The sequence below is a fragment of the Indicator indicator genome, chromosome 23, assembly GCF_027791375.1.
Source record: "Indicator indicator isolate 239-I01 chromosome 23, UM_Iind_1.1, whole genome shotgun sequence".
Taxonomy (NCBI): domain Eukaryota; kingdom Metazoa; phylum Chordata; class Aves; order Piciformes; family Indicatoridae; genus Indicator; species Indicator indicator.
In genome coordinates this window covers 8329921-8450201 of record NC_072032.1, presented here as the reverse complement: position 1 = coordinate 8450201, position 120281 = coordinate 8329921, and the positions used below count along the sequence as shown (strand labels likewise).

The window sequence follows — 120281 nt, the reverse complement described above, 5'->3', positions numbered from 1 at the left end:
TCCCTTTCCTAACCCCCTTACCCCCCTTCACCACCCCGTCGCCCCTCCAACCAACCCAGTAGCAAACAGGAGAGGTCTGGAGCAGCCCCAGGGTACCGTACCCTGCTCTCCACACCCCCGGTACCCCGGGCACATCTCGGATCCAGCCCGGCAGCTCCAGCAGATGCTCCGCAGGTCCCTTCATGAGCACCGAGTCCCTCTGCCAGCTCCGGCAGCGCCACAACTCCACTGCCAACATCTGCGGCACCCATCGCTTTCCCCTCCACATTCTCTCACATTTCCCTGATAACTCCGAAAGGCTCCGCGGTGTTAAAAACCACAGCCCCCCAGCAGTGAAACCGGGAAGATCGGCGGGAAGGAGAGAGAGAGGGATAAACACAAACATGGCGAGTGGCCGGGGGTTGTTCGCTGTCAGAGCGGCTCCCAGCCCAACATCAAGGCTTTTGTTAACGCGCAGCGGTCATTTGCATGGAGAACCAGCAGCCTTCCCCGGCACACACAGCGCAAACCCCGCGCACCGACCCGCCGCCGCGACCCCCACACCCTCGGAGAAGGCTCTGGCACGGAACGGTTCGCGGCGAGCCCCGATTTCGATATAAAAACAACGGACAAACCTCGGGAGCGCTGCCCCACCGGGGCTCCCTGCTCGGCTGGGCTGTGGCTGGCACGGTCAGGCTGAGATGGACAAGTCCGTGCCCCCCCACCCCAACCCCCTCCCGGTACCGCTGTCCGCACCCCTGGGGCACGGCAAACTTTGCAAAGTTACCGGGGAAGCAGTGGAAGGGCTGCCGAGCTCAATGGCAGCGGAGCAAAAAGCCCTGCCCGGGCAGCTCTGGCAGCAGCAGCCGGGCACTGCTTTGGAGTTTGGGCTGTGTCAGCACTTTCCTCCTAAACCCCATCAGTTTTTAGGGGGCTGGCACTCAAAAAACAACAAAATTTAAACGGCTCACGACTAAAATAGATAATAATTAAATTGTTCATAGCTAGAAAAATTGCCCCCCAGGCACATTCTGTACCTGGGGGGCAATTTTTCAGCCATGAGCAATTCGAAAGCATCATCAATTTAAAACAGCAATCTTTCTGGCTGAGGTTGGTCTGGGGGAGCTTCTCTTTGCTTGGTAATTTCCTCTCAGAGAAATAAAAACACCAACATCCCCAGCCTATTTACATCAGCCAGGCACACTAAAGCACTTTTTAGTTGCAAGCTTAAAGTTATAATAAAAAAAAAAAAAAAAAAAAAAAAAAAAAAGAGTTCTACAGTCATATTATGACTTTCTTCTAAAGCAAGTATACATCCTTAAAGTAAAAAATTGTGAAACAGCCTAAACCTGCTGGGAAAGAAAAATCAAAGCCTAAATTTTGCTGATCTAGAACAGACATGACAAGAGGCAGCTCCTCTGATCCTTACAAAACTCAGCATATCAACACTTGCTCATCAGAAGGTGTCTCTCTTGGAAGTTCTGACTTGGCAGCACTGTTGCATAGCTATCAAATAAAACCCAGTAGCACCCATTAAAATGGAACAATCCATTACAAATGTCCAGTTGCTGTGAATAACCCAGTAAAGCAACAAGCTCACCAGCTGGAACTGGTTCATCCTCATTAGCTTCTAGAAGTTACAATGCTCCTCTTTCAAGGTATCTGGTATCAGTACAGGTCATTTGTCTGATTTACAGAGGCAACTGCCCAGAGAAGTTTGAAGAGAAGATGCTTTGATAGCAGCACCTCATTCTGTCAATGCTGTGCACAGTAGTTGCTAACATATACCCAAAGTCTTTCCGTTATTCAGAAGTGAAAAAAAACAACCAAACAATATAAAGGCCTGGATATCTCACAAAGCATGTAACTGACCAGAAGAACATCAGGAAGGCTTCTGCTTCTTCACTCTAAGATGGATGGTGCAGCCGCCACCCATCTGCTCAGGGGAAGAGCTATTTTGGCCAGTGGGGCAAGCCATGCTCCTTCCTGATCCAACACAGGGCTTTGTATCACTTCTTGTGCCAGTCTCACCTGCTAAAATCAGAGCTGATCACGCCACAAGCATTTCTGCCACTCTGGCACTGAGGTTATGATGTTCACAAAGTGGAAAAAGAAATAAGGAGTAACATCTCAGCCCACAGCAGCTTTCTTTGGCCCTCAGGAGCAGAGCACTAAGGTTTTTGCTTTGCCCCACCAAATAACACACAGAGTATGGATGGGTTTGGAAGATTTGAGTGCAGCATTCAATGGCAGACAGATAGTCTTTCCTACTCACCCATCTGCAGCAAAGCACAAAATATTCTAAAATACCATCATATAAGTAAATTTCTCACAAAGGTTTGGAGTATTCTGTATGCACTGCTTGATTTTAACTAATTGCTAATTTGCATTAATAAGTCACTAAATGAGGACAAGCATCAACTGACTTTGGTTCAACTGGGCAACGTCAAGAAATACAAAATAGAAGCCAAGTTTTATTATTCTTTTTACACCACTGGAGGACAAGGTAAAATAAACAAGATACAGTGCACAAACCTTCTCAGTAGATCCAACTCTGTGTTTCTATTATAGAATAAAGCAGTAGGATTTATAAGCTCTGTAAAAGCAAAGTTGTATTGGTAATTAAACTAAATTTAGATCCAGTAGATCCAACTCTGTGTTTCTATTTTAGAATAAAGCAGTAGGATTTATAAGCACTGTAAAAGCAAAGTTGTATTGGTAATTAAACTGAATTTAATTAAATTAAGCCTCGGCTTTATGTCTTTGTATGGTAGGTTAAGCAGGAGACATTTATTAACCTAATATTAAAGAACAAAGTACAGCCTCTGTATATGAATAACCATACACAGGAATAACAATAACCATAAATATTTTGTTAAATTCAGCAGGAAACTACAGATTTTAGCAAGTTCAAAAGATGATTAGTTTCCTCCTTATCACTACATTTATCACACCAACATTTATATTATAAATCAACAGCTGCAACCAGAAATTGCGAACAGGCCAGAAACACACATAGGTTGTATCAATATTTGCACATGGAGCCCAGACATCAATTAGTTGACACTCAACACTCCAAGCTCCCTCTCTGAAGCTGTAATATTTAAAGGTTAAAGATTAGACATGCTCCCTCTTGTGTTAAACTAAGAATACACGGGATACATGCTGTTTTCTCTGACATGATGGTTGCTTGGCCATCTGTTCCATTAAGCAAACCCTTTAACTTTGGCTACTAATGTCTGACAAACCTTCACCAGGAATTCTTCAGTTTAAAGACAGACACACACTGAGCACACAGCCTGCATCCATGGAATGTGCGTGTTACACTGAATCAGCTACTGTGTTACCAGGAAGGACCATTAAAGGATCACATGCAAAAATATCCACTGCAAATAAGTGGTTTGGACAAATATAAGCCTAGATTTCATAAATTCCATGAAAAGTCTCACTCCTTCAGTCCCTACAAACATCACAGGGCTAAAGAGTTAAAGCATGCCAAGTTCAAGCCCTGCAGTAATGTCAATGATACCAAACACTGAGTAGCGAGTTTCCTTCTAAATATTATCTTACAGAATGTATACAACAGACAGGAAGAACAGGAAAAGTTGACAACACCACATGATTATGTTTGTAAATACAGCAACAACAGAGCTAAGTTTCCAGTCTCCCACTTGACAAGCTCAGGTGAAGCCTTCCCTGCACAGAGCCCACATGGAATCAGAAAGCCTCCTCACAAAGCCACTTGCAGAATCCAGCCCAGAGAGCCTGTCTGGACATGAATGTTAATCCCAGGTGTAACTAAAAGATGTTTTTACTAATAAACTTCTTAAACAAAGGCTTTGCACCTGGTGCGGGTTTGGCAAATCACACTCAAGCACACACATTTGCTGATCATGGTCCGTACCAGCATGAGTGCCAGGGCAGCTGAGAAGAAACACAAACAGCCTGCAGTCTGTGAAGGCTGTTTGTGAAGAGAATCCTACACTCAGCTACAGGACTTTGCACGTTCTCTTTAATTACCACCAGCCCTTTGTGGAGCACAGAAGATGCCCCCAGTGCAACAGGGTCGCTACACACTTGGAAATTAATAATGTTACCAAATATTCTAAGAAATGCACTTGTTAAAATATGACTTGCTCTTTCAAGCCATTAAAGTTACATGTGTCTATTCTTCCTGGAAATATTTGTGTCTGGTTTTTTACAGTCTTCTGCAAACCACAAATAGGACAACCACAAAGTTTAGAAAAGACAGCAAAACCCACCACAATTACTATCGGATGCAGGTTTGGGGGCATCTTTAAGGCCTCAGAGCACAGCAGCACACCTCCTGAAACACATCTGCTGACAATGGCAAGCACCTGTATCGAGACAGAACTTTTGCCATTGACTTCAACAGAAGGAAGTTTATGTCGCTACACAGAGCTCTCATCAGCATGTTTCCACTTTCTCTGTGTTGCGCCACAGACTTAACAGCTCCAAGGTGCTTCCACTGCACTCTTGAGGTGCTCAAGTCACAGTGGGAAGCTTCACATAGGGTTCTAGGAGGGCATATGTTATGGTTGGCTCTCAAGACAATGCTCTCTACATATTACAAAGCAGTTGAAAGGTATGGGTTTCATCATCCGGGAATGTTTTTATTCCCTCGGACTCACAGGTAGAGACAGTCTGCAGGATCAATCTCCTTTTCCTTTTTCTATACGCAAACAGTTATGCTCGACAGAGGAATTACTGCTCATTTAAACCACTGCTTTCAACGCAGCTTATGTCTCAGCAGCTCGCGCGGACCGCTCTCAGGGGCTGAGCAGAGGTCACCAAGAAACGCACGCCTGCGAGCGTTGCATTACAGAGACCCACAGCTTCCCGCAGACAGCTGGAGCCCGCAAACTTAACCCCCGAGCAGCGAAACAAGGAAACCCCCGGAGCTGCGGACCACTGCTCTAAGCAGCGCACGCCACTTCACCGGGCAGGGAGACGGAACAGCAACAGAGCCGTGCCCGCCCGGCTGCGGGGGCAGAGGCCGCTGAAGTCCCCCCCCGCCCCGCGCACGCCCAGCCGGGGAAGAAGGACACTGGGCCAGCAGAAACCGCCGGCCGTAGGCAAGCTGATCAAGAACCGAACGGCAGCCAACCCCCCCTCACCACTCCCTTGCCCCGCGGGGAAGGCGAGACCGGCGCGGCTGCTGCGGGAGCTGCTCCCGCCCCACACCACCTCTCACCGGGGAAACTTAGCGCCTGCCCGCCCGGCAGCGGGGCCCTGCCGCGGCCTCCCCTCCGCAGCTCGGGAAGCGGCTTTGGGCCGGATCCCCGTCAGCGGTAAGGGCAGGCAGCTCCGCGCCGGGGAAGGCAAAGCCGCGCCGGGTGCCTCTGCCTGCCCTGGCTACGGGGAACTGGTAGGCAGCGCAGCGCGGCACCGAGAGCCGAGGAGAAGGGGACTCACGCTGTCTCTGCTATTTAAACCTCTTCCCGCCGCCTCCGCCTCACTGGCTCTCCCTCGCTCTCTCCTCCCCGCGGAACTTACAAGGGACGGCCCTCCCCTCCCGGCCGATATACACATAGCCGCACGCCGTGCCGCCGCTGCCCCGCCCGCCCGACCCGAACGCGCCGTCCATTCGCTCAGCTCTCTGCCCATCAGTACGGCGGCGCGATACCGTTCGCTAGAGGCGCTGCCCATCAAAAAGCGCTCCGCACCGCCGGCTGCAGGCTCCGCCCTCCGCCCCGCCCTCCCCTCCCTGGACCCCTCGGGGGTGCTCGAATGGCCGGTTTAAGTCACAGTCGAATTTACTTTTACGTCCCGCCTCCTAAGCCCTAGAAGAGATTCTGGTTGGGTGATAGGAAAGTTGTGTCTATAGTTACTGGATGGGTGGGTGTCCATAACCTATCAAGCCTCGCCTAGCTCGACAGCGTCACTCCATTCAGCTTGCCCGCGCGTCGGGGTGACCCCACCTATTCCCACTCCGCTGCCCAATGAGGCGCGCCTTCTCAAGCTTTGAGGCGGTGCCCGTGGGTATGAAAGGAACGTGCGAAAGGACGCCCCCCGTTGGCCGCTGTTTCTCGCCCCCTGTCTCTCTTAGGCCGTACCACTGCGCCCGGCGCAGGGGTGCAGGGCTGGGCCTAGTGCCGGTGGTTCCGCCCGTTTCCATCAGCCATGGGGCGGAGCAGGGCAGCCGTTACCCGCCATGCCGCGCGCGCTGTAGGTAGCTGCCTCCGGCCGGGCTGGGCGAGGGCGGGGGAGGGAGGAGGTGGGAGCCTAGTCCAAGATGGCGGTGCAGGAATCAGCTGCTCAGCTCTCAATGACTTTGAAGGTGCAGGAGTATCCCACTCTCAAGGTGGGTGCTGAGCCTTCTTCCCTTTTCACCGGCACGAAGGAGAGGGCTGAAGCCACTCGCGTCCCACCGGAGCAGCGCTGATGGGGGAGATGAGGGCTTGGCGAACTGGGTGCCCCGGCCCCCTTCCTTCTAGCCCTCCTCCTCAGAAGTCCCTGGGGCCCTCGGGGCTGTGGGGCGGCGGTAGGGAGGGATTCCCGCTGTGCCGCTCCCTGCCTGTCTCCGTTTTCCTCCGCTTGACGTCCGGGCTTCTGCCGCCGCGGCTTCTCTTCCCCTCCCCCTCCGCGGAGGGCGAGGGACGTGCCTGGAATATGTTGCTGGCCCCGGGTGTCTGCCCGGAGGTGAAGGGGGAGGCCCCCGACGTGACGGGGGATACGGCAAGGGTAGTGGAGAGTTGGAGAAGCTGGACGAGAAGGGGAAGGGGGCGTCAGGTCCTTGTGGCAAGGCGAAGCTGTGCTGTAGGGGGATGTGAGGGGCAGAGGGCTCGGCCGGGGTCAGGCTGGGGAGCAGGGTTTAGGGGCGTGGGAGGGATGGCTCAGGCCGGCCGGGGGCTGCTTTCAGCGCTCATCCCAGATGGTCAGCTGAACCGACGTGGCGTTGTTAAGAGACCTGCTAAAGGGGAGGGAGTGGAGGTGGTAGCAGAATATGGTTCCGTAGCTGCTTAGTCCCCAGAAGATGGAGATGAGCTTAAAACATAAAGAGACCAACTTACTAGAAGGGTCTGGAGGCTTGGAGAGACGAGTAAGCGAAATAGTTAGGGGTTGGTACCAGCACAACGTTGGTTAAAGCGCTGGGGCTGTCTGTAGGCTGGTAGCTTCTCAAGGCTGCGTGGCTGGTCTTTGGCTTTAACTAGGTATTGTCAAGCAAATGAAGGACTCGGCACTGAGCGGTAAGGTCATCGCCTCTAAGAACAGTTGAACTGGAAGGATGATGCTCACAGCAATCAATGGAAACCTTTGTTTGAAGTCTTGTATATACAGTAGGTCTACCACATTAATAGGCATAGCTGTGAAAGGGAGATGGGAGAAGGTTCTTTATTGCAGAATGCTTATATTCTCATGCCAGTATGTCAATGTTTTTTCATTTATAGAAGATGTTTATATAAAGTAAACTTTGTTGTGTTGAGCTCATGCTGCACTTCCACACACTGAGAGCTGTGTGCTCTTTGCAGCGTTTGTTTTGCAGGTTCTTCTTGTGCATGTCCTCCTCAGCTCTCCTAGCTTCATTCTACTTTGGTCCAAGAAGCACAAGGACAAAATGTTGATTCCCATTGTACATGTAAAGGTCATTATGAAGTAATCTAAAGCTGACAGCACCAGGCTTAGATTTTTAAATAGCTGTAAAGAGTGCTCTAGCACTTTCCATAGCCAGGACAACGTGAAGGCATTTAAAGTTAAGAATATAATTTTTGAAGCCTGCGTTTTAGATGTATTCCAGTTGTTATCACAGCTTTGCTTGTTACATTCCTGAAAAATTACTGGCAGTGAGGATCAGGGAGTTTTTGTTTTGTTGTTTATGGCTTAAGATGAATTGTCATTGTGCCAGTCATTTAAAAGGTAGAAAATATTTTGAACTAATTCTTTTATTTCCACAAGCATTCTTTTTCCCTGAAAAATCTTAACAAAAATACACATAAGAGAATGGAATGTTGTTTATAAAATTAGGAAGCTAAATAGTAAAAGGGTGAGACACCCTTGCACTGAAACTCTTAATTTCCTAGCAAAGGTGATGTTTATTGTTTTTTCCTAACACCCCTTCAACTTCTGGATTGTTCCTGTTGTCTGTTGTTGGCATTTTTCATGTTTAAAAAACATGCCAGAACAGTGTCTGCTCAAATCCCTTGGATATATCCACTTAAATGTCTTTAACTGTGAGTCATATATCAAAACATTCTAGTGCTGGAGGTGAAAAAGCAGCAGGGAGAAAGGAATACTAAGGCGAAAGTCCACTACTTTAGTTGATATGAAATCCCATTTTGTTCTTTAGGAGGCAGATGCATGCAAGTTTCTGTGGGACCAAGCCTGTGAATTTTTATTCAAGCCCTATGAAAATAATGCTTATATCTTTCTTTAATATTGTCCACCAGCACAGAGGTCAGACATTTCTTTTGGAGCTCTGGATGCTGGTGATTTTCCCTGATACAAGTAAAATATAAAAGACTGTAGACTTGAGTTTATATCCTTCCTGTTTCCTCCCTCTAGCTTCCTCATGCCAACATCACTAGATAATAGTTGTGTAATAGCTCCACATTGACAGTGTGTTCCACAGAGTGCCTTTCATGTGCAGGAGTGCTCAGAACTGCAGAGGGAAATCCCTTTTCCAGAGCTAAATTATGGTTGCTGCAGGAGTGAAAATGCTTCAGCCCTTCTTCAACAGCTCAGGGGAAGTAAATAGAATTCTTCAGCTCAGCCTAGGAAAGCTATTGGAGTGGACAAAATAATACTTGAATATTCTCCCCCACTCCAATCCCTTTTCAAGGACAAGGAGGCTGCCAGCTATTCTTTCTTCAAAATGCTGTGGAACCCTTTTTTTATCCACTGATAGAGAATTGTGCATCTGAGAGCATGAAGCAGGAAAGCTGGCAGTTTAAAAATGAATGAATGCGAACATTGTTATCACAGTTCTCTGCTGAAACGCTAATAAACAAGTGATGACAGGAAGCCAGATAATTCATCCATATCTTTGGAAGTGTGAATAATCATTGAACTAAACTAGCAAACTATATGAAGCAAGACCCTAGAACTGGAAGATGGAAGACCTGAAAGCAGGGAAGATCACTTGTAAAAATATTCTTATCTGAGCTGTTTGCTGGCAACAGTTTAGGTTGAGCTGGGCTGCAACTGCTTTAAAAACCAGCTGATGGAGAGGAGAGCTGAAGCACAGAATAGTTGAGCACCTTCTCAGAGCTGCTGTTTGCTTTCTGTTGTTGGCAGCTGTGGCAGGGGAAATACTGACAGCAGATGTAATAAGGTATTAATTTCTCATGGAAATACGATGTTTACCTGATTGCTAAACAGGGCAACTGGTAGGAGAACAGGATTATAGGAACTATTGTTTCTGTCCCAATTGCATGGAAGTGCAGAATAGCTGAGGTTAGGAAGGACCTCTGGAGACAGACTAATCCAATAGCTTCTCCTCAGACCATGGGCAGCTAGAGCGGGTTGCTCAGGACCATGTTCAGGCTGTTCTTGACTATCTCCAGGATGGGACTCCAGGCTCTCCAGGCAAAGCTTTGACTGCTGTTACAGTATAAAAACTGTCTTTTGTTTCCATGTTTTTTTCTGTATTTCAGTTGCCCATTGCCTTTTCACTGGGCACTGCTGTGAGCAGTCTCTTTATTCCCCCCAACAAGCGTGTGTACACATGGATAAGACTTCCCTCCAGCCTTTTCTTCTTGAGGTTAAACAATCCCAGCCCTCTCTTTGTTATGTCAGATCCTCCAATTTGATGGTGATCTGTAGCCTCCTGTTTTACTCACTTCAGTGTGTGTGTGCCTCTTGTACTGGAGGCCCAGAACGAGAGGCAGCACTTCAGATGGGTCAGACTGGGGCAGAGTAGAGGGGTAGCATCGCCTTCCTTCATCTACTGGCAATGGTTTCCAGCCCAGAGTTCTGTTGGCCTTCTTTGCTGCAGGGACACCTTGTATTCTCTTGTCCACCAGCACTCCCAGCTTTCTAAGATGTTCTCATGATGCATGTGGTTGTTCCTTCCCAAGAGTCAGGATTGGCATTTGCCTTTGAGTTTCTTGAGCTGCTCGTTTGTCAATTTCTCCAGCCTGTTGAGGTCCCTGTGAAGGGCCCCCGCAAACATCTGGCATGTTAACAAGTCCTCCCAGTTTTGTATCCTCTTCAACCTTTGGAGGTGCACTTTGACCCATCATCTGGGTCACTAGTGAAGATACCAAACAGTTCAGGTCAGCTGCTTTTCCCACTGAAGTGGAAAAGGTGCAGGATGAATTTTTTGCAGAATTGGTTGCACTGCTTTATTTTGTCTCAGTGTTTGTAAGCTTCACTGTATGTTGGCTTTGAACATAGCTTTGTAGTTTTTTTTTTTTTAATGTGCCACAGAGTACTTCTGAGAGAACTTTGAAAAGACAGCATCAGAAGTTGCTCAGTGCAAGTGAGTGGTTCAGGCAGAAGTTGAGAAGGGTAGAAATGATGGAACTTCACAGTACCACAGAATTGGAGGGGTTGGAAGAGACCTCTGGAGATGGAATCCAACCTTCTTGCCAAGGCAGGTTTACCTAGAGAAGATGACTCAGGAACACACAGGAACACATCCAGGAGGATTCTGAATGTCTCCAGAGACAGAGACTCCACTTCTCTAGGCAGCCTGTTCTGGTGTTCATCACCCTTAAATTAAAGAAGGTACTCCTCATGTTTAGGTGGAACTTCTTATGTTCCAGTTTGTGCCCATCACCCTTTGTGCTGTCACTGTGCACCACTGAAAAAAGCCCAAACTTGTGCCATTGCTGCACTGTCAGTACATCAGTACCCAAACCCAATACTTGTGGGGAGTCATTTTTGAAGTGCTTTTGAGGTAGCAGCCTGCCAGGATAAGCTGATGTGGATGTTGCTAACAGCCAGCTCAGAGCTAACTCTGTGTCTCAGGCTAAATCTGGCATCAGGCCGGGTGCTGTGACTCACAGTGCACACTGTCCCTCCACGCTGCTGACTAACAAGCTTCCTGTCCCCACACATCATGTGTGAATCTGGGCAAACTGGCCTGGCACCTTCTGCATGGGCTGGCTCTGCTGCTGGCTGCTAAACACCCCTGGTACCATGGGGGCTGCAGGAGGAGTTGGCTTTTGGAAAGCAGCTGCAGTAGGAGTTGGCTCCAGTGGGAATTGTTCTCCTTCCACCCCTGCCCACTCCCTGTAAAACACATTTTGAAGTGATTAATTAAGGAAGAAAACACAGTAAAAGGCAATAAGGCAGTGTGGCCAGGAGCTAGAGATGTTACTTGATTAGCCTCCTCTGTGCCTGTGGGGAAGTATCTCTGGAAAAACACTCAAACATTCTATGGAGGATGTCTTATTAATGTCTTCAAAGGGAGCTCTTACCTGCTGTTGCAATTCACAGTTGCAGTGTCCTTCATTTGTGGTGCTTTCAGATGATGAGTTTGGCTTGTGTGTGCTTGCAGGTATAGAAATGATGTGTTTGTATGGCAGCTGATGTGTTGGGGTCTTTAAAGGTAGACAAAAAGCAAGAACATCTGTGAGATCTTGGTTCTTTGCATGACAACTGTCGGTTAGGAGCTGGGAAATGAGTGAAGATGAGCTTCAAACATTTGCTAGTTACCATAACAGGAGGAAAACACAACATAATGTGAGGGGCCTGGAGCTCTTACTGGATGTTGTGAACTGTGCAGTGTCAGATTGTCTTCCTGTGGTGTTTCAGTTCAATAGTTTCTCCATTAATCAGCATACAAGTGCCCTTTTTGGGCCCACAGCTTTGGGAAGGTGCTCTTTTGGTGGATGAGTGTTTGCTCTAAGGCCATGTTGGTAAAATCTATCAATCCTTTTGAGCTTCAACTGCCTGCATGGTACACCTGGCCTCCTCTAGCTTACAGCCTGAAGACACACCATCTAGGAAGTGTTGGCTAACCAGCATGTGAAATACACCAGGTTATTTCATTACTTACAATACATTATTGCTTATTTAAATAAAGCAGGTTTTTGCTAAGCTATTTTTATTTGATGGCTGGTAACTCAACTGCTTCACAACTTCCAATTGATTGTTCTCAGCTCTTTGAGGGCTTTGTGAATTGCCTGGAGTTGTAAACTAGTGAGAGCTGAAGTAAATCAGATAATATATTAGGTATGACTTTGGTCATTTATTCTGATACAGGTCTGCTGAATCAATCCTTAATTATTTGTTTCAGGAGCAATGCTGCAGCTTCAGCTGGAATGGGTTATTTTGGGAGCAGTCTGTCTGGAAATGGGATCTCTCACTTAAAGGCTCAACCTAGGATCCTGGTGCCTAGACTGTGCAAGCACAGGAGGACAACAACCTCTTTCATTTAAAGAGGAGATCCATTAAAATGGACAAATATTTGGAGAAGAAGGGAAAATCTAAACAAAGGGACACAAACCCACTGTGTGACCTTAGCTTAGCAACTTGATTGTTTCTTTGGGCAGGGAAGGATGCTTAGGGTTTTATTAGTGCTTGGATTTTTCTACTGATAGGAAAAAGGGAAAAAATGTCTTCTGAGGCACAAGTCCAAGACAGCAGCTGTAAACAAGTGTATTGGGAAGGACTGGTCCTTGATGTCCTCAGTGTGGCTCTAGACAGGGCTCTAAAATGGCTGTCAATTTGCTCACTTAAGGATGTGGGACCATTTTATAGAACGAAAGTGGCTTTGTGAAGCACTTAGTTTTGTTGTTGGAAGCCTTGTTCATAATGTATTCAGTAATAAATCACTAGCAGTTTGTGTAAAAGGATAATATTTTGAAGGATTATAATTGCTTCTGTTGAGTAAGTATGTGTGGAGCAGATGGGTAGTCAAGAATTCTCACTGCTAATTCTCTCCTGTATTGAAGTAGCAGTTTTGAATGTTATAATGGTCTTTTCTTTCTAGACACAGCTGCTCTAGAAAATGCAGTTCTGTCTTCCTGAGTTGTCAAACTGACATGTTTTTAACTACGGGGAGCTACTTGGCTCTAAACTTCCAAAAGATTGAAACTTTCCTTCAAGAGCCATTGTTTGAAATCCAAATGATCTGCAACTGCAGCTCGGCTTATGGTGTTCTTTTGTCTGGTTTGATCTGTATCTCTGCAACAGTTTTATTATGCTTAATTTAAACCTAAATCTAGCCATTAGTTAAACTTCTCATTCCTGAAATATGATACTATTTGCTTTTAAGTTTTTTTTTCCTTTTTCTGATTTTTGCCTCGAACAAGGAAAAAAATGTTAGTGATTCAAGGCCTTGCTAAGAGCTACATGTCAGAAGGCTTCATTCTGTGAATAAGGGGTAGTGTAATTCACATTTTGGATGAGCTCAGTGACAAATAATGATGTTGACTCAGTTCTGAAATAATCCAGGAAGAAAAGTACATAAAATACAGGAGTTCAGTCATTTTGGATGGAAATGTTCACTTTTCATTGGTTTGAGGGAAAGCTTGCAGTAGTTTATTGTACCCTGCCTCATTTTCCAAATGGCATCACATCTATTATATGTCCCCTACTTCTCTGTTCTATTGAAGGTAAGCTTGGTGAGCTAATTTCATCTCAAGGAAACAGCTTAATGCCCAAAGGTGTTTCTTGCTAGGTTTACCTTTTCTCTTGGTACTGTTTATTAACACTGTTTAGGAGATTCTTCATTTTTCTTCTGCTTGCTTTCCTCTTGCAGTATCACTGAGTTGTCTTTGCTTCTGTCTTTTTTGAAAGGCAGCTTTTCTCACTGCACTTTTCTATTTCTTTTCTTTGCATCTCTATGGCTGGCTTAATTTCATCTAGGGGCACAATATATGACATTTGAAAAAGCTTATTTATAGGTCAGAACATTTTCAGCTGGATTGTCTTGGACACCTGTAGATTCATACAAATCTCTGGTGCTTTTCAGGTGTTATAAGCTAACACAAGTGAGGAGAGGAAGCCCATTGAAAGGAGAGCATAGTTCTGTAATGGTTCCCCTCATCTAATCTGGTAGGACTCTTTATTTTATTTTTTCTTGAAACTTTTTGTTCTTCCCACTAATTATCTGACTTCATGTACCTGTAAAGATTTTTTTCTTTTCTCTTTTTTTTTTTTTAATCCATGTCAAATTCCCTCCTGACCATAATTGAATTTATTTGCTAAGATACACAATGTAGGTGTTTGTGTTCAAAAAACACTCCCCATTTGTTGTGGCAAGGAGATTGAAGCTTTGAAGAAGGATGGTTCCCACAGACATCAGTGAAGTCAGGATCTGTAGTTAAAACTGCCCAGCTTATGAGTTGCTCCTGTTTTCAAGTGAGACCTGATGAACTTTTCTCCCAAATACAGGAGGAAATTGAATGTTTTCGTACAGAATTGCAAGCCTCTGCAGGATGCTTGTTCCTGTTGTCTGTACTGTATGCTGTGAAAATCTTTTTTTAGAAATAAACTTTTGAAAATTCCGGTGACCAGGAGGCTGGGGAATGATTAATGGTCTTATTTGCCCCACCAAATGATTCTTCCTTCAGTTTGACTCTTTTGATGTATCAATCTTGTTCTGTAATTCCCAACAACCAAATGACTGCTTTTACTTTCTGTTTCTACTAAATCTGAGTAGTTTCCTGTAGCGGTAGAAACTTTGATTAATGTTATGGTGTGAAAAAGATTGTTCAGGGTTTAGTTTCCATTTGTACTTGGAATTCTTTAGGTTTGTACCTGCATAAGTGAAGAAGGAATCAAGCCTGTGTTGAATGTGACCAGATGTGACCAGAAGAGCTTGAGGCCTGGTGTGCAGAAGATCTAGCATAAAGCTAAAGACCAATGGGAGGGTGGAGGCATGCATCTATGATTTGTCACAGAACTTCAATTATGAAAGAAACACCTGCAGTTCAGGCTTTCAGCATTGTGTGCTGGTGAGGAAAACTCCAGGGGCAGCAGCAGGCTGGTAGCTGAGGTTTCATGCAGTAACCATTACAGTTTGGCCAAACTTCTTCCACCTGTAAAGCAGAAGAAATGCTGGATGTAAAACTGTTCTTAAATAAGCTTGTGTAGCTTGGGGAAAACCCCTTTCTGCTGTGGCAGTGCTCTGATAAGTACTGAAGTGCTTTATTTGGATAGCTGTGCAAGAAAGACAAAGTAGAAGGCTTTGCTTCGGTGCTTCTACTTCCTTAAGTAAAATTTTAGTGACATTCTTAACACAAGTAATTTTTCTCTTCCAACCAATGGCTTATTGATGCAGAAATACCATCCTGCCTGGTCAAAAATGGGCTCAGCAAGCTGTGGGACTTAGTGGGAAGTCATGCTATGCAAAGGTATTGGATTGGTATGTTAAAAATAAGTAGTGGTGGATTTGAATGGTGGTTTATTTGTATCACTGAAAGTGTTTTGGAGATATCACCTCCAAGGAACTCTTGAAAGAAGACAGAAGTCCTTATGTGGGTGGGTAACAGGGTGAGATAAGGATCAAATCAAGATGTTGCCAATCTCTAATGTGGGAAGCTGGTGCTGGGGTTCTGCTGGCACCTCTGGCAGTACTGCTGATGTTCAGCTCTTTGAACAGCCTGGAAGACAGTGGAGTTGAGATGATCCAGTTCCCTTGATGAAGCAAAGATAACAGATGCAGACGCAACCCAAGTGTGGAACATTAGAGAAGACTGAGACTGAAGGAGTACTGAAATAGATTCAATATAGCAAGTGTGGTACAGTTTTTAAGTAGAGTGGAAAGAAAACTAATTCTAGTCTGAATTGGAAATGATCCCACGTTGTTTTGTGGGATCTTGGGGTTATAGTGAAAGCTTTCTAGGAAGGGCCAGGTTAATATTGGCAAACCTAGGACAAAAATGTTGGTAAGGGGAAGAATGGAGAGAGCTCACGTAGCAACAAAAATCTGTTTCTTCTTCTTTTATGTAATGAGTTACTCTTCTCCTTTCTCTCTTTGGAGAAGAATGTAGTAGAACTGGAAAATGTCTCCAGAAGGGCAATAATGTTTAGAGATACGGAAAGGCTGTCTTCAAAGAGTGGTTTAGAAAGAGCCTCTTCCATCTCAAGAGACATGAATGGTATAGGAGAGAGTGAATGGTTGTGTGGTTGTTTTTTTTTTTTTCTTCCAGAAAAAGAACAAAAGGTTTTCAAATTAGGCTAGCAAGAAATATTTCTTCACAACATGTGTTAAGTTGTGAAATGTCTCACAACAGGATGTTGCAGTGCTAAAATTCTACAGGTCAACAGAAACCAGTAGAGGTCATGGATGAGTGTTTCCATACTAGAGAACTTCCACTCTGGTTCAAGACACCCAAAGAGATTACTTGGGATTAGTAACTTTGTTCTTTTTTTCAAGTGCCATCCCCTTTCTGTATGTTGTCAGGGAAAGGATAGTGACAGAGGAGGGGCTTTAGGTGTTGCCTGATCTTGCTATTGGTATCCTCATATGAAGATGAATTTGGTGTCTGAATTAGCAGTGGGAATGCATAACCCAGCCATTAAAGTAGAAAGTAGACTTCTTCAGACAGTGTAGCTCAGGCTTCTGCTCCTATCCAGGCTAACCTCAAAGCTAATTTGAGTTGCTTAGGTTCCTGCCCAATTCTGAAAGCTTCCAGGTGTGGAGATTCCACCACCTTTCTGGGCTGTTGTTTTAGTGCTTGCCAACTGTCCTTGTTCAAATATCTTTTGCCTTGCGTCCAGCTGGAATTTTCTTTGCCAGTTGTCATCTCTGCCTCTTTCCCTTTTCCTTTAACTGAGAGAGAAGTCTGGCTAGCTCTTATCTGTGACCCTCACCTTTAGGTAGTAGAAGGCTTCTATCAGATTGTGCTGCTCCCAACTCCCCACAGCCTCCTCTTCTGCAAGTGAAACAAATCTGTCCTTCTCAGCTTCTACTTGGGTTTGTATCTTCTATCAGCTAAGCATTGTGGTGACAGCCTTCTGGACTCTTTCCCGTTTGTCAACATCTCCTTTGGCAGAGGGGAAGTGACCTGAAAACGAGACTCAGAATTCCAGATGAGTCTGCATGAGTGCTGAGCGTGAAGAACAATCACTCCTCTTGCCCCACTGACTTTAGTATGGTAACTCCTAGATTAGGTTATTCGGTTTCTGCCTCTCGGGCAGCTCATGGCATGGCTGTTTGCAGGTGTGGCAATTGGAGAAGCCTCCAGCCAAACAGACTTCCCTTCATATCACAGTAGCAAAATTTTAATCTTGGACAAATTGGTGTTACAGTAATGTCACCCCTTGTGTAGGCTGTTCTCACTTCAGTCAAATTGCTTTTCATTAGGTGTAAGCTGGTTTAGTACATGCTGAAGTTGAGTGGTGTGTCTGCAGCTGTGGTGAGCAAAAGCAGCAGAATCTATGTAGAGCTCTGAGATGCCAAGAAAACCCTATTAAATCATTTCATTCTTTCTGAGAGGAAGAGGATCCTTTTAATGTCTTATCTGGAGCATCCTTGTGTTGTATGCCTACTGCAGGTCAGAACAAGCTGGTGCAGGTCCTATGAAGTCTTAAACAGCAATTGCTTGGGCTCTTTTTCCTTGCTCTGAACCTGGACCATTTCTTAGTGCATCTGAATATGTAATAACTTCTCTACCAAGGCCCAAGAGGAGAGTGGACCTTGGGGGTACTTTCTTGCATGCAGATGAACAGAAAGAAGGAAAGGGATACAATCCTGACATAATTACTTAGAAGTGATATACCTGGATGATTTGTAATCAAACAGATCCATGATACGTACCAAACAGAACTCAGATTTGCATTTCCTGTTGTACCTTGAACGTGTGTAATGGGATTGCTAGCTAAATTAGGCCTTTGATTAATGGCAAAGCAATCAAGATTAGCATAACTACCTGGAAGAGCTCATGTATTTGTTTGAGATAAAAGATAGGGATGAGTTAAGTGCATAACACTGCAGTGTTTGTAGTTCTAAACTTCTGGCTCCTGTGCGGTGATGGAACTCCCTGTCTGAATTGCTCATGATGTCACTGCAGTGGGAACTCGATGGGAGCAGCTTAACCTTTACTGTGAGCTTTCCCCAAGTCATCACTTCCCTAATATTTGACCAGGCTGTGGACCATTCCCTTATGTGCATCCTTGTGGCCATCAGTTCTGATGTGGCTGTCCCATAAGGGCACTGGACAGGTAGGACAGGAGACCTCCAAGACTGGTTAGTCTCTGAGTCAAGGAATGGAACCTTAGAGGTGTTTAACAAACTTAGTCCCACAGTGTAGTCTATAGGTGAGGGTTCTCCTAGCATTTCTTAGTCCTGTTAGAGTTAATATTAAGTAGTTGTCCCTCATGGGCAGAAGTAGGTGGGAAAGCTGCTGGATTTCCTGAATAAGCAGTGGTGTAGTCTGTAGAACATCTTCAGTAGCTGATATGTAGAACACTGCTTTCTCACATGTAACTCCTGTCTCACAAACTCCTGGAGAAATGCAGACTTAAGAAGCCATTTTATGAAGTGTGATCTCAGTTGCAGTTCACTTGTAGCTTGCCTTTTTTAGAGACATGTCTTTGCTTCCAGTTCTCCCTGAACTGTTTCCCTCAGTCAAAGCAAGATAGGTGAAGTTGGTACGAGAAAGGAATCTCCCAGCTCTTTTCATCAGTGCTTTTTCATCTTCTCTGAAGTTAGCTCCTCGCTGAGAGGGCTTAAATAAGACCTTTGATATGAGAACTCAAGTTCATTCCATGACTTAGTGTCCTGGAACCTGGATATTCTTCTGACTGCAGCAGATCAAATCATCAGTGTCTTTAAACTCTAGAAGACCTGATGTCTTTTAGCAGAGAAATTCTAATGGTTTGCCATTTCCCACACAGGTGCCATATGAAACTCTGAACAAACGGTTTCGAGCTGCACAGAAAAATATTGACCGAGAAACCAGCCACGTCACCATGGTGGTGGCAGAGCTGGAGAAGACACTGAGCAGCTGTCCTGCTGTGGATTCAGTTGTTAGTCTCCTGGATGGAGTAGTTGAAAAGCTCAGCGTTCTGAAACGAAAGGTAAGTGGTGCTCTACCTTGTGGTTTCTCTATCCTAGCAAAGGTAGCAGTAGTTTTCCACAGTGCTGATGCTTAGAAGTTTTGATTGAAGATACAGGTAGCCTTGGCCTGGTAATGCCCAGCAAACCATCAGAGCTTGCTGGGTCTTGCTTCACTGTGCTTATGAAATGTGACTTGGTGTTCCATGACTGAGTATACCAAACCTCAGACAGGTCATGTTAATATGTATTTACAGTCCTGAAAAGGAGCTTCTCTACCCACAGGAGGAAAAAAGAGTAGCCAAATGAATTGATTTGTATCAATTCTTGCTTGTCTAATGGGAAGGCTTGTGTGGTTTCATTAACTGAGCACTGAGAAGCAAACACACATAGAAATGAGGCTGAAAAATGTTTAAACCTCAGGGGAAGCTGTATGCATTGATGAGGCTTCTTTGCAGAGGAAAGTGAGAGTTGTCCTGCATGGTTACTTAAACGTTTTATAAACAGTCAGCCTGCAGGTTGAAAGGTTCCCAGGGAACATTACTAAGAGCATTTTAAACAAAGTTTAGCCAGATAACCTGCTTGTTCAGCCTGAATGCTCGTGTGAAATGCACCTGAGCTTCTATTCCTTCACCACATCTTTCTAAGAATGAGTTTAAAATATACTCTGTAGTACAAACCTTCCTTATTTTGGATGGGAATATTACTCATCCTGAGACTCATCAGAGCACTTGCAGAAATATCAAACCAGCTCTGTCGCCTGGCTCTAGAGCTCTGCCTCTCCAAAAATAAACATGGTAGCAGACTCATTTCATTAAAACTTAAATGAAATAACCAGCAGATAGAAATCTTGATGCTTCACTTCATAGAGTCTCAAAATACCTTGGAGGTTTTGGTACCATGACAAGAACACTGTCAGGGATGGTGAGTTGGGGTTTTCTGCTTGAACAGGTTAGCTGGGTGTTGAAAAGCTGTTCTGCAAAAGACTTCATAAATCTTAATTGCTGGTCTCACCTTAGGTTTGTGAGACTTGGAGGTCTTGAGAGATATGTTTTCTTCACTTCTGTGTTACTTACAGAAAGAAATCACTGCTGTTTCTGCAGGAGGTGTTAGCTTTTTGCCTGTAGGTGTCTGGTAATGATGTGGAGGAGTTATTTACTTGTTAAATCTTTGCTGGCTGTGGAGGTGTCTGAAGGCACTGCTGAATGTTTTGGGTGCAAGGCTCCATTTTAGTGTAATTGCTCATTTGTTTTTGACTGCCTAAAAGACTGTGGGGAATCTTCTAGCTGCTCAGAACAAAAGGCAAAAAAAATTCTGTTCAACAGTAGAAGTCTTCTGAAATACAAAGGTGTTATTTCTGCTCCAAACCCTCAGCTCTAACCATCTTCTCTGTAATCTCTGCCCCAAGCAAAATGATTTGTTTTCTTTACTACCTTTGGACCCATGTGGGATCTCTGTTTCCTCCCGTGTTTAGACAAGGATCTGATGATCTGCTGAGATGGCCCTAATAGAATTAGATGGTTCCTTTATTTAACACCTTACTCACTCTTAAAAAAAGAGCTTTTCAACCCAGCAGGTTTCTCAGGTTCTGAAAATGATCTTGGTGAAACTCAGCCTGTTGTGTTTTCCCTCTTGTGTTCTGTTTAATATGCTTGTTCCTTCAAGTTCTATTAATGTCCAGCAGGGCAAGTCCAGATAGGCTTGCTTCAGAGGATTTTGAAAGGATCTCTAGCCTTTCTGAGTGCACTAAAAGGATCAAAAAAGCCTGCAAGAGCTGTGCAAGTCCAGATACAAAAACATGGGATGAGAAGGGGCTCAACCTTTGTGCCTGGCTGCCTTGAAATCTCCTAGCTGTATTCAGGGTAATTCTGGAGGTTGCCTTCACATCTGATAACATTGCAGACATCTAATAAGTGAAAGTGAGTTATGGCTTCAGTTAGTGTTTGCTTTCTGAATGCAGAAAGACTCAGCTTCTAACTTAAAATACTGATCTCCAAACCATATGGTACAAGATAAAGCTCAGTACAGCAATAGAAGGAACTCAGCATGCAGTAATAAAAATAACTCAGGCTGTAGACGTTGACATGGATTTTAGTCAAAGACTATCTTGTGTAGTGACTGGGCTTTTAGCTACTGGAGTTTGGTATCCAGGGCCAGAGCAGTCAGGCTGAATTGGGGCATGCTTGGTAGGCTTTTCCTGCACAAGCTTTCCTTTATTTCACCTTGCTCTGCAAATACTGATGCTGGCAGAAGAAGCCTGTAGCTGAGCATGCGTGGGAAAAGCAATTGGAACCAACTTGTGCTTCCAGAGCTGGATGCTGCTGTAGCCTGAATAGCTTCAGTACTGGGAAGGTGGCTGTGCCAGCATGGAGTGCAAAGTGGGCTGTTGAAACCAGACAGGTTCTCTGTGCTTGGCAAACCTGTGTGGCCATAGTTTGCCAGTTATACAGGCACCAGCCACCCAGTTTAGAGGCACATGGAGTAAGGCAGCTCAACCTGGAATTGCATCACTAGTGATGGGAGTGGTGTCTTATGCTCTACTTTTACCTGAGCAAGCAGAAAACACTGCAAGCTCTCTTGTGCTCTGTGGCCTGACCTCTGGCACACAGTTGTTGTGTGCTGCACAGAGTCAGCTAGCTCTGAGTGATGGTGTGTCTGGAGTAAATGGCCTGGTAACATTGGGTAAAAATGGGAGTAGAACTTGCCATCTAACGTAAAGGTTGAAGGAATGCAAGTATGGCTTGAGTGGTTTGGGTTAAATTTAAAAAACAAACAAACAAAAGTCATTGCAGGTACTTTGGGGAGGTTGTTTTGCACTGGCTGAGCCAAGATGTTGGTTTTAAAATGTCAGTCTGTTTCCTTTGGGCAAATCTGTTTCCACAAGTAAGGCTCTTGATTGACTCACAATTCTAGAGTAGCAGAGGTAAATAAAGTAATACCAGTTTAACAAAACCAACTTCTGAAAGGCTACTCAAAGATCCCTGAATTAAGGGTGCTGAGAGGCCAGATGTTTATGTAATTGTTATTATTGCATGACTGATTAAAATGGCTCCAGTGTATTAGAAGTAATGTGGGCTTACTCTACATCACTCCTCAGCAGAACTAATGAAGCAGGACAGCTGCTTGGAGAAGCCATGCATAGGTTAGAGGTGGAAAATTCATGGTTTTCAGAGCCAGATGACTGCAAATCTTCCCAAAGCTCTTTGTAGCCTTGCAGCAGTTCCTGATGTAGCTGAGACCTGACTGCTTTTGGACTAGCTGCACATGAAGCAGGAAAATGCATGTGCTCATCATGTCACAACTCAGAACTTAGTGATGTGCAGGAGCATCTCAGAACTCTGCCAGCCACACCAAGACTGGGCAATTGCCACAGGAAATGAAAGAAAATCTCTAGGAAGTAACTAATTTGGGAGTTAACAGAGGGATAGAGCACCTCCCCATGGGGACAGGCAGAGAGAGTTGGGGTTATTCAGCTTGGAGAAAAGGCAGCTCTGGGGAGACCTTTGAGCAACCTTCCAGTACCTGAAAGGGGCTTCATGAGAGCTGGGGAGGGACTTTTCACAGAGGCTTTCAGTGATAGGATGAGAGCTTTGAGCTAGAAGAGGGGAAATTTAGACCAGAGATTACAAAGAAATTCTTTCCAGTGAGAGTGGTGAGACACTGAAACAGGGTGTCTAGGAAGGTGGTGGATGCCCCCTCCCTGGAGGTGTTTAAAGCCAGGCTGGATGAGGCCTTGAGCAACTGGTCTAGTAGGAGGTGTCCTTGCCCATGGCAGGGGGTTGGAACTAGATGACCTTTAAGGTCCCTTTCAACCCAAACCATTCTCTGAATAATATATAAAGAACTTTTACAAACAACTCTGACTGTGCTTGGCTTTAAAAGCAAATTGAAAATACAAAGCTCTCATTTTTTTTTTTGGTTTTCTCTTTTAATTTTCACTTTCCAGGCAGTTGAATCAATCCAGGCTGAAGATGAAAGTGCCAAGCTCTGCAAGCGTAGGATTGAGCACCTGAAGGAGCACAGCAGCGACCAGCCAGCTGCTGCTAACATGTGGAAGAAGAAGCGCATGGACCGGATGATGGTGGAGCATCTCTTACGCTGTGGCTACTACAACACAGCTGTGAAACTAGCAAGGCAAAGTGGCATTGAGGTTGGTAGCAAGGTTGACTACCCAGCAGTGAAGGAGAGGTTGACAAAGAAGCAGTTGCTGCAGCCTCATGGCAGCTTTTTTCCATCAACTAGCATGTCTTCGTTGCTAATATTTATCAGTGAATTCTTTTAGGCCTCAGTTTGTTCTCCTTACTTAACATCAATTTTATTTTAATGTATTAAATCCAAGTTGAAGGCACACTAATTTTTAGGCACAAATTTCAAAGCTTTGAGATCAACAGCTTGCCCTGTTAAAATGCAGAATAATTCTTAAGTGTCATACAGCAGTTCTGGTTAGACACCTTTAGGCTGCTGAGTAAGCAGTTGGTGGAGCTTCCCATCTGTCTAGCCACGCTTAGCTATGTGTAGGTGACTAGACTAAGCAGAACAGCATATGCTGATTGCAGGAACAGCTCTTTTGTTGGATCATCCTACTGTTTAATGCAGCCAGAGGCAAGCTTGCTTGTACTTGGGAAAATAAGCCTTGATACAATTCAGGGTCTTTTTAATAGCTAATGTCTCTTGCATGGTCCATAGAAACTTTTTGCTGTTTTGCTTATCTCACTATTTACAACTCTGTGGTCATCACTTTCCCTTTCTGTGGTTATTTAGCTGGGTTTGCTTCTTTCTCATAATTGCTTATGAAGTGTTTGCCTTTATGTACCTTGGTGCAGTCTCTTTATGCAGAGCAATGAATCCAGACTGTGCTCCCCTGACAGCTGCAAGGACGTGGAAACTGACTCTTTAAGCATTTGCTTCTCTGACAGACAAGTTGAGCATGACCCAGCTATGTACTCCAGTGGCAAAGAATGCTCAGCAAGACTTTGTTGCATTGGGATGAGCATCACCTGCAGGGGAAGGAAGGGTGGTGACTGAGCCCCTCAGCACTGGAGTGCTATATCTAGTTGGGGCTCCCCAGCAGAATTCAGAGATGTTCAAACTCAGAGTGGACTGGGCAAGGTCCTAAGTAACCTGTTGTAGATGACCCTACTTGGAGCAAGGGGACTTCACAACCTCTTGCAGAGGTCCTGATCTCAACTGTTCTGTAGTTCTCTTTCTGTGACTGGAGGCCAAACAGCTACAAGTGCCCCTTGCTGCTGTTTGAAGAGGCTGAAGGAAATGGTTCTCTCCCTGTCAGTTGTAGCCTGTGGATCCTAGATTAAGCATCTTCAGTAGCTGTTAGACCAGTCTGGAGAGCATGTCTTAACATGCTTAAGTGCTTTGCATGGCTTCTGAATGCTGAGAGCTGCTGAGGTCCTTCATGGGTGGACCCAGTGCAGAAAGCATCCCATTCAGTGCCCAAAGCAAACCATGGCATCACTCTTGTGATGGCAGTAACACACAGCAGGCAGTTTGCTCACAACTCAACGGCACCAGTGATCACTTCTGATAGTTACTGATGGGTTGTAACTTTTCTGTTAGCTACCTCCAAAGGAGTGGTACTCCGGAATCCTTGTGATGGAACGGAGCATTTGAAAGTTGTAGTGATGATAAAGTAGGAAGCAAACAGCTATGAAAATAAATGTTGGATGTGAAAAATTATAGGGAGGTTTAAATATTAGTTATGAAGTAGCTGAAGGTGGGAATAACTTCTGGCATGCAGCATATATAAAGCATAATGTCTTCTTCTCTGGAAACATTCAAAACCCATCTTCTGGATGTGTTCCTTTGTGACCTGCCCTGGGTGATCCTGCTCTGGTGGGGGCGTTGGACTCTATCTCTAGAGGTCCCTTCCAACCCCTAACATTCTGTGATTGTGGGCTTAGAATGGTAGCTGTTCCAGCAGGCAGCTGGTTGGTGCTTGTAGGTAAATTTTTTACAGTTGGGTTTGGCATGTAGTCCTTCACTTGCTGGTCCTAGCCTTGTTTGGGTTTGAAGCTGGCTTTTTCTAGCCTCTCTTTTAATAGGCTAGGAATGGGATGTGTGGGGGGGAAACAAACATGAGGTGTCCTGATGTTATTTTGTTTAATTCTGCGATAGCTGTGGTGATTTTTGCCTAAAGGATTGAAAGCCCAGATTCTGAAGCTGCCAGTTTCCTTATCACATGCTGAAGATCCTCTTTCTGCATTTGCTTACTTCATTTTAGTAAAAGAAGAAATGCCTTTGCCTTGATGCTCACACTGTACAGAAGTTGTATAAGTGAAGAACACCATAAATATAAACTGGCTGTGTTAGGGCAGGGAGCAAGTGATTTAGCAATCTGTGAACCAGTAGTACTTCAGCAGGGTGGCTGTCACTAGGATGTGATTGCTTCAGTAAGAAATGGTTAGAAAAACTTGAAGTTTGAGTGAGGGAAACCACAGAATGTACAAATTAAAAGCTGAGTAAGTCCTTCTCTGAACAATCACCCCATTGTACCTGAGGAATCTTCCTTGTTAAGGCATGTTGGTGAAGAATGGCTTGTAGGCAAGAGCACAAATACACAGGAACCCATCACAACAAGTTTCTGTTCGTAACAGTTCCATTTTGAACCAGTAAATAATGTTCAGCACAGTCTCTGAGTGTGTTCTTTGCTTTGTTGTCATGCAGAACGTGGCCAAGCTGACTCAGTGTGGGCTGAATGGCAAAGGAGCTCTTCATTGTGTCGCTCTCCTGTGGCTTGCAGTTCACACACCAGAGATGTGTGAGAAACCTGCAGGAGCACTCCTGAACTGGCACCACTCTTTCAAAGGTGCCAGAATGGGAACTTGTGCCTGTTCTGAATTACCTTAAAGCACTAGGTTATAGGTGAGCAACTCAGAAACTCTTCTGAGTGTGTTTTGGCTGTTGTTACTGTAGGCATGGCAACTTCCCCTAGGTTGGCATAATGAATGTCTGGGTGTGTTCATCTGAATTTCAAAGTGCTGCAGCTCCTGAGCAGCCTCGCATCTGCAGTTTGTCTCCAGCATCCTTGGGAATTAGAATTATGTAAATGTGAAACAGTCAAGATGGATGCAGAGTAACAGACTTGCTCATTACAAATCATTTGATACTTCAAAAGCCAACAACATGAAGTGTGCTGTGATGTTGAATGTCTGGGATTTTTCACTCCTTTCAGACAAAATGGGTTACCTGTAGTGTAGCATAACAGAGGTAATTTATTACAAAATGCTTAGTCTGGAAGGCTAGTGATTCAAGGAAGATGCTTGACTTCAAATCTTGCTTAAAGGGAGAATGGTAGTATCACCTGTAGATTGCCTCGATACAGAAGAGGTTTGGCTTGCTATGCTTCTGAGGGTTTTTTCCTATTGTACATTTTTGCTACCAGACCTCCCTCCCAGGTGTCAATGTTACTCTACATTTCACACTTTCTTATAGCACTGTACTAGATGACAGGAGTTTTGTGACTGTAGCTGTAACACAGTCTGATCCTGCTTGGACAAAAGCTGCAGGGCTCACACTTAGCTGGCAGAGGAGTCTTTCCTCTGATGGAAGAGGCTACAGAAGAAAATGGCCAAGGCAGATCTAGTCCTAAAGGCTTTTTGTCCCTGCCCGGTGATGCATCTAGCTCTAGAAGCTTTGTTGCATTAATCCAGCACAGTCATTTATTACTGTGCTTAGCATGGTGTCATCTATTGCTGGATATGATGCAGCCTCTTGAGCTACAGAAACTGCTGAGGCAGGAGTAGAGGATGGTCGGGAAAACAGCTGGATAATGACCAACCTGAGTGCTAGCTGCAAGTGCAGGACTCCAGCAGAGTGGTTTGTGTACATGAGGAAAGCAGGTGGATAAAACAATTCTTCTTGGCTCTGGAGCAGCTGGTACCCAAATATCTACACTTTCATAACCATACCTGAGGGAAACTGTTAGAACAACTGGAGGGAAATGGCTGGAAAATGTAAGGATGCTTTTGCTAGGTGTGAGAGCAAAAATTATGGACCAGGAAACTTTGTGATCCAGTGCAGAAGAGCTTAGGGAAGAAGCAGTACTTAGAGTCAGAAGTTAGCAAAACTCAAGTTTGCAGTCAGACAGAAGGTTAGAACATGATATGCTCAGGAGAATGAACTGCAGAATGAAGTGCCAGCATGTTAAAAAGTATTCTGACAGATAACCAGTCCATGCCAGTTGCTGGGGATTTTCAGATCCAACCAGGTAGAATTTACAGGTCTGTGCTATGCAGAGGCCATAGAGTATGCTCTCCTGTGGAAGGTGGGCTGCCCACTGTGGGGATGCTGTTTACTGTGCAGACAAAAACTCTTCTGGCCCTTGTGTTGATGAAGCTGTGGTTTGGCTGTCTTTGTTTTTTTTCTGACAGCTAGCTCTGCAGCTGGCTTTGGAGTAGGACATTCCCTCAATGACTCTGTTTATTTTCTCTGTAATCCTGTTAGTGGGTAGCATTATAACACTTAATAGTAGCTTAATGAACTCCAGACAACATTATTTTATGAGCAGAGAGTACGGAGGCCTCTTAACATTAATTTGTGCCTCATTTTAATTGATGTTCAGTAACTGATGTTGCTGTATCGTCACCACCTATGCCATTGTGTTTCCCTTCAATCCTAGTGCAGTTTATCCATTCTCTGTACTGGCTCTGACAGAGCTATTGCAACCAGCAGCCTTTTACTCCTTCCTTTCTATAGGGGCAGAGAGAACTGATTGGTGGTCTGATGTCTAAAAAAAAAGACCAGGCTTTCTTAAGGCATCCCAAGGCTACACCTGAATTTTGCAGTATTTGAAGAGGTCACTTCTAGTATGGGACTAAAGCAGAACTTTTGGGTGGAGCTACAGTTGTTGAGCTTTGTCAATGACCAGTGAGGTGCTGTTAGTTTGTAGTGAAGTGAATGAGGTCTGCTTGAGGTCTCTTGGAATAAAAGATTTCTGTGCAAATTCTTGAACATGTTACCAGTAATAGCTCAAATCCTGCTGAAGAAAGGCAAACCAGTCTGGTAGGCATTTGCTCTGCTGTTTCTGTGTAGTCCCTGTAAATATGAGGACCTGACTCCTGCTTTGTTCCAATTCACTGCTAAACTCTTGCGGTTCTGCAGGACCCTGAAGTTCTGATTTTGTTGTGGCTTAAACTAAAGGTGGTCCACACTTGGGTGTGTGATAGCCAGTTTCTGACTTAGTTCCCAGGTTTCGAATAGACCTGTATTTAGTTTCCAATTCAGCTGATGCTCAATTATCCACCAGTTCAACAAATCACATGCTACCTTCATAGGCATTCTCCAGCTGTTGCTCTTCATATAACTTTTGCTGTGTTTCTGGGAATCCCTTTTACTTTCTGTAGCACAACCCATGTGAATTCATGAAATCCTGGGCTTGTTTTCGTTTTCCTTAGTTTTGGTGTCTGAATCCAGTGTTCATTTTTCATTACACAGCAGTTATTCTGTGATTCCTAGAACTCATGGAGCCTGGCTCCATGAAGGTTTGTCCTGGAGCTCGTGTAAGCTTTGTTCTGAATGCCCCCCTGGAGAAGAGCTCCAGCAGATCTTGCCAGTGTTGACTCTTTGGGAACTAGCCACCAGCATGTTTGCTGCAGCCTTGCCTTCCAGTGAGGGCAGGTGCTGGAGTTTCCCCAAAAACAAGGAGAGTAACCTTGGGAGGGAGTGAGATCTGAGAGTTTGGCCCCTGTCAACTCCTGCTCACACTGACTAGAGTCCAAAAGATGCTCCAAGGAAAAGACATGCATCTACCTGCTTGGGATGTTCTTACTGAGAGCCCATCTTAGCAAATGGGAATGCCATACGGGGCCAGAGCTTTCATGTGGGCCAGAAGTGTGCATCTAGTAGGAATCATCCTGAAGGAATCCTTGTTCTTCAGAGTGTTTTATTCCTTAATCATTGGAGCTCTCTGCAGAACCACAGGGTGGGTGACCTCCCTCCCTGGAGGCACTTGCAGTTTAAAAGGTAGCAGTGATATTTTAAAAGCTATATATATGTAAATCAGGCAGAACAGAAGGTGCTGGATAGATGGGTTCTTTGTTTAAATAAGTCTCTCTAATTTCACTTAAGTCTTTCAAGCCTTCATGTGCAGTTTTCTCTAATAATAAATGTTTTTCTCTAAGGCTTGCCCCATTGTAATGGAGTTCAATAGACCTTTTATGATAATGTGCATCCAGTACTTAAGTAGTCACCTATCTGATATCTGCTCAGTGGCTGAATAGAGAGGAACATCAGCTCACTGGTCAAATAAAGAAGGTTCTTTAACTTTAGTCAAAGAGTTGGGTTTTCTTTAAGCAAAAATGATAAAATCTAGGTGGTGTTTCCTTGCTTATACTGGAAGGAAGAAGAATGCTCATGCTGTGCTCCCTCTTCAGTATTTGGATAATTCAGTAATTTTTACAGGTAGACTTCTCCCTGAGCCATTTGGAACTGATTTTCAGTGCAGTTGTAGAAGCCTCACTGAATAGAAGTTTGTTGCTCAGCCTTCCTACCCCACATCATGTACTCTGCATTTGTGAGTGAGTTAAGGCAAATGATCCTGGTGATGCCTAGGGAGCTGGGAAGTGTGGGAAGAGTTAGGGTTGGAGAACAGCTCTGTGTGCAGTGCAGGGTTCTGCTGCACTTGCGCGGTGCTGCAGTCACAGAATCACAGACTGGTTTGGGTTGGAAGGAACCTTCAGGATCATCCAACTCCAACCCCTTGTAATGGGCAGGGACACCTCTTACTAGACCAGCTTGCTCAAGGCCCTGTCCAAACTGACCCTGAGCACTTATCAGGCTTGGAGCCTCCACAGCTTCTCAGGGAAGAATTTCTTCCTGTCTCATTTCAATCCACCTTCAAGTTTGAAGCCATCACCCCTCTGTGCCATTGTACAAAGTCCCTCTCCAACTCTCCTGTAACTCACTTCAAACACTGGAAGGCTGCTCTAAGTTCTTCCTGGAGCCTTCTCTTCTCTAGTCTGAACAACCCCAACTCTCAGCCTGGCCTCACAGAAGAGGTCATCCAGCACTCACCTTTGTGGCCTTCTCTGGACTGGCTTTAACAATTCCATGTCCTTCTTGTGTTGGGGATCCAGGGCTGGCCCCAACACTGGCAGGTGGGGGTCTCAAGAGTGGAGCAGAGGGGCAGAATGCCTTCCCTACCCCTGCTGCCCATGCTGCTGGAGAACAGCCTAGGATAGGGCTGGTTTCTGGGCTGTGAGTGTGCAGTGTCAGCTCCTGGTAGCTTCTTGGCACCCAGCACTCTCAAGTCCTTCTCCTCAGCACTGCTCTTTGTTCATTCTCCACCTAGCCTGTAGTTGTGCAAATTGTGAAAGGAAGGAAGACTTGACAGTGTTGCAAAAGATAGTAATTAAAGACTTTGGAATTGCTTTTTAATTTGTTTGCAAGTCAGAAAACATTTGTGGTGGTGCTGAACGCTGTCAGTGGGAGGGGGGTGTGCAGCAGCAGATTTCTTGCTTCAGCTTTTTCTCCACCTGCAGAACTGGCAGTAGTATTTCAGTAACTGCATATTTGCATTCACTCAATTTGGGGTGTAAACAGAGAGGATAAGAGGCTCTCTTGGAAACAGGCCTACAGCCTGAGCAGCTCTGAACTGAAGAATAACTTCAGGAAGCTATTCAGCATTGGGGCCTCAGTGGGGAGCTTCCTCATTTAACATGAGGTGCTTCTTAGAGCTGGTAACTAGTTTCCATCCCAACAAGGTGTGCCAGACAAGCAGTTCTCCAGTGCTTGAAGAGCTGTGATGGTTTGGGTAATCCCAAACAATTCTTTGATGCTCCTTCTATTCCTTTAGTCCTGGCTAATGAAATAGACCATGGAGGAGCTTCAAGAATAGGCACCACTGCGAATGGAAGCTAGGAAAACATGCTCAGATTAAAAAACTAGGATGATACCAGCATGGGGTGGGGTGGTGGTGTTTTGAAGGTTTACTGCCTCATTGTGTCGTAGTATTTTTCTTCTATCTGCATGATTAAGGCTTCCAACTACTTTTTATCAACTGCAGAGGCTATTTATTTTCCTACAAATGGATTTCTTAATGTTTTTTTTTTTATATATATTGCTCCCTTTCTATCTAGTCAGCAGAGAAGAAAATGCTGTTTATTGATACAATTCAAATGTGATTGTTCTGAAAGAAACTCTTTCAATTAAAAATGTTCTCCCTGGATACATACTGTCTATTTAAGAGACAGCTGCCAAGCTTTGACTTCTTTTGGCAACCACACATCTAATTAGCATTTCTCTACCAAATAGAACCTTTTCTATTTTAGATTTGCAAAAGGAATGTGGGAGTTTTCATTTAAGAGCTCTGTCTGCTTCTGCAGCAGACTACAAGCCTTTTGCTCATAGCTGAGGGTTGCTGTGCTGACACCTGATTGATAGATGCTTATATTTGGAGTTCTCCTGCTCATTGACTTTTTAAACAAATGCTGCCTTTACGCTTCTTGAAAACATTTTTTTTTTTTTCCTGATGTAGCTTAAACTATAAAAAGCTACCAAATGAGATTAAAGCAGTGATGTGTTGTCTGCCTAGCATATCCAGTCCTTTCTTTAATGTAAGAGAGAATGCCTCTGTTTTAATTTGTTTTAATAGCAAATGCTGTTCATTAAGGGGCTACATAGCTGAAATGAGATTGAGGAGATGTATGGTAATGGTATTGTTTTAAACTCATATTGAATTGCCTTTCCATTCAGCAGCTGTGTGGGAGAATCTGCAAGCAAGCTAAGGAATATGGTTGTGTTAAATGTCAGATAGGTTATGTGGGCAGAAGGGGTTTTGTGGTCACCTTTTCATGTGCAGGGGAATAACACAGTTCTCTTTTCCCCTTGTGAATAGCACCAGGAAAATCTTGGGACCACTAAAAGGGAAGATGACTCATGTTCTTATAGGAAAACCTTTTGTGGACTAGGTTGGCATTCTTTTGGTCCATTTGCCAACACATTGGTTAAATAGATTTTTTTAATTTTTTTTTTTTTCTCCTTAAGGGGATTGGAGGAGTCACAGCAAGTCTGGAAAAAAGCATTCCTGATGCACGTGTAACTTGTTCAGTTTTGAGCTGGGGAGATTTAGACTGGAGATTAGGGAGAAATTCTCTACAGTGAGGGTGGTAAGACAGATTGCCCAGAGAGGCTGTGGATGCCTCTTCTCTGGAGATGTTCAAGGCCAGGTTGGATGAGTCACTGAGCAACCTGATATAGTAGGAGGTGTCCTTGCCCATGGCAGTGGCGTTGGAACTAGATGATCTTGAATGTTCCTTCCAACCCAAGCCATCTCTGTGATTCCATGATCTTAATTTTGTTCTATAGACTTGTAACTGCTTTAGCTCTCATCCCAGTCTGACTTACCTGGATTTAGTACCATTAGAGCTGTGTGAGGCCCTGTAGTCTTCTGATGGTATAAAATGGTTTGGTCATTTTCCTAAAATCTATAAAGTGTTGCATCTCAGCTGTCCTTCATAGTTTGTTTTTTTGAATTCACCTCTGAGTCGTAAGAGAAGGCTTTAGTACAGCTGCCCCTTGTGCTGCATTGAGAGATAATGGGACCTGTCCCCAGCTGTGTGAGTGACTTTCTGAAAGACCTCATCAGCTGTTTCCTTTTTCCAGCAGCATTGGACTTCTTGCATTGCCTTAGCCAATTTCTTCTGCTAAATACAAGATACAAGTGTCAGATGCTGACTGCTGCTGTATTTTATCTTTGTCTCAGGGAGATACCAATTCTAAGACTGCATATATTCAGCTGTTCAAATGCCATCTATTTATGAGAGTGGCTTTATTTCATTGGAAGTTCTGTAATGTTGGTAACATTCAGAAATTTATTTGTATCATTTTCAGCATTTTGCTGTGAAGTTAACATAAAAATGAATTTATTCAAAATTAGAGTGCATATTAATTGACTACTTGAGTGCTGGATTTCTGTTTGTGCACTGAGCTCTGCTTTCCCAGAGTGTTTTCTTCAGCAAAGTACAGGCTGTCACAGTATGATGGATTTATGCAGCTCTGAAAACTTCTGGCAGTGCCAGTTTAGATTGGATTCAGTTCATGTTGTTTGGGAACATCTACCCAAGCCTTCTTTTCAGCAGAAACGTGTGAAAACATGCAGTTCTTTGATGCCCTACTAGATCTTCATTTGGGTTCAGTCGAGTTTGCCTTGATGGGTATGAATGTGTAAAGCTGCTGGAGAGCACAGAGTAGTGGAGGTGGAACCCAGGTTTGTCCTGGGCAGGTGTGATAGGAGATAGTTGCTTTTTTCTTCAGAAACATCTGTTTGTGATAAGTTTTTGAGGAATCTTGTGGCCCACCCATTGCCTAACTGTGTTTTGGTATAGCAATGTGCTTTGTCATCACTTCGGGATGTTGTAGACAGAACTGTTGTAAGCAAAGCTCTGGAGCTTACAACATAAAGCAAGTAAGAGAAAATATGTTGGAGGCCTAAACTATGACAGAGGAGTTTGCTTAAAACTCAGCTGCTACAGATTGCTGGGTCAAGTAGCTTAAGATTCCTCTCTTTTATGTAGTTCTTGTTCACTTCAGCAGTGTTCTGGCATTGTCATGGTCCATCTGCCATAGTGGGCCAAACTTCAAGGAAACCCAGTGTGAACTACACAAGAGATCATGGGATCTGGTCACTTTCTGTGCAAAGCTCCCCAGCTTAATCTCTGTTCCTTTTTTTCCTAATTATGCTGTATAAGTAGAAAAATCTTGTGGCTATCTCACTACCAGAATATCTTAGTGTAAAACAAACTATGAGTGTGATCCTGCCCAGTCAGAGCTCTTGAGAGCAAAACCTTCTGTCTCTCTCTAGTCCAGTCCTGTTGAAGAGTAGGTTGCTGTGTAAAGTATCAGTACAACTGAAGAAAACTTGCTTTCCTTTTTGTTTTTGAAGGACTTGGTAAATATTGAGATGTTTTTGACTGCTAAAGAAGTAGAAGAGTCACTGGAAAGACAAGAAACTATGACTTGCTTGGCTTGGTGCCACGACAACAAATCCAGGCTCAGAAAAATGAAGGTATGAAAATGTAGTGTGGGCATGTTTTGCTGAAATTGTTCTCGAAATGTTTGCTGAACTGCTTGGCTATTTGCTGTGGTCAGTCTGGTTTAAATTATAGGTCTTGACTGAGGCCTTGTGTAAAAATCAGGGCAGTAAGTATAAAACTCTTCCCTCCTTTTTTTTTTTTTTTTTTCTTCCCCCAGAAAGTGTATGTAGCTGGACCTAAATTAACTCCTACAAGTGCCAACCCTGCAACTGAGCAGTGGATCACCTTAGAGGTGGAACTTTTCTCAACAGATCACGCTCAGATAACACAATCATTCAGACAGATTTAGTGTGGTTTACCGATGTCAAAATGCAGAAGTATGTAGTATATTAATGCATGGGAACTTCTCTTTATAGCTCTCTGCATCCCAGTGAGAATATAACTCTGATAACACATGAAAGTGTCTTCAGGGTGAGATGTAATTGGTAAAGCTGTGGCAGGCTTAACACTGAGAGGCATTTCATACAGACCTTGGTCCTAGAGTTTAAGAAAGAAAATCCAACTGAAGTCAAGAACTAACTTCCTGTGAGAAATGACTGCTGATATGGTTTTCATCAAAACTAAAAGCCAAGGCTAATCAAGCACTGAAGACAGCAAGTCTCTCTTCAGCCAGTGAGCACCATGGCTTGGACCTGCTGCTGCTTGTTCTGTGCACTTGGCTTCAACTTCCTTGTCTCTTAAATTCTGAATTTCAACACCTGCTGTAATCTGTTACAGGGCTTGCAGAAATATGGTTTTAACTCATATTAACCAAAATCCCTGCCTCCCTCAGGTGTTTGTGTCTTATGGTTTTTTTTAAACTAAGTGCTTTCTTTAACCAAAACTGTTTGAGTGCACACAGTGGTAAGCAGAGGGTGACATTGGCTGTCAATCAGGGACACCTAAACAAGAGCCAGCTGAAGATAGGATGCAAAAGCCAGTTGGGCAGTGATTACTCTAAAGAGAAGGATGATCTTGTTATGGAAACCATTAGAGGAGGGCCAGAGTTGGTATGTAAACACCAGTCCGTAATTACACTGCTAAAAAATCTTCTCTCTATAATCTTAGGATGTGAAGTAACATAAGAAATAGTCTCAACATCTTACTCCTTTCACCACTAACCTTCAACAAATAAGCAAGGAAAAAACATCATTAAAATATGTATTTCTGCAAGCCCTACATTTTTTCTAAACAAACAAAAACCAAAGCTAATGCTCTGAGATCAGAGTTGGAATAAGAGAAATGCTTCTTTTTGAAGCAAGCATTGCAGTTTCTGGTTCCTGAACTACTCATGGATCCCAGCCACCACCTTACTGCAGACTTAATCCAGTAATGGAACTGCACCTCAGCCTGGCAGGCAGTCCTGCAGCCTGTGCAGGTGTGAGCTATTTGAACTCCTCTGACTGCTACTGTGCAGTTGTTTGGAAGCACACCAAGTTGAAATGTGTATCATGTCATTGCCTTGGGCTCTCCCAGCAATGCTTGTCTGTAGAACCCACCCAGTGATTGGCTTGTGTGTTACTTCAAGATCCACAGAAACACAAACTCTCAAGGTTGTTTTGGGAGGTGGGGTTTTGCTGCTGAAACATGTGAAATGCTAGGATTTAGTATCACAATTAAAAAGCTTGATCAGTTTTGTAGTAGAAATTAACTTAGCTAAAATTCTAAATGAGGGGATTGTATGGATTTGTGGAACAGGGTGCTTTAAAATAGTCCTGGTTGAAATATGCACATCAAATAATCTTTTATCTGTTTGAGTTAAAAAAAATAGCTGGAAAATATTTTTCTGTTTCCTTAATCAAGTTTGTAGGCCAGAATTGTAGGCCAGAATGCACCATTTTGTTCCAATAGCTTACATTTCAAATCTCCAAACAAGCAACTGTTGCAGTGTGTGTATTACTCACCCCAGGCAGCTAACCCATACAGACTGGGAGTTGCTCACATTCCTGCTGGAGTCACTGAGGAATTTTGATATTACTGTGCTGTGCTGATGGACAATAAACAAAAGGCAACTATTCATTGGAAGCGTGGGGGAAGAGAAAGCCATTTGCCAATGGGAGCAGGGTGAGAGGAGGAATACAGCTCAGGGTAGAGGACTTGGGTTTGGTGGGGTTTTTTTGTTTGTTTGTTTTTCTTAAGGTGATAGAGAAGTTGGCTGTGTCCCTATAAAGGAACAGTGACTTGTTCATTAGTGGGAGGAGAATCTTCTTAATTCCACATATTCAGAGTGTGTTTATAGATTTTTTTTTTTTTTTGTGAACTGCTGATGGAGTTGGATTTAAAAGGGACACTGTCAAGTTCATGATGCTTCCAAAATGCCACCTGGTTTTCTTGTTTGAGACTTGTTTCCAGCATAGCTTTTTGATGTTTGAGATAAAAGTTTGAAAGGAGGGAGGGGATTGTAGCCACTTCAGCTCTGTGCTGGGTTTGGTTAATGCTGGGGACTTTAAAAATAGTGTCCAAAGACTTGCTTCTTCCTCGCAGTCTTCTGGGGAGGACTCTGTCTGAATTATCACATAGACCAAATGTCTGCTGAATCTGCTGCTTTACTTTGGAAGAATGTACAGAGAAACCACCTGGTTCTCTCACTTGAAGCTCAGATGCTTTCAGTCATTAGGGAAAAGCTCACCCTGTTCAGTGCTGAGGCTTTGACAGAGGCACAAGGAATAGATTTGTTTGCTCTTAGGGGATTCTGTGCTGATCCCTAAAGTCAGTGTTTCAACTGGTGCATGAGTGCCTAAAAGCAAGCAAATAAGACTGCATGTTGTTAACACTTTTTTTTTTTTTTGCTATGTCACTTGAACACCACCTAAACCCCTGTCTTGTCTTTAATCTCAGAGCTGTCTGGAGTTCAGCCTAAGGATTCAGGAGTTCATTGAGCTCATCCGACAGAACAAGAGACTGGATGCTGTGAGGTATGAAATTGGGGTGCTTACCAAAGCATTTTCTTAACAAGATGGTGTTGTGTTCCAGGAGAAAACCTGTGGTGGTTACTGCAACACCCAGAAGCCCCCCTGCTGTGAGTGATCTTGGTAGTGTTGTGATCAGGATTTGTGTTTAAGCTGGGCTTGAGGGGTTTAAAGACAAGGTGTCCACAGATGTACCTTTCAAAGATTTAATGTTGCTGAAACTGTGTTGTCTTACTCTTCAAAATCAAGGTTTAGAAGATAGTCTGTTGGATAAAACAATTGCATGGCCTGGTGGCATAGAATGTGATGAATAGGTTTACTCTGAACTGATTTTCAGGAGCTACAGCTGGCTGAGAGCGTTCCAGCACATTCCCAAGTTTTAGATTAGAAACTTTTCTTATTGCTTTTCTTGAATAGAGTGGGTGAAAGACTTAATTAGCTAAAAACAAGACTAAAGGACAAGGTAGAGCAAGTATGGTGGAAGGGGCACCACCCTCAAAATTACTTGCCTGCAGTTCTGGGGTTATTTCTAACTTCATCCAGATGCCTTGCTTGCTTTGAGTTAACTCCCAGCATTCCTGCTTTGCCCTGCTTGCACCTGTGTCATTGTTCTTTTGGTCCTGATTGGTGCAAATGTGCAATCTGATAGAATCCAACCTGCATGCTAGCTTCTAGATACATGCACTTCCACTTTGGAGCTTTCAGATCCTAAGGAACTGTGAGGTGCTGAGGAAAAGCAGGCAAGACACTCAACTGCTACCTGTTTTCTGAAGCCCATGGTGCTCTTTCTCCCCAAGGAATACTGTGCCTTTGTGCCTTTAGCTTTATTCTCTGCTGAGTTTGCTCCTTTGCCAAATGTGCAGTCATGCATCTTACCAAGGAGTAGTCCATGCTCTAAAAACTATTTGATTTGAGCTGCAGCTTCCTTCTGTAGCTTGGAAACTAAAGGGCAAGCATAAAGCTGAAAGAAGGAGATAGGCTGAGAACTTGGATCAAGTAGATAAGGTCATTCTGTAGGGTTTTTTTTTGTTGTTGATGTTACTGGATGTTTGTTTCCCTCTGATTCCTTTTCCACATGAGAACTGGCAAAATGTGGAAGTTGTCAGCCCTCAAGAGGACCCAGCACTCTTGGCATGGAGTTACTGATTCTGTCACACAGCTGTTGAAATTCAGGGCTGGCAATTTGCTCAGCAGTTACAACTTGCCAATCATAACAGGGCTGCTTTAACTTCACACCCTCTTGTAGGGTGAAAAGGAGCTATGCAAGTGCAGTATCTTTACTCACTCCTCTTTAACAGGGGGAGGTTTTGATCATTTTATACATCGAGTTCAGCGTCTCAGTGCTTTCCTTCAGTTGTGTGGCTTAATGAAATAATGAAATCTAACATTCTATTTTGCATCAAAATAAGTATGCAATGAAGGGAATGCATTTTGGGGAGGTGCAGCATAAATCTCATTGCTTCTAGCAAACTGTTGCAACTTGTGTTTTTCTGAGCTTGCTTCTCAGTGCCTGCAGCAGGATTCCTTCAGTGCTGTGTCCCTGGTGCAGTAAATAGGTCAGGCATCCATCAGAGGCTGTTTACCCAGGAGTTTCCTGTATGAGTGGAACTTGGAGAACTGACATTTTGTTGGAGCACAGCTGGTGTTCAAATAAGTTTGAAAGCTTTGCTTACTGCCTGCTGAGAACCTCTGAAGTAACATATTGCTTTTAGGTATAAGTTGATGTGAGCTTTAAAATGATACATCTTAAGCAAATGAGTGGTTTAATTTCTGTAGCTTTTTAGGAGTGCACACAGACCTTCCTCTAAGGTAGCTTATCAGAGCAGTCTGGAAAGTGGAGGCTTCAAAAATGTACAAAAACTATTTAGTACAAAGAGCAAATATCTTCAGCTGAAGTCCATCACACGTTTTTTTTTTTTACCTAGCATCATTAACCTTTAACTCCCAGTTTCCTTTTTGCAGAGCTCATACCTACTACAATAACAAAGACTGACTGGTGACCCTAATTTCACACTTTTGGGGCTCCCAGTAATTTCATGCTGGAAAATCTGACAGCATTCTGCTACTTTGTTCTTGTGGGATGCCAGAGATACACAGAGTTTTTAGCTAAAAGTTTAACAAAACATTGAGTGCTCCTTGTTCTTGGGATATGAAGGACAAAATGAATAAATAAAAGTAGCAGAGCTAGGAGAAAGTGACCACAGTCTGTTCAGGTTAGTCAACTTCTCTCCTACAAGGGTGAATAAACAGTTTGTTCCTTTGCTTTTATTATGGGGTGGGGTGGAACAGGCATTTAAATTAATAATAAAACTGTTGAGCACTCTTGAGTACAAGTTTTTCTGGCAGTCATAATGGTCTGTGAGATAAAAGCATTCAGGCATCTGTCAGAAAGACTGGGCAGAAAGAACAAGTCCTCTCTTGATAATAGCTTCTGTTTGTGTGCAGTTATTGCTGCTTCCTGATAAAGATGCTCAGGCAGATGTGCACCCTGCAGAGCTTCTGTACTCTTAATAAGTCCATGTTCACTTAAACTGTCTGTTAATGTCCTTCCATTCTTGCATTTGTCAAGTACAAGATGTCTGTCATCCCCATGCAGGCCAGAGGAACAGCCTTTCCAAATTACAGGTGATGAACTTTGTCCCCAAAATGCTGACAATCATTCTGGGATTTGAAAAACAGCATCATCTCCCAATTTCTCTGCTCTGTCACAAGAATTCAGTTAGTGTTTGGCTTTATAGAATCACAGACTGGTTTGGGTTAAAGGGACCTTCAAGATCACCCAACTCCAACCCCCTGCCATGGGCAGGGACACCTCCTACTAGAGCAGCTTGCTCAAGAACCTATCCAACCTGGCTTTGAACACTGCCAGGCTTGGAGCCCTCTCAGCCTCTCTGAGGAACCTGTTCCAGTGTCTTTCAGCCTTCCTGGGGAAGAACTTCTTGCCCATGTCTCATCTCAATCCAGCTTCTTCCATCCATCACCCCTGGTTCTGTCCCTCCATGCCTTTGTCAGCTGTCCTGTAGCCCACTTCAAACACTGGAAGGCTGCTCTAAGGTCTCCCTGGAGCCTTCTCTTCTCCAGTCTGAAAAATCCCAATGCCCTGTCTTCATAGCAGAGGTTCTCCAGTCCTTGAATCACCTTGGTGGTGTTGGCAAACTTGCTGCAGGTGCCTCAGTTCCACTGTCCATGTCACCAACAGATGTTTAATAGCACTGGCCCCAGTAACGGACCCCTGAGGACCACCACTGGTCACAGAACACAAGTGCTCAGTGACCAGCTCTTCTAAAATTATAGGTTTTTCTTCTCCCCCACATGCAGTCACAGTCATTTAGCTGGACTGGTAGCTCTGTGTTTTTCTCTGCTTGAGCTTTCTCTAGCTGGCAGTCCTTGTGTCTGCAGCTCTGCACCAGAGCTCAGGACTTCAGCCTTCCTCCAGTGTGCCCAGGCTGCTGACTGCCTTCTGGCAGGCCATGGGCTCTGTGCTTCTGCTCTCATAGCAGTCATCATCTGGGGAGCAATATTTACATTTCTGGGCTGCTGGCCCGAAATAGGAAGCTGAGTGGAAACAGCTTGTCCCACAGAACTGCCATTGCTTCCTGCTTTGGGTGGGAGAGGAAGCAGGAGTTCTGAAACGCTGCTAGAGACTGATCTCATGGCAGTGGTGACCTGAGTCTAGGTTAGGGGAACACAGAATTGAGGGGGGAAATAGTTTTTTAAATTAATTTCATGAAATGGGCTACTGGGAAATACTGTACATTCCTAAGAGTCATTTGTGACCTTAGATTTGAACAAGCCTCTTAAAATTCAAAAGAGCAAACACTTAGCAGAGGACTTCAGAGATGGTTTTGGTGCCTTCCCTGTAACAAAAACCAAGAAGAAAATAGGGAAGACTCTTCTACACTTAGGCAATGCCAGAAATTCATTGTGGTGCTGGTTCTGCTGTCTGCTGTGCACCAGCTCTATCCACAAAAAAGAGGAGCTTTTAGCAGAAATGCTGAGCTGATCAGCCAGTGTCAAGGCTCAAAAGGGGGGGGGTTCCTGCACACTTCAGCTGATCATCTTGGGGAGACTAGATAGGGGAGGCTTTCATACAAGGATTTGAAGTAGCTGAATATCCTTTATAATCTGATAATTTTCTAGTTTCCTGAAATAGTGAAGGTTGTATTTTTGCTTTATATAAGTCTCTGCTAATTCTGTCACTGTTTTCAGATCTCCAGGTTTTCAGCTTTGCCTCTAATCAGCATGCACTGAAGTACAGACACTTGTGCTGAAGTTTACTTAGGGTTTTTATTTCCCTGGCAAAAACAAAAAAACAAAAAAAACAACAAAAAAAAAATTGCTCTTAACAAGGTATTTTCTACCAAGTTACCCTGCAGTTTCCTGTCATCTGCCCAGAAAGTGGTGTATTGCTTCTAGCCTGGAGCAGAGCCAAGCCAGTTATTCAACAGTAAACCTTCTTTCCAGTGTCAGGGTAAACAAGGCAGCTATTGAAACCCTCCTGATGTGTAATGGTCTGAAACAGCTGGTTATCAGCCACATCTACCTCACCTGAGTGTGAGGCACTTTGCTTGTATTCCTTCTAACAGTCATGGATCTGCCATTCCAGATGAAGGTGAGGAAGGCTTCAAGCTGCAGAGAACTTCTGGCTTGTTCAGAAATTTAGAGTACAGAACTGCCAATCCTGAAGTCATTCTTGCATTCCTGTTTGCAGGGTTTGGTTTTTCAACCCAAGTGAATCACCTTCTAGAGTTCATGTTTGGAGAGCAGAACCCAGAGTTTCCTTGAACTCTTCCATAGTGATGTGAATCCCCTTGCTCTAGAAAGCAAGCTAACCAAGGTGTCCATTTTCTTTCAGACATGCAAGGAAGCATTTCAGTCAGGCTGAGGGCAGCCAGCTGGATGAGGTTCGACAAGTGATGGGAATGTTGGCCTTTCCTTCAGACACTCACATCTCCCCCTACAAGGTAATGTTTGGAGCACTAACAGACACAAGCAGGTCTTGCTTTCCAGGAGAATGCATTGATGATATGGAGATCAAATGCTGATCTAAGTTTGCTTTCTAAAATCCATTTTATAGCCCTTAATTTTACATCAATCCTTGTCTGTAGGTGAATCCAGGCAGGATTTGCATTGCTTTGGTTGGGTGCTGGTAGTTACAGATTAACACTGAGCTAAACTAACCACAAACCAGCACTGAGGATCCCCAGAGACTGGAGACATGACCTGGAAATAGACAGCAAGAGACAGAAGACAGGGAAATACAAAGAGAAAAGTGAGGCAGTTATGTTGTCAGACTGGGCTGTGGCCTTCATGTACTGGCTCCACTGTCCAACTGCTGTCCTTGCCATAGTTGGGGTAGGAAAGATTTGAATGATACAAAAGCAGGGGTGTTAATGCTTCAAAGTGTTCATTTGGGTGGATTATACAAATGTTGATTAGTGGTAATATCTGCATCTACATTTGAATCAAGCAGAACTCATAGGTGTTTACTGCTTCTGCAGATCATGAGTTCGCTCCATACTCATCTGCTGACTTTGTGGAGGCAGAAAGTAGACAAGAGCTGAGCTGGCAGGGCAAGAATCCTGTGAAATGCAAGTGTGTGGCATTGCCAGTGTAAATGTGGCTTTTAAACAACTGATGATGAAATCAGTGGGTCAACAACAAAAAAAAAAACCAAACAAAACAGGAAAAACCCCAAGCAAGCTGGAGTTACTCCAACTGGACATGTAATAAGGTGCTACTGTTGCATCCCATCACCTTGGCCCTCAGTCATAGGCTTTTTTGTTTTAGTATTACCAGCAGTTACCTCTTCATTGTGGATGTGTTTGGGGCTCTGTTATAGCTTCTCAAGCATTGTGTTAAGGTTAGATAGAAAGCTTCATCCTGCAACTCCAGGACCATTCTGGCCTTAGCTGGGGCAGGTGATAGAGCAAACAGACACTGGATGTTGTTATGCCAGCTGTAAGTGAAGTGACTTAAATGTTTCGTGTGAAGTGGTGCTAAAAGGTGCTTCTCAGTCCATCCATCCTGTGCACCAGCATATGTGCTCCTGTGATGGGCTCAGTCCAGTGAGTTCTGCACAATTGACCACTCCCAGGACGAGGAGGTTGAAACCAACTTGTAGCTGTGTTGTTTTTTAACAGGATCTCTTGGACCCTGCTCGATGGAGAATGCTGATCCAACAGTTTAGATACGACAACTACAGACTACATCAGCTGGGAAACAACTCTGTTTTCACTATCACACTCCAGGCAGGCCTTTCAGCTATAAAAACACCGTATCCTTTACTGCAGATGTGATTGTCTAGGGCCAGAGAGCATCCTGGGGGCTTAGTACTGTGGGTGCTGCTCAGAAAGGAAATGGGACATTGGAGTAGTCTTGCTGAGAAGTTACTTAAATGGAGTATTAATTGGTCTCTCTATTAAACTAAGGAGAGCTTATAATAAATGGCATTATGGATAAAAATAACAAAATAAACCAAAACTTTAACGTGAATCATAGAATTAGCAGCTGGTTTGGGTTGAAAGAGATTCTAAAGAGCATCCAGCTGCCAACCCCCTGGCAAGGGCAGGGACACCTATAAGACCAGCTTGCTCAAGGCCCCATTCAACCTGCCTTTGAACACTGACAGACTTCTGGAGCCTCCACGGCTTCTCTAGGCAATCTGTTCCAGTGCCTCACCACCCTCATGGGGAAGAATTTCCTTCTCGAGTCTCATGTCAATCCAGCTTTTTCCAGTTTGAAGCCATCACCCCTTGTCCTGTCACTCTATGCCTTTGCACAAAGTCCCCCTCTAGCTCTCCTGTAGCCCACTTCAAACACTTGGAGGGCTGCCGTAAGGTCTCCCTGGAGCCTTCTCCTCTCCAGGCTGAACAACCCCAGTGCTCTGTCTTCATGAAAGAGGCACTCCAGCCCTCAGATCATCTTTGTGGCCTCCTCTAGACCTGCTCAGAAAGCTCCATGTCTGTTGTGCTGGATGCCTCAAATCTGAATGCAGGACTCCAGGTGAGGTCTCAGCAGAACAGAGGGGCATGGTTCCATCCCTCCACCTGCTGCCCATTGCTGGGGATGCAGACTAGGCTGTCCTATAAGTTAGCAAATCTCTGTCTGAATTCATCAGCTGTGTTGGCATTACTGTTTTTTTACATATTTACCCTTTTTCTGTGAATACTCCAATATATCCTGTGGTTGTTTGAAGCTCAGCTGGTTTTCCTGCACACTGGTGTGCTGGAGAAGGACTGGTGCTGCTGAAGCCTTCTCCATCAGCTTTACCTGCAGAGGGTGCCAGATGCTTGTTGCTCACTTTGGAATGCCGCAGGCACTTGATTCTTGCATCTGCAGGTGAAGCCTGAACCCAGTAGTCTGCACACGCCAGCCCAGGCTGGGTCTGCACAGGCTGCTCTGTTTTTTCATTAGCTGCTCTCAGGCTGTGGTGGTTGTTCCTTAACTGGGTGTTCCACAGGCAGTGTTACAAAGAGGATGGGAGCTCCAAGAACCCAGACTGCCCTGTGTGTAGCAAATCCCTGAACAAGCTGGCTCAGCCCCTGCCCATGGCACACTGTGCCAACTCCCGACTAGTCTGCAAGATTTCAGGGGATGTCATGAATGAAAATAACCCTCCCATGATGCTACCAAATGGATATGTCTACGGATACAACGTAAGTGACCTGCTGCCATGGCTGTGCTGGCACACCCCTCTGGGGCACACGGAGAGCTCAGACACTGGCAGAAAGCTACGAGGAGGTAGTGTTGTAGATTCCATAATCTGCTGATGGAGGAGAAATGGCCTCCTGCGAGCAGTTTTCAAGCGCTGTATGGCTGTGTGATCCATCTGATTTACAGAATGTTTTGGGTTGAAAGGGAACTTAAAGGTCATCCAGTTCCAACTCCTTTGCCATGGGCAGGGACACCTCCCACTAGACCAGGTTGCTCAAGGCCTTGTTGAACCTGGCCTTGAACATCTCCAGGGAGGGAGCATCCTGTTCCAGTGTCTCACCACCCTCACGGTCAAGAATTTCTCCCTAATGTCCAGTCCAAATCTCACTCCATCCAGCTTCAGTCCATTGCCCCTTGTCCTGTCCTTACAAGCCCTTGTAAAAAAGTTCCTGCCTAGCTTTCCTGTAGCCCCTTTCAGGTATTGGAAGGCTGCTCTAAGGTCTGCTGCAGGCAGTTTAGAGGACTTTGTCTATGTGATCAAATTGATCTTTCAAGAAGCTGAACTCTGAATATATCTATTTTATAACTTGAGATCAGGTGACATTGGAAATCTCTGCCACTGGAGGGCAATCATGTGGAGTAACTAACTTGTGGGCAAAGATACTTTGACCTCAGACTACAACATTTGCTTAAATTAGATTTATTCATTGAACAGCTCAATGATGCCTTGAGTGACTGTTGTGACTTCCCTTCTTTCACTCTCTTTCAGTCTCTGCTTTCTATTCGCCAAGATGACAAAGTAATTTGCCCAAGAACCAAAGAAGTCTTCAACTTCTCACAAGCTGAGAAAGTCTACATCATGTAGGTTGGTGGAGCAGAGGCTGAGTTGCTGCTGAGCTGACACAGTCAGTGTGTGTTGGGCATCCCCTGGCATGGGGGGGGCCTTCATGTGTGGCAAAGAAGCAAAACCTGCCACCTTGGATCAGACCTGTCCGTGGCATTCTTGTTTCTTGCGACCAAAGATCAATGAGCAACAATAAACACTCTGAAAAACAAAACAAAACAAAATTTAAAAGAGAGGAATTATGACTTAAGTTTGTACTTGAATAAAAACAAAAACCAGTTTTGATTGTTAAGGTTTTGTAACATGAGGTCAAAAATTGGACTCTCCTCAAAAGTACTCTCATCTTCTCGAGGATGACTTTCTTTAAAGATGGACATTTGCACTGGGGGAAAGTTACAACAGATTGGAAATCCCTTTTTCTTCCCTCTTTTTCCACAAGTGTCCAAGACCCTTTTGTTATCAGAGATTTCAGTACCACCACTGTGTTCTCCTTTGAGCTCCTCTTTGCCTTCTTTCTGATCCTCTGGTGAAGTTCTCCTGAGTTATATAACTTATCTCCATGGGAGGACATTGATGTCTGACACAGGTCTGGCTTCTCTGGAGGATCAGCTGGGGACTGGTTTGAAGGAGTGGGAGATCTTTTTTCCAAACCCAAATATCTTAAGGAGGTTAAGTATCGAGAGGAACTGAGAACATTTCAGGCAGCACTCAATGCTTGTTTAAATGTTCTTCTTCCAGTCTACCATAGTGTTAAAGTCCTTCTGAAGTTCTTAGTTATGTGCATAGGGTTCAATATGAAATCATTAGTGCTACTGCCTTATTTCTTGCTTTGAGAATGTACTCACATGAAAATGAGCTGGTATTCGTACGTGTTGGGCCAAGTTTCTGAAGATGCCTTGCAGGATGATTACATAATTTTAGGGTCTCAATAGCATTCATTACTGAAACCAATAGTTCAGTTTTAACAACTGCAGAACTCATCCTTCTGACTTTTCAAAAGGAATTAAACCATTGTAGTTTAAACAGAACCATATTGTAGAGGTTTGTATCTAGCGCTTATTTTTGCATGTTGATGTTGATTAGCTAATAAAAGATTGTAAATGTAAAACATGTTAATAAAGATTGTTTTCCATTTCTTGATTATATAAAATCAGAAAGCTGCTTTCTCTTCACATCTGGAAAATGATTCTCACAAGGGTCTGTTTTTAAAGGAGTGTAACTTCCTGGGGCTGGGCTCGAGTGTTCTGCAAGATTTGAAACACAAACACTGGTTTGGGATGGGAGGGAGGAGAGCAGCTGTGCTGACACAGCGGTGCCTCTGGGGGAGGGCCAGGCCCCACCATGAGGATGTGTTCATAGATTCATAGAAGTGTAGAGTGGTTTGGATTGGAAGGCACTTTGGAGATACCTAGTTCCAACCCCCCTGCCCTGGGCAGGGACACCTTCCACTAGCCCAGCTTGCTCAAGGCCTCATCCGACCTGGGCTTGAACACCTCCAGGGAGGGGGCATCCACAACCTGCCTGGGAAACCTGACCCAGTGTCTCATCACCCTCACTGGAAAGAATTCCTTTCTCATCTCCAGTCTAAACCTTCCGTCTTCCAGCTCAAAACCATTCCCCCTCATACTCTCACTAGGCCCTTGTAAAAAGTCTCTCCCCAGCTCTCCTGCAGCCCCCTTCAGGTACTGAAAGGCGGCTGCTGCCCCATGACTGAGTAGGACATGCCCTCCTGAGTCTTCCTGTAACTACATGTCACCCCCCCTAAGCATTCACAACTCCTTGAAAGCCCTCTCCAGAGCAGTGTAGCTGTTTATCTGAGCATTAGCACTAGGCCCCTACCGATCTAAGTCTCCACCATGCTGCGTCTTTGCAGCAAAGATGTGCAAGTCATTGAGTGCTGGAACTGCAAAGAAGTCTGGTGCTGCTCTGCTGACTCCTGTCCCTTCCTCTCACGCTGGAGATGGTCAGGCAAGAGGACCAGAAATCCCTTCCTTCATTCCCAAACTAATGTGAGAAACCAAAGCTGGTCAAGTGGGGGATGACCTCTGAGAGGTTGGAACCTACATCTGTCCCTCCTCCTTTGGCCCTGTTTCCTGTCCCATAATGCTGTGTATTTCTCAAGGAAATGGTTTTGTCTACTCCAGACAGCAGGGGAGCAGATTTTCCCAGGGAGCTCATCTGAGTTCCCCGCCAGGATATTTTCCTGGACTTTTTCTGACAGAGCCAGAAGGAAGACTGAGGAGAGAAAGCTGACAAAGCCTATTCACTTCAGGACAAAAAGATCGTTAACTAACTTAAATATTATTTTCCTCACCCATGGAGGTTCAGTAGGATCATGCAGACATATTCCCTAAAGGAAATAAACAGATAATCAAATCATGGGGCAATTTCCTTTTCCTTCTTTGTGAGCCACAGCGAGAAAAATCACTCAGAAGAGGCAGGAGTAGAGGTATGGGAAGTCCCTCAGGGTACATATTGCACACCCCACGTGAAGATTTCTGTTTAATAAAGCAGCAACTTTGGGGACTCAGACCACAGAAATATTAAGTGCTGAAGAGGTCCAGGGGGAATTTGCTTTAGGAAAGCTGGAGCTGCCTTGGATGTAATTGTAAGGGAAAATCCTACAGAGCCTGACGCTGTGAGGGACCTCATTGCTCTCTAGAATCAAGAATCAAGAATCAAGAAGGTTGGAAGAGACCTCAAGGATCATCGAGTCCAACCTGTCACCCTGCACCTCATGCCTATCTAAACCATGGCACCAAGTGCCACGTCCAATCCCCTCTTGAACACCTCCAGGGATGGTGACTCCACCACCTCCCTGGGCAGCCCATTCCAATGGCCAACCACTCTCTCTGTGAAGAACTTTCTCCTCACCTCCAGCCTAAACCTCCCCTGGCGCAGCTTGAGACTGTGTCCTCTTGTTCTGGTGCTGGTTGCCTGGGAGAAGAGACCAAACCCCTGCTGGCTACAACCTCCCTTCAGGTAGTTGTAGACAGCAATGAGGTCTCCCCTGAGCCTTCTCTTCTCCAGGCTAAACAGTCCCAGCTCCCTCAGCCTCTCCTCATAGGGCTTGTGCTCAAGGCCTCTCCCCAGCCTCGTTGCCCTTCTCTGGACATGCTCCAGCAATTCAACATCTTTCCTAAACTGAGGGGCCCAGAACTGGACACAGTACTCGAGGTGTGGCCTAACCAGTGCTGTGTACAGGGGTACAATGACCTCCCTGCTCCTGCTGGCCACACTATGCCTGATGCAGGCCAGGATGCCATTGGCTCTCTTGGCCACCTGGGCACACTGCTGGCTCATGTTCAGGCGCCTGAAAGGAGGTTGGGGGTGAGGTGGGGGTTGGTCTCTTCTCCCTAGGAACAAGTGATAGGATGAGAGGAAATGGCCTCAAGTTGCTCCAGGGGAGGTTTAGATTGGACATGAGGAACAATTTTTTTTCCCCAAAAGGATTGTCAAGGCCTGGCCCAGGCTGCCCAGGGCAGGGGTGGATTCCCCATCCCTGGAGGGGTTTCAAAGCTGTGAGGATGTGGTGCTGAAGGACATGGTTTAGCGGTATCCTGGAAATGCTGGGGTAACGGTGGGGTGTGATGATCTTTAAAGGCCTTTTCTAGCCTCAGAGATGCCATGATCTTCATCGTCACCGCTAGGGTTTGGGGTGTCAAACAGGTGGGCACAGGGCGATGCTGCCAGCCCGCCGTGGGTTGTGCTTTGCCGCAGCTCCTGCCCTGCCGCCGGGCCAGCGCTTCTCCTGCATTGCCCTCTGCTGGGGGCTGCCCCCAAAGGCAACCTCACTGCCCCCAAAGGCAGCCCCACTGCATATAACCAGCACTGCACACCCCGCTGAGGGGCAAGGGGCTCACAGCTCTGTGAAGTTCACCCTTCCTTCCCTCTGCACCTGTCAGCACTTTGCCCTTCCCATCCTCTGCCCCCTTCAATAACCAGCTAGGAGGTTTAATTTTTTTTCTTCCTAAATAAGATACAAATTTACAGTTCCAGAACCATCGGGTTATATTTCTTTAGAGAAAAAGTTGAGATTAAAGAAATAAAATAAATTGTAAACAACTTCAGAACATCCCCTCTCCTGCAGCATCAGGAAGCTCTGGCTGGTTGGCTTTCTCTGGAACGTGGTGACAAAGGCATGAGGAAGGAGTCCTGTTTGTGAAAATGGCATTTCTATTGCTGTCTGATTTCACAGCAGAGGGTGTAACTGCATTGCTCTTGCTGCCCTCTCAGCACAGAGGTAAGAAATGCAGCTTCTTGAATCAACAACCTGTCACAATCCAGTAGACTCAGGCCTTGCTGGAATCAAGTGTAAGCCTGGAGGATGTCAGATGATGTCCAGTCCTGCCTCAGCTCTCCCCAGATGTGCCAAAGCAAAGCCAAGGAAGGAGAAGTGGCTGTTGCTTCTGCAGCCAAACTCATGCATTGGTGCTCTGGCCTCTTCAGCCTTTACTGGCTGGGTCCTAATGGAGGGAGCAGGAAATGTTTGCATGGTGGATATTTACCAGGTTCATTAAAAACGAGGAGGGAAAAGAAACTCAGCAACTTGAGTGAACACAATTTTATGTAATTGTCTCTGATTTTAAGAAAAATAAAAATGAAATGGCTTAGCGCTTGCTGGGATTTGCCTCAGGGACTGCCACGAATGAGTTACACAGCTCAGCATCCACTCATCAGCTGATTCTTTGCAAAGCCATATGGCTCCTTGCAGGGATTTCTTTCAGCATTATGCATGCAGATGAAACTGGTGCCTTTGTAGATGTTAGGAATGTTGCTTGAGGCTCATTTTGAAATGCTAATTCTAGATAGTACAGCAGTGCTAATTTTGCCAGCACTAACCTAATACAAAGCACTTGTTCAGGCACTTTCAATCCAATTAAGAAGATAAATAGAACCGCAGGAAATATTGAAAGACTAAACTGATCTGAACTCTAAAGATGAGCTGTGCCATTGTGTGTGGCTTTCACAGGGAAATCCGATTCACTGGAAGGAAGGCAATGAGGGAAGGAGAAACATCCTTACAAAGTAAGATATTTTTACACATCAAATCATAAACAGCAGAACCACTGCAAAATGTATTTATTCATTTACTGCAGTAACCACGTTTGAAAGGACGAGTTCGTGGCTTGTAGAAAGTGTTCAGTGATGTCTTCCCTCATTGCAGGAGCCAGCACAGACAGCTATGACACCAACCCACACACCTTCTTTCCAACACCTGCCCTGACTAGGGATTACTGGAAATACAATCTGAGTACCCAACAACATTTTGAGATTGTGATGGTTTGAAACTGTCTTTTTAATTTTTCCTTGCAAAGTTCAGAACAGAGAAAGTGAAAGAGTGTAAATAACTCGCTATTGGGTGTAAGAAAGCAAAATAACGATTGTTCTAAACACTTCCATTGGATAGAGAGAAATGTTTAAGAACTATTACCCAGAACAAAGTGGGGCACTCTGCACATTCTGCGTTCTGCAGTCGGGGCAGTTCCTGGGCTGTCTGGCTGCTGTTTTCTTCTTCTTCTGGCTGAAGATAACACACTGACCTTGGTAGCTAAGTTAAAAACTTTCTGCTCTAACTCTGCTTTCTGTCCAAGGGGGGTCTGGGGGGGAAGCTCCTGGGAGAGGGAGGCCCCTTTGGGAAGGGTCCCCTTTGGGGGGAAGCAAGGGGAGATTGGTTGTGCTTTTCTGTTGATTGTATATATTTGTGAATGTTGTGAATTTTGTATATTTGTACATATTCATTGCATTTCATTGTAGATTGTAGGTTCTGCTTTGTAAATACAGCTTTCATGTGCTTCCAGACTGGGCTAGCCTGGTTACTTGTTGGGGGGGGGGGGGGGGGAATTTCAGCTCACACTGACACAGAGATGCAGATAGACGTTTTAAATGTCATCTTTCTTTAGGATGTTCAAACCAGGCACCTGCGAGGGCTGAATCTGTCCAGTGGTTAATCTGCCCTTTCAGGAATGGAGGCTGCACACTTTCCTGAACATCCATCCCAAAAGCAGGGCGGGCGCTGCCAAAAGTGAGTCCAAGGCAGCTCCGGCAGCTCTGGTGCAAGGGGAGACCAGACCAGGACAAACCTTTCCATCTGTTTGTCAGCAAAGGCAACCAAGGACAGCAGGTAACAATATGGCAGGGATGTGCCCTTAGAACACAGCCAGAAGCAAAGTGCTGGACGCTGGATTCACCTGGGCATTTGGTTAACCACATCATCTGAGTGAGGCAGAGGTGTGTCCTGCTCAGTACCTCGTATTTCTCTCACTTCTGTCATCCTCATTCAGTTTCTTGCTGATGAAGGGAAAAGTAAACGTATGCTTTAAGGGCGGTGGTGGGGTCCCCACCCCTGGATGGGTTTCAAAGCCGCGCAGATGTGGTGCGGAGGGAGATGGTTTCGTGGTGACCTGGCAGTGTTGAATACTGAACTCCAACCCAAACGGTTCCTCGTTTTATGCAGAGGCAACACATGGTAGGTTGTCGGTGTCCCCTCTAAGCCGTAGAGGCTGTCACCTCCCCAGGCTGGCGTCACCCCCCCCCCCTCAGGCTCACCTCCCCCGCCGGACGCGGCCCCTTTAAGGTCTTTCCCGCCTTCCCCCAGCCGCGCTGATGTCAGCCATACGTAAGTATGCGTCGTGCGTCACGTGATGCGCACGGGGGTGACGGCGGCGCCGCGGAAGCCACTCCCGGCCTGATGCTGACTGTCGGGAGAGTTGCCCGCGCCGGAGCGGAGCCCGGCGGCGGTTGTCTTGATGTCCCAGCAGGGATGGACCAGCGGCTCGGCGAGCTGGTGGAGGAGCTCACCACCTCCGGGCAGTCGCGGCTGGAACCGGGCAGGATGAAGGAGCTGAAGAAAATCTGCAGGTACGGCAGCGCCGTCCCGCCAGACCAGCTGTGGGAGTCAGGCCTCGCTTGTCTCCCCGCAAAGCGACGCTTCTCCCGGGCCGGGCATCTGCGGGGACTGCCTTCGAGGGGCCGTCCCGAGGCTGCTGTTGGAGCTGGGTCCGGCTTGCCGCTGGCAGCAGAGCTGTTGGTTTCACAGACTATGGAGTCATGGAAAAGGTTGGGTTGGCAAGGACCCTGAAGATCATCTAGTTCCAACCCCGTGTCATGGGCAGGGGCACTTCCTTCTAGGCCAGCTTGCTCAAGGCCCCACCCAAGCTGCTTTTGAACACTGCCAGACTTGGAGCCCCCACAACTTCTTTGGGCAACCTGTAACAGTGCCTCACCACCCTCACAGGGCAGAACTTATTAATGTCTAAAACGAATATGTTTTTTTAAGTTGTACTTTTATGTGCTATACTTTTTTAAGTAATTTCCCACGTTTTGAGATGTTCTGTGGTTTTTTTTTTTTTTAATTTATTTCTGTTTTCTCCTTTCTCAGGTCTTCAGAAGAACACCTCAACCATGCCTATCACCTGCTGATGACTCGGCTCAACGAGGAGCACGCTGAGATGCGCTTCTCGGCTTTCCAGATAGTGCAAGAGTTGTTCACCCGCTCCCACCAGTTCAGGACACTCCTTATTTCCAACTTCCAACAGTTCTTGGAGCTTACAGTGGGGATAGACCATGAGCAGCCTCTTCCCCCACCCAAGGAGGTGGCACAAAAACTGAGGCAAGCAGCCATTAAGTCGGTGCAAGACTGGCATGAGAAATATGGAGAGGCCTACAAGAAGCTTTCTCTGGGATACCACTTTCTCAAGCAGAATAAGAAGGTATTCTGTGTTTTGACTTCTGGGTGTCTTTAGGTTGAGGGTCTCTGGGAGATGTTAAAGCAAAGAAACCAGTACATACAAAAGAAAAGCTGTTCAAGAAAGCATCTTTAGGAGATCTGTTGAACATAGTCTTTTGAAAAAAATACAACAAACCAACCCACATTTTTTATTCATCTTGCAGAACTGTAAAGTCTGAGCTGGGCTCAATTAGCTGCTTCTTAGGGTACAAAAACTGTTGCTCCCCAATATGCTTTCATCTCTTTATTCCCACCTGGTTCCATGTTAAGCTAACAGTGTACCCCACTTGTGTTATTTATTGTGCTGCTTCTGTGCAGATCTTACATTTAAATGTTCACAAAGGGAAATTGTCTTTGGATTCTCCTTTGTCATGTGTAATAAAGAAAGCTACAGAAAGTGACAAGGAGACCTGCAAGACTGGGAGGCGTAATGCAGTTCTGCCAGTGAGCAGGGAGTGTGGAACAAGGCTACTGAAGCTTGGCCAGGCAGTGGTCAGTTGCTGCTCCCCAGCTACAACTGGGTGATCACTTCTTGTCCAGAGAAGCTGTGGAGGCTCCAAGCCTGGCAGTGTTCAAGTGCAGGTTGGATGGGGCCTTTAGTAACCTAGCAGGAAGTATCTCTGCCCATGGCAGGGGGTTGGAACTTAGGTGACCTTAAAGGTTTCTTCCTTAGAAATTTTCCTAAACTCCTTTAGTAACAGTGGACCTAACGTGGTGTTTTCATGGAACTTGGACCCTTGTCCTGTGTAGTTTCTTCCCGCCCATTCCTCTAACTCTGTGTGCCTAGTTCTGTGACAGAAGTCTCCCAAAGCCTAGCTGATTCGTGCAGTTTAGATGGGGAAAGCCAAGTATTTTGTTTTCCTACCTTGTGATTCCTTTCTGAAAGCCATTGATTCTCAGCAGTCCCTTATTAGCAGAAGTGAAAACTCCGCTCAGAATTGCTGTAGTTATTGATTCCAGGAGGAGAGGAGATAAAAGGAAAGGCTGCTGAGCTTCTGGCTGATTGCTGCTGTTCAGACATTTTTCACCATGGATAAGGATCTTAGGAAATGGATTTTCTATGTATTTCTTAGGAGGAATGGTGCACTTTTTTTTCTTCCCCTCCTCAGGTGGATTTTCAAGATGTGCATGCCAGGACTGTGGCTGAAAGGAGGAGGGAAGAGGAAAAGCAGAAACGACTGGATAACATCTACAAAGAAAAGGCCAAAAGAGCTGAAAAAGAAATGGAAGGTGAGTTGCTTTGTTTATTTGTGTGTGTGTTGGTTGGTTGGTTGGTTTGTTTTGTTAAAGCAACCATTTCTAAGGCTAGGTAAAACAAATGCTAAGAGAACAGCTATCCAAATAACAGCTGACCACAGGTGGCAGAAATGCTCCATTTATTGGAGCTTGTTCCTCTGTCACCTGAAGAATAACAGGGGAAACAAGTGATAGTCTTGTGAACTTGGGTTGTATGGAGAGATTTAAAAAAAGAAAATTAGAAGTTAGAAAGCAAAGTTTTGGTCTATAATTCAGTGAAATATGAATGCATATCCTCAGGCAAGCCCATTGTGAGACTTTTCAGAGCTGGTGGCTTAATGTCAGTGCCATTGACTAAGCACAAACTTCTCAGTGCTGATGGCCTTCATTCTGTCATATAGACTACATATATATACATATATATATACATAGGGACAGGAGGAAGGGTGATGGCTTCAAGCTGGAAGAAGCTGCATTGAGGTGAGACATCAAGAAGAAATTCTTCCCCATGAGGGTGGTGAAGCACTGGAACAGGTTGCCTGGAGAAGCTGTGGAGGCTTCAAGCCTGTCAGTGTTCATCGCCCGGTTGCATGGGGCCTTGATCAGCCAGCATTGTGCATGCTGGAAAAATTTCTATGCAAGAGGGTGGCAGTGTAAAGGAATTCAACCTTAAAGTCCCTGTTAAGAGTACCAGGTGTTCATAGCTACCCCTACACCAACTGCAACACTGGTGGCTGTAGAATGAATACCTGGAACATCACAGACAATATCCTCACTCAGCCTGGTTCTCCAAATTCTGAGGCACTGGTGTCCTCTTTGCTGAATGAGATTTTAGACAGGATAGGGAAGGGAGGAGTGCTGACTCTAAGTGTCTTACTCAGGAAAATCTGGCTTTCCTGCTTAAGAAGTGTTGTCACTTGATTAAGGACAGTGCTTGCAGCAGGGATCTGTGGCCAAGTGATCACCGATTCCTGGGTAAATGGATCACCCTGTTGGCAGTCCTGTTTTTGTAAGCCTGTGCCTGCTCTCTACAGTACTTAACAATGTTCTACACCAATTGTGTCTTGATAGAAATGTCCCAAGAGATTCTGAACACACTGACAGAGATGGAAAACTGTTTCCAGCTTCTGATGCCAGATCCTTTCGACTTCACTGTGTATGACACAGCACTGGAACCCAGCAAACCAGCATCTGCTAATGGGGATAAACCCACATCTCCCCTGTCCTCCCAGGTGGAAGCTGACCAGTCCTCTCTTGGAGACATGGATGATGAGCAGCCATGCTGCAGCAAGGACCTTCCTGCTGTTCCTCAGTGTGTTAGGACTGATCAACACAAAGAGGTGGATGAGAAACATGAGGAGTCTGAGCAAAAGGAATTAGATGGAGGCACCTGCTCTGAAGCTCAGTCTGGTGTTCCTGTTCCCAGTGATGATGATTACCAGACTTTTATCAGGAACCATGGCCTTGTGTCACATAAATACACTCTAGACCTTGAAATCTCCACAGGTACCTGGCAAGTGTTTTCACCTATAGCTGGAGGTGGCCTTTGTCTGAAGTGCTTTGTGATTTGGTTTGGGTCTACTTTGATGACTCAAATGCTGGGATTCCTGCATACCATTTTGATTTGGGATTCTTGGACAGCACTTTGATTTATTTTAGTTCCTTTCTATTCCCAGTTCATCAAGCAACCATTCTTAGGTTAGAGTGTCCTTGTGTGTGATTAATTACTTTTGTGTTATTTATTGTAACCACTTAACAGCACTTTATAGTACCTATGAGTTGAGTTTCCTGTGTTAAAAAGGAAAAAACCAATAAATCTATTTCCCATGCAGAATTTTCTTTCTCATATGCTTCGCTGCTTACTTCTTTCTCTCTGTAGCTGAAGTATAAGGTGATGGTTTCAAAATCTTACAATTGAGTGTTTCCTAAACTTCTTTTTTCCCTTCCTTCTGACAACTTGCCAGAAGCAGTAAGGGGTTTTGCTAGGAAGCCTTAAGGATTATGATTCTACCTTTTTAACAGAACTTTGCTAATGTGAGTTACCTCTAGAAACGCTAGGAAGGGTTGTGTTTTGATGGTCTAAATGAAGTCTCTGCCAATGTCCTAATGGAATTCCATGTGCAACAGCCAGCAAGGCAGGCAGCAGAACTGGAAATGTATCCTTGGGACTTAACAGACGACCAAGGGATGAAAAGTGCCATTTTTACTTGGACAGGGGCATTCTTGGCTGCTCTGGCCATCAAGTCTCTGTTGCCACTGGGGCAGGGATTATTTTCTACTGAATATGCAGAAACCAGTACAATAAAGCCCAGTTCATTTTAACCTAGGACAAGATGTGAATATTAAGACTACACTAGAGGTCTGTTTGGGCTCAGTAGTGATGGCATAACAACTCTTCCTGCCACCACTGGACTGAAAGTTTTTCATCTTTTCCTATTTTTTAACAGAGAAACATTCTCAAGTTTGTAATTGTTCCTGATGTGATCAAGTATTTTTAGAGAGCTAAGTCTAGTTGAGAAGTACCCCTACCCATGGCAGGAAGGTTGAAGTAGATGATCTCTGAGGTCCCTTCCAACCTAAGCCATTCTGTGATTCTGCTTACTTTCTTTAGCTCCTGTAGTGAAAGATACTATAAGCATGGTGCACTAACTCTTTTTTCCCCCCTGTTCTGAGCAGATATAAAAGTGCATGAGAGTGAAGATAACACTGCCATAATAAACAACGTCATGGATGCTCACAAACTCCTCAGAAATAAGTTCTGGCCTTCTGTGCAGTCCTGGATTCAGGTGGGATAAAGAGAACTTTTTTCTTTGTTTTCTTCCTTATGAAAAGGTGGAGAAGCAAGCACTAGGGTACAGGAGATCTTGAGGGAGAGTTGAAGAAACATTGGTGCAAATAGAAAAGATTCTGGTTCAGTAGTGGTAGGCAAATAGAGACCACAACACAATTTTTTTCGTGGCTCTCGGTATTAGCTATTCAGGGGTGGGGGACATGGAATTTGGCCTGTAGGAGGACACTGAGGAGAGGTTCATTCTTTGTATTTAGTAGTTGCTATTGGTGGATGAAGAATTGAGCAAACAATGTGCTCACAGTTCAGGCCTGTCCTGGTCTGATCCCCAGTAGCGTGGACAGCAGGTGGAAGGAGGGGATTCTGCCCCTCTGGTCTGCTCTGCTGACACCCCATCTGCAGTGCTGGAGCCAGTTCTGGTGAACCCAACACAAGAAGGACACGAAACTGTTAAGGCCAGTCCAGAGGAGGCCACAAAGATGATCCAAGAGATAGAGAACCTCTGCTCTGAGGCCAGACTGAGAGAGTTGAGGTTGTTCAGCCTGGAGAAGAGAAGGCTCCAGGGAGATCTTAGAGCATCCTTCCAGTATTTGAAGGTGGCTACAGGTAAGGTGGGGAAGGACTTTAATGTAGTGACAGAATGAGAGGTAATATTTAAATTGAAAGAGTAGGTTTAGTTTAGACATGAGAAGAAATTCCTCCCCATCAGGGTGGTGAGGCATTGAAACAGGTTGCTGGGAGAAATTGTGGAGGCTTCAGGCCTGGCAGTGCTCAAGGCCGTGTTGGATGGGACCTTGAGCAAGCTGGTCTAGTAGGAGGTGTCCCTGCCCACAGCAGGGGTTTTGGAGTTGGATGATCTTTGAAGGTCCCTTTAACCCAAACCACTCAATGGTTCTGTGATTCCATTGTCTTTTATATTCTAGATAAGAAAAGAAGGGGCTTCACTCACTAATTGTTCCTTGTACAATGAAAGGATTTGTGGCAGTGTTATTTCCTTAAGGATGAAGAAAAAACAAGAAATGTTTTTGCTTCAGATGTTTGGAAGACTAAAGACTCAGGATGTTGATTTCTTGCTTTGCAGTTATTTACCAGAGCTGGGATAAATGATGATCGCCTAAGGTGTGCCATTGATCTCAAGAATAAATTGGAGACTGCTATGAAGAAATATAAGGAAATGAATATTTCCTTTAAAGAGAGAAGAGAAGTGGTGAGTTTCTTCAAATTCTGTGTTGCTAGAGAGGACCATCAGTAATGCTTAGCTTGTTATACAGCAAGTGCTCTTCAGCTTAAGACTTAATCTTTTCAGCAGAAGTTTGACTGACAAGTGCACCACTAATCCAGCTGATTGTGGCTTCCCTTGAGGATGCTGCACTGAACCCCTGGGGAGTTTGCCAGGGGGCTGGTTGTTGGGCAGCACTGTTGTTGTTTAGGATGGAGAAATGACCAGTTGCAGATTGGGTTTGCCCTTAGTTTTTCCGTAACAGTTGTGCCTCAGCCTCTGTCATGCATATTTCCCAGCAATCACTGTCACTCATTCTTTTACAACCTGCTGGTGCCTCACAATTCAGGAGTATTTACTCTCTCTGCTGAGCGTGTCCTGTGGTGGGGGATATCTTAAGAGAATCACCTCTCCTGTGGTGATTCACAGACTCCCAGACTGAGAGAGTTGGGACTATTCAGTCTGGAGCAGAGAAGGCTCCAAGGAGACCTTATTGTGGCCTTCCAGTACCTTAAGGGGGCCTACAAGAAAGCTGGGGAGGGACTTTTTAGGGTGTCAGATAGTGATAGGACTAGGGGGAGTGGAGCAAAACTAGAAGTGGGTAGATGCAGATTGGATATTAGAAAGAAGTTCTTCACCATGAGGGTGGTGAGACAGTGGAACAGGTTGCCCAGGGAGGTGATAGAAGCCTCATCCCTGGAGGTTTTTAAAGCCAGTCTGGATGTGGCTCTGAGCAACTTGATCTAGTGGAGGGTGTCCCTGCCCATGGCAGGGGGGTTGGAACTAGATGATCCTTGATATCCCTTCCAACCCTGACAATTCTATCATTGCATGAATTAATTGTTAGATCAACCTTTAAATTGTCAAGTTACTTCACAAAGATCAGCTCCCTATGACAGTTTTTATGAAATAGGTAGAAGCTGTGAAAGAATGGAGGCTGAGAGATCTAATACTTTATTCAGATGCAAAAAGGAGTCTGTGGTTTAAATAGCTAAAAAGCAGAGCTGGGTTATACCCATTTCTGCTGGCAACAATCAAACAAAATAACTGCTTAGCTTGACATGAAAATAAGTGGGATTTGGGTCAGTGTCCAAAGCAGAGGCTGGTTCATGACTGGATTGGATGAATTTGATTCAGACGTTGTACTTGGGACTAGATGGTGGTAGCCTCATGTAGCTGTGACTGAGTGCTGCAGACTTTGCTTTCGTTGTGCAAATGAGGCTTTACCAAGGTTAATCTGGGTCATCACCTGAGTACCTACTGATGTGCCACCCTGGGTCAAAAATGCCAACTCTGAATGAAAAGCACTGGAAGACTGTCTTGTCAGAGGGGTTTTTTTCTTCTCCTGTGAAATATGGGTGCTACCTTTATGCAACCAGCTATGAAGGAATCCAGACATCTGCTGTCATTCCTGCCATTTGCTTGACAGGATTTCATTTGCTGCAGCTCTGCATGGAATATTGGTTGCTATATTTCTTGCAAGATACAAAGGACATTCAGCCTTGATTTTTTTTTTTTTTTCAATGTGTTGTGTGTGTGCATCTGTGTGTGCTTAAAGTGGCATTGTTACCACTTCTGGAGACTGATCAATACTATCTGGATAAGATTTGAATGCTAAGAAATTCCGTTGTTAGAAGGAGAAGGGCGGAAAAATACATAGCAATGCTCACAAAGAATGCACTGAAAATGAAGCAGTGCAGATTGAGGTGTTAATGGAAGCCTTGAAAACAATCTGTAATTGTTCCTAGGGTTTTTCTCAACTGGAAAATGCCTAAATTTAGTGTTAGTGCTGTGTTACTTTAAATTTATAACCTGAACATAGAAAGCTTTGTACTGCAGAAGACAATGGTGTAAATTATCTCTTATTCACTTGTCAAATGACTTTGTTGAAACATAAAACCACAGTAAAATGAGAGTCTGATAGGAGAAAAAAACCCCAACCAAACGGCATCTCTTAGACTGTGATTATTAAATCTCCATCTGTCAAATATTTACATGTCAGCAGGTGAAACACTACACACAGCTCCTCAGCACTGCTGCTTGGAGGGTAGTGTTGCTTCTGTCTGTACTTCCTTGTGTCACTGGAGCTGAGTTGTCCTGGAACCATGGTTTTGTCCTGGAACCATGGTTTTGTCCTGGAACCATGGTTTTGTCCTGGAACCATGGTTTTGTCCTGGAACCATGGTTTGGTTGAAGAAGGCCTTTAAGATCATTGAGTCTGCCCCCAGCAGATCAGAATTCATCAAGACATTTCTTCCTGAGCTGTGGTTTTTCCAAAGGGATGAGAGATGGACAGAAGATGACAGTCTGACTCTGTTGGCCAAAGGCAGATGAGTTTGTGTGCTGACACAGTTTATGTTCACTGCAGTTAAGTGCTCCTTTAGGATGTGAATTGGTGTTGGCTTCTGATAGGAGATGTATTGGGAAAATATAAGAGCTTTGAAACACGTTTTTCTGTGCCACTGAGTTTTGCTAGGTCTGGGGAAAGGGGCAGAAGCTGTAAAAGCACTTTTATTTCCCCTTCCCTGCATGCAGGCAGGCAGGCACAGTCCCTTGCTCTCCCTGGCTGCCTGCTCAGGACAGCCTCATGCCCAGCAGAGGGAGTGCACACTGCATGCTCCGAACCATCCAAAGCCAGCAGCTCTCTGGCCTTCCAGGTGAGCCAGAGACACTGGAGTTAACTCCTGACTCTTATTTGGGTGAATTGTGATCTAATTGTTGTCTAAGATTGATCTTAAATAGTCCTTATTTCCAGAGGTGACATTATTTTGGAAGGAATGACTTGTTTACAGCTGAAAAGTTCCTTTAAAAATAATTTTCCCTTGGTTAGAGAGAGTTTCATTTGTTAATGTCTTCCCCTGTTATTTTTTTCTTATTTAATGTCTTAATTTCCAGCTAATTAGATGCAAATGATCTTGCAGTTTTGAAAGTGATGAGAGGACAAATGTGTATTGTATTTTAAATCATTCATGCTGTCTTTGATATCATTTCCATCAAGGATTATCCATTAGGATAAGTTCTTACATTAATAGTAGAAATGTAGTTCATGGGCTATATTTTGTACACTGAGAGTTTATTTAGCTTTTGTTTAACCTTTTGGAAAGTCATAAAAAGATCTACTACTTGGGCTGGCTAAAACTTAGGCCAATAGGATTTAGTAGGCAGTATGATGTGAGGAACATCTTCATCTGTCTGTCAGCAGAGTGGTTGCTTAACAGGCCCACTGCCTTCTAAATTTTGAATTTCAAGTGATATTAACAACCAAAGATATACAGTTTTTCATTAGCTGTCTCCATTACTTTTTACTTCACCTTTCCTTGTCTGCTGTCAAATCTAGGCATGCACTTGGATCTTGATTTATTCATGTACTTAATTTTATCCATGTGAAACATCTGGTTGAGTTCCATAATGCCATTAATAATTAGGTATGGAGAAGGCTGTCCTTGTGTTGTCCAGAACCTGGTCTGATCTCCAAACCTTACTGCACAGATTTTTTTTTTTTCTGAAAACTGTTACAAATTATATTTATAGTGTAAATATTTTATGGTCATAATTTGGTCTTAAAATATTTTAATACATGCAAAGATTAAATTTTAAAAGTAATAAATGAAGCCAAGAGCTCTCCCAATTACTTGGCTGCAAGACTATTGCTGATTGTGGGTTTTTCCATATCTTCAGCCACAGCTTGGCATTTTATCAATGCTAATGAGTTATTCCTCCCTAATCATCTTGCAGCTTTACAACCAGCTCTTTTTTAAGTCTGGCTTTTAGTTAAGTTTCTGCCTTCTTTAAACAAACAAAAGCAAGTTGCACTTGAATTTTACATCAAAAGCAAAGGCTTCATTGTTTTCTCTTTCTGCTTCTTTCCATGGCTGTGGAGAATTCAGCCCAGCTGACTGCTTTCTGTATCAGCTTCTTGTACTCACATCCTCATTTTTTTTCCTCTTTTCATTTTGGAGAGGTTGTTTCTGTGGAGTAAGTAGTTGTCCTTAGTGTTCTCTCACCATGCCTGAACCCACATCTGCTAACATATGCTCTAGGAGCAAGGGGGACACCACTGTAAGAGAATCACAGAATGTTAGGGGTTGGAAGGGACCTTGAAAGATTATCCAGTCCAACCCTCTTGCCAGAGGAGGTCACACAGGAACACATCCAGATGGGTTTTGAATTTCCACAATTTCTCTGGGCAGCCTGTTTTCAGTGTTTTGTCACCCTCCCAGTGAAAAGGTTTTTCCTAATGTTCATGTGGAGCTTCCTGTGTTCCACCCTGCACCTGTTGCCCCTTGTCTTATCATTGGACATCACTGAGAAGAGCCTGGCTCCATCCTCCTGACACTGCCCTGCACATGAATGAGGGCATCTCTCTCTCCTCTGAGCTGAAGAGACCCAGCTCCCTCAGTCTTTCTTCAGAAGGAAGGTTTTCCACTCCCTTATGGAGTCTTTTCCTCAGGTGATGCATTTAAACTGCACCCAAACAAAACCCCCTGACTCTTAACAAAGTTACCCTTTGACAACCAGAAGCATTTACTGTTGAGACTGGAGTAGTAGCTTGATGTTGACTGTTAGTGTATTTTCTAAAACCTAAGGGAAATATGGCAATATTTGGTAATTAAATTAGCATTATACCTAAAGATGTCCTTGATCAGATTGTATACCTCCTGAGCATGGAATGTGTTCAGAATAAATAAAGTTTAATAATGTTTGTATAGTTGAAGTAGTGGCCCGGGCAACAGTTTAGATTTATTTCTTTTTTTTCCTGGCTAATATTTATTTTAAAAGCCAGTTCAAGCATAACTGTGGGAGTACCCACAAAATATTAAATGTCATACAGATGCTTCTGCTCCCTCTTCCCTCCTCCCCCATCTTAACCATCACATGATAATTATTTCTGTCTGTGAAACATCTCTTTCATCATCACCTTTCAGCTAGAAGAGCTTTGCAGGGTTTTTAAGTCTTAGGAGGGTGTAGGACTGATATAAAGCAAAGCACTGTAAGATTAACCCTCGAAGCAGTACTCTGGTGTCTAATGGTGATGTTTGGAGGCTGATTTTTTTTTTTTTTTTTTTTTCCTTCCTAGAGCTGAGTGTTGCTGTGGTGCATTTTATGCTTGGCACTGGCTGTGCAGCCTGCTGCTGTTAGAGTTCAAAGTACCTTGTTATGCAGATCCAGCCAGGAATTGTTGGGGTTGTCACTGTGACATCTGATCTCTCTCTGATGCACAATGCAATTTGGAGCTCTTCTAAAGCAAAGCAGGATGTCTCTATCACCATGTTAAGCCTTGTGTTAAGTATTTCAGTTTTTCAGGCCAGAGGGTCACCTCCCTTGCTTCATCTCAAAACACTGAACAGTGTGTTCTCTGTAGGTAGCAGACACAAATTTGCTTCCTGCTTTTTATCCATCCTACCTCACAAGGGGCAGGAGTATATTTTTAGCAGGTGGATATTTTTGTCCATGTTGCTGTTTTGTGCCACTTTTGGGAGCTGAACAGGGGAGCTGCTTCTGTATTTCAGCAGTGATTTTTATGGTTGACTTAAAGATGATACAAATACTAACAGAAATCTATAGGCACAGTCCTGTCTCTTGTTTCCCCTCCTCAGGGATAGTCCTGTCTCTTGTTTCCCCTCCTCATGATAATTTTTGGGGGAGCAATTTCTTACCATGAGTTTCCCAGTGTTCCCTTTGTCAGTGGTCTACTTGCCCTGTGGCTATAACCCAGCAGTACCCACAAAAAGATGAATGAAGTGTTCAGCCTGGAGAAGAGAAGGCTCCAGGGAGACTTCCTTGTGGCCTTTCAGTACTTCAAGGGGCTGATAAGAAAACTGGGGACAGACTTTTTGTCAGGGCCTGTTGTGACAGGAAAAGGGGTGATGGTTTGAAACTAAAAGAGAGATTCAGATCAGAGAAAAGGAAGAATTTTTTTTTATACTCAGGGTGGTAAGATCCTGGCCCAGGTTACCTAGAGAGGTGGTAGATGCCCCATCCCTGGAACCATTCCCTGTCAGCTTGGTTGGGGTTCTGAGCAAGCTGCTGTAGTTGCAGATGTCCCTGCTGACTGCAGGGGGTTGGACTGGCTGACCCTTAAAGGTCTTTTCCAACCCAAAACATTCTGCAGCCCCCAGTGCCTCCCTTGTACCAGCGACAGAAATCCTCTGGCAGCAGGAGGTGACCTGACTGGAACCTAACCCAGAGAAGATTTCTGTAGCATCACTAAGCTCAGCATTGTACTGTTGGGCTGGAACCCTTTAAGCAGTTTTGCTCATGTCTAGAAATGATGGAATGTTGTGGAGAGTGCATTTCAAGCCTGGCCAAGTAGCCTCTGTGCTGTTGAGCAAGTGCGGCTGGAATGAATGGTGATACTTTTACTGGTGCCCATAAAACGTGATTTGCCTGGACCACAGATTTAATTTGCAGTCATCTAGATTTGAATTTATGCCCAAATCACAGAGCAGAGGGGAGGGGCAGTGTGTGGGAGGTCCCTATAAATACAGCTGGTTTGGTAGTTGATGTTTTCCTTGCCTTGCACCCAAGAAAGCTCAGGATGAAGTCTGTCAGAATGCCAGTGTTTGTTTCCATGTCTTGTGCTGGATAAAAGGATGGGAAAGGAGGAACTCAGAGAAGTCTTTACATGTTAGATACACTGCTTGACTTATTCACTTTCTGTCACTGGCACTGAAGAAGTTCTTTTTACCCAGGCAGCGTTTGCTTGCATAGAATATCTCCAAATTCCGTTGCAGGTGAAGCCTGTTTTGTGTTGTGGTTGAATAAAAAAAAAAATTGCATTTCCTTAAGGTTGCCCTTTTAACTGGGTTCTACAGCCATAAATATTCTGGGTCCCTAACCAAAATCTTCTCCCTCTAGAAAAATATTTAGCTGGCTCTGAGTTAGATGCACATGAGATATTGGCTTGGTGGAATAATTTGCAAGATCTTCCAGTGAGGGTATTAGCATATAAATAGCAGATGCAATGACGACCATCACAGCTGAGTACATTTAATTTTTAGTTTATAAGATAGAATGGGTTTTTAAATGCATAGCCATCAAGCCTGCTGAAAGACAAATGAAGTTTAGAGTTCACTTCTATAAGGATGCTTTACATCATTTTTTTTTAATTTTTTTTTTTAAAAAAGAGGAAACAGGCACACATAAAACTGAACAAAAGTGATTTCTTGGGTGAAAAGTAATTGAGATTGCAAACCAAGTTAATTAGACCATGGCAAAATTTATTTAATGGTCCCAGCTGTAGTTTGTGAGTGCTGTTGCAGTAAGTAGAGATGACTTTTTCGTGTGCTATCTTTTATCTTCCTTCTTTTTCCAAACTAATTAGTAAAGGCTGTACATGGAGTCCTGTAAATTGATGGCTTTGTGTGTTTCAGTCATTTTATGGCTTCAATTATGATTGCAGAGGCTCAGGTTTTTAAATCCTCTTAACAGAATGTAGCAGGCAGTTTGTATAAAACTGGGAAAAGGACCAGCAGCTTTTTATTTCACATGGATCACAGAGTGTTAAGGGTTGGAAGGGACCTCAGAAGATCATTGAGTCCAACCTCCCTGCCAGAGCGGGATCACCTAGAGCAGGTCACACAGGAACGCATCCCAGATGGGTTTTGGAAGTCTCCAGAGTAGGAGACTTTCCATCTTTCTGGATCCTGTGTGCTGTGTGGAGGGTTTTGGGTGGGGATTTATTATTAGTTGGGATGGATGAGCAAGACATTTAACTGGGGCTGTGCTTGCATTGAGCTACAACAGCTGGGGGCTGTGGGAGTGTTCTAAAAGATACAATTCCCTTTCTGCTGCAGTCCCATATTTGTTCTCAATATTTTTAGTAACATAGAGACTGATAAGCAAACATCTGATTTTTCCAGAGGGTTTTTTTGGGGGTGGGGTTTGGTGTTGGTTTTTTTTTTTGGTTTTTTTTTGTTTGTTTGTTTGTTTTTTTGTTTTTTAGGAATTGAGGAGCAAGGGAATTGCACTTGCCCAGCTGGAAGAGTCAGCACTAAGTTCTAATGAGAATTGGGAGAATTTAGGGGTGACTGATGTGTTCTGACTGGTTACAGTGAAGATAGTGCATGTGCATTTCCGATGTTTTTTTTCTCTGTTTTGTCATATGCAAGGAAGTTCAGCCAGGGAAGGTGGGAATTGTCTAGCTAAATCCTGTCTCTTCTCCTCAGTGAGAGATGCCTCCTCAGGAGAGCTGCCACCTTAAAAATCCTCACATGGTTTTGCCAAAGTGTGATTCACCTGGATAAATTCATAAATCAGTAAATGTCAGCACTGTGGAGCAGGTTAACACCGACTTGTTTGTGCTCCCTGAAGAGCAGTGGTGGTGCAAGTAGCCTCTGAGGGGAGTTCAGGTGGCCCATCCTGCAGTGACAGAAGGTAGCTCACCCTTCCTCTCTGATAAGACTGCAAACTGCCTTAGTGACTTCCCTCTCATCACCTGATAATGAGAATGGATTTGAGGAGAGGACCCTTTTTCCCACGTTCTTTGACAGGTTCTTGAGAAACAAGCAGTTGCGTGGCTACTTATCTCAGAGGTGTTTAATTCTGCACACTACAAGAAAAGCTTTGCCTAGTAGAATTTATCACCTGAGCTTATACTTCCCTTCAGATACAGCAGGCTAGAAATGGCATATTGCTTGTTTTTATCATGGCCTCGTTTCTCTTGTCTGCAAGGACCTAACCACTCGTTGCTAAAGGAGTGTAAGTTACCAATTCTGCCACTCAGTGTGTTGGCTTCAGTGTTTATTTCTTCTGATTTAACTGTGGATTGTTAGTTATCTTTAACTGACTGAAAAAGTTTGCCTGTAGTGGAAAAGTAGATGGGCAGTGGCAGAACTTTCATCCTGCATCTGTAGAACTTGCTCTGGAGATTTCTTTGTGTTTGAAAAGTGGAATCAAACCAAAAGAGTTGGAGAAGGCTTTCCTTGTGTTGTCCAGGAGCGGGTCTGATCCCCAGTAATTTCCTGATTAATAATGTGGCCCATGGGCTCCCCTTCTTTCTGTAGGAAGAGTGTGGAGCAAGCCAGGAGAAATGGGATAGTTATGATGATGTACCCTTGGAAGGATGTAAATTGAAATTTAACTACCTACCACTACTGTTTGAATGTCCACCAGTGAGGACTTCTAAAATATTAAAGTAAAGGTAATGTCAAAATAAAGCCTTTATGTCTGGTTGAAGGGAAAAGAGGCCTTAATTCCATACAGTTAGCTAAGCAGTTTATTTATTTATTTATTTATTTATTTATTTATTTATTTATTTATTTTTAACAGGAAATCTAAATTTGATAGAAGCCCCCAGGGAAATTCAAGGGTGTGAGCAATAAGCATAATATTTTATGAAAATGACCCCCATATTTAAAAGCTGGCATTATATGTTATGCATTGTAGCACCAAGTCCACATCCACCTTTTAGAAAATTAAAACACATAAATTCTGTTTAGTGTTTGATATGCGCTGCACTAGCTGAAAGCCATCATGCCCCTAAAACCTTGGGTTGCTTTTCACCTTTCATAAATTCCTGGGTAGATTCTATACAAAAAATAATTTTCAGCTCCGTGGCTCATTGTTATTCAAACTTGATGGATTGTCATCATTTACTCCGTGAGCAAGTTAAGTGCTCCTGTCATTTCCAAAGAGTATAATTGGGACGTTTCACAGGTCAGCGGTGGTGACAGGTTTCCCTTTTGATTAGTGTTAGACTGATAACAAAAATTACAGTTTCCCATGATTAATGTTTTCTATAGTACTTGAATGCACAGTTCATGGATTGTACCTAAACAAAGTGCATTTGCATCTGATTATGCCTTTTCTCCATCAGGCTTTTCACGTGCCTTCGAGTTCCAAACCATGCAGGTGATGCAGAAAGTTGCTTCTGGTGCAGTTTTCAAGTTGAGGACTAATGAAGCTCACTGAGCTTTGGTATATTAATGGACAGAGAGTTCCAGCCCCCCAGTGGCAAGTGAACACGTCAGGAGGCTTTCCAATTCAAGATAGTTGTCTTTAATGCCCAGGGAAGCTGTGGATGCTGCCACCCTGGAGGTGTTCAAGGCCAGCCTGGATGAGGCCTCAAGCAAGCTGGGCTAGTGAAAGATGTCCCTGCCCATGGCAGGGGAGGTGGAACTAGATGGTGTTGAAGGTCCCTTCCAGCCCAGACCAATCTGTGATTCTTGTGAAGTCACTCAAGTCCTTTCAGATATGCTGTGCACCTGAGTGTTTGTGTTCTGCCTGCTGATATTTTAAGTGTAATCTGGGGATTTCAGGAAATCAGCAGTCTGAACTGAGTTTCCTTCCTTTTACTGGTTTGACATAATTTCTCAATTACTCAAACCTAGATGTTAGAAAGAAATTCTTTAAAAAACTCTAGATATTAGAAAGAAAAACTACAGAAGTAGATAGTGGAAATAAATTCTTTACAGTGAGGGTGGTGAGATACTGGAACAGGTTTCCCAGGGAGGTTGTGGATGCCCCCTCCCTGCAGCTGTTCAAGGCCAGGTTGGATGAGACCTTGAACAACCTGGTCTAATGAAGGTGTCCCCGCCCATGGCAGGGGGTTTGGAACTAGATGGCCTGGAAAGTCCCTTCCAACCCAAATCATTCTAGGATTTTGTGCATCTGTGTTGTGTCTTTGGCAGCAGGGTACTTTCTAGCATGATGATACTGGGACTTGGTCTTAAAAGGAAGGCTAATTAGGTGTTGACTGTAAGAACACAATAGTGAATCTGCTCTATTCAGGACAGTAAATACTGGTGTGTGGTTTGTTGTTTTGTTTTTTTTTTCCCACTGGAGCTGCAGCTTTCTTAGTCATTTTTACAAGGGAAGATTTGTGCTTCTAACTTTCCCCATCCAGGTTAAAGTATCAATAAGGCTATTAACAGAAATCAGTTCAGTCCAGCCCTACAGAGAAGGACTTAGGGGTGTTGGTACATGAGAAGCTGGACATGAGCCAGCACTGGGCACTTGCAGCCCAGAAGTCCAATGGTATCCTGAGCTACATCAACAGAATTGTGACCAGCAGATGGAGAGAGGGGGGATTCTGCTGCTGTGTGCTGGTGAGACCTCACCTGGAGTGCTGTGTCCAGCTCTGGGGGGGCAACAAAAGAGACATAGACCTGCTGGAGTGGGTCCAGAGGAGGCCACAAAGACGATCAGAGGGCTTGGAGCATCTCTGCTATGGGGATAGGCTGGGAGAGTTGGGGCTGTTCAGCCTGGAGAAGAGAAGGTTCTGGGGAGACCTTAGAGTGGCCTTCCAGTACCTGAAAGGGGCCAACAAGAAGGTTGGGAAAGGACTGTTTAGAAGGGCCTGTAGTGATAGGATGAGGGCCAGTGGTTTGAAACTGGAGCAGTGTAGATTTAGGTTGGATATTAGGAGGAAGTTCTTTACAGTGATAGTGGTTAAATAATGGAACAAGTTGTCCAGAGATGCAGCTGAGGCCCCATAGCATTCAACCTGTGAAACCCTGCAGTAGGCAAGTTCTGAATGTTCTGACTTTGACCAGTATTACCTTGTAGGTCCATCAGCTTCTTCTGCTTGCCTGCTCTGCTTTTGAGCTCTTAATCAGTTTGTGGTATTATTTAACACGCTACAGACTATTTGGGTGTAGCTAAATGAGTAAAATCAACAAAAGGGGAAGAAATAAAGCTGTAATTTGCTCATTAAGTCAAAATCTCAATGTTATTTTAAGATTTTGGTCTTATTTTATAGCTTCACACTTTCTCAGACTTCACCAACTGCAAGTGTTCTGATGGATAAAAGGGGCTTTAAGGAAGCCCTTAGGATAGGGTATGGCTTTACAGATAAAATGTTAAGCAAAGGCCTAAGCTCAGATAAAGATTAAATACATAATTAGGGAAATACTTTTGACACAGAGCAGTCTCAGTGGAGCTATCAGGATGTCTGTGAAATGTTGTAAAGGGAAATCAAAAGCGGTCTTCACATTAAAAAAAAAAAAGAATAATAAACCCAAACCAACAGAAATCTCTCTGTAGATGAAAGCCAAGGATGAGGATGATGACGACGAGGATGAAGATGACTTTGTGGAGGTCCCTGAGAAGGAAGGTTATGAGCCCCACATTCCAGACCACCTGCGTAAGGAGTATGGTGAGTTTGCCCAGCTGTGCCAAGCTTTATCCCTGCATGTTCCTGCTGCACTGGGTAAATAAACAGCTCCTCTGAAGTAATGAAGTGAGCAGCAGTGTGGGTAACCCCTGCGTGCTCCCGGGAAGTCATCACACGGATAGGGACCAGCCACTGGCTCTAGACAAACAAACACCTCCAGGAGGAGCAAGAGCAACTCAGCCCAGGAGCTTATTTCACTCCAGCATGTCCTCGCTGCAGTTCAGAGCTAGAAGCGGCACCCTGCATGCTTACAAGTGTGCTAAACACATGCTGGGTGGGAAGGGATGGCAGAGCTGTAAATGAGCCTGAATATCAGAAATGCTGGGAACAGGCTGGGGTGGGATGAGCTTTATGACATTTTATACCAGGAGATGTTGTCTGTCTCAGCTATCTCAGTTTTGCAATAAATACTGAATAAGTTCTAATATTGCTAACAGGAGGATCTTTCCAAAAAGGAATACAAGGGAAGAGAGGGATAGCAGCCTTCTAGACAGCTGTGAAAAGTTTCTTACATGTGACTAATGAAAGAGTACAAAGACATTAGGAGTGACAGTAAATGAGCAAATCAGTTATTAACATACCTATGATTTATCTTTGGAGTATTTTTCCCTTCTGTTGGCAGTATCCCTTGTGCCCAAACTAGTGTTTTCTTAATTCCAGGCACTGGAACTTGTTTTTCCTATCTTGACCAGCAGCCTGATGAATCTTAAGATGTGGAAGTTCTGTTTATACTTGTCAGCTTCCTCTGGGAGTGAAATGTGCTCATCCCTTTCCTCTCTTTCTAATGGACACATGCTTTTACATGATAAAGCATCTTACCACCCTTTGTATAACACTGACACAATCCTTTCTGCTCTTTGAATCCCTCCTCATGGAAAAGGATAAAAGAACAATTGAAGGATGGTTTAAAAATCTCTGTAAAATGGATTAAGAAATTCCCAATTTGTATTTAAACTATTGCTGCTAGGAAAGCACATTATAGTGAGGGAGCTAATCAATCAGAAAACAAAACCTCTCTCTCATTTGTATACATGCAGGAGCTAATGATCACACCTGGCTCTTCTTTATCTGGTAGGTTTGTTAAAATTGGCATTTTGAAAGAAATGAACCATTCTTGATGTTCCTGAAGTCACTCAGCTTTTCTTGCTGCCAGTCAAAGTTGTTATGTAAGCTTCCAGTTCAGGAAAGAGTCTGAGAAGAGCTCAGAATTCCTGAAGAGAATTCAGGTTATCTTTTATGCATGTGCTGTCTTCTGTCTTTGTGGACTTCAATGCTTTCATAGACCAGCTGGCCAGTTACTAGTTCAAAATCTATTTCAGAGGCTAATCTATAGCTGTTGCATAAATCAGCTGATTTCTGTGTAATTACTTCAGGCTGCATGAGGAAAACAGAGAACTCTGTTTGCTCTGCTGGATTCTGTTCTGCATCTTTTTTTAATAAGCAAAAAAAAAAAAAAAAAGAGGTGGGGGCATCCCTTTGGCACATTGAGAAGAGTGAATTATCCTATGAAAGGTACAGGAATCTCTTGATTTCAGGGGGCATGTGGTTGTCAAAGAATTGTCTGGGTTAGGCAGCCACTTCTTCAATTCCATAGGAGTCAGGGGGGTTGGAACTGGATGATCTTTGAGGTCCTTTCCAACCCTGACAGTTCTGTGATTCTGAGAGTCTTTCATCCATGTACAGGTGCAGGTGTCGTAGCAGTGACTTTAGCTTCATCTTCTTGTAATCCAGGTGGGGGTTTGTGACATTTCTTCCTGTTTAGTTCATGAGGACTCCAAACTAAGAAAATGGAAGCCAGTGCAAGTGGAATGCTCTAACTGGAACATGAAACCTGCAATGTAAATAAAAAAAAAAAAAAAAAGTGTTGTGTAGAAGGTGGCTCCAAGCTTGGAAGTATTCAGGGCCAGGCTGGATGGGGCCTTGAGCAAGCTGGTCTAGGGGAAGGTGCCTCTGCCCATGGCAGGGGGTTGGAACTAGATGATCTTTAAAGTCCCTTACAACCCAAGCCATTCTGTGATTCTGTGAACAATTTAAAGCTTTTTTCCTTGTGTTGTTGCTTCTTCTGAACAAACCAGGAAAAAAGTACAGCTCTTCAGGTTAACTTTTCATACTGAGCAGGAAAACAAAGTTTGAGACATGAGTGTGGAAATGGGTTTAAGTGTGTCATTTAAGTTATTGATTTGAAATCACTCTGTCCCCTTTCACTTCTCTTAGGAAAATGGAGTTATCCTCCCAACAAGGTAAATTTGAAGCTGAGAGGCTTTCTGATGGTGCAAAGATGTATTTGTGGTTCTCCTGGGATCTGAGGAGCTTGTGAATAATGAAAAGATCCTTAGAGACAGGAGAAGTTTTGTGTGCATCAGTGTTTATGTGCTGTTGCATTGTCCATGTGTGCATGTAGTTGATGGTGATGATGATCTCCACATTGATGATGCTCTATGATATCTAAGCTGAACTGAGCATGGGCACAGTTTGGGTGGAGAGGAAATTAAACAAGTCAATTTGAATCTCCATGTGTAAGATGAAATGTAAATTTGTTAAGAGAATTTAGGTGATTAGATAACTGAAGTGTGAAGATATAACCCATTAGGGGTGTCATGCCAAATTAGCATTACCAGACTTTTAACGACCTCCCATTTGTATAATCCTTATTTACACTTGCACCTGATGTCTGCACCAGCCAAGAGCCCAGCCTTCCTCTGCTACCACAGAGCCACTTCAGACACTTGTGCTGGAAAGAGAAGTGTTGGGATGAAAATCTCCTCCATGGAATTGCTCTGGTTCTCTGCACTCTTCTTGCTTATGTTCCTTACCTCTTGTATGGCTGATTTTGCTAACTCTTAAAAATGGAGGCATTATTCATTTAAAAGAGAGCTCTAGGGAGAGAGAAAAATCTTATTTCAACTGGAGGTTTCCCCCATGCAGCCTTTGTTCTCAGCTAGTTATTGGTTGGCTTAAAGCCTTAAGGTGGCTAAGGTGAGGGATGCAGCTTCTCTGTGCAGTTACCCACATGTGGAGCTGTTTGGGTGCACACACAGCTTAGTGTGTTGGGACAGCATTTGCTGAAGTCACCTCTGGCATTTCAGCAGCCTCCCCTGGCAGCTGCATACAGCCATTTATTTAGTGGCATCCAAGGGGAAGATAAGAAATGGTCTAAAATTAGAGGAGGTTTCCTACCACAACAAGTGGTGCTTTAAATCGGTGTTAGACTTGTGTCCTCTTGTAAGGTTTTGCTCATGAAAGATGTTTTTATTCGTTTTTGTCTTCATTTTAGAGATCTGTGGAGATGAAGGGATAATGACAGGAAAAGAGCTTGAGGTGATAATTTTGGGGGGGGTTGATTTGGGTTTGGGTTGGTTGTGTTTTGGGTGGGTGGTTTTTGGTTGTTGGTCGTTTTGGGGTGGTTAGTTTTTTGTTAAGTAGAGATTGATTAAATTTGATTCCAATTAAAACTCCAAACAAACCAAATTAAAAGGAAAAGAAAGGGGGGGGGGGGGGAGAGAAACAACACAACCAACCCCAACACCTGAATGTTCCTTTAGTTTGTGATGTTTTCACAAGGATCAGATACCTGTCAGAAATGACACAGAATGACATCTCCATCCCTGGTGTACACAGAACTCTCAGAGATAATGAGGGCTGTGATCTGCTGTGTTAATTTTGTTCATGCACATTTGTGCATGGAGAGATGCAGCAGAACTGATGCTGAAGCAGTTCAGAAGCAATGCCCCAGACACTGGCCTGAACCTTCTGCTCTGCAAGTCTGTGTTGGCCTTGGTAGTGTGGCTCCTTGTGCCTTAGCCTTGCATGCCTGTATAGATTTAGACTGGAGATTAGGAAGAAACTCTTGACAGTGGGGGTGGTGAGACACTGGAACAGGTTGTCAGGATGAGGCCTTGAGAAACCTGGTTGAGTGGAAGGTGTCCTGCCCATGGCAGGGGGTTGGAACTAGGTGATCTTGAAGGTCTCTTCCAACCCAAACCAGTCTGTGATTCTATGACTGGGCCATGCAGCTCTGTGTGCCCCTGGAGTGAAAGAGATGCAGGTTCTGCAAGCACACCAGAGAGAGGTGAGGAGACTGCCCCTGGACCACTGGGTTTCCCTGACAGACCTGGAGAGTGTCTGTGCTAATAACACACATCAAATAGATTCATAGATTCCTAGAATGGTTTGGGTTGCAAGGGACCTTAAAGATCATCTAGTCCTAAGCCCCTGCCCTGGGCAGGGACACCTTGCACTAGGCCAGCTTGCACTGGGCTTCATCCAGCCCAGCTGGAACATGTCCTGGGAGGGGGACATCCCCAACTTCCCTGGGCAATCTCAGCTTGACTGAGATTCAACAAATAGGAATCAGCGATGATTTCTGGTTTTTCAGCAAGTTGCAGTCTGTGACACTTGTTTATATTCTACCTCTGTCTTTTCAATTAAACTGAAGTGAATCTGAAGTAGCTAGCTTTCTTCTAAATCCACACAGCTGAGGAAACCTGGCCTTGCTCTTTCTCTGAATTTGCACTGAGGGGCTTTTATCTCCCCCTAATCCCACCGTTTCTGTCAGGACATAATCTCTTTCTCCAATTTACATTTTAATTACAAGGCCAGCTGAACTGGCTGAAATCAATAACGTCAGCCTTCAGCAGGCTGCCTCCAGCTGAAAGCCCAGCCTCTCTCTTTCCTCCCATCGATTTGTCCTCTCACCACAGCCTACTTCAGTGCTCCAGGCAAATGGGTGCCATTTGGTCAATTTAAAAAAAAAAAAGAAAAAAAAAAGCTAAAAAAAAGAAAAAGGGAGGGGATTTGAACATTTTTATGATTCTTTCTGAAAGCTGCTGTTGGAACAGACTGAGCCCAGCTACTGTGCTGGTGTTAGAGAAAATACACAGAGCAGCAGAGTTCTGCAGAAGGGTTTTGCTTTGAAAATTGCACTTAATCCATTATAGCTTAAAGCAAAACCCCAGCCTGACACTGGGGTGTCTGTGGGGCACTCCTGGCTTTGTCTTGTTAGCAAAAGCTGATTCTCTGAACAAATGTGGTTTGCAACAATCCACAGCAGAGGTGCTGCTACTGATGCTGCAGTGTATTTACCTTTAGCTATTTTCCTGTTAATGGTCTAAAATAAGAAATCAATGGGAGAATATTTTGCTCTTGTAACTCTTAAGAATTCCTGTATTGATCTCTTGGATGTGATTTTTATCTATCTAAATGTCACATTGTCCATTTATCTCTCTTGCCTTTTTTCTGTGTTGCTGACTGCTTGTCTCTGTTGTTCACATCCTCTCCCCCTCAGACAAAGTCAGGGTGGTGGGTGAGCAGTTGTGCTTTCCATGGGCATCAAAGGAGAGAGCTGGAATGTCACTGAGGCTTCCTGAAAACTCTTAACGCATGTGCATATATTCTCTGAAAAGGAACAAATGTCAGACACATCCCTGCTCCCTCCTGGCTTCCAGTTTGTAAAGAGTACATATGCAAGTGCTTTCAGAGCTGTTGCTTTAAATAGTGTTTTGCAGAAAGATGTTCTTGTCCTTTAAAAAACAAAAAGGGCAACGTGAAATGCTAAATTCAGCCTAAGCAGTTTTGTTACAGATCACAGAATGGTAGGGGTTGGAAGGGACCTCTGGAGATCATTGAATCCAACCTCCTGACATAACTTTTTGCAGCTAACTTTGTTGGTACCCAAGGGCCTGTTTGTAGCTGTTTCTGTCATAAAAGGAAGATTACTCTTCCAAATCCTCATGGTTCTACAGCGTGGTTATGACAGAATCTCTTGGGTTAATTCTCTTTCACTGTGATACGAAGCACCTGAGAGGTTTTGTTTTGTTTGTTTTTTTTTCCTTCTTAGCCTATGGCAGGAACTGAGATGCAGTCCTGTCTTGCCCTCTTTCCAGATACATAAATCCAAGGTTTCTTCTTTAATATTTTACTGAAGTGCTGCTTGACAGACATATTTCTAGTGGCACCATTATTCTTCTTCAGTGGCAAGTCCCACAGCCTCATAAATGTCACGAGATCATTTTGTTTGCTATCCAGCCAAAATACTTCTCAGTGTACTTCCAGCCTCTTATGTTTAATTACCATTGTTGCTGATCCTTCTGCTAATTTTGACACCCCAATGGATGGATTTAGAAGAGTGGATCAAGTTTATGTAGTGGGTAGATCTAGAAGGTTGCAGCTCGGCAACTTGTCTGGGGTCGGGCAATGCCTTCTGTGTGCTTACATCCCACAGGTTCCAGGGAATGTGTGGTACAAAGGAATCAAGGTCAGGATGAGTTACTGCAAGACATTATGAGGTGGCAAGAAGGGACCAGGGCAAGTTGCTCTGATTTTGTTTGCTACAAACAGGTCTTTCTCTGAAATAAAATATTTTCTCTGAAATGAAAAATGTCTCTGAAATAGCCTCAAAGCAATCTGCTGCCACAGGTCCTGCAGCTTCCCACTCAGAGGGCAGGTCATACCACATTAGCTTTTCCATTTTCAGTTGAGAACTTGGGATACATTTAATGATTAGCAAAGCAGGAATACTTCTGGATACAGCTCCAGGGCTGGCTAGAAGTGGGTGTGAGACTAAAAGTCCCAATAGAATAATGTTAAAAGATGTCAGGTAAACTCAAGTTGCTTCTCATAAGAAGGCTGAGGTATTTGCTTAAAATTCCAGTCTTGTGAAACCATGAGGTTTTGTGTTGATTTAGAGTTTTTTTTGGGGGGAGGTGGGACCTCACATTTCAATAACTTGATTTATAAAGAGGCTTTCAACTGGACAAATGCAATCTTGCTACACTAGTGTGAGAGATTATGTTCTTCTCTTTTAGCTGTCATGGGCTGAAAAGTTCTCAGTGCATCTGCCTGTTAATAGAGTTGCTCCTCTAGCTCAGCAGGTAGAGGCATGTGTTGTCCAACTGCTCAGCCTGTCTGATTGCATCATTGCAGTCCTTGCTGTCTCATCTGCCTGCAGCAAGTAATTAAGTTGTCCCACCACTGAGCTGCTGGTGCTGAAACATCACTGCCTGCTACTGCTTTGCAGTGAGCTTGTCCTCAGGTATAGCTCAGGCACTTGCTGTCTCTTGAGCGTGCTCTGTGGGTGTGCTCATTGCTTCTGCCAGCACTGAGGTGTTTTATCTTGTTGTGATTTAGTGTCTGTGAAAGGAGAACGTCCTCTAGATAATTCTTTTTGCAGATATATTTAGGAGTCTGAATTCTTCTCAGTGGTGCTGCCCTTCGCAAACCAGGAAGAAAGGAAAAAAGGCTGTTGGGTTTAATATTCTCAGCCCTGAAAGGTCAGTGTGGTAGCTGAGAATCGTGGGAGAGCAAGGATGTGCCTCACATAGCCTTGATTGTTTTCACCAGAGGTGTTCCTCTGCCAGCCTTGCTGGGTGATGGTGGTTCCTGTTCTCATCAGTCATGTGCTGCGCTGAACGTTCCACTCAGAAGAGGTCTCTCTTTGCCAGGCTTTGAGAGTTTTGGAGGGGCTTCCCCATGAACATTGTGAGACTGGAGCAGGTTGCCCAGAGAGGTTGTGGCTCCCCGCTGGGCAGGGCTCAAAGCCAGGATGGATGGGTCCTTGAGCAATCTGGTCTAGCAGAAGGTGTCCCTGCCCATGGTAGGGGGAGTGGAACTAAATAGTCTTGAAGGTCCCTTCCAACCCTAACCATTCTAGGATTCTATGACTTCCTGCTGAGATACCACAAAGACCTAATGCTAGTACACAGGAGTAAATGGATGTATGCTTTTTCTTTTTCTTTCTACTGCTCTTAGATGTCTTTTGGGGCTCTTGAGTATTAAACAGTAGTGCCAACAGTTCCTTTTTTCTTGATTTGCTGCAGTTAGTTGCTCAGTGTGTTTCTGTTCCAAAAATAAGAAATATTTCCCAGGCAGAAATGCCACTGTCCGCGAGTGGGATTGGTGTCTCATGCACAAACTGCAAGCAGGAAGATGTGTAGTCAGCATCATGAGCTGCTTAGTGCCACTGGGAAGCATTGAGGGTGGAGAAGTGAATTCCTCTTAAACATGGAGTCTTTTTGCAGGGCTAGAGCCTCAGTCACCTCCAAAAGCACCAGTGGGGAAGACATCAAAAGGACCATCTCCTTTGAGCTCTCACGTTCAGCTGAAGGGGAATGAAGATGAACTTGATCCAACCTGTGCAGCTGCCACACTGAAGCTCATTAGAGACAAACTCCCCAAGATACCACCTCCACGTGCCAGGTTAACTTGGTTCTGTAGAAACCTCTTGTTCTTACCTGTATGTATGAGTCACAGAAGCAGCCAGAAGAGTGCTCAGGAGCTAGGCTAGAAAGTTAAGCCAGCTTAGTTTCACTTCATAGTTACAACTCTTTTGCTGGGATGTGCCTTCACTGGTTAGTACTTGGGATTTTGTTAGTAATTGCACCAGGATCTTAAGGAACCTTTTACTGCACACTTGGTTGAGTCCTGTAAAGGCAGTGATAGTCCTAGAGCTCAGATGATACCAGCTTTGGTGTGAGAATCTAATGAAAGAAGAGAAAAAGTCGTGGTCATTGCTGTTCTGTGTTGACTTCTCACCTCTTTTCTCCAGTAACTCTGCTACTGAGCCAGGAACCCTGGAAGAGCCTGATAGTAAGAGAAGAAAACTGGAAGAAGAAAGAGCTAAAGCTCCCCTCATGCCTTTTGGATTAGATCTTCACTACTGGGGCCAGGATCAGCCCAGTGCTGGGAAGATTCTTAAGTAATGCTCTTTTTCTTTTAAGACTAATTAAACAAATAGAGATTTATGTGTACCCAGAGGTCATGCAGTAGGCTGACTGCTATTTCTTTGGATAATTACTTTTCTTCTACCCCTTGTGTTGTAGGACCCATACAAAACCTCAGAAATTCTACCTTTAAATGTTATTTGTTTTGAGAGGATGTGATGCTAATTAAATCTCCTTTGACGCTTCAAAGCACTTTTTTTTTTCCTGCTCTTTTCATGTTTCTGTATTATTTGCAGTGTGGCATCACTTTCTCCAGTTTCAGTTTGTACCTGATTATGCAAAGTGCTGTGCAAGTGTGTGGTAGACATTCCCTCTGCTGGACTCCTGGCAGCCTGAACAGCTGACAGATCAAGCAGAAGAAAGGCTGTGGAGGTGCTGGGGGCATTTACCCTGAGTTTGCAGAGTGGTGACTGAGGAAATTCATCTGCTTGTACAGTCACACAGGGAGGGGGAGGGTAGTTACAGGGTTTGCATTTGGATCTCTCATTTTCTATTCTGGGCTGGGAAGGTTTTGTGTTTCTTAGACATGAAGCACTGCTGACTTGAAGGGAAAGCTTTAGTCCTGCTGGGGAGAGGAGATGGTGGGTATGCATCAGAACTTGTGTCTAGCAGTCAGTTTTTCAATCCTCTTGTTTAGCACTAGCATTTTTATGTGAAAGTTGGGATGCGAAGTCCTCCCTCTTTGCATAGAGTCAAGTCCACCAGAGCTTTAGTGGCAATGTGAGCCACCTCTGGCCTGAAAAGGCAGAAGTCCTTGACTGGCTGGGCTGCAGATCAAACCCTCAGCAACCTTACTTTAAGTTAGGTTGTTTCCACACCAGAAAACTTCATCCATAATCATAGAATCATGGAATGGTTTGGGTTGGAAGGGTCTTCCAAAGGTCATCTAATCCAACCCCCCTGCAGTGAGCAGGGGACATCCTTCACTAGATCAGGTTTCCCAGAGCCCTGTTGAGCCTGACCTTGAAGATCTCCAAGGATGGAGCCTCAACTACTTCTCTGGGCAACCTGTTCCAGTGTTCCACCACCCTGTTGCAGAAAGAAGCAAGAGGAAAACCTTATCCCTGCACATGAGTGCATGAAATGCCAAATTTCTTTTGAATCAGTGAAAGCTAGGAAAATTTGGTACCTAATAGTGCTTTAACACAGTCGAGCCAGGCTCGGAGTTCTATCTCTTGTAGTGTGTCAGCAGTTCAGAGCCTCTCAATGGTTAAGATTTTCAGCAGGGCTTTTGTCTGTGATAATGCCCAGAAGGTAGTAGGGCTTTATTTTACATTGCAAATGAGTTATTCAAGTCATAAGTGAAATCAGAAGCATATTTCACTGCCTGTCTGCTTTGTGCTGTACTGGTTTATTTTTATGCTTTCCAATAAAATAGAGGGCACACTTCTGAACCTCATAGCCTATAACTACAGCTATGCCAATCTAACTAAAGCTAATTTAAGTAACTCTGCACACACAATGCCATTGGCCCCTGGGTATAAAATATATTTATTGAAAAATTAAGGTAGTCATTGGCCAACTCCTTTAACTTTTCTCTATGCACTCATACTGTATGCTGTCTCTGTAAGATGCCTGGGGGAAAAAAGGCAAAGCCAAAAGCCATACAGCACAACTGTGTGGAATTTGAATTTTTAAAACCTGAAGTGGAAAAGCCTTTTCCCTTCACCTGTTTAGCACTGCACATGATTACAGCATTTACAGTAAATCAAGGTTTTGGTAGTGAGAATGTAGCTGCCAGGAAGATGCTTTTCTGAAGCAGTTTTAGCTAGGCAGTGGTGAAACTGTCACCTCTAGAAGGTGGACTTCATGAAAACTCTGGGATGAAGCATTTTCCCTACTTCTGCCTTCACTCACAACTCCTTGAGCTAGTTCAGGAAGTCTTAAAATGAGGTTATAAAGCTGTGGTACTTTTCTTTTTCCCTTTTGGAGAAGGGGTGTATGCTGCACAGTGTTGTACAGTGGGGAGACTGCTCTGCCAGCTTAACCAACTATTTTGGGCAGCATGGCACTTAGAGCTTCATGTGCCCTCATCCCTGAACTGAACTAGCTGACTCTTAGAGTAAAGGAGTTGGTGCAGCACTTGTTATGACTATGACTAGGAGATTTGAATCTAGATGTCTCCATTTTTCTTGCCAGAAGCACCAAACATGGAGGCTGGATTTTTTTTTTTCCCCTTTATTTAGATTTTTTTTTTCCCTCTAACTTCATATTTACTTAAATTTGGGATGGGATTGTTGTGTTGTTTTTATCTTGAGATGTGTTAAGTTAGATATCTAAGATTGAGTTGGTCATCCTAACTTTATGATAGGAGAAAGAAACCTTTACCATCAGACATGATGCAGTCATTGCATCTGAAGATTAGCACTAAAATGAGTCAGGTAATTAGTGTCTGGAGTTGTTTCTTGTAACAGACTCTTGGCAGCCTGGGATGCCTAAAATGAAATTTTGTAAATCCTTGAGATGATCCTAGATGTTGAGAAAATCTGAGAATACTGCATCACTCCAGAATCCTTGCTCCCCTTCTTTCCTGCTCCCCATGTCCACTGTCATAGTACCAGTCTCTTTTCTGTATTTGCCTAGATATGCCTATAAATTTAGATAAGGTCTCTAATTTTAAAATAAATTTTAATAGCTTCATTTGCTAGAGGAACACACCAGAAGTTTCTCAGGCTTGGGGACACTGTGTAGAACCTGGAAGAATGAATCTGTCAGGCTCATTGCTCTCTTTTTGGTCTCACTGTAGTCTGCTGCTGCAGGAGTACAACTGCCCAGAATAAGATCAGACAGGCTCAGATAAAGCTGTTTCCTCCCTGATTTATCTTCTGTGTTTAATTATAGGACTATTTTGTTATGAAGAATGTAGACTACAGAATTACAAAGTTAGTCACTGAAGCTGGATATTGGCTAAGTGGCTTTGAATGTCAGATCATGAACTAGAGCTAAGACTTGTAATAGGTTAGCAGGTTAAACAAGAAATCAATAGCAGCCAGGCTTTGGTACTGTTTTAAAAACATCTTCATCATACAGGAGTCAAAGAGGAATGGTGGATTCCTGGGGTTTCTGACTCCCTGCTAAAGCTTCCCTTCCTCTGGCACATCCATGCAGCACCGGATGGTGCTGACACCTTGATGTGCTTTCTTACAGCTTTCTGAGTCCTTTTCCTCTCTTGTTTTCCCAGGTTTGCTTCTGAGCATCGATTTTGGGCACCCAGTGAAGTGGAGGAAGAGGTGGAAAACAAAGAAATAAGTGAAATGTTAAAAACCAGATACATAACCTTTGCTGGCAAGTTTGAGCCAGTGAAACACAAATGCCGAGCGCCGATGCCTGATGGGAGCCTCTGTGCAAGACAGGATCGGATTAAGGTGGGCACCGAGCTGCACTGCTTCCAGGATATGTGCCCTGTGGAGCACATCTGTCAAACATGGCCATAAAATTTTATTTCATGTTATAAATACAGCTCAGGGGAGTGGCAGAAAACTCTTGTCTGGTGGGGTGTGCTGTTAATACTTGCTTCATACCCCTTTTGGTCAGGGAGTTGTAAACGTTTAAGGAACTCTCCAATATTTTTGGCGCTTGTCACAGGTATTTATGTTGCATTTATTGCTGTGATATATGAGTAGAGCAGACACTGTTAGGTGGTTGCTGAAAAGTTTTCTTTGTTTGGAGGTGTATTTGATGTGAAATTGTTTTTAGAAACTTGGGTGCTTGAGGAAGAAAGATTTTATTTATACACTAATTATATATATATTATATATACACTTTTTGAGAGCTAAATCCCACACAGCCTCAGATTGAGCCCTGTGGAGCAGGAATACTTTGCTTAAATACTTTGTGCTAATATCCCTCTTCCTGTCTTATCTGAGATAACATGGATGCACTAAAACACTTTCAGTGGGATAGTTAAAGGATAGGGATGTAACATAAGCATCATACAACACAGCAGTGGTGCCCTTGCTCCAGGCTTGACAGGATGTGCATCCTGCCCCCTAGAAATTGGCTGCTGGAGCTGATTTCTTTCAGATTATGAATATTCTAAACACGTGGTGACTATGGGATCCTGATGCTTTCTATGAGGGACTGGGAATCAAGTGGGGACTGGATACAGTCTCTTGGGGAGATTCCAACTGGAATTCAGAAGAAAATGTTTCCCCATGAGAACAGTCAGACATTGGAATCATCTCCCAAGCGAAGTGGTGGATTCATCTATATTGGTCATGTTTAAGACTCAGCTTGACAGGGCATTGAACCTTCTCATTTCAACTACACCATCACCTAGAAAGGTTGGACCAGATGATCCTTGGGATCCCTTCCAACCCAGCATTCTGCAAATCAAGTGTAGAGTTCTGTTGCTTGATTCCAGTGTCTGGCTTTAAGCTGTCTTCAATATCATGTAAAGATTGTCTTTTCATTAAGAACTTTTGAGAGAGATTTTATTTTCCCCTTTTCTTTCTGAAGTGCCCTTTCCACGGGAAGATAATTCCTCGGGATGACTCCGGGGTTCCCATCAACGCAGAGGACAAAGCCAGAGAAGAAAGGATGCGGTTGGAGAAGCAGGCAGCTCAGCCAGGTTTGTGTCTGCAGTGCACCATAAAAAGGCATAAAAAAATGAGACAGAGGTGGGACATAAGCTCTAAATGTAAGCGTGATGCCTGTCTTATGTTTGTTTGTGTATATATTGTATGCAGCATTTACAATAGCTACAATGTGTTTACTGTCCATGCAGTAATTGTTTGTGTTACATCTAGAGAGAGAGAGGTAAAAGGTAGACAGAAGTTGGGCAGCAGCCTCAGTGTCCAGTTGGACAGCAAAGTGACAATCTGTAGAAGGAATAGAGCCCATTCTTTTGTTGCTAAAGGCAGAAATTGAGATCCACAGGGTTTGGATCATCTTCCTGCTTTGCCCCTCTCCACATTTTCACATTTGAAGTCCTCTTGATTTTAATGTGCAGAGATTCTGGCGTGTGTGGTGAGTTTGGATGCAGATGTACACAGAGCAAGGTTAACTCTGTGCTCTAATAGGTAGCACAGTGTTCCTAACACTTCTCAGGCAGACAAATTCCAGCTTTTATCTTAAGGAACATGTTTATTAAGGACTGTTAAAGCCATTTCCTGGGGAATGCTGGACAGTAACTGTCCCCATGCTGCTGAAAAGCAGTCGTCTAGTCTTGCTGGCCTCCAACAATTGTGATTAATCTAATGCCATGATAGTATCATTAGGATCACTATGTGGCCATGAATATTGGCAGGGAGGGGTTTTTGACACAATGTGGGAACTTGTTTTTCCCTTTATCTATACATAGCTATCATATTCTGTGTGGCCTGTGTCTAGTCACTCACCACTTGTGCTCTGTTTCTGTTCAGCATCATTTGAAAAATCTCTCATGAAGGGAAGCCCTCACCCGGGGCTTGACTTTTTTGTCATCACAGCTACTCCATGTGTCCTTATGGTCACAATGCTTGTGGTGGGCTGGAGGGAGGAAGCAAAGAGACCTGTGCTGTTTCGTTGTGTACATGTTGTTGTGCAGTACTCTGGAGTTTGTTTTTAAACAGTGGGGGTAGGCTGCAACACCAGTGGCCTTCTCCCTGCATCCTGGCTGCTGCTATCAGGTGTGGGATCCTCTGGAACGAAGGCTTATCCTTCCCCAACATTATTTGGGCATTTTTAGCCAAGATAAAATTCTGTACTGCTAGGTAAGGAATGCAAGCAATGAGCAAGACAGCAAGCAATGAATGCTTTAGTACAACTAAACCTCACTAGAAGAGGGCAGATTTTTGTGAAGCTCAGAGGGGTCTGCAGTCAGGAAGATACTGGAAGCTGATGGACTTGCAAAGGAGGACAAGAGAGGGATCTGTTCAGCAAAATGTAATTGGAGGGAACAGATTTGTTTTCAAAGCTTCTATTTAATCTACCTTCCTCCAGGAGGTCTTAGTTGTCTCTGGCTTAACCTCTTTATTCTAGGTGAGTATTCTACCTTCTAATTAAACCTACCCATAGGCTGTATCATATTGAGAACTTGCAGTGTGCTCCCTTTAAGGAGTTAGGTCTCTCTCAAGCTCTGACTCAGTATTTTACTAGTTTCATAGTCATATTAATAGTGAGGCTGCTAAGCCTTCCAAGAAACCCCTGCAGAGCACAGCTGACAGTTGTTTGTGGCACCCAGAAACTCTGTGTCAGGTGAACATGCATTAAACTCAGAACTAACCTACACAGCTTCTTTTAATGCTGATTTGGCCATCTCTGAGCGTGCCTACTTGGCAATTACCAGCCCCACACCAAGGCAGCAGTCACTGAACATTTTTTGGTGTCCACGTGTGCTGGGAAGTGCTGTGTTTGCAGGTAGTTTCCATCTTTGTCCAGGTGGAGTGAAGGAATGAGGTGCCCTAAACTGGCATCCAGCCAACAGCATGGGCACAGCAAAACCAGGGCAGGGCTGTGGATGTTGTGCCAACAAGGAAGATTTCCAACTTAGTCATAGAATCATAGAATTGTTTGGTTGGAAAAGACCTTTAGGATCAGGGAGTCCAAGCATCAGCCTAGCACTACCAACTAGCAAATGAAACTGGTAGGTGTTTCTGAGGCTCTGGTTTCAAAGTAGAAACTGATACTGTGGTATAAAAATCACTTCCACTGAAAAATATTGATTTCTGTATTTTTTTCCCCTGTGAAATTGCTATTGCTGGAGGCTAGACATAATATTTATTTTTATTACAGTGTCAGCTGGGTGCTGTTAGAGGCTTCTCACCTCTGGCCCAGGAGGATGTGTGTGCCAGTGCCAAAGCAGTGCTGACATTGCTGCTGTCTTACTGAGTGCTGCTGTTAGGCTGAGATGTCATGCACAGGTCCAGCCCCGGTGTCTGGGGAGCTGTTCAACAAGCTGTGGCACTTCATTTACTGGGCATAACCTCACAGATTTTCAAAGCCACACACACATCTCACTAAATACTTCTAGCCGCTGCCTTCTCTTGAGGGGGGGTTTCTTTCTGTGCTACATTTAGGTTGGACATTAGAAGGAAGCTCTTCACAATGAGAGTGGTGAAATGCTGGGACAGGTTGCCAGAGGTGATTCTCTGGAGACATTCAAGGTCAAACTTAATGGGGTCTTGAGCAGCCTGATCTAGGTGGGGATGTCCCTTCTTTTACTGCAGGGCAGTTGAACAAGATGACCTTTGAGAGTCCCTTCCAACCTGATGCATTCTGTGATTTTATTTATTTCATAACATTTTTATTAACCTTTTCAAATGGTCTTTTGTTTGGTTTGGGCTTGTGCTTTAGAAGTGGTGGTTGGTTGGCAGGCATGGGCTTTGTCTTGGCTTTTTCACAGACCTTGAAGCAGGGCTGAGCTGTGCAGCTCTGGGAAATAGAAAAGTGGGAACCCTTGTCCCAAAAAAGGTAAAAAACAGGGGGAAATGGGGTTGGAGATGGGTGTGCTTCAATCTGACATTTGAGAACATCATCTTCTAATGGTGACATCTTGAAAAATTTTGACAAAACCATGAAAATCTGGGGATGAGTTGGGGGGTTAAACTGCACCTTTAAATTCACAGAATGGCAGGTTGGAAAGGACCCTAAGCATCACCTGGTCCAGCCTTTCTAGGTGATGGTGTAGTTGAAATGAGCTGGCCCAGCACCTTATCAAGCTGAGTCTTAAAACTGTCCCATGCAGGAGAATCCCTTGGGAGATGCTTCCCACACCTCCCTGTTGGGTGTGGGTTGATTTGTGGAGAGGAAAATCCTGATCTTAAACTAACCAAGTGTGTGTGATAATGGCTGCTGCTGCTGTTAAGGGGCATTTTTAAACTTGGTACAAGATGTTAAACTCTGGCTGGTCTCCACACGGTGATGCTTTGGCCTCTTGAGTCCCCAGACAAGGAACCAGGAGGGATTGCCCTGCGCCGCTAATCTGCAGCCTTCATCCTTTGCCAATAGTTTGCACACAGGAGCAAATTAAGTGCCTATTTTTTGTGTCAGCCCTGAAGAGTATCTGGTTTTTCAGCCCTTAGTGACTTGTTAACAAACAGGTATGAGGGCAGGCTGGTGCGGGCAGGCCGCTGGGCAGCCAGATGTGAAATAGCATCTCTTTACTAACTGCGGTATCGATCCCCGCCTACCCTGCCCAGCTGTGTCATTTTCTTTTCCCTGCTGCTAAACTCAGTAACAATGTCTGAAGAGCTTTAGGGGCCCATCAGTGCTCAAAAAGGCTGCTCTTCCTTGGCATCCTATTGATTTTTCTCAAAGGCTTTTAAATTGCTCCTTCATTTTACTCAAATGCTCATTTCATCTCGACTGGACGCCGGCGGTTTTTTGGCCTTGTGTTTAAACAATTGCTCCTTTCACTGGGTTCCTAAACTGTGACGCCTTCTTATTACTGGGAGATAAACTGTTTAGACAGTTTTCCTTAATCTTGGATCCTGTATCTGAATTGTGCTGCTCTGTATTCCCTCACTTCAAATAAAAAAAAAAGAAAACAAAAAAAAAAAAAATCAGGTCTGTAAGCTCTTCTGATCTATCAAGTATACGTGTCCTGTTTTTTTTCCCCTCTGTTCTTCTCCTGCACAGCTTCATTTCCCTCATGCTTTTTGGTGGGTTGGATTTTAATCAGTCCTTGCTTTCATGGCTTGTAGTGGGTTAGATCTAACCTTTCCCTGGAAAATTGCTCTGGGGTTCCTAAACACCCTCCTCTTAAGTGAGGACAATTGCCTCTGACCTCCTGGAATGTTGTTAGCAGTATCTGTCACACTCAGTGACCGTTTTGGTGTGTAAGTGGAGCTGCGCAGTGGGTTAGGACTGGTTGGTTTTCTCTGTCTACATAGATGGTAAATAGAGGCAGTGAGCATTTGCTGTCACAATTTCTGTAAGCAAAAAAGATTGATTGGCAGCCAGGAAACTACCTGACAAGTGACTCACAATTACTGGCTGTTAAAATGCACAATCCTGATATTTCTGCCCACTTTTGGACCACTTCCCCCCCCCCCCTATGCTCAAAGTCTGTAATATAAGGGCAGATTTAGACTGGAAATTAGGAAGAAATTATTTACAGTGATGGTGGTGAGACACTGGAACAGATGCCCAGGGAGGTTATGGCTGCCCCCTCCCTGGAGGTGTTCAAGGCTGGGTTGGATGAGGTCTAGTGGAAGGTGTCCCTGCCCATGATAGGGTGTTTGGAACTAGATGATTTTGAAGATCTCTTCAATCCCAAAACATTCTATGAGTAATGCAATGCCTTTTTCACTACATTTCCCTTGAAGATACCCATTCTCCAGCCACATAGAATCATAGAACAGTTTAGGTTGGAAGGGACCTTAGAGATCATCTCCTCCAACCTCCTAGGCTCGGCTGCTTGAGTCCTCAGCTCGGTTGCTGAAGGCCTCAACATTGTCCTGCTAGGCAAGGCTCTACCTGTTACGAGCTCCTGTGCTGCTGTTGAGAGAAGAAACTTGATTTAGATAATTAAACTGAGGAAGCATGGGATGAAGTGGCCTCTTTTCCAGATGCAAATCTGGGCTCATGGCAGCCAGGGTCATGTTGTCTTGCTCAAGAGTGCTCTTTAGGTGTCAGATTACCTGTTCATGTTTTGAAGCAAATATGGGATTTAATGCAGAAAAGTTGCAGTGTTGCCACCTCAGCTCTGCTCAGAAGTTGACATATTCCATTTCTTTAGGTCTATTTTTAAGCTTATTCAGAATTTGTTCCTGGAGATAAGTTTCTCACATACGTTAATTTCTAAACAGTAACCACAGTGCTTGTGTCACCTGCCCTGTGCCTTGGGAGGCTGCAGATTCTGCCTGGGCTAGGAGTTTCAAAGTGCATGCTTTGTGTTTTCAACAGAGTGGCGAGATCCAGAGTTCATGAGAGAAGTTGAAGCAGCTACAGGAGTGGATCTTGGCTCCTCTAAAAATAATGGAAAAGGAGAGAAAAAGAAAGGGAAGAAGAAAAAATACCCAAATCTGACAGATTTGAAGCAGCAGGCCAACACTTCTCGTTCCCGGCTGGAGAAGAAGGTCTTCAATAAGTAAGAGGCTTGAGTTTTCTATCCCCTGTTAATTGCTGTTTCCCTTTCAGTGGCACTTTTTGTTTCCACATCATCATGCTCTCACTGAACAACTCTCTCTGCTACCAGCAGAGCAGGAAAGCCTTCTCTGCCTCTGGAAGGTAAAAAGCAGCAGGTACTGCTGACCAAAGCTCTCTTTGAGAATGATTTTCAGCTCATTTACCATTTTCCCCGGGAAAGACATTTGTTCATCCTTCTCACTTTTTTTTTTTTTTTTAAATCCTTTAACTGCTGTAGTGGCTTCTCTGGGTGATGTTACTCAGGTGGCTGCTGCTTTATGTGTGGAGGCAGTACTGGATCTGGAAAGAAGACAAACACGGGGAGTGACACAGCCTACAGCATCAGACATGCTGAGTGGTGTAGGTGGGGTGTAAGGGACTTTTCCTTTTGGCAAGCCTGAGAAGGGCTGTCCTGAGTAGAACTTCAGTTAATAAAAGCATCTGGCAAAACCCCTTTGCTTCTGCCATCTGACGGTATCTTGAGTCACCCTCAAGGCTCTGGTGTATGCTCAAAGACCTTCCCAAAGTGTTGACTGCTGCCTGGATTCCCTGAGAATTTCCTCTCACTCCTGTGTGTGCTCAGTTGCTAGCTCGGCCTGATGCCTTGCAATCCAGTGTCCACACTCACTGACACGCTGCCATTGCATTTTTCTCTTCCTTTATTCACTCCTGCAATTGTTTTGGTTGGAAAAGAACATCCAGTCCAACTGTCAACCCACCACCACCCTATCCACTAAGCTATGTCCCAGAGTGCCATGGCCACAGGTTCCTTGAACACCTCCAGCGATGGTCACTTCACCATCTCCCTGGGCAGCCTGTTACAATGCCTGATCACTCTTGCAGCTAAGAAATTTATCCTAATCTCCAATCTGGACCTCCCCTGGGCCAATTTGAGGCCATTTCTTCTTGTCCTGTGACTTAATACTGGGGAGAAGTAGTTTGAGAACTCTTTCAACTGATTAAGAAAATCATTTGGATCTTTCTCTTGTGGTCCTTGTTCACTTAACCCCCACTGACTTCTGTAAATACCAAGGACTGGAGCCTGCTGCAGGTCCCTTTTCAGTCGAAAAGTTTGGAGATGATTAGTCCCTGTACCAGCAACATGTGGATGCAGAACTCTTCTCACTAACTCAGATGGAAGTGGGAGCCTACCCACCCACCAAGCTGAATAAGTTGTAGAACATATAGGAGCTCCATGTCCACTCTGCTGTTTCTGATAGATAACCTTGGTTAGATGTGGCTGCAGCACAGATTTGCCCAAGCACGCTCTGAGCTCCATCAAAGGGGAAGCAGCTTCAGTGGCTGAGAGAGTTTTCACCTGTCAGAAATGAAGTAGTGGAAGGAAAGTGAGAAGTGCAAAGATTGACAGATCAAAAACCTAAAAGATTACTCTAACATCATTGCTGGTGGGTTATTCCAAACAGGTACTACTTGAGTTGAACAGCAGCTAAGGCACAGAATTTGTTCAAACTCCCTTTTCCCTTCTCTGATGTAGTGGTTACAATGATAAAGCCCAACCCACATCACTTTTACCTGCAGAAGCAGACTGTTTTCTGTGAAATTCTCATGTCCCTGATCTCAGAAGGCAGAGATGCACAGCTCAGAGCTTCCCATCAGCTTCCACAAACCAGTGGTTTGCAGTGGTTTGTGCTAATGATGTTGAGTGTGTCTTGGTGCCAGGCATAAGCAATCAAACCTGTCATGTTTTTAATAGGTTTCATGCTTTGCAGCACTAAACAAGATGATAACCTTGGCTCCTTCTAACAACCCCAAATTACTTGAAATGTAAAGGTGATAAACCCAGGCCCTGCTCTGCCAATAAAGCTAAGTGAAATTGCACACAGATCATCAAGGTGGGATCTCATTTCATTTACAGTGTCGCACAATCCAGTGGTGCTAATGTAAAACCTACCTGACATGAAAGTGTCAAGGCCACTCTGCACTGCTAAAGGCTCACTTTTCTCCTACCAATTAGGCAATATTTGAAGTGCAAAACCATGAGCACATTTTCCTTACTCTGGTAACTTTATTGGCAGAATTTTGCTGGAAGCATTCCCCTTCCAAGGTGGTTTTTCAGGATGTGGGTTTTCATTACAGTCACTGCTGAGAAAATCTTTAATCCCACCATTTAGAAGTGTTATTAGGAAGTAGCCTCTGTTTTCAGGTGTTTCAAAATGGCTTTTAAAATAAGCTGTTAGGGAGCTGATTGTTAGGTCAGCTTGCCTCTCGGAGCCACAGGAGCAGAGCTGGAATGGTGTGTAGGGCCTGATCCTGAAGACAGCTGGTGCACGATGCCAGGAGCCTGTCTTGTCTTCATGTTACTGCAGGGTCTAGCAGCACTAGACTTGAAACCATCCACTTTGTGTGATGGGGCTTACTGCCTGCATCTCTGATGTAGAAATCAAGGGAGACATCAGCTAGTGTGATGGCCTTAAATGAGATGTACCCCCTCCAGGCCAGCCTTTAGCTGGACATTGAGGTGCTGGAGTGTGTCCAGAGAAGGGCAACAAAGCTGGGGAAAGGTCTGGAGAACAGGTCTGATGAAGAGTAGCTGAGGAACCTGGAGTTGTACAGCCTGGAGAAAAGGAGGCTGAGAGGAGACCTCATTGCTGTCCTCAACTCCCTGAAAGGAGGTTGGAGTGAGGTGGAGGTTGGTCTCTTCTCCCTAGCATCAGGTGATAGAATGAGAGGCAATAGACTGAATTTGTGCCAGGGGAGGTTTAGGTTGGACATTAGGAAAAATTCTTTTCCTGCAAGAGTGGTCAGGGATTGGAACAGCCTGCTCAGGGAGGTGGTGGAGTCACTATCCCTGAAGGTGTTTAAGAAACCTGTGGCCATGGCACTCTGGGATGTGGTTTAATGGCCATGGGGGTGTTTGGTTTATGGCTGGACTCAATGATCTTAGAGGCTGTTTCCAAGCAAAACAATTCTATGATTCAAACCTCGATGCTGGCCATGTCCAGGTCTTCACAGCGCTGTGTTAACAGACAACTTCCTCTGCCATAAGGAGATTCAGGGTGACATCTGAGCACACCTGCAAACAGCAGGCCTTGTTAGATACTTCTAGTTACTTTTTTTTCCCCCGAGAGCAGCTGCATGCTTTTGAAAATCAAACTTGCACTGTGTGCCTCTCAGGAGTGGTGCTGGGAGGGTGGCACAGCCATTAAACTGAGAGGCTCTAATTTGTTTACTCCTGTTAATAAAACCATTGCTGAATTAAACTGTTTGTATCGCTGCAGCTAATTGAGTTAACAAGACAAATTTGTTCAGCCTCATCAGGGCAGTGTTCAGAAGCCTGGTAGTGATTAATCATAGCTCTTTTCCACCCCCCTCCCCCCAACATTCATAAACAGTCTGTGAGGCTGTGGAACATCAACATAACTGGGTTTATTCTTGTTTTGTTTCTTCCAGGGGTGCTATGAAGAGGGTGGTGAAAGCCATGAACCGAGTGGACCAACGAAAGCACGAGAAGTTTGCCAACCAGTTCAACTATGCCCTGAACTGAATGGTTCATCTTCCTGCAGCTGCACAAATCCTTTGTCACAGGGCTTTGTATTTGCACTGAAATGCTGGGGTTGGGGGATTTTTACTGGGGTGATTTTTTTTTTTTTTTAATTTGTTTAATTTATTTTATAAAGGATGTTAATTGTGGCAAGGCTATGGGGTACCAAACAGGATGCTTTTAACAAGCTGATGATGCTTTGAAATGTTCATGAACTAGAGCATGTGTTATGGCTTGTGCATACTCTGGGTAAAACACTCAGATTTGGGGGCTTTTTCTTTCCTAAGAGACTCAGAATCACAGAATGCCAGGTTGGAAGGGACCTCAAGGATCATCTGCTCCAATCTTTCTAGGTGATGGGGTAGTTGAAATGAGCTGGCTCAGCACTCTGTCAAGCTGAGTCTTAAAGCTGTCCAGTGTAAGGGAATTCACTGCTTCTCTTGGGAGATGATTCCAATGCTATTTATTACTCATTATATATATATGTATATATATATATATATATATATATATATATAAAATAACTCATGTAATTTATTCTTCCTTTACCAACATGTGTTTTTAATTTGCCTTCACTTCCATTCTGTCAGAACAAAAATGCCTTAAACACAGTTAGATTTCTAGCAGAGTTGACAACACACAGACTGTTGGCTCACCCTGCTCCTCTAGAGGGTGTCCCACATCAAGCACCACCTCTAAAGACCTCTTGTGTACACACTACAGAATCAACCAATGTCTTCAAATAATGAATGGGGTAGAGTTTGATGTCAGCAAACTGAAATCCAGGAGCTGATTCAGATTTGGCTGCTGTGGCACCAGTGGGCAAGCTGAAGTGACAAAGGTCATCCCAGTCTGCTTCTTGCCTTCCTGAGGTGGAATCCCAGTATCTTTCAGAGTTACCTCTGGAAAGCAGGTTGTGAAATCTTGTAGGAATACTCAGAATGTTCTGCAGTTACCAAAAAGCTGCAGTGCAAGTGTGAAGTTTTAAAAGTCATGGCAGTGGCCTCCAGTGAGCTACCTGAGGTGAATCAGCTGGAATCACACCAGGCTGAAAGCTGAGGATCCAGATGGAAGCACAAGCACCTAACCCCAGGGAGCTGCCCTGCACACTGAGCTCCAGCAGCTGGCTCCAGTGTGGTTTGTGGTCGCTGGCTGGGTGCAGATCTCCCAGACCTGCTTTGCTGGCCATAGTCCCAGCTTAACCAGAGTGAACTAAGAGGTGACCAGCCATGCTTTGCAGGGTTTGGTGGGTGAAGCAAGTCCAGAGTATCAAGGAGGACAGGGTGCTTGAAAATCAATTTCCAAGTGAGCTGCAGAAGCCTTCAGTCAAATAGTGAATACAAATTAGAATGGATTCTCTGCAGCACTGGCTTAGTCACTCACCTCTTGGAGGTGTTTCCTCATGCATCAAGGGACTATAAAAATTAAACAAGGAGAAAATTTAAACCCCTCAGTATAGCTTCAGACCACCTCGGACAAAAGCTGATTTACAGTTCTGCCAAATATCTTTTGACTTGCACAAGTACTGCTTGGAAAGCAATTAAGGCAGGATCTTGATAGTTTATCTTGCAAGAGCCTTGCAGTTGGGAAGATGTTTTTCCTCCAACACAGATATTTAGAAGATGTACTTCTGAACTACCAGAAATAATAGAGAGGCAGAATTTCAGAAGGTCCCTACTGCCCTGCAAAGCAAAGCCACCTCTGCTGTCAGCCTGGCTAACTTGGCTGTGAAGGCTTCAGCTGAAAATGCAGACAAGGACAAATCAAGTTCATCACCAGGCCAGTTGAATCTAACTGCTAACCTGATTTTACTTCTTCTTAAGGATAAAGACACACACACACAAAAAAGGAAACCAAACAAAACCAGCAATAACAAACCTCTGACACTGGAGCGTAAGGCAGATCTTTAATGCCGGGATCCCAGAACAACCTAAATGAAACTGTTCTTTGAGGTTAACATGCAAAAGAGCCACTGTTCCAGAGATCCTCAAGCTTGCACAGCCTGAAGGGATCATTACCAGACCTGTTTTTTCCCCTCCCTGTGAAAAGAGTGGGGAATTCATACTGTGCTGTCCCTCTTTGCTGTGGACAGAAGATGTCAGCACTATGAAATTCTCAGCTGACAATGGGTGCACTTTACCTCAGGGAGTTCCCATTTGGGGCCTTTTGTAAAACAAACCCAAAGATCAAGGCTGGAAAGAAAAATGGCAGAAATCTGTGAGGAAAAAGCATCTTGAGAAGTGGTGCTGTGCAGTTACATCAGCTCTGGACCCAAGTGATTCACAGATTAAACCTGATCCCCTTGTGTGATCTGGGTGGTCCCCCCACTTTCTTCATCCCAAACACATGTGTGCAGAAAGGCATTTCTCAGAGTGCTCCTTCCCTGCAGAATCTGCAGAAGCAAGGTTTCCCAGGAGTGTCCAACTCAGAGGCAGGTGCCTGGGCCTTGGGCTGGGTCGTTGATGACCTTTTTTAAATCTCTACTTTTCTGTTTTCTGTGTGTCTGTGGCAAGAACTCTCCGTGTCAATGGGCAGTGTACCCAGCTGGATAGGAGGGGGTTCTTCCTCTCTGCCTTGAAGCAAGGAGGACTGTTGACTCCTCACAGGAGAATGTGTTGAACACACATCCTCTGGAGCACTGTCTCTGTGCCAGCCTGGCCTCTGGCCAGCACTCACCTTCCCTCTCAGCCAGCACTTGAGAAAGGCACGCTTGAGAAACCCCTGTTAATTACTGCCTCTTTTAATCATCGTTTTTCTGCAAGGGCAGCTCAGCAGAGAAACACACAACAGGGCTTGCATTCTGCCACCTAAGCATTCTCATTAGACCTGGTCAGACACAGTTCAGAGGGTCTAGGGAGCTTTCTCCCTTTCCTGGGTTTCTCTGTAGCTCTGCTGGAGGAAAATGTTTGTCCACAGACCCAGGACGTCCTTTAATCTCAGATCAGTCTGATTTTTAGATGCATCCCACCTCTTTGTGCACTTTACTTAACAGCAGTTTACAAGTCAGTCTCTGAGCTCTCCAGGTTTCCAAACATCTCAGTTGCTAAACTCTGTGACATTGCTACTGGGACTTTTGTATTCCTGTCCTCAGGGCTTCTGGGGAAAAATAAAATACAATGCAAGCATCCTTCACATGGTCTCTGCTGTGTGGTTTTGTCTTTGTAACTCACAGAAGTGCTTTTGCAATGGTACTGGGACATGGTTTTGCTTACTGGGTCTGATTTCCAGGTGCCCAAACACCTTTTCTGTCTTTGCCCTCAGAGTTGTGTTGAGGGGAGCACCTGTAATGTGGGTGGAATATTGTGTATTCCTGAAAGGACATGGAAAGTCTGAGCTGAACGGAGCTGTGCTGAGGCATCTCAGTCATCTTTTTGTAACTAGAGGTGTTTCAGAGGTAAAACAAGAGCTGAAAGCAAAGACTTCCCTCTGGTTATTCTTCCCTAAGGGAAGTTAAGGCCTGGAAGGGAAAGAGGATGGTGTAATGCTGTTTGGAGCTGGAATGAAGATTCTGAAAGCAACAAGCATTGAGAGGGACCTTCTGAAAACTGGCCCAATGAAGTTCTAGGTGCCCAATACTCCAGCCCAGTAGCTGCTGAAGTTTCCTGGGCCCCTGAGGGTCTCTGCATGCCATGAGCTGCACTGGCTTTCCCATTGAGACCAGCACAGCACCTACACCCACTTCCCCTGCAACCAGATGAAGGGTGCAGGATGGAGGCCCCATGTAGGTCTCTCCTAGTGTGGCTGGTTTCATGGCAGCCTGACCCAAAGTGGTGCAGGTGGGCCGTGGCAGTGCAGTCCAGCAGCTGGCAGGAGGAAGGGTGGGAATACAGGGAAGGATTGGCGAGAAAAATGGTGAAAGGCTCGTGAGAGAAGTTGGGACTGTTTGGTGCTTTCAGGACCCCCCTCAGCATCCCTCTGAAGTGGTGTGGTGGTGGTCCTTCCTGATGTACAGTCCCCTACAGAAATTAAAGGACTTAAGAAATGCTGGGAAGCCCTGGCAGAGGCTAAGGCATCAGAGCAGCAGCCCAGATCAAGACCAGTCTGGACCCTCCCCTCCAGCAGCACTGGTGATGAACTCACATCTCTGCCAGGCAGCACCAGGAAGATGGAACAAGTCCTTCCTGCCAGGGTTATTGTCACTGTGACAGCCCTCATGCTGCCCACCTGAGGGGACTGTGCAGTTCAGACGTGTGGCTGGAGAGGAAAAACACTGACAGAAATGCTCCTGGCAGAGAAGAACGTGTTTTATGTGACCCTTGATGTGAACCAGTTATGTAAACCCACTCTGTTAGACAAACTCACCAGGATCCCATTTCACCTGCCTGTCCCCTCAGTGTCCTCCCTGTTCTGTGCCTTGTTTTACCTCACAGACTCTGGCAAATCTTCTAATGTTGTTAAAGATCTTTGGTTTATTTGCTCTTAGAAGGGTTCTATGACAGCCAGATTTTCTCACTTACTCTTTGAGACAGAACCTGAAGACTGTAGCTGCCCAAACACTCTAAAATAATGTTCCTTTGAGTCCTGAAATACATCTGTGTTTGAGCAGCACAGTTTTGTACATGTGATGCAGGAGCTGAGGGGTATTTGCCAATACAGAAGGCTACAAGCAGACATCATGGTGTAGTTTTGGGAAATGGATTTAACTTTGTACAGACAAAACTTTATTTTTAACATTGTGCTTATGTAGTGTGAGAATAGAAGGACATAACATGGCTGTGAGTTCAGTCTGGAGCAGAAGATGTGCAACAAAGGTGAAAAAAAAATCAGAATTCAGCTAAAAAAACATCTCCCTAAATTTATATTCCCTGCTCAAGTGGAAATAACACCAAGAAACTTCTGGGGGGGATAATGTAGAGCACTGGTTTCCAGTGATTTTTTAGAGCATCACTGGCTGCTGTGTGTAAGCAATGACACAAAATATTTTATCATGTTTTCAGTTATCTCCCAAAGTGCCTTCCCCCCCCTTGTTATTCCCACTATAAGACATTTTACTGCTGTTTATTGAGTGAACAACTGAATCTTATTCAGCATAAACTGAAATATTTGAAGTAAACCAGACACAGTTTCCATCTCTTTTAACCTCAATCATATAGTGAACAGTGGTAAGATGCAATTAATCTCAATCATTTCTCACTAATAGAGGCTTGCACCCTTGCATTTAACATTGGTTTTACAGGAACAAGTCCAAAAACATGCTGATGCCCCAGATCTTTGGTATGTGCCAAAGACAGGGCCTGAAAATCCTGAATCAGACTCTGAACATGCCACTCAGTGCCTCTGAGATGGGGATTTGTCCTCTGGCAAATGCTTTGCTAAACATCCTCTGGAATGTGTTCCACATTCTGAGTCTCCTCCACGGCATTTTATGAATGAATAGCAAAGTAATTAACAACAACAACAAAAAATTAACTCACAGAATGAAGCAGAGCAAACACCTCCTCCTTGTGCCCTAATTATCTTCCCCTCGATCAGCAGATTCTGCTTATACCATGCCAGGGTCTCTGCTCCTCATTGGTGACACTGAAAACAAGCTGCATCCTTCCCAAACACCCCATGTAGGAGTACAGAGCTTTGTGTGCAGTGCAGCAGGTGCCTCAGGTAGGTGCTGGGTGGGGCCTTGTTGGGGGGTCCATGTGGGACTTGGAGGGGCTTTTTATGACTAATATGATAACCTCGAATTGCTGCATTGTGCTCTGTTTTGTTGTCTGGGAGAGCCAGAGTGTCAGTGGCAGGAACAAGGATGGTGGGAGCCAGGAGGCTCAGGCAGGTGAGAGCATTCAGCTTTAGTGTGCTGGATGCTGAGCATTCTCCCAAGGGTGTTCCTCAGCAGCTGCCCTGTGCTGCTGTCATCAAAGCAGATGTGTGACCACACAATCTGATCCCACACCAGGATCAGCTGCAGAGCTGTGATGGTCCAGAGGGCACGGTTTGAGAGCCAGCTCTGTGGTGCTGGTACTCTAAATGGCCTCTGAACACAGACAGTGTCCTGAGATCTGTGGCCACAGCCTGTGGGTTCTGCACACCAGGGAACAGCTAAGGCTCTACAGTGTTGCTCGCCTTCTGTGAGACCAGACCTCTGGATGAGGTACTCAAGCAAGGATTAGCAGCCTCCTCCTAAACTGTGCTGAGAGAGAAACCAGCAGCAACTCCAGCACTGCTGGAGAACATGAGCTGAGTGAGTGGGAATCCCAGAGTGACTCCTGCATCCAGCAGCTGTGGGTAATACCACTCACATGAATAGGTTTCACGGGTGGGATGCTGACTGACCTGGAGTAGGAAAATCATCTGCTCTGAAGCTGTGAGCAGCTCCATGTTGGGGCTGAATGATTTTCCACCTGGGGGGAATTTTCTGGAGCTCGTGGTGTACAGACAGGGCTTGAATTATCTTCTAATTAAGCTGAGTCATGTCACATTTTGAGCTCCAGATGCCAGCAGCTCAGCTACTGGTGGCATTGGCTCAAACCTGGTCAGTAAGGCATTAGCTTTGCAGTGTGGGAGGGTCTCCCGAGTATTCCTTCACAGTTTAGCTGGGAAACCAGTAAAAGCTGTAGAGACCTGCACTCGCAGCTCTACCTGGTAATGTTTTCTCTGAGAATTTACTTCAGAGTGTCTTTTATCCTAAAAGGTTTTAGTTTGGTTTGGTTTGGTTTGGTTTGGTTTGGTTTGGTTTGTTTTTTTTCATGCATAGAAATGAATCTGGTCCCAGACCTGTGGCACCACACAGGGGGAGATGCGCTGCTGCCATCCCTTTGCTCCCCAAAATTGCTCTGGAAAACGCTGGTTTTGTAAAAATGCCGCTGGGAAGGCAGCCGTCGGATTTCTGAGAAAAGCAAATTTAAAATAGCAACAAGCCAAACCAAACCACCAGCAAGAAAAAACAAAAACCCAAGAAAAAACAAAAACCCAACAAAAAACCCCCACCAAAAACCCCAAACCAGCCGAAACAAAAGACACCACCAAACCCCCAAACCAAACAACAACAAAAAAACCTCACAAAGCAAAACCAAGCAAGCAAATAAACAAACAAACAAAAACCCCAAAACCCACACCAAAAAAAGAAAACCGAAAAACGTGGGCAGGGGGAGGTTTGGGATGGAGCAGGAAATGGGGTGGCAGCGTCCCTGGGGCACCGGCCGGATGCTGCGGGGGCTGCTCCGAGCGGTCAACGGCTTTTTCTTCGACACGAAGAAAAAAAAAATATTTAAAACGGGAATCATAAAAGACCGGCTTGGATCCTAGTCCAACAGTGATCAGCAGGGAAGCGAAGGAAAGAGATTTTTTTTTCAAGCGGCGGAATCTGAGTGGAAACGCGATTTTAATACTTTTACATAAACTCAAAATATCAGATCCCGCCTGCGGAAACCCACGGGAGAGCTCGGGCTCCCTGCAAGAAAAAATAATACCTGGTTGTGGTTATAAATATCACAGACCAGGAACCGGCAAAGCCCCTCCAGGAAAAGCAATCCAGGGGAGGAAGCGGGGATGCTCCCTGCTGCGGGGAGAACGAGGTTTATTTGGAGTGGGAAGCACACTCTGGGGTAACCAATACGAAAAGGGGGTGCAGGACTTCCCCCCTCAATCTCCCCAGCTCCTGGTGTGTTCCAGAGAAGAATTCTGCCCAAATCCCTGGGAACCCAGGGCAGAGAAAGCCGCAACCGCCCCTTCTCCTCCGTTTATCTGTTATTTAAAGTGTCCGGCACACAAAGTGCTCCCCAGCCTATCTCCGCCGCCTCCTCTCCCCGAATGTCCCTTAGAAAGTAAAAACTTCTCAGTTTTGGAACACTCAGAGATACATAGGAATGAGCAACGGAAAAACAGGCCCCGCTGCCCCCCAGGCTCGGGTTTCGTGGGGTGACATCAGTGACAAATAGATGTCGTCACCGTGAGGTCACGGGAAGGAACTCTGACGTCGCGACAGGAGCGATAGTTCTGCTTTACCCTGAGAGTCAGATGGGTACGAAACCTTCTTCTCTAAAAGTCTTCCATGAGTGGCCAGAGCGGAATAAAAACGAACCCAAAATAATAATTATTATTATATTAATAATTATAATAATAATAATTAAAATAATCAAACCCACATGGCAACGAGAGGCGGTGAAAATAAAAATACAGGTAACGATGATTTACATCTAATGTATGTACACGGCGGGGAGGTTTTCCTCTTCCTCCCCCCCAGAAGCGCAGTCCGGGCACATCACGTATAAAAAGGATCACGGGAACGACCGGGGGGCAGCGGGGCCCCCTGACAGCCCCTTTCCCTCCCGGGGCGGCTGCGGGGCCGTGGGGCGGCTCCATCTTTGGGGTTCGGAGGTGATGCAGGGGGGAGCCGCAGGGCGACCGGGCTGCCAGCTACCCCGAGGGGCGGCGGCGGGTAAGGGTCCAGGGGGCGAGGAGGAGAAGGAAGGGGCTCCGGGCTTTATAGGTGCGGGGTGTAGAAAGCCGGAGCGCCGTAAGTCTGCGAGCCGAGCACGAAGGGCGAAAGCACGGCGGGACTGGGCAGGAAGGGCAGCTGCGCGGCACACACCAGCCCACCTGCGGGGTGCCCGGCGTAGCTGCCGGGGCCGTGCATGGAGAGAGGGGTGCCCATGGGCGGCGAGTGGCTGAGCGGGCTGAGCCCCCCGGGCAGCGCCCCGCCGCCCAGTCCAGCCCCGGCCCCGCCGCCTCCGCCACCGCCCCCGCCGCCGGTAGGAGCGCTGGTGTCGGCCCCCGGGTTCTGCTTCTTCCACTTGGTGCGCCGGTTCTGGAACCAGATCTTGACCTGGGTCTCGGTGAGGCTGAGGGACAGCGCCAGGTTGAGGCGCTCGCAGACCGACAGGTACCGCGTGGACTTGAACTTGTTCTCCAGCGCCACCAGCTGCTCGTAGGTGAAGGCGGTGCGGGCCCGCCGCGGCTTCCCCGACTTCGAGTCGGACCCCGTCCGCTTCCGCTTGGGCTTGGGCTGCTGCGGACCCTGCTGCGCGCCGCCGGGGCCCGCGGGAGCCTGCTGTGGGGGAGGCGGTGGCGGCGGGGGTGGCGGCAGGGGAGCGGCGCCGCCCGGCTCGGTGCCCTCGACGCGGAGCTGGCCCGGGTCTGCTTCGCTGGCTGCGGCCGAGGCGCCGCCGCTGTCCTCGCCGCACAGCTCCTCGTCGTCCGGCAGCTCGCTGTCAGGGCTGCGGCTCGGCCGGCTGCTGCACTCCAGTTCGCACTCCTCGGCCTTGCACAGCTCCCCGTCCTCTGCGGACAATCGACAGCCGCTGTTAAGCCCCGGCGGACCCGTCCCCCACCCGCTCCCCAGCCCCGGCCCCTTCCGCTGCGGCCTGTCCCGGGGGCAGCGGGGAGATCGCGGCCTCGCCGTAGGGAGGCTTCACCCGGCTACTCCGTGCTCCCCGCTGCTGAGAGGCTCCCCCTGGGGGCCCTGTACCCGCCATGGGGATGCGGCTACTCCGTGGTGCCCGCGGCTGGTTGGCTCATCGGAAATGGGCAATGGGGGGCAAGGCGAGGAGTTGTGATAGGGCTCGGAGCCGCCTCCGAGACCGTCTGGGGGCTGCAGCCGCGAAGGGGCCGCTCAGCCCTGGGGTCTTGCAGCGCCCGCCCCTTCCGAGCTGCCTATCTTCGGCCACCGAGGGCGAGGGATGCTTCCCCATCGCCGCTGCTGCTCCCGCAAAGCACTGAGGGGCCGGGAAGGCCTTTGGGAAAGGCTTGGGGAGGAGATTTACGAAGGTCTTTGGGAATGCTTTTGGGGTATCCCCTGAGTCCCCCGAGCCGCGGCCGGGCGCTGGCAGGGGCGATGCTCCGGCCGCGGTCCCCGCCCGGGCAGCAGAGATGTGATACGGTTCTGAGCTGCACTGGTGAGGGGAGACCTCCGCATCGAGGGGACTTAGGCTTGGGGTTCGCGCTGGCTTTTTTTAACCCTTTCCCCGCCAATTCTGACCTCTTTTCATTTCCTGAGATGGAAGTATTAAAGTGGAGTAAATGCTTGTATTGATTAGCAGAGCAGATACAAACTTAATTAAACTCATTTTGTGTAATGTACAAACTAGTTAACGGTCATTTAATTTATTTGGGTTTATATTACGCTCCAATTAACGGGTCTCCGTCGGAGAACAGGGTAATTATCCGATATTTAATGCTATCGGGCTCCTGATGACGGTTCTGTCGTTATGAAGCCTGAAAGCGAATCCCGTTTTCCAGAGCCGGCTCCTCCCGGCCCCGCTCCGCGGCTCCGGCTCCTTCCGAGGGGCAAAGGCCCAGAAATGCCATCCTTTTCAGCCGATGTTTTCAGACACTCCCAAACTTCCCTCCACTCGCACCTGCAACGGGGGTGCAGCTCCGGGAACCCCCTGACCAAAGGCTCCGTTAACTTGGTTAACCGAGATCTGCAAATAAAAGCGAGTCTCTTATCTAACCCTTATCCCGGGCGGACTTGACTTATTTCTAATCCTCAGAAAGGCTGAACGTACTCTTGCACCCCAAACTCGTTCAGTGTCCAAACGCCAGACACCCCGAAGCCAGTGAATATGATTTGGGGTGTTTAATAAAGCGTATTTTGTTATGGAGCTTATTTTGCTCGAGGTCGGGTATGGCTGGCACCCTGGGGAAGAGAGGGGCAAAGAAGTTTACTGTGCTGCTCTCCACACAGAAAATGTCTCCTCATCACCAGGGGTTTGTTCAAAGCCCTTTCCAGCTCCCTGTTCCACCCGGCGGGCACAAAAAGCGGGGGCTGGCCGCCGTGCAGACACCCCAACCCGACTGGTTTCTCCCCAGCCCGACTCAGCGCCTGCATACGAGCAACCTGTAGAATCTGTTAGAAACCACAAGTGCCTGTTTTTTTTTCCCACCACACCCGGTTTATAGAAGGTTTCCATGAGGTTGCGAGATGGGTCTGGGGGCTAAGCAGCGCACACGGCGAGGTAGCGGGCACCACGGAATTTAGAGCCTAGTTTTTATAGTAAACTCTGGGAAATGAACTAAAAATTTCCAACTACAATTTTCTTTAAACAGAAAAACGCAGCGCAAGTGCAAGCAGCCAAGGAGATTGACACTGGAATTTGGATATAGTTTCTGAGGGGTGTTTGGTGTTAATTTAATGCGGAATTTTAACCGTGATTGTTATTATTTATTTAACTGACCGAGTTTGGGGAGCGTTGTGAGCAGCTCTGCTTTCTCTCCTGTCGCCTTTGCCCTTCCCGGCTGTTTTCACTCTGCTGGTCAGAGCCGCTTTTCGAACACTTCTCCTAAATTAAACCGTATTATAAGTTGGGGTAAGGGATTAATTAAATTTGACGATTTGGGGGCAGTGCCAGATCTACCCACGACTGGGGCGGCAGGAGCAGGAAGCAAATGTGGGAACTCTCCGGGAAAGTGGTCGGAAACTGGTCGGCGGGAGAAGCAGCCGAGCAGGGTACGCCGATGTTTGGAAGAGTGATGGAATTTCATTTCCACCCTTGCCTGAAGATAAAAGTGCGAGATGAGCGGCAAGCTGACCTCCGCCGTCTGTCTGATCGCCCCAATCTATTCCGTGTGACAACAGTCCTATGAGTTTAGCCCAATAATTACCCTGGCTACGCGCCGCTTCTAAAAATCCCTTTGGATTTCTATTAGTGCCATGCTCCCACGGCTTGTTTTGGGGGATTAAAATTGTCTTGCAAAACTCAAGGGCCGAAGTAGATTCCAGACCTTTTCGCTGCTTAATTTTAATGCAATTAAAATGAGCGGTGCTATGGCGGGGTCAGAAAGCTCGGAGTTCTCTTCTCCCGCCCTAGACACAGAGAAATTCTTTTTCCCTGCCGGAGAAGTTTCCCCCCGCCACTCGCCGCCTCTTCTCTCCCCTCTCAGGACACAGAGAAGCCGCAGATCTTTTCCACAACTAGCTGCTTCTCCCCGAAAACCTGTACTATCCCCAGAGCCGCCGTGTTTAGAGGTGAGAAAGTTGGGATATTTGGACCCAGAAAGAAAAAGCAATCTAGAGCTTGGGTCGAATGCAATTCCCGATCAATAGCGAGCCCTAATAAGTGTAATAGGTTTTAATCGAGTAATTATCCGAATTTTGACCCTATAATTTAGATGTTAGGGAAGAGTTTGCAAGGTGCTTGAAAGAGATATGCACAATTCGATAATAGGATATCGATCCAGGCAGTCCTACATGCCACTCTGGGGCGATTTCCCCCATTATCCAGCCTCTTTACGCTGCTAAGCACATTTTACCTTAAATGTAATCGAAGGAATTTAATTGTTTTTCCAGAGATAACCAGCATTTTGTCACAATTAGTCTGATTTGTCCTAAAAAAGCCAAGGGGAGAGAGAAAATTGAATCTGTCGCCCAGAGCAAGGGGCGCAGGTTGCGGAGAGGGGGGAAGGGACGAGGAAAGCGGAGCTGGAGGCTGGGGAGAAGAGAGATTAAAGTCCCCGGTGCCTCGGTAGTGGCACCTGAGGTGGGCTTCCGTGGGGGCACCGAGAGAGAGGTTCGCTAGGCCCGGAGCTCCGGCCCTCTGAAGCCTCTGATCTAGGAGCCGCTTCCAAGTTTGCCTGAACCGGAGCTCGCACCCAGGGCTGCCGCTTCCCAGGAGGAGGAAGAAGAGGAATACAAGATCCCCCGTGACTCCAGCCGTCTCGGCACCGCCGGGACTGATTCCGCTTCTCCCGGGGATGCGCGGGTCGGGCATCCCGCGCTGGTTCCCGCCGGGGCAGAACAGAGCAGCCCGGATGGTGCAGAGCATCCCCGGGGCCCCTCCACCAGCCCCGGTGTGATGCTCCTGTCCCCATGCTCTGTCCCCCCAGCCTAACGCAGCTTCCCACCTCTTCCCATCCAGCAACAGCAACCGAGAGCGTTTGCTCCCGCCGGGAGCCGGCTGCCCGCGGGTGAAGGATGCTCTTCAAGCCATGGAAGCTCCTTCCCCGGGGGGCTGAGAGCAGCCCTTCCACCGCGGGGATGATGGAAAGGGGGGGCGGCTCCGGTACCCCAGACCTACTTACTGATCAGGTCCGCGGACTTCTTGCAGGTGTCGAAATCCTCGTCGAGAGCCTTTTGCTCGGTCAGCTCCGTCCCTGAGTCCTCGGGCTTATCCTCTGCTCCCAGCGTGAACTCGGTGCCTACCGGTTTGTAGAGCAGTGTGCAGGGCCTCCTCTTGCTGTTGAATTTGTTAGGGTCCAGGATGTCCAGCACGGAGAAGGAGGTGGTCCTGTGAACCATGGGCAGCGCGGCCACTGCCCCTTCTTGTCCGGGGGTGTTGCTGGGGTTGTCCCCTTGTCCCCTGTCCCTGTTGGCAGGGCAGAAGAGCGGCAGCTCCCCGCGGCTGTCCATGTCCCCGCGCCCGCCGCAGCTCTGTCCCCCGCTGGCGGCTGCGGGGGCTGTCACCGCCGCGGCTGCGGCTGCCGGGATAGAGATGTCCCCAACCTTGTCTCTGCTCACATTCATGACTCCTCGCAGAGACCCTCTCCGCTGCAACTTCTCCCCCCTCACCGCCACCCCACCTCACTTCTTGTTCCCCCCCTCCTCTTCCTCCGGCGAAGTTGAGCTGGAAACTCCTCCCGGGGACGCTCGCCTCAGGGCAAGCCGCTGCCTTCGGCTACCCGGGGCTGATGGGGTCCGTGCGGGGTCCAGTAGGGGCTGCGCGGGGTCCGGCGGGGTCTGGCGGGGTCCGGCCAGAAAGCTCCGTGGGAGGCAGGGATCAGAGGGTGATGCTCGGCTTAGAGTCTCCTCTCAGCTGTTCCTTCTTCCTTCTCATCATCCTCACCAGGCTGCCCAAGCGCTCCTGTCCCCCCCCCCCCCCCCGCGTCTTGCACACACACACACAGGCGAGGCTGTACCTTATTTATGCATTCATATTTAGCACTGGGTTGTAATTGGCTACAAATTAATTCCTTGCCCATAATAGTCTGTAATCTTCATCACCGGAGGAGAGACACGGTGCGAGTGTGTGCCGGGGGTGGGGGGGGCCGGAGCGAATGAAGGATGATGTGGCTGTGATATACTCGGCTGTCAGCCCTGTGCCAGCACACCTCCACTCATCTGGAAAGCATCTAAATAGCCTTATTTGGAGAAGTGGGAGGAGATGACGCTTTCTTTTAAATAATTGCGGGATCAATATAAAGAAGATATTATACACAGAAAATAGGGACCTCGGCTCTGCCACCCCTAATGGTCGAGTTAGGTGATCAAAAGGGGATTAGCTCTGTGTGTGTGGGCTCAGAGGTGTCAGCCCCCAGCACCTGTTTCCCTTCCTTGCTGGTTTTATCAAATTACAAAAAAAGGAGAAAATTATGGATAGAGGTTTAGCGGCTGGAGCGGGGTTTGTGTCTGCGGACACCCCTCCCTCCCCCCCTCTCCCCCCCCCGTCAGAAGCACACCCTTTTCTCTCTCTATTTTAGCTAATTAATTTAAATTAAATATCAAATGTAAGTGCCAGGAAAGTGCTAGAAGAAAATTAATACGTTTAAGCAGCACAAGACAAAACACAACGATCAATAGGTACTGAGTAACTGGGAGAGAAGGTTTGTTCCCTCCACAGCACTCGCCAGAGCCAACTTCCACTGCCGAAAAAATACCCTTAGGAAAAGCGGGTTTAATTACAGAAAATTAAGAGATAGGAATAAAAGTTATCTGCAAATTATAAACCTCGAATTTCTCCCCCTTCTTAATTCCCTCCCCTCTCGTGTATGTGTCTGTGCTTTGATCGTATCAATTTCATCCTCATTTTGGACGCTCCAGTCAGAACTCGGCTTGAATTAGCTGCCAGGAAAGGGAAAAAAAAAAAAAATAAGAGGGGGGTGGGGTGGCTGTGGTGTAGGAAAATAGAGAAAGCATAAAAGGAAAATTAGATTTTTTTTTGTCTTTGAGGCTGGTGACACATACAAGGACAGGTCCTTTGCAATTACCGCGGGCAATGATCCTTTAGAAAGCAGAAATTAAAAGTTGGGAGAAATAATGGGTAAAACAATCAGCTTGTAATTTTGGTGGGGCTTGGACATGATTAGTCCATCAGCGGGCTGGGCCCAGGGGAGTCCCGCGGGGCGGGGGCCCGCAGCAGCCCCCGCTCATATATTATACACCAGCCCTTAGATTTTAATCAGGCACAACAACAGTGTCCTTTCCCTTTTATGACTTTATTATGCTTTATCTTTAAATTATAAATCACTTCCCGGGTTGGAATGGTGTGTGTGATCTCCGATGGGGAATAGGGGGGTGGAGCACTTCCTCTCCCTCTTCCCCTGACCTCACGGCGGGAGAAGTTCTCCCCGTGTTGGCAAAGCACCCCCCGGCTGATGGCTGCTGCTTTCTTCGTTCCTTCGTTTGTTTGTTTGTCAGCAGCTCCTCTTTCCTTCCTCCTCCGATCCCATCTTTTCTTTGGGATGAATTCTCCTCCCGTTCCCTCTGCCCGTGGATCGGATATGTGTGTGTGTTACTGATGAGCAGTGATGATATTTGCAGCAGATGCCAATGATTTGGGTTTATCAGATCTCCTCCGTTAGTATCCCGCATTTGGACCTTTTCCGTGGAGAACGCATTTTTTGGGGGGCGCTGGCAGGGCTCATTTTTATTCCCTCAGTCACCATATCTTAGGGAAAACCCCAATATCCTAATTGCAATTAAACCGCTGTGCCTGGTGCCCGGGCACAGTCCCCAGGAGTGCAGCGCCCAGAGCAACTGGGTTTGCACCAGTTCCTGGGCTGTGTTGGTGTTTGGAGGAGGAGGAACCGCGTCCCTAGGGCGCACCCCCAAACAGGGACACCTCCCGTGACCCGCAACATACTCGTAGGCGCTATGGGCACCGAGAGGAGCACAGCAGCCCCTTCCACAGAGGCGTCGTGGGCATAACTGGGAAATGGGGGGAATCAACAGGAATGCTGGGGAGTCAGATGGCGAGGACCCCCTTTCAGCCCGCCGGGACCCCCACTCAGCCCGCCCGGCGCTTTTGTTTGTCGGCAGCTCTACGGGAGCGTTATAAAGATGTTCTATTGCTCCTAATCACAATTGATTGTCAATTAGAGCCTCATTTGTGCAATCTCCATCCATCTGCCATCTCTGGTTATCTGTTCCCCGCAAAGTTAGCAGTAGTCACGGGCCCTGGATGAGCTGTGACGTGCAGTCTCTGTCCCCTCGCCGGCCGCTTCACCGACACGAGTCTGTCCCATTGGCCTTCCAGGAGGGACCAGCCGCAATCCCTCCCGGGGAGCCGCTGATTTTCAGGGATTGCGGGGTTGGCATCGATGACCTGAAGAGCCAGGGCCCCAGGTTTAGGGCCTGGACTCGCCTCGCCTCGCTGGAAAAAAGTCCCGGGAAACGCATTCTTCTCCAGAATAAACGGAGAAACTCAGGATCGCCCTCGCTTTTCCCCCAAGCCAGCTCCGTTACACCTGCGGACACACACACACATTCCAAAGCCTGAGGGCACCGGTAGCCAGAGCATCCCCTGGGAGCCACCGGTCCCCTCGCAACCCCGGGCGATTCCGACTGAGCACCGGCTGCCCCCGGGGAGTGATGGGGAAAGGTCTCTGTGTTCCCCCTTGCTTGGGTTATCGCGCTTAGGCACAGGATGCGATGTACTGGGTTTGCAAAGGGAGGACCCCTGCTCGCAGCCCCCACCGTGCCCCGCCACCCTTCACTCTACAAGGGGATTAGGGAGCCCCGCTGCTTTCTAGCCCTTGGTAGTCCCCTCAGCCGAGGCTCCGGTGGTCCAGAGGCTGCCAGGCGTGGCCGGAGAGGCTTCGGCTCCGAGCGCTTTTCCGTCTCGAACTCAGTTAGTTAATATCAATTTTCAAATTAATTTTCATCAAACTCCAGATCACCAAACGCTCCTTTTCCTCTTCGTCCTATTTTTGGTGATTTTTTTTCCCTAACCGTTCACCGTCCATACCCCTTCCCATCCCTGGTGAATGGGGGTGTGTGTATGGAGCTCCGGGTAATATCGCCGCGTAAAACAATTTGGCAGCCCTGGCTGCGGCGAACCATGGTAACTGCGTCACTGCGGTGGCTGCACCGGGCGCGGAGCCTCCGCGTCCCTCCGCAGGGTCCACCGATGCCAGGTTTCCCGCGGCCGCCTCTGCATAGCTGGGGGTGGGGGTATGTGTCCGGGAGGTCCCTGGGGCTCTTCGCTTTCCCCTTTTGTCTCCGAACGCAATTTGGCTCCTAAATTAATCTGCTCTTGCTCAGAGTGAGCTCCTCTTGGGTTGTGGTTGTTGCTATAATTAATTATTATTAATTATGATGATTATTTGGTGGCACTGGCTTCTGTGGCCGCCAGCAGCCCCCTCCCCCCCCCGACAGCCACTGCCTCGCACCAGATTCTTGGTCTCCTGATTTTCGTCCCCTTGCAGAGCTGCGGCTGGGGACCCCGGGATGCTCGGCTCTGTCCCGGAGGGCTGGGATCCCCGAGCCAAAATCTGCCAATTAATTAACTCTACCCACGAAGGCAAACAATTTAGGGGAAAAAAAAAAAAAGACCTTGCCAGCAGATCTCGCCCTCTATCAGTGCGGTGTCAGGTCCTCATCGCAGAAGATTTAAAAGCCCCGGGGACTCCAGGTTAGGGTAGTAATGAGCTTAATTGAGGTTAATGCTTCTTGCACAGCTCCTTGATTATTAAATTAATATTATCACACACATGAATCATAATTAGAAGTTTAAATAATGCTCTAGGGGAATCCTCGGAGGATCTATTAAACAGTTCCCTTCCCTCCCAGCTCCCCGCCAGCCCGAGGGCAGCCCCGGGTAGGGGGGTGATGCTGGAGGGGGGGACACGGGGCACAGGGAGACATGCCCCCGGGCGTCATCGGTGGTTATGGGAAGGGGGGGGACAGAGGCACTCACGGACACTCGTCGCCCTTCAAACCTCATCTCAGCGGGTCCCCGTTTACTATCCGCCCCTCGCCCCCTCCCAGTTTGGGAGCTGATCACCCAGTACCAGTTTGTGTCAAAACCCAGCAAGGTCCTTTGCTGTCGCTTGTTGCGGCTGAGTCCCCTCTGCGGGGGCTTCCTCACGCACTTGACCAGTTCTCCTGCTGGAAACGCCCCGCCGAGAGAATCCACGGGCCCGCCGGGATGCTGGGCTAGGTGTGGAGGGGGCACAGGGAGATACCCCCTCCCATCTCTTTCCTGGATACCAACCCGCGGCCCCAACCCCCGGCACGGCCGGGACACGCGTGGGAAGCAGCCTTGGCGGGGATGCATGGGGGTTTGGCCTGGCTGGGGGGAACAGAACCCTCCCATTTTTTACTCCTCATTTCCCGAGCTCTGCACCGACAGCAGCAGCGACCCGCCAGAGGAACACTGGCACGTGCGTGTGCTGCGGGAACTCGCGGGGAATTAATTTTATCTTATTTTAAAATTATTACTTCTAAAGAAATGCTGACGCGGGGTGGGGGGAGGGAGAGGGGCACACACGACCCCTCGGCATCGCGGGGTATGCGTGAAAAGGGAGAAAACAAAGCAGAAGAGCCCTCAGATGGCTGCACGCCCGCTGCTCCCCCTTTCTCTTTCTATTTATTTTCCTCTCCGTTGCTGAAACATATTGAAGGGGGAGAAAAAGGAAACATTAAGATCAACTGTGAGCCTTGCCGACGGTTTAACGATTTCAAATGAGCTCTGACTCTGGTGAAAATCTGACAATTACCCATCAGGATGGCAGATGATGGTTAAAATTACCAGAAATCAATATTCTCACCGGGTGTCCCAGCCTGATAAGAGAGACCAAGACAATGTTGACTATTAAAGTCGACAGCTTGAGATATTACACTATTAGTTATGCTATTTTTAATAATCTATAATATTTGGGCTATAATTAATTAATTATACGGGTCAGATAATATCTGGGGCTGGAATGAGGTCTGAAGGGTCTATTAAGGTTGGTAATGAGAAAGGAGAAATCTAATCTAAGGACGAGGAGCCGTGAAGGAACAAATATACAACAGACTTCAGATGGAGTGAGAGGGAAGAAGAAGGGCTGTTGCAGACTCAGTGCACACACCTCTGTTCATCTCATCACCCAGGCAGAGGGGCTACCCACCACAGCATCTCCCCCCCCTCTCACTGAGTTGCTGCAGCACCTGGGAAGCCAGTGAAGAAAAAAAGGATTTGACCTGCACTGAGGAATTAAAGCATTGAAAAAAAAAATAATCCCAGTAAATCACAGAGCAATAGAATTATTTTGGTTAGAGTGCAACCATCCACCTAACGTCACCATGGCCATTAAACCATGTCCCAAAGTGCCACATCCATGTTTATTTTTCCTCCTCCCTGGATTCAGCAGCAGATTTTTCTTATTTTTGAGGTGTGGGTTCATGCAGTCATGAAGTTCAGCTCTCCTCTGAGTACTGTCAAGTGTGTCCTCACAGGTGACATGGGCTATAGCATCTGACCAGCCTCTGGGACCTCGTGTAATGGTAGGAGAGGGATGTCTGCATCCATGCACTAATGGCACAGGTGTGTGAGCCTAAATATCACTATGAACAAGATATCACAGTCTCACAGTATATTAGAGGTTGGAAGGGACCTCAGGAGATCATCAGGTCCATCCCCCCTGCCAAAGCAGGATCGCTTTGGGTAGTCTGCACAGGGATGCATCCAGGTGGGTTTTGAATGTCTCCAGAGAAGGAGACTCCATAACCCCCCTGGGTAGCCTGTTCCAGTGCTCCATCACCCTCACTGTCAAGAAGTTTCTCCTCATGTTGAGGTGAAATCTTCTATGTTCAAGTTTGAACCTGTTGTTCCTTGTCTTATTACTGTGAACCACTGAAAAGAGCCTGGCCCCACCCACTTGACACCCACCCCTCAGCTATCGATAGACATTGATCAGATCCCCTCTCAGTCTTCTCTTCTCAAGACTAAACAGCCTAAGAGACTAAATAGACTAAAGGTGCACAAGTTTATATAAGGCTCAAACTCAAAATACCCATAAGGCAGAATGAAAGCTGCACTGCACTCAGGTAAATAAATCTCTTTATCCCTCTCCCGCTGTTTACGTGCGCCGCTCTATCAGCCACGTCCAACGGCTTCCTTCCCTGCTCTGCAAATGAACTTCAAGCCAGCCCCTGTGAATTACAAGCTCTCCCCTTGCTCAGCGTTACTAACCAATATTCTAGGTGTGACACTCAGGGCTTTACCTATTTTACATCGATTACAACCACCGCTCCTCTGCCGCTGCAGTAATCCTTTTGCCAGGGCTGTGTTATTTATCATATTAGTTCTACCCTTATTAGTTACAGGAGGGTGTGTTGAACAACATCCTTTCGTACAGAGGGATGAAAACCACATTTTCTAGTTATGCTGAGATTAGCCAGGGTGTGAATCCCTTCTTCTCCCAAATAACATCTTAATTCTGTCGTCCTCTCCTGGGCAGACTGTGCTCAGTGCTCTGTTTGTAACAGTCCTTGTCCACATCTGGAAATCACAAAAGTACTAATAAAATGCATGTGGTGGCAGAGATCCTTCTGGGAAAGTGTTGCAGCTCAGTAGGATTCAGTACTTCCACGAAGCAGAGCATGCAGAAGATGCCAGCAACAGGCTGGGGTTTCTCTGCCCTGTATCTCCTTTGCAAGGATATTTGCCTCCTCCTCTCCTGCCAAGGTCATTGGTAAGCTGACGAGAGGCTAACAGAAGGCCAGCCTGAGAGGTCGCTAGGTGAAATGGAAGAGACAGCTTCTGCAGGCACTTGTTCACAGCACCTCCTCAGATATGAGCAACCCTCTGAGCAAATGAGGATCATTCTCCCACCAGCCATTATTTGTTTTTATATGTGAAGGGGAAAATTAACAAGAAGATCTAAATGCTTTACTCTTCATACTTACAGAAGAGGTTGGCAAGAGTTCCAAGACTTTCCCAGTTGTGATGGGTTAGTGAAAAGTCCCCTGCTTGCCTCATTCTGGCCTTTGATCTTCTCCTGCAGCACTTCCTGTTGCTGCTTCACCTCCACCACTCTGAAAGGGTGACTGCCAGTTGCCACAAGTCCCCTTGAGGCAGTTTCCAGACTCAGCTTGCCAGGTTGCTGAGCCTTCTCATTTCAGCTACGCTAGGTTGGACCAGATGATCCCTTCTAACCTGGCATTCTGTGAAATCAAGTAGTAGAAAGATCAAAGCAATGCAGGCTGACATATGCTTGCAGGGAAATCTGTGGGGCACCTGACACCTGAAAACTCCATGGCCACTTCGACAGGACAAAAGGCTTCGGAGCTCCATCAGCCAGGAATCTTAAAGATGAAGGAGAACATCATCAATATCTGAAGGGGGCCTACAAGAAAGCTGGGGAGGGACTTTTTAGGATATCAGGTAGTGATAGGACTAGGGGGAATGGAATAAAGCTGGAAGTGGGGAGATTCAGGCTGGAAGTGAGGAAGAAGTTCTTCACCGTGAGAGTGGTGAGAGCCTGGAATGGGTTGTCCAGGGAGGTGGTTGAGGCTCCATCCCTGGAGGTGTTTAAGGCCAGGCTGGATGAGGCTCTGGCCAGCCTGATCTAGTGTGAGGTGTCCCTGCCCATGGCAGGGGGGTTGGAACTGGATGATCCTTGTGGTCCCTTCCAACCCTGACTGATTCTATATGGTGTGGTGAGCCAGTGGCTGAAAACCCTGTGGAGTTTGGAAGAGCAGCCTTTTTGAGGTCAGTAGGACATCAGTTTGTGAAGATTTGAGGAAACTAGGGAAAAGGTTTGCAGGTAAGATATAAAAGTAGCTGAGCTTAAAGTCCAAAGCAGCAAAGAATCCTGTCTTGTCCATACAAATACAAAAAGAGTAGTTAAGAGGATAATATTTATTGTCCTTTGTAGCAGGTTATTAATACTCAGAACATTAAAACTACCATCAGCCAGTGCAGTAATTGCAGTTAGAGAAATAACAAACAAAACTACACCCATTGCTATTTATAGCTGCAGTGTGCTGGGCTTTGCTTTGAAAATAGCATCATTCTGTAAATGATACCACTCTGCCAAGCAGGTGTTCTGCCAGACCTGGAGCCCCTGCTCAAGCTTCACATCTGTGCATGGAAAGCAGCATTTACTCCTGTCTTTGTACCATCAGATGATGGGAATTTAAGAACAGCTGTATTTATAATGTTCCTTTGATAAGCACATCATAAATTGAAGGAGAAAAAGCCATAAATAGATATATAGGTTTGTCTCTAACAGGGGTTCTTTCCCATAAATGCTGTGAGAAATAAATGTGTTTCTCATAAACATTTCTGGCTGTTGAAACAACTTGGTGCCTGTGCAACAAGGATAATCTGGAGCTGAACCAGGAATGGCACCAGAACTCCCAGCTGCCAGATCCCAGCTGTTCTTGCTGGTGATAAACTATGCTTGAAAGCCAGACCAAAATGGTTGTGAAGCACAGATGTGGGTGGGAAAGATTCTGTGGATTATGAGTCTCATCCTTTACTTCTGCTGTCCACAAATTGTCTACTCTACATTAGTTGTCCAGGCTGGCACCTTGGTTATTGCATAGCAGACAATGTTGCTGTGGAGCATTTCATTCCATCTGTCCTGGAGGCCTTAGAAAGAACACAGAAAATCATGCAGGTGATAACCAGCACCATTCCTTCTGCCTTTCCAGGCAGGGAAACCAGCCCTGCTTACAGCCTTGTTCAAACACAGGAGTGCACATAACTGTGTCCCACATGAAACATTGCTGAAATTGGTGGTTCTGGACTTTTCTTTTTTTTGCCTTAAACCTGCTTTTAGTTCTGTCCTAGTCTTGCTGGGACAGAATCACATGGGCTGCAGGCCATCAGCAGTTTGGAGTCAGCCAGGACAGCTGAACTGAATTAGCTCCAGGTGTGTCCCATATCATCATCATCAGGCTCAGTATAAAGAGGGAAGTCTGAGATAAGGGGAACCTTCTGGAACAGCTCTTCTTTGTGCTATTGCTCTTCATGCTCCTAAGGACTACTTGGCTGTTTGGTGTGCCTGCTGTGCCTCATTGGGCTGAGTATCACAGAATGTTAAAGGTTGGAAGGAATCTCCAAAGATTGGGGTGTCCCATGCCCTTGCAAGAGGACCCTGGGGAGGCTCAACAGGAATGTGTTCAGGTGAGTTTTGAATATCTGCAGAGAAGGGGACTCCACAACCTCTCTGGGTAGCCTGTTCCAGGGCTCTGTCACCCTTACAGTAAAAAAGTTTTTCCTTATGTCTATAGGGAACCTTCTCTGCTCCAGCTTGCACCCTTTGCTCCTTGTCCTATCATCAGACATCACTGAGCAGAGCCTGGCTCTGTCCTTCCCAACACTGTCCTTCACATTTTTATAAGCATGAATGAGATCACTCCTCCAGCTACTCTTCCTCAAACTCCCTCAGCCTTTCCTCACATCTTCATCTTTGTGGCTCTGTGCTGGACTCTTTTAAGCAGTTTCTTGAGGCCCTTCTTGAACTGAGGGGCCCAGAAGTGGACACGAGATTCCACACGTGGCCTCACCAGGTCAGAGTAGAGAGGGAGGAGAACCTCTCTTGACCTGCTAACCACAGCCCTTTTAATACAGCCCAGGATTCCCTTGGCCTTCTTGGCCACAAGGGTACATTGCTGGCTGGTGCTCATCCTTCTGTATAACTTTCTGTTTTGTATTGACATTTGTGTCAGAGTGAGCTGAAATTCCACCCCCCCCCTGACAATAACCAGGCTAGCCCAGTCGGGAAGCAAATGAAAGCTGTATTTACAAAGCAGAATCTATAATTTACGATGAAATGCAATGAATATGTAAAAATACACAAAATTCACAACATTTACAAATATATATATAATCAACAGAAAATCACAACCAATCTCCCTTTGCTTCCCCCCAAAGGGGCCTCCCTCTCCCAGGAGCTTCCCCTCTAGACCCCTCTTGGACAGAAAGCAGAGGTAGTTAGAGCAGAAAGTTGTTAACTTAGCTGCCAAGGTCAGTGTGTTATCTTCAGCCAGAAGAGAAGAAGAAAACAGCAGCCAGACAGCCCAGCAACTGCCCCCACTGCCGAACGCAGAATGTGCAGAGTGCCCACTTTGTTTTGGGTAATAGTTCTTAAACATTTCTATCTATCCAATGGAAGTGTTTAGAACAATTGTTATTTTGCTTTCTTACACCCAATAGTGACTTATTTACATTCTTTCATTTTCTCTGTTTCGAACTTTGCAAGGAAAAATTAAAAAGACAGTTTCAAACCATCACAACATTGGAGTTGGTTTGGTTGTTTCATTAAATTAATTTCAATTTCACCTCGTGAGATTCCTCTCCTTTTCCCAATCTTCCTACTATGCTGGGGAAGGGTCTGGAGTTTTGCCCCAGAAATGGGCTTAAAGGGTACCATTTCCAAGCTGCAGAGTTGAAGTGGTGGTTCCCATTTGGTATATGTGCCTCTTGGCTTGTCTGTTCTGTGCTCCTTGAAACCTGGAGGGGGAAAGGGGGGGGGGAGGGAGGAAGGAATCCTGGTGTTAATGGGCCCTGGATCAGTCCCAGAGACTGCTCCAGCCACATCTTCATTTCATTTTTAAGAGGATCAATTGCTTTCAAGCTGGTGACACATGTCTCTTTGTTAGGCTGCTCCAGTTATCAGCAGGGATTCGTTTAGTGCCCCCTGGATTGCCAAGCACAATCCATCAGGCTGGTGTCTGGTTTGTTTCTCTGCATGATCCTTCTTCCAGCAGTCAATGTTGAGGGCTTCTAAGGTATTGACCAGGGAGCTATTGGATGGGGCAGGGCCAGGTGCCCTCCTGACCTAAAATGCTGTAGCAAAAGTAGTAAAGATATGAAATCAATAACCTTATTGAAACAAATATCTGAGGTGACACTTTCTGCAGGAGGGTGAAATGAGGAGGGCTGCTGTGGGAATGGGTCAGAGCCTACCTGGCTGATTCCTGCAAGAAGCCAGGAGAGTGAATGGGAATTTACTTGTGAGAAAAGCAGAAGAGCAATGCTTAGCCCAGTGCCAGTGTGTGCTGGGCTCAATGTGGCTGTGAGTCCAACCAAGGAATGTGCACAGAGGTCCAAGGGCCAGAGTGTGCCTGCTGGTGTGGCTCTGCAAGTGTCACAGTTTTGACTCCTCTAACACTTTGCTTCTCCACTTGCCCTTGAAGGGACCTCTCAGACACATCAAGGAGCTGCTGCTTGGTGTTCACAGTGGCTGGGAGCTCTGAGGAGTATTGGCTGCTCTGGGCTGGCTTTCAAGGCTGACTTCAGGGGGCTCGTGAGTGCCACAAAGGGAATTATTTGTGCACAAACAGACTGTGTGTGTGCAACAAGTTCTCCATGGTCCAGCAGTGTGCTCTTGTGGCCAGGAAAGTCAATGGTCTTCTGTGAAGAGTGTGACCAGCAGGTAGAGAGAGGGTCTTCTCCCCTTGTGCTCTGCCCTAGAAGGCCACAGCTGGAGTACTGGGCTCAGTTCTGGGCTCCCCATTTCAAGAGAAGGAACTAATGGAGAGAGTCTGTTGGAGGATACAAAGATGCTTGGGGGCCTGGAGCATCTCTGTGAGGAGGAAAGGCTGAGAGCCCTGGGGTTGTTTAACCTGCAGAAGAGCAGCTTAGGAGGGGATCTGATCAATGCTCAGCAAGAGCTAAAGGGTGGGGGGCAAGGGGATGGGGCCAGACTCTTCTCAGTGGTGCCCAGTGACAGGACAAGCAGTAGTTGGTGCAAATTGGAACCCAGGAGGTTCCACCTGAACAGGAGGAGAAAATCTGTTGTTGTGAGGGTGCTGGAGCCCTAGAGCAAGCTGCCTAGAGAGGTTGTGGAGTCTCCTCTGGAAAGATTCTAAACCCACCTGGACACTGTGATCTTGGAGAACCTGCTGTGTGTGACCCTGCTTTAGCAGGGGGATTGGACTAGATGATCTCCAGAGGTCTCTTCTGACCCCCACCATGCTGGGATTCTGGGACACATCCTGGTCTGTCATTTGCAAGTGTTTACATGGCTTCATAAGGCTGGAGGAGCAGTGGTGAGCCCATCTCCACCCCAGAGGCAGGCACTGCATTGTTTTGGTCAGTGTTTCAGGTTTCATGGGTGTTTTAAACTCGTGGAGCCTCCTCATCATTACCACAGGCTCAGTGATTATGCTGCTTCCACACTTTCACTTTTCATCCTTAGCTGTTTTTTTTTTTTTTTCCTTAATGCTTGAGTGAAACCTCAGCCCTTTAGGTGAATCCAAGCATTGCTCAAGGCAGAAATTGTTGTTGTCAGCACCAGCTAATAAGTATAATCTTGCCATTGTTTGCAGTGGAACCATTAGAAAAAAGAGTTTAATGAAATAATTATTTTACTTTCTGGAAAAAAAAAACAAACACAAACATTTTTGTTTGATTGTGAAATGAAGAGGAAAGAGAGAGTGAAGGAAAGCTCAATAAACAGCCATTTTATTGCTGTTGCTGGAAATAAAATAAGGGTAAGGAAGACCTGGCTACTGTTTTATTGTGGCTGTGAATTCACTTCTTTCATTTAAGTGTCTGTCACATTAGTAGAAAAATACAGATCAGTCTGCAGTGTGTGCACTGGCAGTGGCTGTGCCCATCTCTCATTTTAAATAACTTCCAGCTATTCCTTCCTTGCTGGAGCTGGATGTGGCAGGCTGGTACAGGGAGGTGTAGGAAAGGAAAGCAGCATCATTCTGTGGGCTCTAGGTCAAGATTTGGCACCAGCACCTTGCTGTGCCTTTGATCAGCTCCTGCTACTGCATTCTCAGTTTAATTGGAAGAATGAAGATGAAAAGGTTTGGCTCTAATAGATGTGGTTTATGTTACGTTAAACTTCATAACAAATGAAATTGTTCCCAATCACTTCTCACTATTGAATGTGTGTTTTGTGAAGGGAAATGAATTAACCATGAGGCCTCTTTGCATCAGTGTTTTGGTGTCAAACGTTTTCCCCCCTCGCTGTGGTGCTGAAATGATGGCTCCTGAGTCATTGCCACTAGGTACATGCAAGTTTAAGTGGGTTAATTAAGGGCTGGAGCAAGTTTAAGACAGACTTGTGAAATATTTTGTTTATAATAAGTATGATACTTACACTATAAACAAGAATAAGCTTTTATATAGTATGTGTGCTTGGGAGGTGAACTTGCAACAGATCTTCTAGAAGAAGACATGCAGTGATTGGGACAGAAATGAACTCAAGGATGAAATTCCAACAGAGTTATATTCTTCTGAAGTATGATAAAATAGGATGAGAGGGAATGGATTCAAGTCTGAGTTGGGTAGATTGAGACTGGAGACTAGGAAGAAATGCTTTCCAGTGAGGGTGGTGAGACTCTGGAACAGGTTGCCCAGGGAGGTTATGTCTGCCCCCTTCCTGGAGGTGTTCAAGGTCAGGTTGCAAGGGGCCTTCAGCAACCTGTGGAAGATGTCCCTGCCCACGGCAGGGTGTTTGGAACTAGGTGATCTTGAAGGGCCCTTCCAACCCAAATCATTCTAGGATCCTGTGAAGCTATGAAACAGGGGAAGAAGTCACAATGTTCAGCACATGCTGCTTGTCAACTCATGGTAGTTACTCTGTACCTCTTCCACCTAAATGTTTGTGCCTTAACAGATATTTCCTCAATTGAGAGGCCACCTGATGTAGCAGCAGATGATCTACCCTGAACTTTGGGCATCAGCTGCTGAGCATCTTGCTTGAATTGCTCTCTGCTCTCACAGTACTTCGGGAACCTGTAGTACTCACCATTACTTTCTCTTGTGAGCATCCTCAG

At 45.6% G+C, this 120281-nt stretch overlaps 3 protein-coding genes across 5 annotated transcripts; 2 read left to right on the top strand and 1 right to left on the bottom strand.

Moving 5' to 3' along the window:
• Positions 1–6235: 6235 nt before the first annotated feature.
• On the top strand, positions 6236–46386 carry MAEA (macrophage erythroblast attacher, E3 ubiquitin ligase). Of its 3 annotated transcripts, XM_054391461.1 has the most exons (9): positions 6236–6304; positions 18736–18918; positions 22842–23045; positions 33789–33911; positions 36757–36833; positions 41683–41791; positions 42971–43104; positions 44290–44485; positions 45253–46386. In XM_054391461.1, exons 1-9 carry the CDS (start codon positions 6236–6238, stop codon positions 45346–45348), a joined length of 1191 nt encoding a protein of 396 aa, XP_054247436.1. In that variant the 3' UTR covers positions 45349–46386. The 3 variants fall into 3 exon arrangements, with proteins under 3 accessions (XP_054247436.1, XP_054247438.1, XP_054247437.1); XM_054391463.1 differs by lacking the exon at positions 22842–23045; XM_054391462.1 differs by lacking the exon at positions 33789–33911.
• A 5704-nt stretch (positions 46387–52090) lies between these two features.
• Positions 52091–92690, top strand: UVSSA (UV stimulated scaffold protein A). Its single transcript, XM_054391542.1, has 13 exons — positions 52091–52188; positions 52709–53039; positions 54166–54286; positions 55364–55798; positions 56969–57078; positions 58162–58287; positions 70285–70396; positions 78430–78607; positions 78957–79106; positions 82313–82496; positions 83590–83701; positions 88960–89143; positions 92593–92690. The coding sequence occupies exons 1-13, from the start codon at positions 52091–52093 to the stop codon at positions 92684–92686; spliced, it is 2235 nt and encodes a 744-aa protein (XP_054247517.1). The 3' UTR covers positions 92687–92690.
• Positions 92691–101099: 8409 nt separating this feature from the next.
• On the bottom strand, positions 101100–102090 carry NKX1-1 (NK1 homeobox 1). The gene is made up of 2 exons (XM_054391427.1): positions 101947–102090; positions 101100–101894 (listed from the first exon to the last, which is right to left on the bottom strand). The coding sequence occupies exons 1-2, from the start codon at positions 102088–102090 to the stop codon at positions 101100–101102; spliced, it is 939 nt and encodes a 312-aa protein (XP_054247402.1).
• Between the last annotated feature and the right edge of the window lie 18191 nt (positions 102091–120281).

Excerpts from the sequence above, each read along its gene's own strand:
- MAEA (XM_054391461.1), top strand. The coding sequence starts at position 6,236 with ATGGCGGTGCAGGAATCAGCTGCTCAGCTCTCAATGACTTTGAAGGTG. Across the intron at positions 6,305-18,735 it reads AGGAGTATCCCACTCTCAAG|GTGCCATATGAAACTCTGAA; the intron begins GTGGGTGCTGAG and ends TTTCCCACACAG. Across the intron at positions 44,486-45,252 it reads GATATGTCTACGGATACAAC|TCTCTGCTTTCTATTCGCCA; the intron begins GTAAGTGACCTG and ends ACTCTCTTTCAG.
- UVSSA (XM_054391542.1), top strand. The coding sequence starts at position 52,091 with ATGGACCAGCGGCTCGGCGAGCTGGTGGAGGAGCTCACCACCTCCGGG. Across the intron at positions 55,799-56,968 it reads AGACCTTGAAATCTCCACAG|ATATAAAAGTGCATGAGAGT; the intron begins GTACCTGGCAAG and ends TGTTCTGAGCAG. Across the intron at positions 70,397-78,429 it reads CCACCTGCGTAAGGAGTATG|GGCTAGAGCCTCAGTCACCT; the intron begins GTGAGTTTGCCC and ends GTCTTTTTGCAG.
- NKX1-1 (XM_054391427.1), bottom strand. The coding sequence starts at position 102,090 with ATGGCGGGTACAGGGCCCCCAGGGGGAGCCTCTCAGCAGCGGGGAGCA. Across the intron at positions 101,895-101,946 it reads GGGCCGGGGCTGGGGAGCGG|GACGGGGAGCTGTGCAAGGC; the intron begins GTGGGGGACGGG and ends TTGTCCGCAGAG.